The 144,179-nt window shown below is 35.7% G+C and overlaps 9 protein-coding genes and 2 long non-coding RNA genes across 20 annotated transcripts; 4 read left to right on the forward strand and 7 right to left on the reverse strand.

Moving 5' to 3' along the window:
* Nucleotides 1–6,368: 6,368 nt before the first annotated feature.
* On the reverse strand, nucleotides 6,369–15,268 carry LOC110802098 (probable DEAD-box ATP-dependent RNA helicase 48). Its single transcript, XM_022007523.2, has 10 exons — nucleotides 14,127–15,268; nucleotides 13,530–13,636; nucleotides 13,139–13,194; nucleotides 12,823–13,047; nucleotides 12,456–12,662; nucleotides 12,246–12,332; nucleotides 9,178–9,273; nucleotides 8,871–9,086; nucleotides 8,447–8,629; nucleotides 6,369–6,908 (listed from the first exon to the last, which is right to left on the reverse strand). Exons 1-10 carry the CDS (start codon nucleotides 15,119–15,121, stop codon nucleotides 6,678–6,680), a joined length of 2,403 nt encoding a protein of 800 aa, XP_021863215.2. The 5' UTR covers nucleotides 15,122–15,268; the 3' UTR covers nucleotides 6,369–6,677.
* Nucleotides 15,269–17,823: 2,555 nt separating this feature from the next.
* On the forward strand, nucleotides 17,824–19,353 carry LOC110802123 (F-box/FBD/LRR-repeat protein At1g16930-like). The gene has a single exon (XM_022007552.2). The coding sequence runs from the start codon at nucleotides 17,824–17,826 to the stop codon at nucleotides 19,351–19,353; it is 1,530 nt and encodes a 509-aa protein (XP_021863244.1).
* A 2,838-nt stretch (nucleotides 19,354–22,191) lies between these two features.
* Nucleotides 22,192–23,437, reverse strand: LOC130464075 (uncharacterized). Its single transcript, XR_008924369.1, has 2 exons — nucleotides 23,142–23,437; nucleotides 22,192–22,423 (listed from the first exon to the last, which is right to left on the reverse strand). It is a non-coding gene; the product is annotated as an uncharacterized lncRNA (long non-coding RNA).
* A 7,271-nt stretch (nucleotides 23,438–30,708) lies between these two features.
* Nucleotides 30,709–32,957, reverse strand: LOC110802092 (uncharacterized). Its single transcript, XR_002537071.2, has 2 exons — nucleotides 31,342–32,957; nucleotides 30,709–30,899 (listed from the first exon to the last, which is right to left on the reverse strand). It is a non-coding gene; the product is annotated as an uncharacterized lncRNA (long non-coding RNA).
* Nucleotides 32,958–34,208: 1,251 nt separating this feature from the next.
* Nucleotides 34,209–46,032, reverse strand: LOC110802101 (probable S-adenosylmethionine carrier 2, chloroplastic). 6 transcript variants are annotated; one of them, XM_056831109.1, is made up of 6 exons: nucleotides 45,737–46,032; nucleotides 43,354–45,280; nucleotides 35,296–36,068; nucleotides 35,061–35,114; nucleotides 34,637–34,741; nucleotides 34,209–34,469 (listed from the first exon to the last, which is right to left on the reverse strand). In XM_056831109.1, exon 2 carries the CDS (start codon nucleotides 45,118–45,120, stop codon nucleotides 43,981–43,983), a length of 1,140 nt encoding a protein of 379 aa, XP_056687087.1. In that variant the 5' UTR covers nucleotides 45,121–45,280; nucleotides 45,737–46,032; the 3' UTR covers nucleotides 34,209–34,469; nucleotides 34,637–34,741; nucleotides 35,061–35,114; nucleotides 35,296–36,068; nucleotides 43,354–43,980. The 6 variants fall into 6 exon arrangements, with proteins under 6 accessions (XP_056687087.1, XP_056687086.1, XP_056687085.1 ...); XM_056831108.1 differs by having other exon boundaries at nucleotides 34,637–34,902; XM_056831107.1 differs by having other exon boundaries at nucleotides 34,637–35,114.
* A 510-nt stretch (nucleotides 46,033–46,542) lies between these two features.
* Nucleotides 46,543–51,569, reverse strand: LOC110802102 (tetraspanin-10). Its single transcript, XM_022007527.2, has 11 exons — nucleotides 51,295–51,569; nucleotides 50,603–50,715; nucleotides 50,435–50,489; nucleotides 50,284–50,339; nucleotides 48,542–48,589; nucleotides 48,337–48,385; nucleotides 48,165–48,248; nucleotides 47,747–47,814; nucleotides 47,332–47,457; nucleotides 47,160–47,235; nucleotides 46,543–46,858 (listed from the first exon to the last, which is right to left on the reverse strand). The coding sequence occupies exons 1-11, from the start codon at nucleotides 51,358–51,360 to the stop codon at nucleotides 46,793–46,795; spliced, it is 807 nt and encodes a 268-aa protein (XP_021863219.1). The 5' UTR covers nucleotides 51,361–51,569; the 3' UTR covers nucleotides 46,543–46,792.
* A 6,704-nt stretch (nucleotides 51,570–58,273) lies between these two features.
* On the forward strand, nucleotides 58,274–61,450 carry LOC110802112 (mannose/glucose-specific lectin). The gene is made up of 6 exons (XM_022007539.2): nucleotides 58,274–58,431; nucleotides 59,322–59,522; nucleotides 59,646–59,906; nucleotides 60,483–60,683; nucleotides 60,803–61,069; nucleotides 61,212–61,450. The coding sequence occupies exons 1-6, from the start codon at nucleotides 58,414–58,416 to the stop codon at nucleotides 61,221–61,223; spliced, it is 960 nt and encodes a 319-aa protein (XP_021863231.2). The 5' UTR covers nucleotides 58,274–58,413; the 3' UTR covers nucleotides 61,224–61,450.
* Nucleotides 61,451–65,802: 4,352 nt separating this feature from the next.
* LOC110802116 (umecyanin-like) lies at nucleotides 65,803–68,576 on the reverse strand. The gene is made up of 2 exons (XM_022007547.2): nucleotides 68,333–68,576; nucleotides 65,803–66,431 (listed from the first exon to the last, which is right to left on the reverse strand). Exons 1-2 carry the CDS (start codon nucleotides 68,508–68,510, stop codon nucleotides 66,052–66,054), a joined length of 558 nt encoding a protein of 185 aa, XP_021863239.1. The 5' UTR covers nucleotides 68,511–68,576; the 3' UTR covers nucleotides 65,803–66,051.
* A 46,917-nt stretch (nucleotides 68,577–115,493) lies between these two features.
* On the forward strand, nucleotides 115,494–119,006 carry LOC110786378 (uncharacterized). Of its 3 annotated transcripts, none has more exons than XM_056831113.1 (4): nucleotides 115,494–115,743; nucleotides 115,918–115,943; nucleotides 116,023–116,064; nucleotides 116,952–119,006. In XM_056831113.1, exon 4 carries the CDS (start codon nucleotides 116,978–116,980, stop codon nucleotides 118,742–118,744), a length of 1,767 nt encoding a protein of 588 aa, XP_056687091.1. In that variant the 5' UTR covers nucleotides 115,494–115,743; nucleotides 115,918–115,943; nucleotides 116,023–116,064; nucleotides 116,952–116,977; the 3' UTR covers nucleotides 118,745–119,006. The 3 variants fall into 3 exon arrangements, with proteins under 3 accessions (XP_056687091.1, XP_056687090.1, XP_021846615.1); XM_056831112.1 differs by having other exon boundaries at nucleotides 116,028–116,064; XM_021990923.2 differs by lacking the exon at nucleotides 116,023–116,064 and having other exon boundaries at nucleotides 115,495–115,743.
* Nucleotides 119,007–122,154: 3,148 nt separating this feature from the next.
* Nucleotides 122,155–126,463, forward strand: LOC110786454 (uncharacterized). Its single transcript, XM_021991012.2, has 2 exons — nucleotides 122,155–122,984; nucleotides 125,385–126,463. Exons 1-2 carry the CDS (start codon nucleotides 122,236–122,238, stop codon nucleotides 126,037–126,039), a joined length of 1,404 nt encoding a protein of 467 aa, XP_021846704.2. The 5' UTR covers nucleotides 122,155–122,235; the 3' UTR covers nucleotides 126,040–126,463.
* A 1,186-nt stretch (nucleotides 126,464–127,649) lies between these two features.
* LOC110786452 (CMP-sialic acid transporter 1) lies at nucleotides 127,650–135,442 on the reverse strand. Of its 3 annotated transcripts, none has more exons than XM_056831115.1 (9): nucleotides 135,052–135,441; nucleotides 132,901–133,037; nucleotides 131,883–131,966; nucleotides 131,553–131,767; nucleotides 131,330–131,408; nucleotides 130,845–131,014; nucleotides 129,506–129,692; nucleotides 129,297–129,374; nucleotides 127,650–128,196 (listed from the first exon to the last, which is right to left on the reverse strand). In XM_056831115.1, exons 4-9 carry the CDS (start codon nucleotides 131,708–131,710, stop codon nucleotides 128,056–128,058), a joined length of 813 nt encoding a protein of 270 aa, XP_056687093.1. In that variant the 5' UTR covers nucleotides 131,711–131,767; nucleotides 131,883–131,966; nucleotides 132,901–133,037; nucleotides 135,052–135,441; the 3' UTR covers nucleotides 127,650–128,055. The 3 variants fall into 3 exon arrangements, with proteins under 3 accessions (XP_056687093.1, XP_056687092.1, XP_021846703.1); XM_056831114.1 differs by having other exon boundaries at nucleotides 132,896–133,037; XM_021991011.2 differs by lacking the exon at nucleotides 132,901–133,037 and having other exon boundaries at nucleotides 135,052–135,442.
* Nucleotides 135,443–144,179: the final 8,737 nt, after the last annotated feature.

Here is a 144,179-nt window from a genome sequence, read left to right on the forward strand (position 1 = left end):
CTAATCTCTCTCTAATCTACCTATATTCTGTTGTTTTTCGTGGTTGTGGCTGCTGCTGTTGCTATTCTATGCTCACGAACTCAACTCCAAAATCTAAAATAGGAAAACAACAAAAATCAAAATCTGAAAAACATAAAAGGCTATTCTCTTTCTCCTCTAATTGCAGTTGCTCCCTCAAACCAAAAATAAGAACAGATCTGCTGAAGAACGATTCGAGAACGACGTTTTGATTTGAATTGGGCGAGGTAGAATAGCAGCAGTTGCGATTAGGATAGAAAATAGCGCAAGGTAGTTAGAATTAGATTAGATAATCAGAAACAATTTGTAGATTACAATGAATTTCGTTTTCATATTTTAATTTCCGATTTTGTTTTCTTATTTTTGTTCTTGGGGATGAGTTCTTCTGCGGGAAGAGATAGCAGCAGTAGGAGCAAATAGATGAGTAGAATAGCAGCGATTGGTATTAGAGTAGAGGGAGATTGAATCGAATTTGTAGTTGAAAATTTAGGAATCAAATTAAACTCTCAAATTTCAGATTATCTTTTCCAATTTTCCTGGTTTATTTTGTTCTTCATTTTCAGGTTCATTTTGTTCTTCATTTTCAGATTTTTCACGATTTCAATTCACTTGAAAATCTGGGTCCGAATATTTGGGGGTTTGAGTTAGCAATTGATGTGTGATGAAGATAGTTTGAAGAAGGAAAAATGTCGATGGGTTCACTTTGATGCCCTGAAAAAAGCAGATGTGAGATTGAGAGGAGAGAGGAGAGTGAGAGGAGAGAGGAGATTTAGAGTTCATTAGGGTTCATTAGGTGTTAATTAGGATTAATTAGGCTAATCAGTAGTTAATTAGGGTTAAAGTAGGATTAGTTAGATTAATTAAGAGTTAATGTTAACGGAGTTAGACTTCCGTTAAGTCTAGGGGCATTTGGTGCAAATAAGTTTAAATAGGGATATATTATGTATTTTGAAACGCGCGGGTGTATTTGGTGCGTTTCGTGAAACCTCAGGGGTATTTCATGAAAAAACTTAAACAATCTTTACACCAAATATTGCAAAAAATCTTTACACCAAATATATTAAACTAAACAATATAAGTAGTACAATTTTTAACTTAAAATATGAGTCTAACATAGATTTAATGTTCTATTGACAGACTTTAGGCCAAAGTAACAATATATTTTACTCCATATAAAGTAATAATAATAAATAGAGACAAATAAATTTATACCAAAAACATAACTCATCATCATTTGTGGTAATTTTGACCAATATTTTCTAGAACATACTCAAGAACTTATATGGGTCATAACTCGCAATCAAAAATTTATAGCAAGAGTCATTCCCTAAATTCAAAAATGTATTGAAATTTTTTAATAAAATAATAATATACTTCATTCGTTCCATAATAATGTTCTAAATTTTTGATTTTTACTTTTCTAATGCACATTTTGTATCATTTAAATCTCCAATTATACATTAACAAAAAAAAAAAATACTTCATCCGTTCCTTAAATATCGCACCATTATGATATTTACACTATTCACACTACGACTTTGACCATTTTTTGTGATTCATACATAAGAAAAATTGTAGTCATGTGGTATCATGTTAGACTCATATCAATACATACTTTCTAAGTATCAATTTTTTATAATTTTCATTTATACATAATTTGAGGTATTAAGAGTCAAAATAATGTATCGGAAGAGTAAAAATCAACCATGGTGCAAATATTTAAAAAACGGAGGAAATATAAAATTTTGATATTTTAAAGTACTCATCAAAACGAATCAAATAAGACTACATATAAACATGCTTTTTCTTATGTATCGGAAATAATTTATTTCTTATATATTGGAATTTTTTACTCTTTGTTCAAATAGTATAAGATTCTCTTTGTTCAAATAGTGTCAAAGTTCTAAATTGTAAATTATTATGGAACGGATGAGTAATAATTAGGAATGACACACGAGATTTATAACAAAAAAATATGTAAAAATTCCATAAACTTGTGGTAATTTAGATCATATAATCTACCACACATATTTCATATGAGTCTAATCTAAACTTAAAAATATATTCTAAATATAACAATTAAGAAACTATAGAGATTTTAATTTATAATGCGAATCTTAACCTAGCCTCAAATTATAATTTAATACAATATTTATATAGGTTCTAAAGCTACATCACATCAACTACATATCTAATTCGGGCTCAAAGTTTGTCTTAGAAAAATGAATCAAAGTTTTTTTTAAAAAAAAAATTGTAGCTCTTATGTTTCTTAAACATAATTTTTTTTATAATTTTTCCCCGAAAAAATTGAAAATAACAAGGTCTACATGTGTTTTTATGTACATAATATAACATACACAATTTTTAATTAATATTGACCAATTTAAACTAATTATGTTTTACACAAATTTTTAATATATTGTTGCTTTTATTTGTAAATCTCATATGAGTTTCAAGCACACATAACAAATACAAATAATTTTATTTCAATAAAAATATTTTTTAATTATAAATTATTGTTTACGAGTAATTAATAATATTCCGTAAACAAATTTAGTAACATTTGTGTGTTTCACGGGTTTTTTAACATAGTAAATATAAAAGATAAGTTTCAAATTCAAATTTGTAACGCAATGTGAAGCCCGCTTGTCAAATTCCGCCCGATAAATCTTTTCCTCCGCCACCGCCGCAGCCGCAGAAGAAGCCGTTGTCGCTGGGAATGTTCGGAAATTTTTTCTATGGTACTTTGATGACAGGGTGGTCTGTTTATTTGAATGGATTGCGGTTTTCATCAAAATTATCGCCGTGTATATTTCTGGAAAAAAATTGTCAATGTAGCCACTCTACCAGGGCTGCTCTTCTGGTTTATGAGAAACCTAAACTATATGGTTGATCAGAAGTAAGCGACGGCGTTGCCTTGTTTTGAATATTTTCAAGGATTTTCAATTTTGCTAAATTTTCGTATTGTTTTCAATTTTGCAACAAAAGCTGTAGTTGAAATTGTGATAATAAAAGTTGTTCAAAGTTTTAGAGTGTCCAGTTTACAAAGCCCAAGAACTATTTTAGATGAAAAGGTCATTTGTTTGTGTAGGCTGTTACTGAGGATGGTATTCAACCTTTTTTTTTTATCAGAGATATTGGAGTAATATATTAAATCTAGTGTTGTTAAGCTTTGTGTGGATTGTTTTGAGTTTGCTAATATCCCTTAGAAAATAAATAACTCTTTTATTACTTTGATACCTAAAATAGATCATTCCGAATCAATGTCAGATTTCAGACCAATAGGACTTTGCAACACAATTTATAAATTAGTAACAAAAATTATAACCCATAGGGTAAGGCCCATTATTAGTAACCTTGTTAGTCCTTTCCAATCAAGCTTTATTAAAAACCGAGGAATAGAGGATAATGTGATAGTCGTAAAAGAGGTGGCCCATATTTCCATAAAGCTAGGAAAGGGAGGAACATAATGTCCTTAAAATTGGATTTAACGAAAGCTTATGATAGCCTAGAATGAGCTTTTATTAAAGACACATTAATCAGTTACAATTTTCCAAACAAAATAATTGACTTAATTATGGGTTGCATTAGTTCTCCAAGAATCTCGGTGCTTTGGAATGGAGAGATAACCCAGGAGTTTGCACCGAGTAGGGGAATACGTCAAGGGAATCCGTTGTCTTCGTATATTTTTGTTTTGTGTTTGGATAGACTATCAATGTTAATTGTGGATGAAGTCGCAAAAGGCAATTGGAAACCGTTAAAGGTCTCTAACAATGTTTCTTTATCTCACGTTTTTTATGCGGACGACGTGTTCCTTTTTGGGAATGCCACTTCTACTAATAAAGACAACATTATGAATACCATTTTCCGATTTAGTACTTTGTCGGGGTTAAAGGTGAATATGAAGAAATATTGTATTGTTTTCCTAAATAAAATGGGTCACACTGTTCGAAATATGCTAGCTGCAGCCCATGGCTTCCGCATCACTACCTATTTTGGGAAATATCTAGGGGTGGATATTAGACCCAATAAGTTAAAAATAAGTAATTACTTTGGGCTACTAGATAAAACTTTAGATAGAATAAAAGGGTGGCAGGCAAAGTTATTAAATATGACGGGGAGGTGTACTCTCATAAAGTTTGTCTTAGACAAATTAATCAAAGTTTTTTTAAAAAAAATTGTAGCTCTTATGTTCCTTAAACATAATTTTTTACAATCTTTTCCCGAAAAAATTGAAAATAACAAGGTCTACATGTGTTTTTATGTACATAATATAACATGCACCATTTTTAATTAATATTGTCAATTTAAACTAATTATATTTTACACAAATTTTTAATATATTGTTGCTTTTATTTGTATCCCATATGAGTTTCAAGCACACGTAACATATACAAATAATTTTATTTCAATAAAAATGTTTCTTAATTATAAATTATTGATTATGAGTAATTAATAATATTCCGTAAACAAATTTAGTAACATTTGTGTATTTCACGGGCTTTAACCTAGTAAAAATAAAAGATAAGTTTCAAATTCAAATTTAGGACATCATATCTTAAAACATAAGCTACGTATGTAGATTCGATGTTTCAATAGCATTAATTTGGCGTCACAAATGAAAAGTCCACAAAAATCGGGAATGAATAGGTAATTATGATAATTCCTTCCGTATCAGATATGATGATATGAATGACAAATCATAAGAGTCCAAGTCTTGCAAGTTTTAGCAATACGAATTTATGAATGAGGCCAAATGAATAAAGGAAATATTAAACTACCTTAGTCATGTTTAATTATGTTAGTCTAACTTTTGAATGTTGAAGAATCTCTTAACTTGTTTAAATCTACTACTAATATGAACCTGATTTGTTTTTTTTTTGTACCACACTTATTTCTTGTACAACTTGACAATTAATGATTATGTTTAGAATTGTCAAGATTAGATCATCAATTAATTAATCAAATAATTAATTAATCAACATAATCGACGATGTCTTGGCCTAATGGATAAGATTGAGGGTCTGTGTATGATAAGTCTTGGGCTCGAATCCACCGTCCCCATTTATAATTTATATTGCCTTTGTGGTTCATTCGCGCACACACACAAAAAAAAGAATTAATGCAGGAAGAAGGTTTTTGTTCGTTGGATGAGTCCAAGTGAGGGATGGGTTATGCTGAATACAGATGGGGCCGCTAAAGGAAACCCTGGGGCTGCGGGTGCAGGGGGTCTGATTAGGGGGCACCACGGGGAGCTGTTCGAAATGTTCGCAATGAATTGTGGAGTGTGCACCTGCACGAAGGCTGAACTTTTGGCGGTACAGAGGGGGATGTCTTTGGCTTGGAATAGTGGACATAGAAGAGTGCAGGTGATGGTTGATTCGGAGGTAGTGGTTCGATTGCTGACGGAAGTTTGTCCTGCTACCTCCCTTATATTCATATAATTAGAAAATGCAAGGCTCTGCTGGCTCGTGATGGGTGGGAAATCACTGTTCGTCACTGCTACAGGGAGGCAAATCGTGCTGCCGATTGGTTGGCTAACTTTGGGGTTCGTTCGGAGCAAAAGTTAGTCATTTTCTCAGCGGTCCCAAGGGATCTTCATACCGTTTTATTGGAGGACCAGAGTGGAGTTCATTGGCCCCGGATGGTTCCTGAAGATGCGGTGGACACAGTTCGTAGAAGAAACTGAGCTGCGTCGTGAATTGCTAGGCTGGTTGTGTTAGTTTCAGTAGTTTTCTTTTCGTGTTGTTTTCTTTTTTCTTTAGTTTACTAGCTTTCTTGTTGTTTTGGATCTGCCCCCTCTTTCACCAAAAAAAAGAAGCATAAAACTATGTGCATAATCAATCCTCACTTTTCAATGTCATCAACATTGGATCGCATTCAACTGCTACTCTATGTGTATCTTAAAGATTTCTCAATTGCGATTTTGTGATCATTGTTGAGCAAAGTATTATTGTTAATCATGCATTTGAGATCGTAAAAAGTTGAATGGGATAATCTTTAAGGGAAGGAAATAGTAAGACAATAGAGATACCAAATTTTTTGGACTAATTCATTAACCATCCTCCAGTTTAGTACAATAATAATACAAGATTTTGTATTTATATTGTTCATTGTAGCTCATTCTCACCCCAAAACAAAATAAAATACTTAGATCCAACTATTGAATAAAATATTATGGAGCTGGAGCAATACGTAACAATGAAGTATTATGACACCCCTATTTTTTTGGAATTTCCGACAAATTTGAGGTAAAAAGTGTAATATTGTAACATCGGATTTTTTTCTTTTTGAAATTAAGTCTGATAAATTGATATTGAAAACTTAGAGAAACGCCAGTAAAAGGCAGGAGCAAGAAAGTAGACATAGATACAATGAAACTGAAGCAAGGAATCAAATAAATATGCTGTTCTGACCAGAAAATCAGCTGAAGAATATACAAAACTTTGCCTAGCTAAGTATGTTAAATCTCCCACAATACAGCTCCTAAATTGGCAAAAGCAGAATGTTTCATTTCATTTGGCTGCCACAGAGTTGCATAAAATCGAAACCGACACTGTCTTCTTTCTTCTCTTGCAGCATATCAATTGCTGGTTTGAGGAATTCTGCTTCTCCAGTTCCCTAGTTACATTGAAAATCTTCAACAGTTTTATACTGTGCTATTTCCTTACTCGAATGCCAGGAATATCTTTCAAACCCATTTTCACAACAGTTTTTCTGAAGAGTGCAGGAGGTTTCTCCAACCCGATTGACTCACAAAATTGGTTCGCCCAATGAACAAGTGAGGTTTTATCCCTGCCTATTTCCCTCAGAGAATTATAATAACCGAGCCAAGCATGGTACGCAGATTCTTTCACACTAGTATCAATCTTTGCCATTGAATCCTCCATCTGCAAGGCGGAATAAAACCAAGTGAGAAATTTTACTAATAATTCACTTCCAGGGGATGCTAAGGATGAAGAACTTACGGCCATCAATCTGTTTACAAGATTGTAGTCGTGTTCTTATTAATTATTCATTGCAAATGTTGGATAAGGATTACAATTTACAAGTATTATTTTGCAAATTGATGAATCCTGGAAGGTGAAACTGAATGATGCAAGAATAGCTTGGGTACATCTCCTTAATGTTTGGGTAGACCTTATCATTATCAGCCCGACCTGCTGGCCCAACCCGACCCGGAAAGTAGCGGCTTTGGGCAGAATTTTCAGGCCCATTTTGGGCGGCCAGGCCGAATATTTTTTTGGGTGGGTTCGGACAACTCGAAATTGAAATTTTAGCTCGCCATTTTGGCCTGAAATTGTGGGTTTTGGGCAGGAAATCCGGCCCAAACTTTGGCGTGGCCCGGCCGACACGACCTAATGGATATAACTTTAAGGAATGGCCCCGCCCGCATTTTGATCAGGTCTATGTTTGGAATGGGGGTGGAACATATTGTCAAACCTTTTCTGCACTGTCAATACCAATATTGACAAACTGGTTAAGATGTTGCAAGGAGAAGGGTGGAAAAAAATGAGATACAGCTATCAGGGGAGATTGTTGAGATCCAAAAGCTTGCTCATTTGCTTCAATGGTTTGATGATCTGCTCAAACTGGATAGATATACAGTCTATTTATCCTATAATATAGCTGGCTCTTATAGGCGATTTTTTCCCATTGGTATTAAAAGATACTCCTGCTTTTCCATATGTTTTTTTAAAATTTAAAAAAAGATCAAAATTCATAAATGATTTGGTTCGGAAATATGAAAAGTTTGGGAATTGGCTAAATCACAAGCGAAGCAAGAAATATCTTTTTTCCCTTCTTTCTTTTTGCGAGATGTCGATATTCTCTTGAATAGAAGTACTTGAAACTGAAGAGGACATAGTTAATTAACATTCCCTTCCAAAGAACTATATAAGTTAGGCAGAGGCAAGCCATGGAAGGATTTTTATCACAGCAGCGGCAGAACAAATCAGAGCAGCACAATAACAAATTGGAGATTTATTCTGTAATTTTCACGGATCAACACTTCAAGCTTATTTTTAACTTTAAACAGACAGACCTCACCAAGAAATGATAGCGAATAAAGGTATACCTTGATCTACCAGGAAATAATGCTTATGCAAAATTTGATTTTCTTTCTTTTTACTCACAACAGTAAAAAGGGGCAAATGTAAAGACCTCTCAATTTTCCATGGGGTGATTTCTGTTTTCACCCGCCTTGTTTATAACTATTTTACAGCACTCAAACAATCATGTTCTCTACAGATGGTTTCCTACAGGATTGCTTTTGGAACAATATTTGGACTATAAACCACAGGAGTGGGGGTTTGATAGTTTTTTTTTTATCTGGATCCAAATCAAGAATATCATAATATGCGGAATAAGAGATATCCAGAGTTCATGGACTAGAGAAACAATCACTCCTATAAGGAAGAAATAAAACCTTTGATTTTGCATGTTGGTCAACATGTGGTGCAGAAGACCTTTCAATAGGCATGTCCCTTATGTACTCCAGAAAATGCTCTTCCCACGGCGCAAGCAGCAAAATGCCTTCACCATCTTTTCCTTCACGACCGGTCCTCCCAAGGCGATGCACATATTGCTCCCTATCAGAGGGAATTCCAACCTGGAAATACCCACATCTTAAAAGATAAATAGTAGCAAATTTGCAATAGACACAAAGTACTAATGATTTGATCCCATGGACTACCCCCCAAATATATATTACATGCTATTTTCATGCTGTTTATTATTTGATGGTACTCTAACCAAATGACTAAAACACTTCTTTAGAACAAAGCTAAAATGACACTTGTAAACAAGTAGCAGGTGTATACAATATACCTCATTAGTTAATTAAAACATACCTGAATAACCAAAGTAACATCAGGATAGTTTATTCCTCTTGAAGATACATCAGACGAAATTAAAATCAGACGTTTTGATTGCTTAAACTCATCAACTATACGAGTTCGGTAAAGTTGCGCCTTTCTTGAGTGTATCTCCCTGACATTTAATTGCATTTCGCGGAAGAAAAGGTACATTAGTGAAGTCACCATTCCAGTCGCACAGAAAACAATAACCTGAAAGTAAGTACAAGCACCCCATCACACATCAGAAATAGGTGGCACATGTACAGATCAAATTTCAGGAAACATCTGAATACCACTTCACCTTGTAATCTGGCACTCCTGTAATATGGTCCTTCAAAAGTTGGTATACAACTTGAAAATGCACATCATGGGGAGCGATAATATAAGACTGCTTCACCTACATAAAGCTCCCACATATTAAAAACAGATCATGCACTTTCAGCAGAGCTAAAAGTCAAATATTGCACAATGATGCTTACCATATTCAAGTCCAAATAAATTTAAGATCGCTAACAAAAAAGAGACAGGAGTCGAAAAGAAATAAGTTGATACTAAAAGAGATAATGTTAATGTGAGTACATGACAGCTAGCAACTGTAAAAAACCTTCCAATTATGCAGAAGGAGGGGAAAAAACCGTGTTGGGCATATAATGAAAGACCTGCTTACTCTGTCTAACAACCGCCTTTGTCATTTCTCAATGCCAAGATAAAGAATGTCAACGTGACAACTTAAATGTGACAGTAACTACACTGGAAGTGGATATGTTATTGTGCTATCTAGCATCTCTAATGGGTTTCCGAAAAAGGCAGGAGTCCATAAAAGCAAACGTTCCATTTCAGCCACTGACATCATGAAGACCAGCTCAACTTCATGCCAACATAAAGGATCTTACATCCTACTGATGCTCAATCTACCTTTATCACCAACTCAAATGAACAAAATTTTCCTCTTAGAACACACAGAATTTAACACTATAAAAATGCGAAGCCAAAGCCAGAGTTCTTTTTGTTCTTTAAGAGTGACTTTAAAAGCTTCTTTTTACTCTTTTGGAAAAGACATTAAGAAGAGGGAAGCAGACTAATAAGACTTTGACTACTCTGCTAAGTTTAACCTTAAGAAAGAGCATAAAAGGGGATAAAGGATTAAAGGAGGATAATCAGCAGAGGACTAAGAGATGCTTTAGTGAAAACTAAAAAAGAAAATATTCTTCCTCATCGGGATTTCCCGTCCTGCTTTATAGAATAACTCTCCATCACGCCATCACGCAAGTTCATTCCTTCTTTAAACTAAGGAAATTATGGCAAAGCATCACTTTCCTTAATCCATCAAATTAATTGGGCATTAATATTTCAAATTTTCAAAAGATGGCAATTAACTAGTTCACTCAGTTCATTAAGCTTCAAAAGAAAATATTGTGTACCAATCATGCTCCACATCATTGAGAGAATATCGAGGACAACCCACCATAGTGTAACACAATGAAAAGTGAAGCAAGATTGATTGCTCCACTCCACAAAGCCTGGGCCTCATGGCTAGTAGTTTTATCCCCAAAAAGAAAATCAATCGTCCTCTCAAACAACAATACCCAAACAATGGGGAACCCACTAGACCTAATAATGTAACGGGATAGAAGGCGCGCTAACCCACTAGAACATAATGAACTAAAAATGTTAAACAATCAATCTCATTAAAATTAAGTCAACTAAAGATGAAAAAATAATAGAGTGGTAATTGTAGATGCTGATCCTTGAACCTCTTTACTACTCCGTATCAATTTCAATAACAAACACACAAAAGTTAAATAAAGCATGTTTTTATTGTCTGCATGAAATAAAAGAACCATCGGTATTCCTTCTAAAAATGGACTCCAAAAACAAGCTTAAGAAGCATTCTTGCTAAACTGCTGTCCCGACTGTCTTTCCCAACATACTCACTCTACCGAAATATGGAAAAATGGAAAAACCTCTACAAAACAGCCTCTGTAATCTGTATAGCAGAATAGTCTTGACAGATTCCATGGCTGAGTCAAGAAAACTTACAATCGCTAACAGATTCTTCATAGTTAAAGGCACGACTGAAGTCACAATGTCACATCCCCCAGAAAAGCATCACCTCAACCCACAATCACCACCCTTCCATTTCCTCATCTAACTTTACAACCTTGACCCCTCATTACACCCAGCAAACAAGCACCAGTATACCCCGCAAGGCCACAACCATTAAAAGATCTCCACCACCTTGGGCATCATTAATAATCATTTTTACATAATAGAGCTAAACTTCAAAATACAAAAAAAAAAAAAGAGCACCCCCAATCAAACCCAGCACCCACACCAAATATTAGAGATAGACAAAGAGAAGCAACCATGCAAGCTCCGACCTAAAGGCTCCTTTGACCAACAATAAGAATCCAGATGCCACCTGCCATGATCGAACTTGACTGCCAAGATTCTGAAACCTAAAACACGGTTCTCAAAATTTTCCTCCACTATGTTGGATCTAGCCATTAACATGTGGATGCATCATGCATCCATGAAGAGCTTTAGGAAGATCAAGGACATGCTGTGGCACCCATGGTGGAGATAACGAGAATAGTAGTCGTGGGTGTAGGAGGGAAAACAGCAGAGTGAGAGAGTGAGGTGGGTGGGTGGGTGAACGTGGAAGTTCTAGTTACATAGGCCAACCTAACATTAGCGAAAGAAAACCTTTTCGGCCAAACAAATGGTGGAATTCAAGGCCCTTTTGCTAGCCAGTCATAAATGGTGTAAATGGCAGTGAATTTGAATTTAAATTTTTAAGGAAAATCCATTTCATTCCCATCGTAATCCTAACTTACGGTACTTACCCCAAATCATATCACTTTCTTCATAAATTTGTATTAACATCCATTACCATTTGGGTGGGTGGTATTTGGTGGGAATAAAAGTTTATGAAGAAAAACACAAAATTGGGATAAGATTTCACTACCATGGACATTACGAAAACATTTCCTTGCAAAATCACATTTAGATTCATTCCTATTCCAACCATTTATTACCGGCTACCAAACAGTCCGTCAGGGGATTTCATTTCCCTTTCTCCTGGTAAAAATGTCTAAACATGCAAAGCTTTATTCTGACAGACTGACACGATTTTGATCAAAACTTGATGCAATTGGGGTACAGAACAATAGCGTTGAAGTAATCTTTAGCAAAAAAACTCATTACAAAAACACATATCCTCCAACAAAAGTTTGCATGCACTTTAAAGTACTTCAAAATGATTAACAAGCACACCTTATTGGTTGAAACAGTGACTTCATATATATAGCTGCTATCATAAGACAAACAGTTCTGTAATATGAAATTATCAATATGTCACCACTGTACCTTAGAATTGGAATCTGGACTACCAGCATCCACAGTGTTGATAAAAGAATGCTCTCTTTTAAGAACAAGCTGAGAAATTCGACGAACCTGAAAATAAAATGAATTCCATGACCAACAAGTTACCAATCAAATTATTAAAGCCTTGCATACCATAATACTATACATATATATCAGACTACTATATTGTGGTAAGCAGGAGTACAAAACAACCTCTTTCGGGACTGTCGCAGAAAACAGCAGAGACTGTCGTCGACGAGGTAAACAATCAACAATTTTTTCCATGTCCTTGCGGTACCCAAGACTTAGCAGATGATCAGCTTCGTCAAGTACAAGCATTTTAAGCCCCATCAATCTCGTAGACAAGCCCGATTTGGTCTCAATGTGATCCAGTAATCTACCGGGAGTAGCAACCAGAATCTGCAAGGTTTAAATTTGGAAAGTCAGAAAAACAATTAACCAGAGAAAATACAAAAAATAGCTTGCTTGACACACTACAGAACAATGGTTTGAAAGTTTTCTAGATGTCTGTTCAGTCTGTTTTTAATCTACTAAGAAACACATTAGACAAATGATGCACCTGGCAAGGATCCAATTCAAGGCGTTTCTGGTCATCTTTGAAACGCGTACCACCCACTAGCATTTGGACACCTAAGCCGTCATGATACTTCAACAAAACCCTTGCTTCTGCAGCAATTTGACTGGCGAGTTCTCTTGTGGGGCATATAATAAGCACATATATAGGAGGCACACGCTTAGCTTTGTCACTGTTCATGGCTTTCAAAACTGTTTCAATTGCAGGAAGCTGTTTTTATTATTTAACAAGGACATTGTAGGTAAAACATCGTACAATAAAGGAATAACTTAACCCAAAAGAGAAAACTAACAATATTTACCAGAAAAGCAGTGGTTTTGCCTGTCCCGGATCTAGATTTAATGAACGCATCCTTACCTACAAGAGAAAATGTGAAAGTCAAAATAAGGAATGTAAGACCTTAATAGAAGTAAGATAGATAGTGATAGAATATCTAGAGTATCTACTACACCACTCCTTGACTTCATTCCATAATCCAAACGAATGCCTCTAACAGGCTTGTCTTAGGCCAGGGTAGAAAGGATTGGATGATAGCAGAGCTCAGGGCCTCAGGCACAACAAGCATTTATAATTCACATCTATGGACAATCCTTCCATGCATCCCTCAACTTTCTTACAGTTAACATGTATAAATACATCTTGTTGATAAATGCAGAAACAAGAACACAACAAGAAGAATGACAGTAATTTACCCTCGAGAAAGACAGACAGAGTATCTTCTTGTACCCTAGTCATCACAGCATAGCCAGCGGCAGTTAATGCCTTAACCGTCAGGGGTGATATTCCCGAGTCATCAAATCTGAAACACCAATTAAGAAAATAACTTAGGCTTAAAAGCCAAAAGAAAGCATCCAAGACCCAATTGAAGTTCTTACAGAACTTAGATATCACAAGCTAAATAACAGACTTCGATTTGACCAATGTAAGGCAGCTAAAGAAATAATGATCAAGTTGCATAAATGAAGACCAACGTGCCACCCCTGTCCCTCGGCTACCCTTAGAGGGTGGAGAACATCCCATAGCGCTATCTCACTCGAAAGCCCTAGTTTTATACGACCAATTGACCACCATAGACACCTACCAATTTGACTACATTGGTCAATATAGGCTAAAAAAACCACATGGTAGTAATTCATCAATTTCCAACTAATTTAACTGCATTTGTCAACATAAAATAACAAACCAATTGGCAATAACTTGAACTTATAAACAATAGCAATAGCAATAGCAATAGCAATAGCAATAGCAATAGCAATTGACAAATATTAACAACAAAATAACAAGCCCACCTCTTTCCTGAGGCAACAAACTCATCCTGATCAATCACTTCGTGTGTTTCTTCCACCCGCTTCCTCTCAATAATCTCCTGCTTAATCTCGTAAAGTTTCATAGCTTTCTCACCCTCTTCATCTTCCTGCTCAGCATAGTCCTCCAATTCCTGCACAATCCGTTTTCTTGTTACCTTCACATCATAATTCCCTAAAGTAGCATTTCCCATAAACCTCTTCACATTCTTCACATCACCCTTTTCCCTCTCCTCCTCGGTCCCCGGTGCATCCCCTTCCAAAACAAACTTCGGCCACCTTGCATTGCTACTCACTGTACCATGATCTTCCTCATCATCCTCGCTCGACGAACTTCCTTTTATATGTTTATAAAATTTCTTCACTTTTCCTCTTACATTACCCGGATAACCCCTCTTTTGCTCCAAATTACCCCTAAAAGTAATCAAATTTCCCTCAGTAAACCCCCTTATTTGCTGTAAATCACCCCAAAAAACCCTAGAATTCAACAAACTATCAAAACTACCATCATTTCTCTGGCTACAGTAACCCCTTTTCTGCTGCAAATTACCATCCTTGATAAAGTTCCTGGGATCAATTGGCTTATTCGATCCGGGATGGGGAGGCGAATGTATCGGACCATCATCGTCGTTCCACAAATCCTCGGCGCCGTGCTTCACGAACCGGTCGGCGAGGGCCTTAAGATGCTCTTTCGGGGATATTGGGGAGTGCGACGGGCCCTCCGGCTTCTCCGGGAGGCCCGAAACGGAGGCCCGTATTTGGGAGCGGAGACGAGCCTGGTAAAGCTGCTTCTCCTGATCAATGAGGCGCTTCTCTTTCTCGCAGGCCTTCTTCTCGTGGAGGCGCTTCCACTGCCACTTGTTGAGACCACCTGGGAAAGTTCGAGCCCCGCCTCCCATGGACCGGACCCATAGGAGACCGAATGGTGGCCGGCGTCGATAAATTCTGGATGTTTCTCGGAAGATTACGGTGGTTATCATGGTGGTTCAGTGTGTGGAAGTTTTTTGGGGTTGGAACTTGGAAATGAGGGTTTAGGGTTTAAGCGTGGGACAAATTGGGGAGAACAAGTTGACTTGTGAAGTGAGGGTTTGACTTTTCAAGAAAAAAAACAAAGGTACATATTTTGGATAATGAATTTTGGTGACGTGGATCGCGGACCTTGATCGTCTCAGTGGATGCTCATCGTACAACTGTTAGGGGTACCAATTCGGCTTAAATGGATCGGGTGTAGGTTGGGTTTACCGGTTTAAGTTGAAATAAGTTTATTTTGCTAATGTTGTGTCAAATTCGAAAATTAATAGGTCAGGTCCAGGGCCGGCCCTAGGGGGTAGGCGAGGGGTGCGACCGCCTAGGGCCCAAGGCGGAAAGGGGCCCAAATAATTGTCTATCCAGTAATTTAGTACTAGTAATAAACAACGCATTAAATATACATGTTATTTCCTTGGCTCATTGGTATAAAGTAGGTTTTAAAGTTTTGATATCTAAATGCTTATTTGATGGACTATGGGTTTATAAGTTTTAAAATAGATAAGCATTTTAATGAAGATAAGATTAACTGATATTTTTATATGCTTAAAATGAACCTTTATTTTCAAAAAATATCTTTTTACGCATATTAATTATCTTGTAATTAAATGAGTATTTTTTTTATTGAAATATTTCAAGAAATCAACTAGAGCCGGATTTTGAAATTCTAGGATATAGTAAGTTTTTATTGATTTGAATTCAACAATATAGTGGATCTCATAAAATATTAAAAAAAAATATTATTTCAATTAAAGGCGTATTATTTTTGGAAGAGGCCCAAATCCCTTATTTCGCCTAGGGCCCTCAAAATGTCAGGACCGGCCCAGGTCAGATCGGTGCGTGTTGATAAAGGATGGGTTCACATGGACTCGGATTTTTTTTTTTGTTATATCTCTAAGATACTTGTTATGTTAAAAAGAAAAAAAAAATATTACTCCGTATTATTTTCAACCATAACAAAACAAAATTAACGATGTTTTTTGGGTAAGTTATGAATACTTATTTGAATTGATAAAATTGAAGGCATAATATCTTTCTTATCAACAATTAGGACAAAAAAAACGTAAAATAACAAAAGAAAGCAAGAGCCAAAACATAAGTAGATAGAGTGATGAGACCGACCATTTTCGGTTATCTAGCTAGTTTGCCGTCTTCTTGATGTATTGTTGCACATTCTGCATAGTTAATATCAAAGGTAGATTTCCATTTGCACTTCATCAGATTGGTGTGATTCCTATTGCCAAGTTAAATTGTTGCACATAATTAATATAAATACTAGTGTGTAGTTCCGGGCGATGCCCCGATTGCTACTTTGAATAATTAAAATTCAAAATTCTTTTTCAACTCAATATTTGACTAAAATACATGTAGACCATAAAAGTGAAAAGATTTATTAAGTTCATCAATTACACATGTACATTACCTTTATAATGCCAAGTAATTTTCTTAATGTTTTAATTGTTTAATTCATGGTTTTTCTAATATTTTAATTATTATTTTTATTCCAATATAGTCCATAAGAAATAAGAGGTAACATAGAAATTTAGTTGTTTTAGACTTCATGTTAACATGTATTTATAAATTAACGTGTATTGATAAACAACAATTAGAGGTTGGTTAAGATGGTAATGAGAGTTATTCTCCAAACTTAAGGTCAGTTCTACGTGACACATAAACAATTTTCGCAACGCCTTTTAATATATTAGTATAGATTTCTGATTTGCGGTGAAAGTTATGAATAAATGTGGAATGTGTCTCCTTTACGATTGTATCACTTACAATTAGGGATGGCAACGGGTAGGATCTGGACCGGATCCTCTAGGATCCAGATCCAGATCCATTTTTTAGGCAAAGATCCAGATCCTACCCGGATCCGCTGGGTAATGAAATTGAGGATCCAGATCCAGATCCGACGGATCCTATGGATCCGGGTCCAAAACGGATCCAAAACGGATCTTAACTTATTTTTTCATCAAACGACTCTAATTTTCATTTTAACCTTAAAACATAGTTTAATAAAACTTCAATAACAACGCTATTTGTCCATACAAGCGTTCACTAAAGTCAAATTTAACAAATCTAACATAAATAATATTAAAAGTTCAACAAACTTCAAAAGTATTACAATTCTTAAGTCTTTATTTTTATATTTTAATATAAAAACGGGTAAACGGATCCGGATCCGGGTAATGACTTAGGATCTGATCCAGACCCGTTTTTAAAACCAAGGATCCAGATCCTACCCGGATCCGTCGGGTCCAAAAATTAAGGATCCAGATCCGCTGAAAACGGATCTGGATCCACGGATCCGGGTCCGGTCCATTACCCACTGCCATCCCTACTTACAATGATATAAATTGCTGAAATAATCACCCTTCTTGAATTAGACTAATGAGAGTTTGTGCTTAAGGTGTTGTTATTTGGAAGTCGTTGGTAACTTAAAGAAATGAAAGGGATTCCACAATCCACATATATATATATATATATATGCATCTGAATCGAGTGCTTCAGACCCAAAGATAGGCCCGCCATTGTTCCGAATGTCCTTTCCTTTCTCTTCTTTTTCTTCGTAATTCCTCCATAATACCAGACAAGACCTTTGTACCATTTTCTTTCAAAATCTCACCGACATTCTCACCGACAAAGACGCCGGAAAATGGGTGATTTCAAATTCTTGAAGTACTATGTCAGACAAAGATGCCGGAAGTTGAGCAACGGTGATGAAGAAGAAGACAGGTTGAGTTCACTCCCAGACGCCATTCTCACCGACATTCTTTCTCGCCTCTCAATCCATTCCGCCGCTGCTACATCCGTCTTATCCCGCCGTTGGTGCCGCCTCTGGACCGGTGTCTTCCGCCTCAACATCTGTTTTCAGAAAACTTCGGAATTCTCCAAAATAATCGACCACATCCTACACCAGGTTACATCTCGAAAACTCTGCGACTTTTATCTTGATTTGTCAGATGTATTATATGTCACACCGGAATCTAGTGCAGTAGAATCATGGTTACGTGATGTTTGCAGCCGAAATGTGGAGACTCTCACTTTTCAGGCAGGATATGATGATGATACCTTAACCTTCCGTTTACCTTCTTGTCTGGTTAATTCTCAATATCTGGTAATTTTGAGATTATGTGGTGCTGCGTTAGAATTGAAGTTGCCTGAAAATGAGAATTTGTCTTTTCAACTCCCTAATTTGAAGGAAATGTGCTTGGGCCTCCTTGTTAATTTCCCTCCTTGGTTGGGGACTCTAATTAGTTCTTGCCCGCTTTTGGAATATTTGGATTTGATTTTCGACTTGATCTATTTGCCCCAACCTGGTTCTGTTGTGAAAATAATTGCCCCCAATTTGAAGTCATTTTCTATACGTATGTTATATGTGACTGAGCAAGTCGTGCGTCACAGAGTTCATATTGATGCACCCAAATTGGAAGAAATTTGCCTCCAAGATTGGACTTCAATTTATTCCTTTCTCCATAATCCAACTAAAATAGTCAAAGCGCAAATTATATTGGAGACTGATGTCACATCTTTTGGAGAAGAGGAAGGAGGGTATGGATGGTTAGAGGATGAAGAATATTATCAGGAGATGTCCAAGTTTCTTGGAGGATTGTGTAATGTTAGCAACCTTGTGTTGATGCTAAAGAGCAGGGGAAATACATTAACATACCCTAATTCTGTGAATCTGCCAGTCTTTTCTAATTTGACCTATCTCGGAACAAACTTTATAAAGTTTTTGCTGGTTTCTTTACATTGTTTTCCCAACCTAGAGCGTCTTAAGGTGCGCCTACATTCAGATGGTCGCCCAATAGAGCAATGGAATTGGTGCGCACCGGATTCTATTCCAGATTGTTTAGTGAGTAAGCTTAAGACTATACAAATAAGCGGACTACAGGGGGTTGGTGATGAACTCATAATGCTAGGATACATTCTATGTAATGCAGTTGTTTTGAAAAGTCTTACTGTAAATGTTAATATGAAGGACGCAGCTTATGCCAGAGATGAACTTGCAAAAGCATATGCAGTGTGGAAGGAATGCCAATTGTGTAGGTCAATTTTTGAGTTTCCAAGAAGCTCTTCAGATTGTGAGGTTGTGGTTTCATGTAGGTATGTCAAAGCATCAGGTAATGCCCTGCAAAATGAACGCCTTACATGTGAAATGTATGTGGGTCAAGGATATGTTTGAAAATAACCAAGGTATGAATAAATAAACCTGATATATGCAACTTCTTGTCTTCCAAGTGCCAGCGATCAAGCTTATGGGTTGCAGGTTAGACTACTCAGGCCCTGTTGATTTTTGGTGTATCCATGTAGTTTGGTACGTCTTAACGATGTTTCTTGAAGTGGTATGTATAAGGAATTCAGGATTCGGCGTGTGTAGCCTTGCAATGTTTGGTCTTTTTTTGTGAATAATATGTTTTAACTTCTTCTGATATTACAGTGATTACTGTAAATTCTAGTTCTTTGACTTCTCTATATGGTTATGGTGAATCTTTTGTATATTAACGCTTCAGAACGTGATGTTCTATAATATGGTGTGATTTTTAAACCGGAAAACAGAAATGATTAGTATTGACCAGAGTAGGGAAATTTGTGTGTTTATGACTCCAAATATAGTGCTCTATATTTGTCTGTTTAGATTATTTCATTATTACAGGAAATGAACTACTATGATAAGAGGACTGGGAAAGCAAATAACTCACGTGTGCTGTCGCGTTAGTACTAAATATTCACAATAATTGAGGATCTTAAAGCCACTGTAAATTTCGATAGCCATGAAGCTCAAATGGGTTAAGGGCATTCAATTTTAAAGAAGATGTTGAAGTATACAGTTGTTGTTTCAAGGGATTTAATGGTTTTGTTTCCTACTAGTGAATTATTTTTCTGGGTTTTATTCAGCTTGAATACCTTTTATGGAGTAACGTATACTAGTACACTCGTTACTTACTGCCAGATTGTAGTTCGTTCCCTTTTCTCCGTGACTCTATGGTTATGAATGATGTATCCTTAATCTGTTAGTGTAATGTCCTACGTTCATGTGAAGTTTGGAAATTAAATTAATAAAATAATGTTCTTGTGTTTGTCAACCAAGACTTGGCATGACAGTTGTAGTTGTGAGTTAAGCTTTAAATTTGATGATGATGAAGCATAGAGTTGTATTAAGTGCACATGGAATAAGATGAGTTAATAGGATTTTCTTAAAATCTAGAAGTGATACATCCTCTGTATTTAGAATTTAGATGCTAACAGGGTTGAGGTAGAAGAAAGTATTTTGTTATTTTGTGAGAATTTGATCTGCAAAATTCTGGAGTATCACTCATTGATGTTTCACTCAAGTGTTTGTTTTAGTCCAATGTTACTGCCACACATAATTAAGACACAAGTCAGCTTGTTTACAAATAAATTTAACAAGCAATCTAGTGATTTTATCATCAGAGTCTATTTAGCTTTTTGATCTTAATTGGATTATCTCTAGAAAAATCTCCATTGAATATACACAAGTTTAGAATATATATACCTCAACACAATCAATGTTGCCCGATGTTTCTTGTACGGTGGTAAACTTAATTAGTTGGCTCCATAACCTTTGGCCTATCTTTCTCTGATTGACGAAAGTTTGAAGACAGCTACAAATACAATGTAAAGTAAATATCAAGCTATCAAATATAGCAGTGGCAGATCTAATGTAGACTAACTTAATTATTAACATTCCTCTTAATTCAGTATGTTTGGAAATTGGAATGGATGGGGAAGAAATTAAGTAGGTTTAATGTTGATTTTTCATGGTTGATTAATTCTAGGAAAGTTTCCTGTTAATTTCCACTTACAATTAGCACCACTGGCGGACCTATGAAGGGACCTTTGATAATGTTATAACACTATACAAGTATTACAATATGTACATTTCTACGAGACTCTCCAGTGCTCTTTTTCTCTCTACAAAATATTTTCAATAGCTCCTCCAAAAAAACCCAACATATGGGAGCTACTCGATCTACTTTTCATTAGAGCTACTCAATCTACTTTTCATTAGTTGATGGTCATCTAAAACGGAGCCATGTCCACAAGTCGCCCCAATATTGGATAAAGAATTGGTTTTTGTTTCCTCTCTTAAAAGGCTTAGGGCAACATCCAATTTTACTGACTGTATTTGCCAAAACATACCAAATTCATAAAAGTGTAAAACCAAGTTGGGTTGTTTTTGTGAATGATGAGAACAACGGCATCCAATTTTACTGACTTTTATTGGACCCGACCCAACAGGCCATAATAATAAAGATAAGAGAAGGGGGACTGTCATGACGTACCAGTAAGCAGCCACAAACCCAACGATCAACATTTAGCAATAAGCAATCAACCAATTGATTGAGCATCGTGGTAAGATATTAAGAGGGTGAAAGAAATCGGGTTCTCCAACATTCAAAAATGGATTTATGACTTTTGGTTATTAGCCAATTTAGGCGCCAAAAGTTGTTGTAACTGAATTCTAACAGAATTCTGCTGTAGTACTCCGTATTAGGTTAGAGCTTAAGCTAGCTAATAATCATTGTAATATAAATACTGCTGTAATCATTTGATCAAGCATTCACTAGTACAAAAAAGGGCATAGAGTACTGTTGAAATACACTTTACAGGACGCCTTAGAGGCGTTCTCCAACTCAGCGCACTATAAAGTTTATAAAACGGGTAAAAGAAGCGTTTTATATACCTAGACATAAAGTACAGTGATAAGAGATAAGCGTCCTCTATTCCCTTCCTAAAATCAGAAAATGAAGAAGGAATATAGAACGGTTAACGTACATAACCATCTCTTATACTCTATAATAAAGCGCGCCTTCTGTACATAACCGTCCTCTATTCTTCCTATTAAATATTGACATACAAAACACCTTCCGTACATAGACGTACTATATACAAAAGAAGAATAGACGGGTTGCTTAGATAACCGTTCTCTGTTCTTCTTCTTCTTTCTTTTAAGAAAAGTAGTATTTTTTTAAATAACGAATTACCTAGTAGATGAAAATTTAAGACTAAAATTACGGATCCAGTAAAAAGATTAAAGAAAAAAAATTCTCTAATTTCCAAATACAAAACTGTTATTATTAACATTGCGTTACATTTCCCAAAAATGAATTAAGTCATTGATATTTTACGAAATATATCTATCTTACATTTACAACTTTCAGTACAAAATACCAAAATTACAAGGAAAAGAAGAAAAAAATAACACTTCTCGCCCATATTTGACTTCTTTCCTGCAACAATGAACAAAGGAAAAATTACATCAGACATCGCAAGGAGAAAAACAAAAATTAGAAACTAATGTTATTGAAATCGAAACCCACTAATTTTTTACCAGATTAACAACATGCAAACTATAATCAATATCAATCATGTCCACATTAGGTGGACTATTCATAATTTCATGAATATCATCACATATTCAGTAGAGTAATAAGAATAGATGAACAAAACAAAACTATCTAAATCATATATACTATTTACAACACTTGCTTATTTAGATCAGCGACTAAACACGGCTTATCATGGAATCGGTCCAATCATGGATCAATAACTGTTAATTCTAATCCTTCGTGCATGCTATACAACAATGCATTGATTCAATTGGATATGGAGTACTGCAATGGCTCATCGACTGTAAATGTTGGATGTGTTTTGCATAGGAGCAGTAAGAAGTAAATTTTTAACACCATCCTTGGTTATCAATTCAGTATACAAAATTCACCAAAATACGAACATAAAATTCATATGTAATAGCAGTGAAAAAAATTAACAATTAAATTCCCAAATTGCAGAACATGAGATACCGCAATTCTTAAAAACTAATAAGGGGTATCATTAAAATACTTAAGAGATACAAATGGAAAATAGAACAAAAATTCGAATTTTAGGGGTAAAAAGTACAAGCAATGATCCCACACATAATTACTCATACATGAAACAAAGAGATACCTGATGTTAATAATACACGCGGACGAGTATGAATGATGTTGATTTTTCCAAAGAAGGTTAAAGGAAGAGTGAGAAGGGATCAGTGCACGCACATTTGCTTCAAGAAGAATGAAAAATTCCATAGAGGGGATCAAACTGGAGGAGGCGGCTAGAGGGAAAGATGAGATGTAATTGTAAAGCTAGGTTTTTAATGTATATATCTTCTACTTTATTTTTTTTGACGGGATGTATCTTCTACTTAATACTCTGTATCTAGATGTAGAATATAATACGGTTATCGTTGTAACCGTTTTACATTTAGCAAAATATATTAAATTGTTTTTTCAAATTTTTTATTTTTTTTGGATACAAGTATATAAAACAGTAAGGTAGTGAACCATTTTATATTCTTCCCCTCTCACAACAGTTGGGTAAGAAAGGCGTTCTATATAAATGTGCAAAACGCTTATCTAACTTGACCGTTCTCTATTCCGCGTTACGTATACCTATTTTTGTAGTAGTGATTGAATATTATTACAATTTTCTTAATCTTTCTACTCTTATTTCCTCTCTATTTCTCTGTCTGAACTCTCTAATCTCTTTTCTCTTCTCTTCTCGACTTCATCTTCTATCTTCTACTTTCTTTCATCATCAATCTTCATCATTAAAGAATATCTCGTACTTGAGCTAGCCTCCTGCTACATATACAATTATCTGAATTTCATCTTATTATTAATTTGAGTGCTATTGTTGAAATAGGGGTTTGTTTTGTAATTAGTGGGACTGTAAGTTTTTGGTATATTAGCACTTTTTGTAACAAACTCGATTATGGACTTGGTCCTAAATAATAATATTGTCTCCGTTTGGTGTTAAAAAAAAATACTTCAATAAATACTACTATTAATTTAGATATGTTAGTACTACCTCCATTTCATAAAGATTTTTATGGTTACTATTTGTATATTAAGACAAAAGTAGAAAAATTTGTTGAATATAATAAAATATGGATAAATTAAGAGACATGTGTAAAAAGTTGGTGGGTGTAAGAAAAAAATGAATAAAGTAAGAGAAATTCAGTGGAAAATTGTAAATATGTAGGGTAAGAAGGGCAAGGTAGTCAATTTTTATGTCCAAAATTAGAATAAAGCAAAGTATAAAGAACATTGTGAAACAAACTAAAACGGAAAGTGTAAAAATCATTTTGAAACGACTGTAATATAAGTTTAAATAAGCTGTTTCAACAAAATTAAGTCCAGATAAGTTAGGCTTTGTTCTCTTCAACTTATAGGACCTTATTTTCAGGTCCTATAAGTTCAAATAAGTTCCAATAAATTCAGAAAAGTTTAGATAAATTTAGACAAGTCTCAATAAAACCTTATAAGTTCAAGAGAACACCTTAATTTCAGTCAAATTCAATTGAACCAAAAGAGCCTAATTAATCGAATTCGTAAATATTTCCATAATATCATACTACAGTGAAGTAATTGAAATCGACTTCCACGAAAACAATAATAATAATTGAAATCGACTCTCACCGAAATAATAATAATAATAATAATAAATAATTGAAATGGAAACCGTTTATTATTGTTGGTTCAGCCTTCCACTCGAATCGATCGATCGACCTCTTTCTTTTTAGTATTTGGAGCTTAACGATGTTCTACACGGTTAACAATATTATTATACCCGGTCTTATATTAAGCTCATTAAATGATCTGTATTATACTCGATCTTGTATTTAACTCATTAAATAAGTGTATTATACTCTATCTTGTATCATATTAAAATTTAAATGAGTGAAAAAAATGTGAATAAAGCACACTTTAATCTAAATTTTTGAGAATTATTTTGTGTATATCGCTTTGATAGAATTTGACTTTGTCAAGGTTGGTGGGGAAATCACATACGTCATGAATCTATTTTGGTAGAAGTACGTGCATTTAATTTGAAAACTATGGAAAGAGAAAATATACACTCCAACACATACGTAGTATAACAGAATTTAGAGTTTAGGAAATGAATTAAGTTGTTATCATTGATGATCATAGCAAAGTACAAGGTATAATATATATAGGAAGTAATAATCTAGAACCTTCTTCAGTTGTTACTACAACTAACTAACAAAAGAAAGTTTGTTATAACTAATGCCATGTAGGCAAGCTGTAAGAAAGGCAAGCATATTATACCCCATTGATCAGTAATCTAACATAGTACGGAGTAACAATTGCGAAGGAGTAGGAGGAAATAGGGAAGGATTTTTATAGTCTAGCACATTAAGAAGTGGTACCATCATTAGGCCCGACCCTGGGGGTTGAAATTAGGGGCGGCCGCCCAGGGCCCCCGGGGCAAGGGGCCCAAAATATATAACTGAGTATTAGTTAAATAAGTTATAAACACAAATAGTAAATATGAAATGATGGTGGCTAATTGGTTAAATTTATTTAATGTTTGGCAGTAACTCCGTATGTAATATGGACATACATTGGATATTTTAAAACCTCGCACCATATATAAGGCCCCCAAGGGACCCCTTTATCGTGATTCGCCCTGGGCCCTTGAAATGTCAGGACCGGCCCTGACCATCATTGTACGTTAATCGAATAACCGAAAATCATGACTGAAACAGTGAGTTTGTTTATTGGGTATCAAAGTCCAGGTGGAAGATTTCTGGAGAAGAAGAGCACAAATCTGAGTTTTAGGCATCGCAATTGGCAGCTTAAGGGGTCGATTCCGCCACTGACCATCTCTTGCCGCCACCGCCTCCGCCTCCGCCGCCGAGTGGTTTCTCACACACCGTCAAGAACCTGATAAATTCTTCGACACAAGGATCGTGGTGATAATGAAATGTCTGGTAATGTTTTTGGAGTTAATTGCGATCTACCGTTGTTCTAAGATGATGAAAGCTGCTCCTGATTTTATTGAGCTGATCATCTTAACCAGGGAAGCACTCATCGTCTAGGTTGCAAGGAAACGGGTAACGGATGCGCGGAAACGGAAATATGGGGAAACTTTAAATTTCAAAATTGTAAAATACGGGGAAATGACTTAAATATATAAATAGCTAGATTATGACTCGTTTAACGCACAAGTGAAATTAAATTTGTTTACGGAGTATTATAATTACTCGTAAAAATATTATAAATAGGAAATATTTTTAATGAATAATTTGTTGTTACGACGTAGTAAAATTTTGAATTTGTATAAGACACAATTAGTTCAAAATGGTCAATTAAGCATGAATTATACTACGTAAGTAAATTAGAAATTAAACCTCGGTATTTTTAATTTATTTTCACTATTTTCGGGAAAATTGAATAGAAATTATGTTTAAGTGTAAGAAACATAAGAGTTAAATGATTTCTCTAAATTTTTATATTGCAGTTGAAATTCATTTGTTAAGATTATAAAATTATATATTTTTATGATAGTAATTAGTAACATATAAACCAATATTAGAAAATCAATAGTAATAATGCAGTGTATAATTATGCAATTTTTTCCATGTTACGTGATTGATATTTTTCATATTAATATTAGAAAATCAATAGTAATAGTGCAGTGTATTATTTTCGATTCTTGATAAATGAACTCGTAATATTTCTTGTAATATATTCCGTATGTTGTTCTATGATATGGAAGGAAACAAATTAGAAATTTTATAGTTTTTGAAAGTTTCTTTAATGGATAGACATTATAAAATAAAATTAAATTAAATTAAAAAAAAAGTTAAAGACACATCGAGAGATGACACGCGTCAATCATGATGTGTATTTTAGTATATAGTTATTGAAGTTATTGATTGATTTGTGTCCAATGATTATTTTAACCAATTAAATTTATTGTGTCGTTTATTCTCACACTTTTCCGTTGCGACACTAAGTTTTTATTTTCTCAATTTTCCAATATCAGAATTTTGATAAAAGTGAAAACATTATAAATAAACGTAATTTGTCTTATTTAAATAATAAGAATAGAGAATCTCAATACACATTAATTAGTCGTAAAAACGATTGTAAAACACCAAATGTAAAGAACAAAAAGATACAGAGAAACTAGAAATATATACGGTCATAATTAGTAAATGAATAATACCCTCTTTGTCCCTTAATACTCGACCTGTTTTTAACGGACACGTTTGCCAATGCACAACTTTGACCACCAATTTCTTTAACTACATAATATAAAAATTTATAAAATATTAATATTTTAAAAATATATATTAAGATGAATCCAACAATATATTATATACTAACATTTGTTTTCATATACTATAAATAAAATAGGGTCAAAGTGAATTATGTGAATAGTGCAAAAAGTCAAAACAGGTCGAGTATTAAGGGACGGAGGGAGTATGAAAAGTGAGTAGAAACCAAAATTAAAACTGGACACTCAAAAAAATAAAGGAGTACGGAGTATATATAAGCTGAAAAGAGCAAATCCTCCACATATTTTATTATGGTGTTTTTAATATTTCAAGTACTTACCTCTCAACTTTAACCCTCTATATAAAGAACAAATATGAAAAATTAGAAAGCAAATCATAAATTTTTTTGGACCCCCATTTATAAATTTCTGGGTCCGCCCCTACCGCCATGCATGGACTAATTTTGTAGATTTTTGAAACCAGGTCCTGGAAACTCCTAAAATCCTAGAAAATGCATTTGGGTGTAATATAAAATTGTTCAGAACGTAACAATCACCCGCTAGTTGTTTAGAACATATTACATGCCCCAGGTCCACCGTGTAACCTCTCACATTTTCTCCTTACATGTGAGACAACAATGTGATATAGATCACCAATGGACATAAAAATACGCTTGGGTGCACGGCGCACCTAATAATTTTCACTAGTTATTCACATGAGGATAGGAATGACCTTCATTCAACAAAATAAGTTTTGTGAGAAAACTATATAAAATGTCATCATTTAAGAGACGAAATAAATTAATGATTTTATAACCACCCAATAGTCTCCCAGATTTTAGATGGTTCTAAGTTCTAACCACCCAGTGATAGGAAAAGTCATGCGAATCGATCTCCAAGGTCTTCCTAGCTAACCACAACATCATAAACATTACTAGAGATTGTTTATACCCGAAACAGTAAGGTATTGCAAAATCGCAATGCTAGCTAACTAAAATCATACTTCCTTCGTTCTCTTTTAGTTGCACATATGTTTTCTATTTTTGTTGGTTTTTTTTTAGTTACAACATTTCTACTTTTTTATACTTTACCCACTTAACTTTACCAAAGTAGTCTTATTCATATTGAGGGACATTAGTGTAATTTTACTATGTGTCTACTTACATAACAAAATTAGGGTGAACAATAATATTACAACTAAAACAGAACAAGATGAAGTATTAGTGTATCACTCCTTGTTAGCCTGCTCAGCCACAACAAGGATAGGTACAAAACTATACGAAGTACTGTACATTATACTTGTAGGTATGAAAGTCAATAATAAATGAAATTTGAAACCCAGCACTAAAAAGACATAATTCGTACCGTCCCATTGCCAATTGGCCACTACAACACCTTGAACATTATGTCTTCAATTGAAAATTCAAAGGTTAAAAGAGTATAAGCTTTGGCCTTTGGGAGGTTGCATAAAAGAATCGTGACATTATGAATAAGAGCCTATCAAAACCATTCGGTATATTGTACGTATAAAAGTTTTTTTTTTTTTTTTTGGTGCGAATGAGCCACTAGGACAATATAAATTACAAATGGGGGCGGGGGAATTCGAACCTGAGACCTATTGTACACAGACCCTCAATCTTAACCACTAGGCCAAGACATCATTGGTATTGTACGTATAAAAGTATGAATTAATGTTATCTGTCATTAGCGTGACTGGTTGTGATTTGGTTATGAAGAGTCAAATACTTCCTCCGTCTTTTAATACTCGCAACGTTTGTTAGTTTCACGTATGTCAATGCACAACTTTGATCATTTATAACTTAAATTCTCTTTATGCAAAAATTATAAAAAGTTGATATTTTGAAAATACACATTGAGACGAATCTAACAAGATCCCAAATGACTATGTTTTATCTTATATAAAAAGCAGTAAGAATAGTCAAAGTAGATTATATGAATAGTGGCAAAAGTCCAAACGTTACGAGTATTAAAAGACGGAGGAAGTATAATTTATGTCATGTCATCCCATAAGAGAATTAGGGATAAGGCCCTAGACCAAATAAACGAATTTCATTTGATAGATAAAAGCTACTTTCTAAATTTTTTTTAATTGCACAATTTTAGGTTTTGACACTATTCACATATTATTATATGCTTATTTTTTGTGATTTATATGTAGAGAAAAATATATTGGATCTTGTTAGATTCATCTCGAAATTTAATTTCAAATTATCAAATTTTTATAATTTTTTCATATATATAATGAGAGATATTAATGGTTAAAATAGGTAGTTGTCCAATTTCGTAGATGCTTGTTGAATCGGACTAGAGTAAGGACGATGAACCACTTCTCTCTTCTAGATTTAATCAATATTCATCAAATTATTAATTTATTTTTCTGATGGAATCACATTATTAGTTTAAGTTACACTTTCCCCATGACTATGTATCTCAAATCCGAAACGAATGTTGAAATTTATGAACTTGAAAGCAACTTTGTATAACCCAATTAGCCCTACAGTAACTTAATTTAGGCACATCTAATGTGAGAGCTTATAAAATTGTGTTCTATTTACATAAAGTCGGCCAAAATCAACAAAGTGGTGTGTCAAACACAGTTTTCATATAAGTGCAGTTTCGTTATAGAGACAAGACATATAAGAGCATGTACATTGGGGCTCTTGGAGTGGCTCTCCAAGTAGCTCTCCAAATAGCTCTCCAATTAACAAGAACTAGCTCTTGGCCAACATTGGGGCTCTTGAGTGGTTCTTGAGGGGCTCTTGAGTAGCTCTTCATGGAGAGCTACTTCAAGATAGCTCTTGCCCAAGAGCCCTCCAAGAGTTGGTTCTTGTTGAAAATTGAGGAGTAATTTTTTTAAAGTAGATAGTAACTTTGGTAAAAATACAATTAAGTAGTAACTTTTTTACATTTTATATTTATGATTCAATAAAATGAAAAACTAATATGTTTAATATTTTTTTTACGGAAAATCTACAATAATGGTAACTTTTTCTTTTTTCCTTCCCTATTTAACAAGCCTAATATTGGACTATTTATTTGCAACTAAAATTATTTTGTCGTCTTTATTTATTTTTTTTTGACGGGGTTTTCTTCTTTTTAACCCATTGGTTGAAAATAAAATGTAATTATTGTTAATATTGCAGTAACCTAAAATTTTCTATCATAGTTACTTAACTTATTAGTTATTACCAATAAATATTAACATTGTTTGATATATATAAAATAAATGAAGAATTGACATGGGACCACCAAATGGTAAAAAAAATATTGGAGAGGTCATTTGAAACCAACCAATGTTGGGTGTTTTTAGGAATGAATTCTTGAGTGTATCTTGTAGAGAGATAATGGTAGAGACTAGAGAGAGAGTGGAGAGCCTTCCAAGAGCTCTTTTGAAGAGTCAGCCAGTGTACGTGCTCTAATCCTCTTCTTTTAAAACAAAAACCATGTATTATAACTTCATTAGAAAACCGAAATACATAGTCAAACAAAATACAGTACAAGATCGCAAAGCACACATCGTATGAATGGCCCGTAACAAGTAGCCTATTCTTAGAGGCTAAGAGGACATTTTATTATACTAACACCATGCATGGTTGCTGTCCATTAGCAGTACCTCTGCAGTAGAAAAAAGAGACATGGAGGGGCATGTTAGCTGATAGAATTATGATACGGAAAACATATTAGAATCCGTGCAAATAATAAATGTGGGTTGAAATCCATATAAATGATACACCAATGTTAAAGAACTTTTAGGGACGGAGGAGCACGGAGTACTACCTCGATTTCTTAAAGATCTTTACAATTAATATTTGTACAAATATAAAAATAAAATTAAAATAGATTAAGTAAGAGAAATATGTGTAAAACGGTGGGTGAGTGTAAGAAAAAATGAATAAAGTAAGAGAAAGTGAATAAAAATTTATAAATATTGTTGGGGGGGGGGAGAGAGAAGGATAAGATAGTAAATTTTTATGTCAAAAAGTAGAATAAAGCAAAATGTAAATATAATTTTGAAACGGAGATAGTATAAGCTAAAAAACACGTACAAGGAGGATACCTGTGACAGGGCCAGTTACGGAATTTTCTAAAGCGCCAGGGGGGAGTCTTGGCCAGGGATGGCATTAGTCACAGTATCAGTTACGGTATTTCCGTAAGCGCCAAAGGCGGCTGCTCCGCCAAAGGGGCCAGTTAAAAAGCCGGGGGAGTCTTGGCCAGGGATGGCATTAGTCACCGTACCAGTTACGGTATTTCCGAAAGCGCCAGAGGGGGAGTCTTGGCCAGGGATGGAAAACATTGTTGTTGGTTTTGTTTGGAGGGATTACTACTACTGGAGTATATATGATTGATTGGGTTTGGTTTGCTTGAGTGAGATACAAATGAGGAACGTCCAAGGTGTTCTTATATAGTCGTGAAAATTGTAATATTTTTATATTTTCACGTTGCATATATGCTTTAGAGAATCAAAACTTGACAAATCTTATCTCCATCTTTTTGTTTATTTGTCTAGAGCATATAGTATCTTTCATGTATGGTCTCAACTGCTTGAGGATGCTTATAATCTTTAATTATATCATGTCATCAACTTGATGATCAACTAGAAGTCCTTGATTAACTGGTAAGATATATGCAGCCCCGGCCCGGTCTATAGTTGTCAAATAAGAACTTAATACATTTTCTAAATTTAAATTAATTATGAAGGCATGAAACATCACCGCGTTGATCTATGTAATCTGCATTAAAAAAAAGGAATACTACGTATATAACAAACAAAAAGAAACGGAGGGAGTAGATCGATGCTAACAGGGTTTGGGTAGAAGAAAGTATTTTGTGAGAATAGCTCCTGGCTTTGATCTGCAAGATTCTAGATAAGTGTGTAATGTTACTGCTGACTAATGACTAATAGTGTAATGTTACTGTCTGGTTTCCTCAACAACAATATTCAATAGATCTTACTTAATCTGCCCTTCTTATTCCCTCTTCTCAGGAAGACATTCTTTCTTGTGTTGTGCCTCTCCTAACACTGCGTAGAAGGCAGCCTAATTATCAGAATTCAAACGAAATGGAATACTTTTTAGGCACTGCCTGCCAACTCATCCATTTAACAACCTGTAACCCCATGCAAGCTAAGCTCCATGCCTCCATTGTTGGCATCACCATATCATCTTAATTGAAGATGGTCGTGGGCCGGGCCGGGCTTCGTGTCAAGACCACGGGTCGTGGGCCTAGCCGGACCAGGCACAATCTAGGCCCACGTTGTATCGTAGCGGGCCGGGCCGAAAAGTTCAAAACAATGCCTAGTCCCGGCACGAGCCCACGGGCTTTTGTGCCGGGCCGGCCGTCGTGCCTAAGGCTGATTTTACAAAATTTTGCGTGCTTTTTCCAAAAAATTATGGCCACGACTTCGTGCCTGTGCCGGGTCGGGCCCACAACCATCTTTAATCTTAATAGTAGCTTAAGCCTTTAATCTTAATACTCCGTAGTAGCTAAGCTAAGCCAAGACTTGATAGAATTATCTGCAATAACAATACTCCCAGCTTCAAGGGAACACCAACAATAAGTGACTAAGTGAGTGTTAATTACCACCATGCGAAAATGTTTAAGGCTAATTAAATTACTAAAACCTGTTGACCAACCCTGTTTAGCGTTGGAACAAAATTAAGCTTCAGAACTACAACTCGGGAATCATATTAGACCCCAGAAACCAAATGAAGTATTAAAGTAGGCTTGAATTGAAGAAAACAAAAGTTGGCAACGCAAGATTCCTCAGAATTTACATTCATTCCATAGTTGAGCTTTTTTAGTTTTACCCTTGATATGAATATCGATGTAAAGCTCTTTCAAAACAGTTGCATTACTCAAAATGTAAGCCAGCAACTCAAGCTCATCATTAATCCCGTTAAGTGTTTGGTGTGATCATGGGAAACGGAATGGAAAGGTATCAAATAAGCGTTATCGTTATAACTTGTTTGGTTTAACAACATAATGGTTTTACATTCTTGACTTACTTTCTCTTGTTGTCAAAGTTCTAAGTATTGTTTTCACTTTTCAGCAAATACTTAAACAATAATTATAAAAGTTTTGAAAATCATAGTGTCACTGAGTACATAATTTTCATATAATAATACTAATAGTTATTAGTGAGTGATGCTCGAACATCAAAGGATTTTTTTTTTATTATATGATAAATTAATGAGTAATTCATCAAAGTTAAATAAAATGATAAAATTATTGTATATGGCCAAATCAAATAATAGAAAAAATTGATGAAAATAACAAATTGAGAAGAAAATGGCAAAAGAATGATTTTTTTAGATCTGCAATGACAAATCGTTATAATGACAAAAGAAAACCAGGGATGAAAGAGACCGAGGAAGAAGGTGCATTTTGTGACTTTTTCCCCTTTTGGGTTAAAAAGAATAGGGACAATTATTACCGCAGGTGAGGGAGTGGTATCGTTTCGGTAGATTGTGTTACCATGAGCTAACGGATTAGGTTATTGTACTATCAAACCAAACACTCTATAACGAATTCGGTTGTTTGTTACAGTTTCCATGTCCCTTTTTTCACTAACCAAACATGCACTAGATGTGTTACGGCTTTTAAGATTAGAGCACTTTTGCAATTTCACCCAATTTTGACCGAGAAATTCATACATTTTCAATTTTTTTAAAAAAGTTTTTGTATTAATTTTTAGATACCAAACACATTTTACGTGATTATCTTATCAGCCATTCATTTTAATCAATGGTAGAAAAATACTCCAACAGTTTCGTGTTATTTATGGATTTGTGGACTGCCAGTAAACAAGAGATGTGTCTTCTATATGAATTCTTGTGACTTTGTGAGTACTAATAATTAGGCATTTGATAAGGGGGTCCAATACTCCGTACTAAACAATCTGACTATATTCTGGCAAGTAAGATATAAGAAACAATAATTGGCATATTATGGATCAGTTTAATCTCAAACATTCATCAATGTTTTCCAAAGTATACAAGCTAGCCATAAAATTTACCATTTGAACAAGTAAAAAGGATCACGGACCGCCAAAGGTGACTACATGCCGCTTATCCCTGGCCTCATGAGTATCAAAAACACCATATTTAGGGTTGTTTGTATACGTTTCAGTATCAGCCGCATCAACAATAGCACAGGTTTCATCCACCACAACAAAATCTTTTCAACCTAAGTAGCAGGATCAAAATCAGGATAAGAAAAGAACAGAACAAAATTTAGTCTTTTCACATTGAACACTGACTAGTGACTATGCACTAGCCTGTTTCTTACCTGTAGAGTGACAAGAACGTGTTTGGAAATTTACCTGTTTTTTTTAGGGGGTTTTGAAATTTTACCTGGTAAACAAAGAACTTGTTTACATAAACGTGTTCTCCATTTTCAGATAATGGGTGCAAACTGCAAAGCAATGTCGATAGGGCTCTGATCTGACAACTACGAACCTGCATTCAGAACTGAAACAGTGTAAATCGCCTGCTTGTGTAGATGGTTATGTCTAAATCAGCAACTCGGTCAACAGAATCTCTGTAAAATCAAAGTTCTTTCTTCGAAGACTGAAATTGAACCTCTAAAAGGTCTTACAATTTCTTCCAAGCCCAAGCTCCTAAACCATCACAGATGAAAATATGAAATATACTCATCAGAATTTATAGTAGACTTTTTTTCCAAAAGTGATTTCTCTGAAGCCTGCCCTGTAGGTTATCTTAATACTTTGTAAAACATTCTATTACTAGTGTCAGCTAAATAATGGCGAATACTTACAACTGCAGAAATGAAGAACCTTGTCCGGTTGTCTTTGTACTTGAACAGATTTACCTGGAAAACAAGCAAAAGAAGAAAAAAAATGCTCTGTAATTGCTGCAGTGCACATCAAAAAGTAGAACTTCTACTGTTTGATGGTGCAAGCTGATCTCCACCTAAACCAGCTAAGCTTAAGCTTCAAATCTCAATAGATATAATTACACCAACCAACAGAATTAAATGCAAATTAGCTCACTTAATGTCCACCCAGCAACTACCGGAACACCACCACCACTGAGAATGATTTCCCCTGAATTGTACCAGGATGATAGAGCTCTTGGGTTATAACTCCTAAAAACGGTACCAACTCCGCTATAATTCTTCAACTGAATTGTTTAACCTTATGCATACTACATCGCAGAGTGCAGCACGAATCGGTTATAATTAATCATATGCTAACCAAATTTGAAAGAACACAGAAGATCAAAGAAAAGAAAAACTAGACCAATTGGTAATTTCTTTTCAGGGGTTATATAGTTCATGTTCCAACTATAATGACATGCATCTTCTTTCCGGAAAAAATTAAACAATAATGGTATTTTTGTAAAAAGGAGGGACATCAACAAAGACCTGGTGACCAACTGCCATTGTGAGGGAGTTCGCAGCTAAAACAATGTACCACCATATTCCGAGCCCTTGGAATATGAGTAACTGTTATTGAAGAAAACCTTGTCAAAAGACTTGCCACATCATTTAACACAGAAGATAACTCATGATGATGATGATGATTATCAATTGTGTCTAACATAGTTAGCAAAGACATAGCATCTGCAGTTTTTCCACCTTGTACACCACTGCCATAATCAGACCCTCCCTAATTGCCAGAAGACCTTCTGAAAACGCCACCACCCCAGCTACACTCAGACCCTTCCATGCACCATCTGTGTTCAATTTCAAATGGTCCGCTGGAGGAGCAGTCCAAACATGTTGTGCATATGTGTAATCTCTCATTCTTGCTTTTCCTTTTCCCTGCAAAATCAAGTTTGTTGCCACCCAATCCACATAGAAACTATTATAGATTGAAAAGGACTTCATCATTTTTAAATCAAACACAGCCCTATTTCTAGCCCTCCAAATATCCAAATGGCAATAGAAAAAATAACCCTCCACTCCATCTTCTGAGATAAATTATACACCACCCAGCACACCCAATCCATTTTATTAAAAAACGAATCTAGATTTTATTTTTTAAAAAAACTGTAGTCTTTGAAAAATAAAATTCCAGAGAATAGATTCCCAACAATCCCTAAACAGATGTAAATGACTTTCAGAACTAATTCTACACCTCACGTAAGTAGGAGAGATACAATCAAGAACAAAGGACAATTTCTGAGCAACAGGAAGAATCTCATTGCAACAGTTCCACAACAACATCCTATACTTAAATGGAACCCTCACTTTCCACAGGTTCTTCCAAGAAAAAAAAATTCCTATTATTGCTGCTATTTATGGAAGGTTGTAGTAATGAATTATAAGCAGATTTAATATTGAAAATTCCATCCTTAGAAGGGGCATACTTAATGAAATCTTCCTGGGAACTGCTAACTGAAAGAGGGGTAGCAAGAATTAGATTATAAAAAGAAGCAGGAATGATATGTTTAATATTTATCCAAAAAAAGCACCATTCTTTATGATATCGCATACAAACCAGTGGGTCTTAGACTCCGGAATATCTTTTTCCACATATTTATAAATCGGTCCCGGATCTACACCACGATGATACCACAGAGAGGTAGTTTTACCATTCCCAATTCCAACTATCAAACCTTTATGAAGAAGAGATCTACCCTTTAAAATATCCCTCCACATAGGAGAAATGAGAATGCGACGAATTAGAAATACAATCAAAGAAAGCAGAGTTTCTTTTAATATTTTTCATTAAAGAGACGAACCCACAATTTCTCGGGATTATTAAGCATTTTCCATCCCAATTTTGCCATAAAAGCAATATTCCACTCCTTTAACCTACGAATTCCCAGACCTCCCACACTCATTGGTTTAGTAACATTTCCCCATGAGGTCCTAGAAAGATATCTAGATCTATTCACCTTGTTCCAAAGAAACTCCCTACATCCTTTCTCAAGTTTAGCAATCACAGAATGAGGCAAAATAGAAGTTTGCATAGAGTATAATGGATAAGTATTTAAAACTGATTTGATTAAGCTTGGATTGCCAACCTCGAATTCTGTCCATAGTCTTATCTAGAAGACCCATAAAGTTTGTAATCTTTAACTTATTAGGTCTAATGTCAACACCCAGATATTTACCAAAAGTCGAAGTAGTTTTTAGACCATAAGTGGCAGCTATAGAATGTCTTATTGAATGCCCCATTTTAGTTGGAAAAAATTAAAAACGATTTTGTCATGTTAATTTTCAACCCTGATAAATTACTAAAAGTGTCCAAGGTATGCATAATCACATCCATGTTATCAACAGTAGCATTGCCAAACAGAAACACATCATCCGCATAGAAAACATGAGAGACACTTATGTTTCTAGTCAATTTTAAAGGTTTCCAGTTTCCTAAGTTAACCTCCTCCTCTATCAAAGTTGACAATCTATCAAGACATAAGACAAAAATATACGACGACAAGGGATCACCCTGACGTATCCCTCTTGACGGCTTAAAATTATTACAAACTTCCCCGTTCCATAAAACAGAAATACTAGGAGTCATAATACAACACATGATTAAACGAATAAAGACTCCGGGAAATCATAACTAACAAGGGTATCATGGATAAAGCTCCATTCAAGACTATCATACGCCTTAGTAAGATCCAACTTTAAAGCCATAATATTCTTCCTTTTTTACAGTTATGAAAATAGTGTGTCACCTCCTTTACCAAGATGACATCATCCTCAATTCCCCTCCCTTTAATGAAGCTTGATTGAAAAGGACTTATAATCTTAGAAAGAATAGGACTTATAATCTAGTGGAAACAATTTTAGTTATCAACTAGACATATGAAATGAAGTATTTAACTATCTTTCTTCCTCATTCCCTGTCCGAATAATACAAAATGCCCAAGAAATTAAGATATCTTTCACAACTAGACATTCATGATGTGGGAAAAAAAAAAATCATTTTCTGGACGACGAAGTGGGTAGGGGAGGGTGTAAAAAAAATTCAAGCAAGTAAACCTTTATGAAATGACCTAGCATTAGAAAGTCAGACAATTGAAAATTATGAAAACCATATGCATCTTTGGATTGAAATAGAACAGAAAGTACTTGATAAATTTCCATAAAATTTAGCTTAAAACTCACAACAGTTCTAGATATGTTCAGTTCCCCGATTGAGATTCACTCTCTGCACAGAATGATGTCAAAACCAGACAAACAGCATGGCAGGAGACAAAAGCAGCAGCTCCAGCAACTCCAATAAACTGCAACCGCAACATCCTACAGCATCATCACAATAGAAGACCTGCTATCCTTCCTTCAGCTCGGTAAACCAGTCAATATCATCTTCTTTCCACTTATCATTAATCATCCCTTGCACTCTCAAACAAACATAATGCTTCACCAACTTCACTAGTTGATCAGCCAAAATAACAACCTGGTTCCAGTACGTATGGTTCCTAGCTTGCAATATGTGATAAACACGCGCAGTCAGCGTAGTGAGCTGTAATTCCTGGCCCATTTTTTCCAACAGAACTGTAAGGCATCACCATTAGCAGCTAGCCCTAATACCTAACCAATCGCAAATCATAAGAGGCAGCTACCCTAGTAATAATACCAGCAGCCACTAATCTATCCCTTGTTCGTAACTTGCCCATGGCTGCAAGCCAAGCAACAACAGAATGCTTAGGAATATTATACCTGTTCCAAACCCATCGACGCCATTGGACTTTTTCCTGCTCTCCTTTAATCCATTAAGTGCATGCTTGGATTAGGTGTAATGGATTAGGGGGGTAATAAAAGTCAAACCACCTTAAATAAAGGATAATGAAGGTGAATTGAGGTGGTTGCAAGGAGGGTGGTGTGGTGGTATTGTGATGAGAAGTTGTGGTAGTGGTGGTGTTGTGAGGAGAAGGAAGAAAGGGGGAAGTTATTACCCCCCTAATGAGGGTAATAATCACCCTAGTGGGATGGTGGGTAGCTATTCCCCCCATAATGAGGGCATTTGTTCCCCCTTTTTCCCTTTATTTTCTTCTTGCCAACACTAGCTTGTTCTCTTTGCCACCACTTCATCCCCTCATCATCACCTTCAATTACCTTGTTATTTTTAGTTTGACTTTTGTTACCCCCTTAATACACTACCTTCAATCCAAGCATGCCCTAATAGAGAATAGAAGTAGAGAGACTACTCCCCACATTGCACCACCCGTGAAGTAAGAAGCCATTCTTTAGCTCATCCTTAACTTTACAAATACTTTCCCAGCTCCAGCTAGCCTCCCTAGGTGGGATATAATTCCACCAATTATGTCCCTTTATATAGACACAATGAACCCATTTGACCCACAAAGTATCTGCCTTCATTGCAACTTGCCAAATATACCGTCCCTGAGCAGCCAGGTTCCAAGAAAGACAATCTATGACCCCCAAACCACCATACTTCTTGGGTTTACAAACCCAGTCCCAAGAAATGGGAGGAGAACTAGTCAAAAACGACTTACCATCCCACAAGAAAGCTCTAATAATTGACTAATCTTGGCTAGGATAGATTTAGGAAGAAGAAAGACTTGTGCCCAATAAGTATGAATACTCATTAGAACTGAATTAACTAGGACAACCCTAGCAGCATATGATAAATTTCTACTGCTCCAACAAGAAATTCTACCAGTAATTTTATCCACCAATACATCACAGTCAGCTACGAACAGTCTCTTGGAATTTAAAGGTACCCCAAGATATCGAAAAGGGAAAGAGCCTTTCACAAACCCTGTTTCCAGCAGAATATTCAGTTGAACAGTTTCAGAGACATTACCAAAATAAATTGCAGTTTTCTCATTGTTAGCCATCAAGCCCGAACATTTAGCAAACATCTTCAAAGCTTTCTAATAAGCCTAACTGACTGAGCATCGCCATTGGAGAACAGCATGAGATCATTTGCAAAAACTAGATGATTCAAACTTAAACCCTTGCATCGATAATAAAATTTTAAAAAATTAGAATTACCAATCCTTCTCATGATCCTGGCCAGAAACTCCATCGCAATAACAAACAACAAAGGAGATAAAGGGTCGCCTTGCCGTATACCTCTCTTCCCCTTGAAGAAACCATGAAGCCCCCATAGATAGAAAGAGAATAGGTAGGAGTTGAAATACACTGCATCACCCAATTAATGAACCTGGTAGGAAAACACAATGCTTGTAGCATCTCCTTAATAAAATCCCAACAAATAGTGCACCTGGCTGGCTTACCCTTACATTTATACTGCTTCAGAATATTCCGACACACCAAAATATTGTGCATGATTGATCTTCCCGCTACAAAAGCACCCTGTACCTCATCCACCAAATACGGGAGAACAATTTTCAGTCGTTTACATAACATTTTATTATCTTGTACACAATATTACAGCAAGCAATAGATCTGAATTGAGTTACCATTTCAGGATTCTCAACTTTAGGAATCAGGGTAAGAGTTGTAGTATTAATTTGTTTCAACATTTTACCAGAAGTAAAAAACTGCAGAACAGCCTCGGTGATATCTTTGCCAACACAATCCCAAGATTCCTTAAAGAACCTACTTGTATAACCGTCCGGACCTGGAGACTTCAATTCATTTATCTCCCATAAAGCATTGTTGACATCCTCGGCTCTAAAAGGAGCACACATATCAAGTTGTTGTTGCTGAGATAAAACAGGTCCTGAATTAACAATGTCACTATTAATACTCTTCCTGTTCTGCATCTCCATCCCCAATAAACCAACATAATATTCTTCAAACGCAGCCACCACTTCCTTAGGATCATTTATCCGAACACCCTGTGAGTTCTGAATTTGATACACATTATTGCGGATTCTTCTCTTTTTAATGCAAGCATGAAAATAAGAGGAATTAGCATCCCCCATTTGAAACCAAGGTGACTTAGCTTTTTGTTTAAGAAAGCTCAATCTAGCCTCCTGGGCATTAGTGTAACCCTAGCCACTTTCTCCTCATTGATTAATTGTAAACATCTAGGGTTATTCTGGAGAGAAGTTTGAATATCCAAGCAATGTCAGCAGCAATCTCAACATCAGTGAATCTCTCCATGTTCAACGCCTTCAGAGCCGGCTTTAACATCTTAAGTTTAGTGATGACACTAAACTTTTTAGTGCCATTCACCACTGTATTCCAGATGTTTTGAACTTTATCTAGAAAATCAGGGGCACTTGTCCACATATTAAAGAATCTAAACGGTTTCCTTCCACCACTAGCATCATTAAACAAGCTAACAACACAAGGACAATGATCATAGTCACCCTCAGGGCTGAAATGACTTACAGCATGAGGAAATAAGTCAATCCAAGCTGAGTTGATGAGACATCTGTCAATCTTTGAGCAAACGCGAGCACCACCTTCTTGCTTATTATTCCAAGTGAAAAACGAACCAGAAGTAGCCATATCTACGAGCTCAAAATCCCCAAGGCAATCTCTAAACTTCTCCACTTCATTCAGTGTCACTGGAGAACCAATTCTACCAGTCAAGTTCAACACATTATTGAAATCTCCACCAACCATCCACGCACCAGTTATCGTACTCTTAATCAACCTCAAATCATCCCATAGCCTAAGTCGAAGCGCAGGGTCATTGAGACCATACACCATAGTATAAGAAAAAGCATTACCAGTAGCTTTATGAGCCACTGATAAGTGAATGAACTGATATCCTAGAACTTCTGGAGTAACTTGGAAAATGGCAGCTAACCAAATTACCCAAATTCTTCCCCCATTATGTTTACTGTAATTTGAAGTAACACACCATCCATCACCTAAACCAGGAAAAGCCTTATGGAAATTAACAGCTTTTACTCTGCTTTCTAGAAGCCCAAATAACCCGATATTATAGTGATTCAAGAACCACTTAATGTCATTCTGCTTCACAGGTTTATTTAGACCTCTAACATTCCTGAAACCACATCTATCCAAGAGGGGGGTGTTGTATGAATGGAGACCAATACTATGTGGTGATTGTGATGGAATGGGGCATACAACCGAGGAGTGTAGATGGAAGAAATTGGAAGTTCAAAAAGCTAAGAAAGCATGGATAGAGAGAAATAAGAAGCACCTCCAACCAAGACGAAAGGAATGGATACCTAGACAACAACAAGCACATGAAATCCATAAGGAAACTAATCCTGGTGGTACAGAAGAAGAAGGTTCTCTGGTTCCTGCTGCCACAAATACTGAAATAAGAGATGGGGTGCATACTGGGAAGCCAGGGGAGATTTGTGCAATTCATGAGGAAAGGAATACCTTTCTAAAGGGAATCTGCCCAGACTGACAATTAATCATGTCCACTATTTAGTAACTTGAGTGACGGAGAATGCAACATTTTGACAACACAGCTGATGTAAACAAAAATGACACAGCAAGAGGCAATCACTAATAGAATGGTCAGGCAATGAGATAACTAACATGCAGAATGAGTTATTTCCAGATCAAGTACCACACAACAAGATGAATAATAATGCAAATAGCAATATAAGCATCACCAATGATATTTGCAGTACAGCTAGGGAAAGAAACATATACCAGCAAATGAACAGAGACAAATTGTGGATTTCAACAGTGAACTGGAACTGAGACTCATAGAAAAGGTCTGCTATTTGGGTTATAAGGAACAGAAGTGGAAAAGCATGAATGCAATTACAAAAATTCAAAGCAACCTAGGTATATTCCATGGTAAGGTATATACAAGATCCCTGGAAGCTCAATAAAGAAGAGATCTGACTGATTTAGCCAAGAAAACGTTATGCATTAGGAAACAAAAGAAAACAGGCAGATACTATGTAACTGGAATGTGTGACTCATATATGCCAAATCTACGCAACAAGGAAACAATTTGCTACTCAGGACATAAATTTTGCACCCTTACCACTTTAAATGACACCCTCGTCCCAAATAAACGTCCACATTAGTCTATTTCCCTCTCCAGTCTCTCCATCACATCAATCATTTTTCACTCTATCATAACATTTTCTCTAACTTTTTATTTCTCATCCACTTCCAATAATTTATTCATATTTAATAGTAATTCTAAGATATGTGAGAAAGTAAATTTTAATGTGAACTCATAAACTTCTGTCTAATCTATACTTACTCTGCCTCTGCATGCCAAGATAAAGGTAGCTCGTATCGTGGCCTCCTTAGAATAGCATCTACTCCGTAACCTGTATGACGGTGTTGTCATTCAATACACAAAACCAATTCCCTAAACCAAACAACAGAAAGGAGAAGCTGCAAATTCCCAGTAGAGAACATTATGTCATAATATCATATTAATCAATCAAAGAATAGATGTCAAAGTTTTAAAGAACAATGAAATCACAAATGTGATGAAATATGAAAAAATATGAAAAATTCAATTGATTGTTGATACTCGAATTTCAATGAGTTTCCAACTATATGGTTAATCGGGTAATGGAAATACCAATGTAAATGTATTAAGCTTCCTTGGAAGCACAAAGAAAGTGGATAATTTATGTAATCAATAGGAATGCAAAAAGAAGTAGCTAAAGGAACTTGTCACCAAAACAAATTAGCAACATCATTGCTAGTTGTGACCAAGCAACTATTTTTCTTTTCCACAAGTGTGAAAAAACTGCAAGACGTAGTAAAATTTCTTCTTCCTCATATTATGGCCAGGTCACAGTTTGTATACAAAGAAACAATTTCTAGTCTTTCTTTTGGAGCAATCCTTCACGGCTTGTACTCCATAATCAAGGTGTTATGATTTGGCAATAAAACGGTCAACAGCCATATAGTAAGTCCCTACTAGGGCAAATGACGCCAAACCACTCCGAGCCATCCTTGCAGACATCCCCCGGAATAGAAGATTGCGATCTGACGGGTGCATCCCAGAGAGTCTCTCAAACCAATTCCCAGGGCAGCTCCATTTTAGGGATCTCCTCTCCATAGACAGATACTTGGGCAGCACAACACACTGAGAGCGGGTTCTGGAGGTGTCAAAACCATGAGAAGCAGCTGCAGCCATTGATCCAGAACATCCAGCTGCCATGCTAACAAGTAAAGGAGAAAGAGGACCGATTTCATCATTTGTTTCTGGAGGAGCATCCATCCCAACAGCCTTCCAATCAAGCATTGCTAGGTGCAGAAATTGCCAGCTGCCAAAAAAAATGCCACCAAAAATAGAATCTCGTAGTATTCCTATTCGAAGACCTCTCCACAGGGAACGCCATCCTTCCAGTCTGACAATATCTTGTGGCCTTCTTACATCAGTGACATCAGGTGGTTTACCAGATCCAGTCATCATCCAAGGATAATTTTTCAAGGCCTCAGCCATGTTATGATTTTTTGAAGAAAATACAGATAACAAGTTGACAGTACGATCGAATGCCACTTCATTGCGAATATATCCAGGCAACAGCCTAGAAGTCATGGGTGCAACAGCAGATTTGACAACTGAATTACTACTACTAGGAACATGAATTGCAGCAGCAACCTGTTTTCGAAGCTTTATCATCTCAAATGGAGAAGTCAGGCAAGACTCCAAGGCCCCAGCTATCATTCCCGACAAAAGGGCTTCGGACACATAAACATAATTATCAATACGACCATCTTTATAGAACGCAGTCAAAAATTCATAGACCCCAAAACGAGTACCAAGACTCGTGATTCTTCCAACAGTCAGCCAACTAAGACCACTGTATAAACCTGGATATCCCGATACAGACCTAACCCTTCCCAAAACCTGAGCTGCAGTCAACTTCTTGTTGGAACTTGCACCAACTTGGATGAGAGTTTTGATAGTATCAAGAGGGTAAGATAGAGCAGTGCCTACCGCCACAGAACCCGAAGCTGCAAGAATATGGCTTGCAAATACTGGGTTCTTTAGCAGTTCCTCCATCTCAAAATACCTAATTACTACAACTATGGCCAAGAGAGAAACTAAAAGACACAATGTAGACCAGCATATGACTGTTATAATATCTGCTATAGCTTACTTTGCCAGACCTCACTTTCACCGCAGGGATTTCCTAAAAGCAACTCAGAATTACTCGATTTACCTGCAAATGGTATTTGCAAAAGCTTATCAAAATTCACCTTCCTACAATAAGCATATGAATAGATACTTCAGACATCTTAAAAGACAAACAAAGAAAAATAAATTGTAAAGTAATAACTATTAATTTGATCATATACTCAGAATCTTCACAAGTTCTAAACTTTGATCGTCAACTACCTATACAAACAAATAACCTCCCAAAAATAAGCAAAAAAAAATCCTAATTATTCTCTTGACCATTTCGTCGAACAGTTAATAGGCATAACATAAATCACCTCACTAAACCCAGAAACGTTAGCAAAGGAGCTAAATTTAACCACCAAATACAAATAATTGAATGAAACTACAACGAAATGTAATAATCGGTGAAGACCAAAACAAGATTAGCAGTTATATCAAGCATAGTTATATTCAATTTATGCAGAAAAAATGAAATGGGGGTGGAAGTTTATGATACCTGGCGGCACATATGGCCACAAATCACTGATTGGTAGACGCTTTGAATCGGAAGTTTTGGAATGGATTTGTTCTGCTGGGGTTTTAACTTTTAAGGGTTTAACAAGTATGATTTGGGAAGAAGTTTTTGTCACAGGGGGTTCGAAATGGGAATCTGAATCTGAAAGTCTGACGCTGTAGCCTGTAGAGTTGCAGACTTGCAGACCTCACAAAACTAACATGTACGATTGATGGCTGTGGGTCGGCCGGGCCCGGCACGGAAAAAGCTCATGGCAAGGACATGAATTTATTGGCCGGGCTTGGGCTGTATTTTTTGGAAAAGGCACGATGAGGCACGGCATCATAGGCACTGTCCGATCAAACACGACAAAACACGCTAAATATAGTAAAATTAAGTTTAGGCACGATAGCCCTGCACGATACAAGGACACGTGGGTTTGGGTTGTATTTTTAAAATCTTTGCCATGCCCAGTCCGGTCCATTACAAGCGGCCCTGGTATGGGCTAGGTCCGGCCCAAAACCAGCTTTATGTATCTAGGTCTAAACACAAATTTTATATTTATATGAAATTTTGTGATCCAATCTTGACTCAAATCTATGTACACACGACCGTAGTAAACCAACTCGAAAATTAGTACATGGTAGATGACACTATAGAGTACATTGTACATACCAGTGTCCAAAGTGGTCCAATATGAACTGAATCGATCTACGTAACCTACTCTATATCACCTGTGTTATGTATGAACCAAATCGAGCAAAAAAAACGGTGGGAAATTTACAACGACTGCAACTTATATATAGCCATTGAAATAAAAAGATCTATACCCTTGATATAATAGATCTTAATGCATTAATCGTTCTTGACAATATTACGTACCCCTCAAATTTAGTGGTTTGAGTGATTTGAAGAACTATAAATATACAGTGCGAAAAGCAATTACACATCAAATGGAAAAATTTCTCCATACAAGTTCTTCACCAGTCTACAAAATAAAGAGCTTAGTTGTCCTCATGTCGGATTGTCCGATCCCCATAACAAATCACCGCTTTTTCGTCAACTCTTCGAGTAACTAGAGGCAGCATTTCGCCTTGCACAGCATCCCACAAAATACACTATTGACTGATGCAAGGAAAATAGAAATGAAATTCATCAGGACAGTAGTAACAAGAGCGGGACTCTACTGAACCAACATCTATCACAGGTTAACCATCTCAGCTATGCAGATATACGCTTGAGCCACTCCTAAGCATTTAGTGGCCGATGGGGCTCGACCCTGTGACCTCCAAGTCACAAGGTGAGTTCCCCACCAACCCCACCAACTTGTGTTGGTTTGGAGAATCAAAACTTATTTATCATGTCCACGAGCTAATATTTAAAAGATAGAAACACCATACGCTTAGTTTTGACATGAATGTCTTACCAAAACAACGAACAGGAACACATTGAATATTGCAACCACTCTCCACTCGGTTTTCATGTACTGAGCAACTCCTGCCCTGAAAGAGAAGAATACAAGCAAATGCATGCATATTAATTAACTAGGGCGAAAGTTATATTGGTAAAAGAAATGCTTTAAGGTGTATAACACTTACTTGCAGGAATCACAATTGTAGCACTTAGTGGTCTTCGAGTTCTTGTACAACTTGCAGTCTCTGTTAGAACTGGCCGGATGATAGCTTAAATCGTAGTATGAAGCATTGACAGCGGGATATTCACACCTAACAGATGGACAGAAAACCGGCTTTTAAAAGACTATACATCCCACAACCATTGCAAATGAGTACTTGGAAATATGGTGCTTTACAACAAACAAAAGGAGACATGGAAAGGCTCGACAAAAACATGATGAACACTTCCAAATTTAAACAATTGAGTTTCAGAAACTTGCAGTGAGTTCCAAGTAACACAGATCAAAAATGATGAATAGAACGTGTAATTTTGTTTTGAAATTAAGTACAGTAACTGCTGCCACTGAAAACGGAGAGGGGAGCAGAATTATAAACTTACTCAGATGGTGGCCTGCAACAACCAGCCTCAATAGGGGTCAATTTTGCTGCTTTATACTTCTTCAAAGTCTGTACTGGATACAAAAAGATTACTGTAAATAAAATGGTAACTTGCGTGCCCTCCGTGCAAAAAAAAAAAACACTTTTTTACCTTAGTCTGTACTAAGAAAAAAGTCATCTTTCAAAAAGTAGTAACTTTCTTAACACAAATTAACATGCTATATTTGACTCTTGGGGTCAAAACTTATACGAAGTACAAAAGTATCATACAACTTCAGAATCTCAAACCAAAAACTGAAAAAACTATATGTGATACTGAACAGGCCTTAAGAACCAATTTTCGTAAACCTTGTGCATTGTTATTCTGAGGCGGAAGGAGTAATACTTAGGCAGTTAAAGCTGAAATATGGAAAACAGACCTTGTACTTCTTTGAAAGATTAGCGCAGTCCTTAGATTTCACGAGACATGCCTTCAAATCCTTCCAGTTATGACTATTGTTTAGCTGAAAGAAGTTAAAGCAACTATGTATCACATAATATTTCATCAATAATAAGTATCTCTCCTCAACATATGAAGCCAAGAATTCTTACTTCTTTCAGAAACCACGAACTGTAATCTTGCAGTTGATACTCCTTATATCTGATGACATAAGAATAGGTAAAACCTTGAATAAACAAGAGCCATTGAACAAAAAGTAAAATATCAAACAGTTTCGAGCACAGCTGCGTTCCACTTAAAGTTGACTGTACTGAAACAAAAATTTAAGGTTAAAACAGAACCTGATCTAGATTTTACCTTAATCCAGCCACCCTATGTCCTGATCCATTATTTGTCACTATAAATCTGATACATAAGAACAGTCAAATGTCTCAGAACTATAAATTAAATGCGAGAAGGAAGATGAGAAAATACAGAATCATACAGAAGCCAAAGAAAACATTATTAATTGTGAGAAAAGATGACACTGTTAACAACATTTGAAGTTTTCTAGCCAAATGAAAACTATCCCAGTAGGAGCAGACGAGCAGTAACTGCATAAATTCCTCACTATCAATTGAAGAAGAATAAGAATTTCCTCTTTCCACGTATGTATCCTACTCTTTTCTTCTACGAGTTTGTCCTAACTAAACTAGTATGTCAAAAGCTTAATCTCATTTTCTATCTCTTATCAACCACTGTTGAGTTCAATTTCAGATCTATCCATCACCCTGAACATAACATTGATCCAATAGGAAAAGATCCAGAAAAGAAAAAGCTGTTTACTGCAGTCAGGTCATCCATATTACCCTTTTTGCCGACCTACCCAGCCACCGACTACCCAAGAGCCTAGTGAAGACTCTGAAGAAGACTAAATGAGCTGGGAATCTACTGGTATAGTTTGGTAGGAACATTCTTACTGCATGTTTGGTATGAATCTAGGAAAGGAAATGGATTGGAAACATTTAAGAAGGAGAAATGGTTATGTTAAGTGTTATCATTATTTGTTGTTTGGTATACCTAAGGAAAGCAATCCATTGTATGAAATTAGGGATTGAGAGGGTAACACTTTGTTACCACAAGGTTAGGAGAGGTAACAAAGTGGTGGTAATGGTTACTCTTTGGAAATGGAGTGTGTACCAATCTCTCATACCAAACAATAGGTAATGGAATTAGTTAATTGATTCCATTTCCAACACTTGAAAAGTGTTATACCAAACATGCTCTTAATGACAAAAAGAAAAGGAGTCATCATTTGGTAAATGAAATGAAAAGGGACTGATAATGGAAAGTCATTCTCGAAGTTGTTCAATTAGTTTTCTATATGGCGTTATTTTTATCAAAGAAACAACCTTGTGACTGTGGAATGCATATTGTTTAAACTATCCCACTTAGGATGGAGCTAAAATGGTAATCATGGAGAATCTGTGAAGGGTTCATCACTTCTATTTTTGTATATCCAATAGAACAATCATCCTGGCATTCTTCATTTCTTCTTAACCAGAATCCAAATCACTAAGAAAACTCCTTTAAAGAAAGCGCATACTAAACCATCCCAACTCATCAATTACTCTGTATTTGAGAATTCAAAATTAACAAGGAGAATATAACTTCATATGTTCATTTCCACCTACAATCAATCATTTTTCAGCTTGCTTTACAGTGAAGAAAAACATTCAATGTACCATTGAGCCTATTTAAACTTAACGTTCTGCCAAAAGGTCAAGATTTCCCCACTTATCTCATACCTCCTCTGATGAAATATGAAATCCATTATCTTTGTAGAAAGTTATAATTTCCTGACGTCAAGTGGACATAAAAGGGCAGATATTCTTCTGGCATGACAATTCCAAGTTTATAACCAGCTAAATTTAGGACTTCAAGGTAATGTTTTTCGTCTATCTACTGATAACATCAACAAAGAGCCGGAAAAAAAAACAAATGCTCACCACATGAATAACTATAGTGCTACTGCTATCAGTCTAGCACAAAGCTACCATCAATTCTTGACTAATTTAAGATAAACATAGAAACAAAGTGTTCGGGAAATAAACACTTACGCCAATACGGTGAAGATCAAAATTGCCACAAGGATCAAACATAAAAGTATCAAATACTGATAAAAGAGCAAAGGTCAAGGAAACCTCAAAGCATCATAACCAATAAAATCAACCCTAATCCTTCATTAACAAATACGAAATCGAAGGATACAATCCATAACAAGATGGAGTTGTTCTTCCATGCTCCCACTAATCCAATTAATGATCTGCAAGGGAAAAGGGTTTTGACAAGAAGAAAAAAAACATAATTAAAAAACACACAACAATGCATTTTAAACCTAAAATTAAGGAACAAAATTAAGAAAACAACAATGTTTACATTACAAGTATAATAGCACCAAGGCCTAGAACAGGAAAAGTAAGGGATTTCCTGCAACCATCAGTATGACTGCTCATCCATATTCCAAATCCAATCACTCCTAATGCTATAAGCTGCATCAAATTAGCAGCAAATTAACACCCAAAACTGACAGAAATTTTAAAATTAGCCAGATTCAAAGCAAACCGATTTCCTAGAAATAGAAACCCATATGAAATCAACAACAAAACCTCCCCATTCATCATATGAAACTTTCAATTAATGACACCCTAAATTGAACAGGAGCAAAAAAACCAACTTATGCTCCCTCGGTCCCAATTCGATTGTCGCATCACTATTTTAAATTACACTATCAACATGACTCCAATGACTCCTAATGCTATAAGCTGCATCAAATTAGCAGCTAAGTTATCATCCAAAACTGACAGAAATTTCAAAATTAGCCAGATTCAAAGCAAACCCATTTCCTAAAAATGGAAACCCATATGAAATCAACAACAAAACCTCCCCATTCATCATATGAAACTTACAAACAATGACCCCCTAAATTGAACAGGAGCACAAAACCAACTTATACTCCTCTGTCTCGATTTAATTGACGCATTACTAGTTCAAATTACACTATCAACCTGATTATTAATTCCGAACAGACAGAGAGTATTTAAAGGAGAGGAGAGGAGATATATGGTTACCGTAGTGAGAAAGTTGATCCATTTAATGACAAAGGTGCTAGTTCCTCCTCCTCCTTCAGAACCCATCTTCTGTCACCCAGGGAGAGGAGAGAGAAAATGGAGGTATATAAATGAAAGCTGAGTTTGATGAGAATGGGGGGTCCAATTTATTTTCAAATTTGTTTCTTCTTGTTTGAGGGCGCTTGCATTGTACTGCAAGTAGAAGCTGTGCAACTTGGAAGGAACAACAAAGGGGTATGTTAGGAAAATTGGAGATATTAGTAGGGGTATTTTAGTCATGACAGAGGTAGCGGGAACGATTTTTTGAGTTGTTTGATTGATAAGGTTTCATGTTCGGCAACAATACCGATTCAGTTGTACAACACGACACACAAGTAACGGCGGCAACATTCGACTTTTAGTTAGGTATCCCATATTTTGTTGTCTAATTGTCTAAAGCCTTTTTCTTTTTATTACCAAGGAGTTCCGTGGAATTCCGACCTGGTACGGGTATGAAGTCGTATGTTATGGGTTGGGTTTGGACCATATTTAAAAAGCATGACAATACACGATCAGACCAACAGAGCACGTTAACTTAAGTAAAAATTAGGCTTAGACGCGACGATCCAGCCCGGCGAGGGGACACGTAGGTGTGGGTCCCATTTTTGAAATTTTCGCTTTGCTTCTTTACAAGCGGGCTTGACATGGGTCAGCCCTGTTCATGCCAATGGTCTGTGGGTTCGGCTCGGCCCGGTCTGAACTCGAAAATTAGTAACTTACGAATTACGATCAAAGGTTTTTGCTTGTTTTATGGATGTGTTAGACCTATATAATTCAATTACTAAAATAAATGATAGGTTCGCAACTTGTGATGTGGTTAATGTCTTAGTGCAAGTATCTAGTTTTTTTTGTTCTACTACGAGGAGTTTCCACTGCCTTCGGCAAGTGGACTAATCTCTCGCGGGAGTTTGCATGGGTACCTCGATGGGCAGCATCCCTGCCAGTTGAAATTTTTCCATTCTCAAGGCTCGAACCTGAGACCTTGGTTAAGGAACAAAGACCCTTAACTACTCATGCCAACCTCAATTGGTTACTACAAGTATCTAATTAGGGAATACAAAATTCAATTTCTACTAACAACAAAGACTTTTCAATAAATAACTATTTTCCGTGAGATGTGGTACTCTAAGCAACATAGCCTCTTGTACGTAATCATATCCACGCTTAGTCTAGGCTTGCTCAACACCAGATGAAAAGTGTAATGTAATAGATTCAAACCTCTTTCAGAGTAAACAATTCACCACGATGCTTCCATCTTTTGCCTAGGGATGTCAATGGGGCGGGGCGGATGCGGATGTAGGTCCCTCCATCCCCATCCCCACCTAAAATTTTCATCCCCATTCCCGCCCCATCACCCATGGCGGGTACAAAATTCATCCTCATCCCCGTCCCAACGGGTGTAAGCTAAAACCCATCACTGCCCCGCCATCCAACTGGGTATCCATCCCCGTCTTATTCTCGCTTCATACCCGCCTAATTTTTCTTATTTAGCAAACATTTTCCATATATACGGACTAATCAAAGTTAACTATAGAATACCTTATGACTAAAGTAACCTATATAATCGGAAAAAATACTCGTCATAACAAAAAAATCTAAACAAAAAACATAAAAATCTCACCTAAATTTATATTATCACCTAAAGATGCAAATAAATCCAAATTCACCCCATCACCCATGGCGGGTATGAAGCGGGGCGAGTGGGGATGGGGCGGGGCGAGTGGGGATGAAGCGGGGCGGGCGGGGATGGAGCGGGTTCAACACAAAATCCACACCCGCCCCATCACCCATGGCGGTACAATTTTTATACCCATCCTCACCTCATCACCCGCCAAACCTACCTCCATCCCTGCTTATTTGGGACGGATGCGGGGCGAATCTCCCGCAAAACTCGCCCCACTGACATTCCTACTTTTGCCCCTCACTCATGCTAAAGTTGATTCCAGTTTTCCCATGACCCGTACGTCGACCACAATATTTTCGGCACCCAAGTCATAATTAAACTTTCTAACACATCCTAATTGGCACAATAATAGGTTTAATTGATGACACGTAGAATTAAAGATTTCAATAACAGTAGTGTGGTGTATTGCGGTGTGGAGTGTTTTAATTTTTTTTTTTTGTAATTATATCAAGTATATTTGCATGTTATGTACGTCAGTACGTGCTCTATATTGGTTGTAGAAAGTTTCTATTTTGTATGAAACGACGGAGAATCTTTTCTTGTTCATAAATTTGGAATAATGGAATTCATATTATTCTCAAATTGTATATATAAAGTAATTTATAAAAATTTGAAATGAATAAAAAAATCAAACTATATACAATATTTCGGGTATTATTCGACCACTAACTAGTTATAGGTTAAAATATTAGAACTATAGATATTATTTCGTGGACCACAAGCCTAGTAGAGGTACGCAAGTTTCTACCATGCATAACTAAAACCTTTCTTATAGAAAGGTTGCGTCACGTAAGAATGTATGTTATCAAACCTTGTCACAACTCCTGAATCGGAAATTTTGGAAAGTCTTTTAGAGATATATTGTCTCCGTTTTACAATGTTTTTTACGGTTATTGTTTGCACAAATATTAAGATAATAAGGGGAAATGTGTAAAAAGATATATGGATAAAGTGAGTGAGGGAGTGTAAAAAGAAAGTTTATCGAGGCGGCAGATTGTTATGTGTTGAGAAACCCATAACATATGTGGTCCCGCCACAAGAAATTTGCAACAAAAAGACAAAAACAAATGAAAAAAATACAAAAACAACAGTAGAGAAAGAAAGTGAAAACAATATGAGAAAGACATGGATCAAACAATTAAATACCAATTTTTTTTTTTTGTTACAGTTGTTTCAAGGGCAATAGACGGCTAATAAAGCGGGATTTATTTTATCTTCGTAACATTGTCGTTGTTTCAAGGGCAATAGACATGTAATGAAGTGGGGTTTATTTTATTTTTATACCATTACGTTGTTTCAAGGGCAATAGACGGGTAATGGTATCAATCAAGGGTTATCAAAATCGTGATTCTACTTTGAGTCGGAAAGAACTCTTATAATCGAATTGTAAAATCGAATTGTAGAATGTAAGATTCTACGAACAACATAATTAAAATTTTATTCACAAATTTCAATTAAAGTGCTTATATTATAGGTGCAAAACTTAATAACTGAAATATATAGTTGTTTAATAGTTAAATTGCAATAATAATTAACAATATTTTTCTGTTAATAACTTTCTCATCATGATTCAACTTTACGAGGTTTTCTCTAGTTGAAAAAAAAGTGTAGAGTTGTGTAGATTCGTAAATCGAACCGCAAGACATATTTGAATCGAAGAATCGTAAGATTATACGATTTAAATCGCAATTTTAATAACTACTATCAGTTGCTTTTGTATGTCTTAGTTGGTTTCCCTTGGGTGAATTATCTGATCCTTGTCTATAAGATATGCTCATCGTCCATTGTAAAATATGCTCACTATCATTAAACTTTTAGTAAATGGATTCTAAATTAATGATTCTTCACATACTTTGTGATTTTTTATAGAAAAATGTAGGGCAACATACTTTGAGATGAAAGAAGAACTTAGAATTCGTTTTACAAACGATTCTTGTTTTCTTTTTCGGGCATTCTAAAAATATTTCTTGTTTATATTTTTAGCATATATTTTTTAACATCTTTTAGAAATTTGTGCCAAAAGAATAACAGTAGTAAAAAAAATATGATTATTTTCCCCACCCAATTATTCCCACAGAGTGGCCACGTCTATTTTTCTTTTTGTTCTTTATTCATTACCCATTCCTCATAAAAGTACATAATAATTATTATTTTTGTTACACACACATGTAATTTCTTAATGGTCATATTTACACACAATAGAAAACCTTTTGTCAAATGGAGGGAGTAGTGTATTTCATACTTCCTCCATATTTTAATACTCGCAACGCCTAGACTTTTTACATTATTCGTATATTCTACGTTGACTATTGACGGTGATCTATATGTAAGATAAAATATAGTCATGTGTACGTGATTCTGTTAGATTCATCTCAATGTGTATTTTAAAAATATCAAATGTTTATAATTTTTACTTAAAGAGATTAAAGATATTAATGATCAAATATGTCGGAGGATGATGGTGAAGGAAGGAAGGCTGGAAGGGTGTTAAGATGATGATGGTGAAGGGAGGAAGGGAGGTTGGAAGGGTGGTAAGGTGATGATGCCATGATGGTGAATTATGGAACGAAGAAGTGGTTGGGTTGAGGAAGGTTTCATTTTGTAATGGCTAAATTAGTAATTTCATACCTATTTGAGGGTGTTTTTAAGTAAAAGCGGGTGTCATAAACTCATAATGATATGCTAAATAAGTGGATTGGTTGGTTTTTATACTTGTACTAGCTCTGGAGCTAATTTAAAGAACGGACTGTTATGTAGTACTCCCTCTGTCCTTTTTTATTATTTTCGCTTTTTGTTTCTAATTTTCCATTTTAATCTTTACATTTAGAATTTTACCTTTTATAACTCTCTTCTTCACCGAGTACTAAAGGTGAGATATTTTAAGCACTCGTAGGTTCTTGAGGCATACAGTAGGGGTATGATCCTAGCTATTCTTGGCGAAGTATGTGGGGTGCAAAATCTCTTTTGAAGGATGGCTTTTGGCTTATCGTGGAGGGTGGGCAATGACGTCGACATTAATGTATATATCAGGCCCGTCTATTGGGCGGTCCAATCGGACCTACAGTACCGGGCCACATAATTTTGGGGCCCAAAAGAAATATTGTTGGCGAAATCCCCCAGAAAATTAATACAATATGCTTTTAGTTTCTCTACTAAACCATGTATGAATTTTGTCTTAGTTGGTAAGGGAGATAATGTGCGTAGCTGACATACAGGGTTCAAATCCTTGCCACATTCCCTTTTCTTTCTTTTCTTTTTCTTTTTCTTTTCTTTTTCAAACTAATCCACATAAAACAATAAACCATATTATTATTTTAACTCTATATTTTGTATAAACAAAAAAATATTAATATATTAATTCTACGTTTTACATTAAATAATTGTCCATAAAAATTTATAGGGGCCTATTATCTGTGTATAGCACAGGGCCTCTAAATTGACGGAGACGGCCCTGGTATATATGGTCGGATCCTTGGCTTATAAAAGAAGGTAAGGCCGTATATCCATCATTCATACTTTGTTTAAGTGTAAGCTAGGCTGCTACAAAAATATGGTGATATAGTGATCTGGCTTCCTACTTGATCGATGCCTCGTACGGTGTCCTTTGAGGAAAGATGGTTATGGCTAGCTCGCAAGGTGAGGGTAGAGGATCTTCGTACTATTGCAAAACTGCTAGGGGCGGCTTGGACATGTAGAAACAAAATACTTTTTGAACAAGAAAACCCAGATGCAGTTACGATAGTCATGGGCTTTGTGACTATAGGATTGCCCTACATAGCTGCATATATATCTGATTTAGTATTTATTAATTTGATGACTTAGTTTCTCGAGAAAACAAATTATACAAATTGTAAAATGTATATGATTGAAAAGTTATGATAAATGATGTAGTGTGTCTGTGTAGTTGACGAACTTAACGGATATTTTCATTTTATAGAATACGTAAAAATCTAAAATTTTATTTATTTAAAGTAGCAACCGGACATGGCCCAAGCCACACACTAATTTTAATTGTAAAAATTGTGTCAATTTATATAATAACTTTGTTTCAAAAACATCTGGCCAATTAAAGATCAATCTTCACCTTAGTCACCAAGTTGCATAAGGATATATGGAACCATAACAATAAGTTCATTGTACATTTTCTGCATTTTCAGTGTACATGCAAATGTGCCTCGTAGGATAAGACTACGGCTATATTTTGCCATATATAAATATATTCAGTTACTCACAAGTCACAAGTCACAAGGCCGAGGCCAGTATAAATGCATAATGCACGTAGTGTTAAAATATAAGTAAAGATAGAATACTCTCATACTCCGTAATTAATTTACTGTAGTATTTTTTATGTTTTTGACCGATTCGTGGATTATGGACCATGGTGCACGGTGAGTATGGTGCACCAAAAGAACATATGCGTATATATAAAAGAACATGATACTACGACAAAAGAACATGCGGTATAATATTTTACTTTTCTGTTATAAAAAAATAATATATATATTATTTCACTATTATTAAAAATATAAATAAAAAATTTATTCATGTAATTTTCACGTAACCAGATGTTCTTTTAATTATATACTAGTGTTCTTAAGGTGCGTCATGCTCACGGTGCACCATGGTTCACCTTCTAAATTACGGCTTTGGACGCACATTATAAAAGTTCATGCATGATCTATCACGTACTATTGAGTATTGACTATCTCGAAGAATCCAATGTCAAAAAAAAAAAAAAAAATCTCGAAGAATATAAATTATTTTAAATAATAAAAATAATTAAATAAAGTGATACTTTCGTACACAGGTATATATCCATCCAACTATAAATGATACTTTTGTTCTTTTAGCATCATAGTTAATTAGTTATACCAACCAACATAAGTTGGTGAAGTTGGTGAGAAACTCATCTTGACTTGGAGGTCACATGGTCGAATCTCATCAGGTGTGCAATGCTTGGGCGTGGCTCAAGATAAAGCTTGCAACTAGACTGACTAATCTATGATAGATAGATGTTGGTTCAGTAGAATATTTTCTTACCTAGTAAAATAAAAATAAAATTATAATTATACCATTATAATATTAATTAACGAATAAATAAATGTGGTGGACAAGCAGAATAAATTATAAGCTAAGGGAATAACTATACTTTTGATACATACGTAGTACTCCACTAATAATACGGAGTATTACCGAATAAATAAGTGTGGTAGACAAGCAGAATATATATATTTTTTTTAATCCAAATGGGGAATATTGTAAAATCATAACTCCTTGTTCGTAAAATCGTAAGTATATAAATAGATAGGTTGAGCATGCAACTCAACTACAACACAAATCAAAACACGTGCTTATAATATTACACACTCATTTGCATCTTATTTTCGGCATAAGAAATGGCTCAAGCAATCAAGGTATGTTTTTTTACTTTTTCATTAATATTATACTACGTATAAACTAATTTTTAATGAATTGGTGTTTGCAAAACATATTAAAATGTATAGAGGTCATAAGCTTTTAAAATGTTAGACATGCATTTCCTCTAGCTTTCTATTATTGAAATACTCCACTTCGTACAATATTGTGATGTTGCTGCCGCGGTTTTCTAATTCTCTAACCGATAGAGATTAGAAACGGTATACTAATTAAGCATAAAATAGTAATTTCGGATGGTATACTAGGGTCTAAATGGTAACTTCAGGTAATAAATTGAGTTTGGCCCATGAAAAATAACATTTATCTTTGACTTATAGGTGCCAAACTATGTTGTTTGGTACGAAATAAAAATACAATCACGTTACCAAACTATGTTATTTGGTACCACATGAGAATATAAATGCAACTACTCTTTTTCTACCAAACTATAAACTATTACTACGTATTATATTATGAGTACAGCATTTCAAACCTCTACCGATTATAGAACAAGACTTCCTCGTTGCTGCCAACATTAAAGCTAGGAGATTGGAGTTTGTTTAAAAAAAATGAGAGGAGAGAGAATGATCGAGAGATAGTATCAGAAGGGGTGTAAGTTTGTCTTTATTAAAACAAGGAAGAAAGACACGCATTTCTTTTATTTAACGTTTTACCATTAAATGTGGCGCACCAATCAAGAGTCGTTCGATGTGATTTATCTAACGGTTTGTAATTCTTCTCATTCTTCTCATTATAAGGATTTTCTCATTGGATGAGGACCCTATAAATATACTTCGTATATCTCTAACTATTTCATTTAAATGATTTAATTATCTTTTTTAAGGTACTTAATTAGGCCATACTAACTTTTTTGTGTTGAATTTCATAGAATCAAGAGGTTGAATACTATGGACCCTATGGTTCTAAATCCTCAGAAAACTATCGCATGCAACTTCGTGATGGAGAACAATTCAGAGAAGTTATAGTAAGACATGAGAGCATAGTAGACGCACTCGGGTTCGTGGTAGCTAAGCCAGATGGGACTACCGTCACTTACCAGTTTGGTGGCAACGGTGGTATTGAAAGCAAGGTTAGACTAACACGTACTAGTACATGTCTAATTCTTCATTCTTTTCGAGTAAACAATTTTCTTATAAGTCCTTTAACGTGTAATAATCCCCCATTTCTTTTTTCTTAAAATGCATATCTAAAGATTGTGCTCAAGACTGGCGAATACGTTACAGGGGTTAGTGGGATTAGTGGTTACTACCTATTGGTACTTGGTGTGTTGATTGCTGAGATAAAAATACACACCAATTTGAATCCGAATGGATACGGGCCATTTGGAAATAGAAACAAAGTTTCAAGTCAGGAGAAATTTTCATCGCCGGTCATAACTGATGGACGTGCTACTGTTGGATTTTTTGGAAGAAATGGATGGTATCTCGACTCTGTAGGAGTCATGATCCCAAAGGTAAGATGTATATGTGTAGTACTTACCAAATTCTTAAATTAAAAAAATTAACTACTCCCCTTCCCAGTCCCTTTTTATTCTTTACGTTTGGTATCATATACGCGATTTAACAACTAATTGACGTTAATAACGATTCATCCTTTTTTATTTTAAACAATGCAAAATTACGTTTATGATAATGTTTACACTTGTATCCAAAAATATGACGTTGGAAAAATGTGACAAGTTAATGTCTCAATAGAAAAATGTGAAAGGTTTTAACGATTTTAATTAATTAAAATAATCACTTGTATGATTTTTGACAGAATATTAACGACATTAATGATACAATATAAAAGAAAAGATTCTAAATGTAAAGATTAAAACGAGACACTTGAAACTAAAAGTGTAAAGAATAAAAAGGGACATAGGAAGTAGAATTTTATCATGTGAGATTGTGAAAACATGAAAATTAGTCTGACATATCAAGTAAAATACAAACAATAGTACAATTAAAAATACATCCATACTATCTAAATATATATCACTAATATGGATTTTACCGGTTATCATATGTTGTTGTTTTAATTTTCGTAGATGCCAGAGATTGAAATCTACGGGCCTTATGGTTCTCAACTCCCAGAAAACTTTAAAGTGCAACTTGAATATGGAGACCGTTTCAAGGAAGTCACAGTAAAGTATGGGTCCATAGTGGACTCACTGGGCTTCTTGGTATCTAAGAAAGATGGGACCACCGTCCCTTACCAGTTTGGTGGTAACGGCTTCTATGCAGGCAAGGTTAGACTAACATGTAATACATGTTTAAATCTACAAAAAAAAATCTAGGTAAAAATATACTTACAATTCCTTAAACATGTACTTATTTCCTCCTTATTTCTTAATATGTATATCTAAAGGTGACACTGATGGATGGAGAATATTTAACAAGGATTAGTGGAATCTTTGGTAATGCACCTAAATACCTACCTGACAATAGTGTAGTAATTGGTACGATGACAATACACACCAATTTGAATCCGAATGGATACGGACCATTTGGAAAAGGTATAGATATTCAAAATGTTAGGAACTACTCATCGCCGACCATGACTGATGGCCCTATTGTTGGATTTCTTGGAAGGAGCGGCAAGTTTCTTGAGTCTGCAGGAGTTATGATCCGAAAGGTAAGATACTTATCAAAATAATACATAAATTTAATCAAGAGTCAACATTATTTCCCCGTTCTATAAACTAAAGTCGCATAGTTTCATTTTTGTTGTTTAATAAAGGTTAATATGCTAAAGCTTTTTTGAACGCCAAATACAGGAATTCCCGTGAAACAAGGCAATGTAAGGCGATGTAAGTGCGTATGAATGCTTAAGTTATTATATGTATTTTCAAATAAGCCACATTAGTTTTTCCATAAACTATGAGTGAGTGGCCTCTCAAGAGTGATTGTAATCATAAGCTTGAGTGAATGTTGTATTGTACTAATTTTCTAGTTTCCCTTATGTATTGGCTTATCTATACCATATGATAATATGAAGTCTTTTTTCCCTTTTAAATATTGCCTCTACTCATTTTTTTTATTTGTTTTATTTCACCTTTAATTTTAGTTATATTATACCAAGCAAGGTCGATCTTTTAGATCATGTTGAAAAATATGTTAAAATTAATGCAAAATATGGCTCATAGCCATATAAAGAGTCGTGCAATTTATACATATGCTAATATGTTATCAATGTTAAGAAAATAGGGAGAAATTAAGGGAAGAAAGAGGAAGAGAGAAACGATCAAGAATAAACCAGCGTTTCTCTTATTTTAGAGACTATATGTAGGAACTATGACTAATAAGAATAATAATTAGAACAAGCTTATCTGTAACAATGTCGTGGCGTGACACCAATCACTGCCCTAAAGTCGAATTTGCCCCGCTAAGTACACGCGAACTCGTAGCAACCGACCCCCATGGATACACGACTCCAATCCTTCGGTGTACGATGAAGAACTAGATTGAGAACACCCTTAAGCAATGCCCAGAACAATGGTGGTTTTGTGTTTTCATTTCGGAGAAGAGGAAGAGATTAGTTTTCTGTGTCTCTTTTCTGAAAGGGAAGGTAGTCTTTTATAGCCAAAACGGTCAAGCCGAAAAACGGAAACACAATCAATTATTCCTTGATTGATTCCGTAACTGAAGCAAAAAACGGAATAATATCTTTGACGGAAATCAAATCGTCAAAGAAATCAATTAACCGTTACGTCAATCTCGCAAAGATTACGTGACCAAAAATAATAACGGTTAGGAAAAAGGAGCCCCACCCACACCTGCGAACGTGCCGCGCCACTCGCCCGAGCCCGGCCCGGCCCGGCACGCGTGTGTGGTTACTAGTCCCACCTCTCTAGTCTTCTAACAAATCATTAAAGGGTAGTGGGATATTTGAATAAGGAAGCATGTGGGGTTTTTTTTATCAATGTGGGACAAGTGAGTTTTTATTCTTTTGAAGCATCACTTGGAGGGGAAAAACTCCAACACTATATACTCTGTCCTTCATATTGTATTGTTGATGAATAATAGATGACTAATATTTTGAAATTCAATAATTTTTCTAAACCTATTTTGAAATTCATTTCATCCTCGCTTTGGGTAATTTTTATTTTATCGCTTGATATTATCTTACGATTTATCAATAATTCAACTTTAAATATACACATAGAGGTGCAAACAAATCGAGTAGTGCCCTGATCATGTTCACGTTCATTTAGTCTCTTAAACAGAGTTCAAAAGTCTGTTCAAGGTTGGGTTTAAGAGATTTTGTGTTCGTGAACGATTCATGAACGTCTCGTTTATTAATCGAGCGGAGTTCATAAACGAGCTCTTTTTTCAAAACGAGCCTTGTGATTTAGAGTTTGATCATTTTAAAACATAATAATATCCACTAATTTAGCCATTCAAATTCAAAAATATTTTATTGATTGTATGATATATTTTTTTTAATGTTAAAAGTCAAATACGATTTTTATCCTATATAAAACATGTATGGAAAATTTGAATATGAACATAAATGAACGAGCATACATATGTTCATGTTCAATCTTGTTTGTTAAACGAGCTTCAAAACTTGTTCAAGCTCAACACATTTATTAAATAATTAAACGAACATGAACGAGCTTTAACCGAGCCTAGACCCGGATAGCTTATTGAGAGTCTCGACTCATTTGCACCCTAATACATAGTATGTGTATAAGTTAATAATGGTAAACTACTACGTATACACAAGATGCGACGCTATATGGCTCCCGGCCACATATTTCGTATTTAGGGATGGAAAAATAAAAGGATATCTATTTACCCGATCAACCTACAATTATTAAATGGATGGAAACCTGAAATAAATGGATGACATGCGGGTGACAGATAAAGCGGGTAACAGGTAGTGTCGGATACAAATGACCCTCGCTCTATCCATTCGTTTAATATATTTTTCACCCTAACTTTAATAAAAATATTACATATTCAAGAAATTAGTTTTAATTCTAGTTGCAAATTATTTTTCACCCTGGCTAATTTTAATAAAAACATTATATATTCAAGAAAATAGTTTTAATTCATGTTGCAAATATTTTTCACAAATCATTTATTGTTATATTTGTATACAAATAATATTTTATTTATAAAAAATGACTATATGTTAGAGTTAATGTAATTTTTTTAAAATAAAAACTTCATCTGTTATTCACTCGATCTACCCGTTTCATACGCGGATGAAAGATGGTGGATGTGCGTCAAGAATTAAGCGGGTGACATATGGATGCAGGTAGAGCGGATTGCTAAACGGGTGGATGCAGGTCAAGCCTCACTCGATCCAAATACGATCCATTGTCATCCCTATTCGTATTACTTAAAACACCATCATAAAATGGAGAAAACCATTTATATCCTCAAACCTACCTACCTCTCTTTATATTTCCCCCTCTAACAGCCTACAAGACTGATGAATAGCACTTCCTCCGTTTGAAAATACTCGTAACGTTTGGGCTTTTACACTATTCACATATTCTACTTTGACTATTGTTGGTAATTTATATGTCAAGTAAAACATATATGTATAGTCATGTGAGATATATAATTCGATCTTGTTAGATTCGTCTCAATGTGTATTTTCAAAATATCAACTTTTTATAATTTTTGATTGAAGAGAATTTAAGATATTAACGATCAAAATTGTGCATTGGCATGCGTGAAAGTGACAAACGTTGCAAGTATTTCCAAACGGAGGAAGTAATACTAACCACGTGTGTAGTGTCCACACAAACATGCGTGACCTTGCGGTAAGTAATTCGTGATGCACTGTCAACCTGTAGTCATTTTATTTTGTCAATTACCACTTGACTTAAGTCAAATGTCAAGGTTGTGTTTTCCCTTATGTTTATTATACACTTTTATTGCATATCATCACTTATCGGTTATAATAAACGAGTTTTTCATGAAATAATATGAGGTTTCAGGAAGTTCACCAACTATCAACTACTACTTCCGTTTCAAAATGATCTTTACACTTTCCGTTTAGTATGTTTCATAAAATTCTTTACACTTTGCTTTTTGTATTTTTGGACATGAAAATTTATTACCTTATTACCCTTCTTATCCCCACAATATTTACAATTTTTCACTTACTTTCGCTTTATTTTATTTTTTTCCTTACACCAGGCCATCCACCTTTTTACACATTTATCTTATTTTTATCTCTATTTTATTATATTCAACCAACTTTTATATTTTGTCTTAATACTTGTGCAAATAATAACCGTAAAAATCTTTATAAAATGGAGATAGTAGGTTTTAAAAATACACTATATGCCCCTCCTTCCAAAAAAAAAACATCAAATACCCCTAGTTACTAACAAAGTTTACGGTCGTTAGTCATTAACCCTAATTAACTTGGTTAACAATTAAGCATGCAAAATCAAATGTATATCCAAATCAAATTGGGTAAAATTTAAGGTTTATACTCCTACGTCTTTTTATTTATTTTTGCCCCAAAATCATTAACGAAAAGGATAAAGATCTTATTAACCAATTAAATTGCCCTAAGTACGTCTTTTTATTTTTATCCCCAATATAATTTCTTAGTTTGGCCCTGTTCTTTTGGACATAATTTCAGTTCAGTTTAATTCCATTTAGTTCAATTCGATCAGCTCCATTCAGTTCACTTTTCAATTTACTATACCCTACTCTTCTTAAAAGTTGTGATTTTAGTCCAACGAAACTATAAATATGGGATGGAGGGAGTATTTATTATTTATCATTTATCATTTACAATTTATTTTATTATTTATTATTTACTAATTATCCAGTTGCATTAAGTTTAATTAAGTACGCAAATCCATTTAGTTTAGTTCATTTCAGTTAGATTCAGTTCAATTAGATCCGTCCAGCAAATAAAAAAGCTCCGAAGAACAAGGCATTTGTCCATTTGAGTTCTCCCTACATGATTTTTTCAAGTAATTTCTATTTCGATAATTAGATCATGTGAATAAATGGTGATTTTTCCTTGTCTTTGTGTGTACAGAACATTGCTATAGCGGAGTATATTGCTCCATTACTAGGATTTATGGGACAGAGAGAATACTACAATATCCATTAGATAATGGTGTTTCAATCAAGAATTTTGACATTATTTACGATTATAAAAAAATCTTATACTCCGTAAATTTTTCCAATATATATACTAAAAACTTATTTATATGAAATCTTATTTGATTCATCTCAATAAGTATTTTAAGATTATCAAAATTTATAATAAATTTTATTGATGCATAAATAGAGATAAATATGATATAAAATGTGAATTGACAAACATGAAAAGTACAAAATGAAAAACCATATGGGACAAAGGAAATACAAAACAACAAATACTAATCCAACGAAGGAAATTAATTCCTCTTTTCTATAGCAAAAAAAACTAATTAACCATTGTGTCAAAACCAGAATTACAATCCTCTGACAATTTGCAATGATTTCACACCAAATCTACTATACATAAACCAATTAAACTCGTTCATGTACCCACATAAATTAACAAATAAAATTGAATTGAAAAAATTATTTTAAATAAAAAAAAATATATGTTGTGCATGTTCATGCACATACTTATAATTTTAGTGATCATATAAGGAACATAAACAAAGAGAAACAAGAGAGCAAGCCCAAGAAGGGGAGGGCAATGGTGCTAGTGGCAGAGTTGTGAGGGGCAGACTTCTCTTGGTCAGCAGGGGCAGACGGGGCGAGAGCACGGGAAAACACCTCGAGGAAGCGGACCCCACGACCGGAGAAACCGCGTCCGGGGACGACTTGGATGTGTAGCTTCTGACCGAGCTCGCAGTGGGTCCCAATGCCGCTGTAGAAGTAATAGTCACCGGTTGTGTTGAGCTGAATTAGGGTTGGACCTTTGTAGAACATGTTTATTACATGGTCATGCCCACATTTGTCAAAGTCTGCCTTTGATACTTCTAGCACGTTGTGTGCTCCCATTCTGTATGGAAACACTGCATTTTTTTTTCCCATGCAATTTAATTAATATTGTCATTGTTATTATATAGGAGAATATATTTTTGCAATTAAATTAGAGAAACTATACATGTAAAAAAAATCAATTAAACTAGCAAATAATCCTTAAAAGTAAACAAGTATTAGCTTGGTGGTTATCTTAAAAGTTTTAATTTTAAACATGAGCAAGGCTGATGATTATCTTAAAAGTTTTTAATTTTAAACATGAGCGAGGATGATGGTTATCTTAAAAGTTTTTAATTTTAAACATGAGCGAGGCTGATGTAACCAATAATCACGTAAACAAATCACCTCCAAAAGGTAAAAGCTATAGTAGCCCATTTACTTATAGATGGGTACTAAATTTTCTTCATCTTTCGAAAAAAAAAACAAAAAAACTATAGTATATTTAAAGGAAGACTTTGCAATGGCTACACAAAAAATTGTAGCTATTATAATTGTTTTAATCTGAACCTTTGAATTTATAGGATTAATCTTGGCCGTTTATTTGTTTGACCATTAAAATAAACGAAAAATGAAAAAGAAATCCAGTTATTCACAATTTCACAGTCCTCGTGTAAATGGCAATAAGGCTCTAGATTACTAACAGCATGATGATTTAATGGAATAAAATTCTCTTACTACCAATTTCCAAGTGCAGAACTACCCCGGAACTTCGTTGTTAAGGCTTTTATGCTAAAGGTCTCTGATTTTTTAATCAATAGTTTTATCTTAATTCAAGTTATCATCCATTTATGAAAATAAAAAATAAGTAAACTCCATTGATTGACACCATACGAGAATGGTATAAATATTACTTTAACAAATTTACAACTGATTTGAAGGCTTCCATGAATGTTGTTGTGAGAATTACGGAAATGAAAGGTACTGTATATCCGTGTATGGGAAGGGAAAGGGAAATACCTAGTTTATGAGCAGTTACTTTATTTTTCTTTATCAGAAAATAATTTTTATTTTAATTATTAGTCAACCAAATAAGTGTTGGAGATTTATTATTGAAAATGTACGGTCATGATTAATAATTTACAGTGGCTACCAATTTTTTGTAGCCATTGTAAAATCATCCATATTTAAAGGAAAATAAATTTATCTCGCATTTGTATGTAAATAATTATCCTATTTAATGATGTATAAATAAATCAGGGTTAAAAATCAAAATAAGGATCAAAGTGGTGTTAAAGACCATATGAATAATGAATTATAAGTCAATTATCTTCTTTTACAAAATCTTAGTCTTTTGTGAAGATTGTGTTATATATACAACGTACACAAATTTGTTTTCATTGATTACCATATTTTACATTGAAAGTTTAGAGGGGAACGAGAGAAATAGGCGTCAACATATATAACCAATCGAAAACAATTCGATATTCATGGTTTAGGAGGATTGTAATCTATGATGATTCGTGATCAGATTGATAATGTGATTTGTTAATTTAATCTTTAAATGCATACTTATGGAAATTTAAACGGTTAGATCCAATTTGAAATCCAAGAAAGCTATGATATATGGACAATAGTTTTCAATTAAGCATCGATCTACCCCACACTCAAAATTATTGATACAAAACCAACCAATGTGATTGATAAGCCCTCTCGTTTTCTCGGTTATGAGTTATGACTAGGGCTGTCAAAAAGTGATCCGATCCAACCGATTTCTAACAAAAATCGAAGTGACCCGAAAAATAAAATTCACACATTCAATCTGCATAAACATAATGACCCCGTATACCTACATTATCCGGTTATATCCAAAACGATTATATATACCCGACCCGTAACCGACTGATAACTCGATTTGATACCTAGTTATGACATGAATATATCGGTAAATTAGAAAAATAAGGGGAAGAAACACAAACATAGGTTTAAAACTTACCTAATTTGTCACCAACGCCAAAAGTTCTAGGCTTAGCCCAATCACAATAGAAGGTGGCATTAGGGGGAATTTCCCAACCATTAGTTCCTCCAACAACATGGATCAATGCGCTAGTCGATTGCAGCAAAACGCAGCACATTACAAATATCAACGGCAATACGAGGCGTATCACGGCCATTTTATTATTTATTATTTTATTATTTTATTTTAGACTTGCTTAAAAGCTTTTTATTTATTTTACTCAAAAAACCTTTACCAGGTTGAACTTTTATACCAAACTTACGGAATAAAATGAGCATTAATTAGGGTGATAATTTGTGGTTTAAAAAATTGTGGTTGTCCTTCTAAACGATCAACAAAAAAGTAGGATTATAAGACATGTATTAATTTGAGGTTATCTTCAATTAAGCTCTATAAGTACTATTATTAGGATAGATATCTATTATAACTAGATTTTAAGTGTAATAATGGTTAATGATTTTGACAAGATTGGTTTTTTTTAACTACGTAAGCATGCGTATGTCTTACTAATTTTAGAATGGTAATTATGCACCACAAACAGAATGGAAATCTCATGAGTCATGAACCATTAGGTATTTAGGTTATCAATATGAAACTTAGTTCACAAATTCTTATTTACAATGGTTGTACAATAAATATTGTACACCGGAATAAAAGTTGACTCAAAATGCTTAAAAGTTACATTTATATATGTAAAAGTTATCTATTTTTTAATGATAAATTTTTTCATTTGAATCAAAATTATTTCTTCAAAATCACTAATAATGTATAAATTAATCATTTAACCCTTTAAAATATTTATCTATCAACTTTTTATTTTTATAATATAAAAGTTACAGAAAAATAGGTTAAAGTTACAAAAAACTGTATAAAAGTTATCTTGGTGTACAATAAATTATATTGTACACCTTGTGCGCGCAAGATCTTTTGAACTTAGTTTTACAACATTTTACGAGCGGGTCAGTCAATATAAAATTTAGAATAGTTATGTTAAGGTTGAACATTTTAACCGGAAATAAACCCATTAACTAATTGGGACGTATAAATTCAAATCTAGTCAACCCAAAGTCAACCAGTTTAACCCAATTATATATCTTTATCATATACAGTAAGTGAAGAACCGGGGTTATTTTTAAAATACCTTCAACACTTATTAAATAAAGAACATAATAATAACCTACCCAATAGGAAAGTCCAAATAAGCATCTTAATCAATCCAGCCCTTTAAAAAATTTCTTACCATTTTATGCGTTCGGCTCTATCTAACTTATCTGTTTCTTATATTCGCACGCATCACATTTATATTATATTTTTTACATGTTTTTCATGTTTAAATGTAATAACACAAATTTATTTCTTATATTCGCACGCATTACGTGCATATAAGACTAGTAAGTTATATAACTACTCCATAGTATATAAGAAATATGTAAACGTGTGTTAAGTGAGTATGAGTTAAGAAAATCGATATCAAATTGGTCGTAGGTAGGAGCAACTCGTTATATATATATATTTTTTTTGAAAGGAAAATTAATTCATTAATAAAGAGTCATACGACATCTACAAGAGAAATATAGATCTAACAAATACATGACAAATTGAATCAAATAAAGGTTTCCTTCGTCAAAACTACGGTCGTTGAATGAATCTTGCACTGTAGAACGTCTCCCGTATATAACGCTGGAACATGCAGCCTTTTCAGAGAGAGGGTCTAACGATTTGTTGTAGCCGCGAGGATGATTTACACTTGATTCATCTGAATGTAGTCGAAAAATTGATATCTTTTGCGATCCCGCATAAAACTTTACCAACGAACCAATTCTACATAAATCAACTGAACGACAAACCAAACATACTAATACTAACTCCACCATAGGGAGACTAACGAACAAGGATGAACTCCGCCCATATGGTGAAAATTTATTGAATGTAAGAGAAAATAACTGAATTAACTGAATTAACTCGTTATATATATAACTAAAGTTAATTGTGTTGAGTGAATCACATTCAAATTCACCCGTTTACCATTTGGTCAAGTTTGATTTAAGTAAACATGTTGAGAATTGTTGCATTGTTTACTTAAAAGCTTCATTTGAACTTAATCCGATCCAAGTATCCAACCCGAGTACCGGTCCTAATTTACAATTTAAGTTTCCAAAATAAAAATAAATTCCTAACCAGTTCTTCAAGGTTCTAGACTCTGGTACAATCCTCCGGCCCACTAGAAAACACGTACTCCGTAACTAAAAGTGTAAAACAAACAGAGAAAGTTCATTACCATATTCTGCCGCCAGTGCCCAACTGCCCACAGATTGACATTTCTACTTTCTAGAGGGAAAAACTTAAATTCTTCAGATTTCATTTTCCCTAGTTAAACCCTAAACCCCCAAATTTGTTGTTCTTCAATCTGAAAAAATGGAAGCAGCTAAACCAGTGTGTGGAAAAGAAGCATTGGATCTTCTCAATTGCGTGGTTGATTCTAATTACGATCAGGAGAAATGCCTTCATCTTTTGCAATCTCTTCGGCAATGTGTCCTTTCCAAGGTTCTCGCTTTCTCTCTTTTGTTTTCGATTTCAGAAATTCTTAGATTTTAATTGTTCATTTGTTGAATTTAAATTGTTTTTTCAAGTAATTTTCTGCTAAAATGTGATTATTTTTGCATCGTAAGATTTATGTGGTGACATTGACTAAGTTAGAACTACAATTGTGGTATCCAATTCTTCTTTCCAGCCTAAAATTTATGAAATTCAGATGTGTTTGTATATTCTGCTGTGATTTTGTACATATAGTTGACAAATTCATTGTATTGCACATTTGCACTGAGGCTACTCATGAAACTATGAAAGAATGAGAAGGTAACCCTGTTAACCTGTTATGATTATGGTGGTAGAATGATGGGATACATTATGATACAATGCGAAAGTGTCAATAATGTATTCGATATTGCTGGAATTGGTTATGGTGTTGTGCACTTGTATCCCATTGTTCTTGATCTCCAACATTGACCGTTACATCATAATGATGGTTTGTATTTGACATTTGTAGTCACTTCAATGTTGCAAGAGATTAACACAAAATAATACACAATAGAACCTCTGATTAGTCTAATGGATTTGTTATAACTAGAGTGTATAAGAGGTAAGAATGCCTAGTTGCCTACACCTTTATCTTCTAGCCCACTGTGATGTTGTTGACTTGTTGCTAGTTTTGCTTGTTGTGAGTCCTCGTGACTTCTACACTTGCATATACTTGTTCAGTGATTTTGTTAGAGAAGACCTAATTTACTGCAAAATCTAACGTAATTTAGTAAATTTTGCCTATGAAGTACTCCGTATGAACTGTTCTCCTAAAACTTTAAACTGCAAGGCCATTAATGTATGTCGACTATGAAATTCAGAGAAAATGTATTAGTTTGAAGTTTATAGAGAAATTTATTTTTTGAGAACTTTTGGATGGAATTTGTTGCAAGTCTTGCAATCCTTGTCACCTAAAAGACATCATGTTCCAGTACGTGGATTAGGTATAGCGTTACACTTACCAATTAATCAAATTCTGATCAAAATGACCTTTTTGTTAATCCCATAATGTGAAACTATGGTTGGTTGATGCATTAGTAATTCATATTGCTTCCAACATTGACCGTTACATTATAATGATGGTTTGTATTTGACATTTGTAGTCACTTCAATGTAATTTACTAGAGAAAATGTATTAGTTTGAAGTTTATAGAGAAATTTATTTTTTTAGAACTTTTGGATGCAATTTGTCGCAAGTCTTGCAATCCTTGTCTCCTAAAAGGCACCATGTTCCATCATGTGGATTAGGTATAGAAACCTAATTTTCTACACAGTTCTGCCAAATTAGTCCATTTGCATACAATGTACCATGTGTGCACATACCAATCTGCAAGTTCCTGGTCGTTTTCCTGGGCCTCTTGGGGGCCTCTTGGGTGGGGAGGGAGTGGGTTAGCGAATTAGCTAACACCAATTACAGTGAATATTTGAAACAATCAATTGTGTGTATTGGTTAGCATGATTTTATTATTCGGGAAAGGCATATTGCACATTGTCTTGTCATTCAGATAGAACCTCGATTAAACCATTGTGGCTTGTAATAATTGTAAGTATATGTGGAATTATATGGACTGATAATCTTATATGCCGTATATGCTTATATTGTTGCTGCTCTTGTTGTTGCAAGGGTTGCATTATCTCAGTATTATTTGTTTTCGGCGTACTTATGTGGTTTTGGTCTATGGCTTTGTAATGAATTGTGATGCTGGTTGTTAGAGCAAAACAATGTGATATCCTCTTCGTTGATGCTAGAGAATGATGGATTATGAGCAGGGTTTTAAATTGGAGTGTATTTGGCTTCCTATAGTGTTACACTTATCAATTAATCAAATTCTGATAAAAAAGACCTTTTTGTTAATTCCATACTGTGAAACTGTGGTTGGTTGATGCATTAGTAATTCAAATTGCTTCTAATCATGATGCTGTTAAATATTTTTTTCTTTTATATAGAAAGTGAAGAAATTTTCGCTACCCCACGAGAAGTCGCTGGAAGTAGATCACGGCAGCAAAAGGCAAGCCTGAGTTGGTATAAGGAGATTATGTTGTAACGAGGATTTTGTAGATAAAATTGGTGTAGAATGCTTAATTTTCTTGAGTGGTCTAGTCTCAGTTCAACAGTTTTACCCATAATTAGGCTTTGTGAGATTGCAGTTGACCTTTTTAGTTTTTTCACCAAAAGGGCTTCAAATAAGGCCCAAGTCCAGTACTTAGTTCAATGTGAAGGTATTTGCCTGATCATGATTCTTCTTGGGAAATTGCTACTGTTTTTGAAGCCAAGTATCCGGAGTTGAACTTGGGGTCAAGTTCTTCCTACGGGGTAAGGAATGTTAAGGGCAGATTGCTACAAATAGTCAAACTTAGGAAATTGGTTGATTTTTGTATCTTTTGTATTTTGGCGCCAATAAACTGATTTATTAAATACTTCTTCTGTTTTTTAATAATCGCAACGTTTAGACTTTTTACACTATTCATATAATTTTCTTTGACTATTCTTGATGTTTTTTATATAAGATAAAACATAGTCATGTGGGATCTTGTTAGATTTGTCTCAATGTGTATTTTCAAGATATCAACTTTTTATAATTTTTACATAAAGAGAATTTAAGATATAAATGACCAAAGTTGTGCATTGGCATAACGTTGTGAGTATTAAAAAACGGAGGAAGTATGTTATTACCAACTTACCAACTCATCATTGTTAGCTGATTCGGTTGAGCAGAGTTTGGGTATTAATAACCAAACGATAGGTTGTAATCATTTTCATCAATCATAATAACAAACATCTTCTATCTTTCTCTCCAATCTCTCTCTTCTTCTCTCATTACTTTTTTTTTTTTTTCTCCTTTAAGGGCATGCTTGGATTGAGGGTAATGTATTAAAGGGATAATAAAAGTCAAACTAAGGTAATTGAAGGTGATGATGAGGGGATAAAGTGGTGGCAAAGGAAACAAGCTAGTGTTGGCAAAAAGAAAATAAAATAGAAGGGGAACAAATACCCTAATCATGGGGGGAATAGTTACCCACCATCCCACTAGGGTGATTATTACCCTCATTTAGGGGGTAATTACTTCCCCTTTCCTCCCTTCTTCTCACAACACCACCACTGCCACAACTTCTCATCACAATACCACCACACCACCCTCCTTACAACCACCTCAATTCACCTTCATTATCCTTTTATTATGGTGGTTTGACTTTTATTACCCCTATAATGCATTACACCCAATCCAAGCGTGCCCTAAACTGAGTTCTTCTCTTCTTTTCTATTGAGTTCTTGATCACCATGGGTAAGGTGATCCGCTAGCCGTTGAGGATAACCACCCTTCTGCATCAACAACAACCTATTTTTAGCTATTCGACATATGGGAAAAGGGTTACATAGAGAGAATTCTTTCAGTTAACCATCACATTCCTGCAAGCATTCATGATACAGAAATAGAATCCAAGATGTCATACAACATGAACTATATTATAATGTATCAATGTAATTTTCTCATATGACAAATGGAGAAAATGATGTTACGGACCAGATTAAAAAAGTTTCACAAGCACACATTAGAATACACTTCAGATCATACTTCACCCATAAAAGGCCTTCAATACCAGAGAAGGCAACTTAAAAGCTCAAAAATTGCCAGCCGAACACTGACAATAGTTTGCAAAGCATGAAGTTTACTAATGAAACAAAAACTGTGAATATGATGATACGACTTACCCTAACATAGGTGCCTGAGACTCATATATATAAATAATAATAATGTACAGTAGTACAATTACAGGTATACCCTTAATATCCTCTATTAAACCCCCTCGTACAGGGGAGCAACGTGCAGATTGAATCTTAAAAACTCAAAACGCTGACCTGACAAACCTTTCGTAAAAATGTCAACGATTTGTAACTCAGTAGGAACATAATGTACAACTAAATCACCATGAGCAACACGCTCCCGAACGAAATGACAGTTTATTTTGATATGTTTGCAACGATCATGCTTAACCAGATTCACCGCAAGATAGGATGCAAAAACATTATCACAAAAGAGCTTCACGGGTGCGCGGATGACTATTCCCAACTCAGCTAACAAGGAACGAATCCAGAGAGTATCTTGTACCGTGTATGCAACAACGCGGTACTCTGCTTCTGTGGAAGATTTGGAGACAGTGGGTGCTTCTTCGTGAAGGAAATAATGCCCTTGGTCCAAGTATGCATTCTATGTTAAGTCTAATAAATGCGGTTCAGTATTAATTAACAAGTTAATAATTCAGTGAGATCAAGTGAGCTGAATGCCTAGCTAGAGGCCGCTTCAATTCAAGTGGAATTAATGATATTAATCCACAGCTTACTCTTGACTGAACCCGTAGGGTCATACAAATAGTACGTAAACGGATCAAGTATTTAATGGCATTAAATACTCTATCTATGGATATTCGGAATCGACGGATCTTGGTTTCAGTGGGAGCTGAGATCGTCACAGGCAAGAAATGAATACTCCGGAAACGATGATATTACCGGAAACGGAAATATGGATCGTATCGGAAATGTAAATATTATCCAAGTCGTAGATGTTGCCGGAAACGGAAACATGGTACGTATCGGAAAATATTATCGGAAATGGAAATATTGCCGGAATCGGAAATATTGCCGGAAACGGAAATATTGTCAGAATCGGAAATATTATCGGAATCGGAAAATAATTCCGGAAACGGAAATATTAAATATTTGTTCGAAACGGAACTTAATTCCGGAATCGGAAATATTAAATATTGTTCGTATCGGAAATAAATTCCGGAATCGGGAATTTAATCGGAAGCGCGTCGTACGAATTAGCATCGGACGAGACTTGCTAGACGAAGGCCCAGCACGAAGCCAGGCCTACGCTCAGCAAGCCCAAGCGCCCAAAAACACGCTGCCAAGCCACGCCCGGTCCAGCGCAAGGTCAGGCCCAACAATGGCCTTGGCGCGCGCGCGGGGCTGCGACGAGTGGGATGGCGCTGTGCGTGGGCCGCAAGGCCTGCGTGCGGTGCTAGCGTATCACTCGAAGTGTGTTACTCGAATCCTAAGGCTACCGGGATTTGTCATATGATTAAATCTAATCCTAAAAGATTTAGTTTATTTAATTAGAGTCCTAGTAGGATTATAATTAAATAAATTAGTATCCTAATAGGATTCCAAATCCTTTTCCATAACTCTATAAATAGGTGCCTAGGGTCACATATTTACATCGAGTATTCAAGTATTCAAAGTGATTTTTGAGAGCAAAAATTCAGTCATACAATTGCCTATAAAGTGCCGAAAATTCTAAGTACCTTAAGGGCGATCCTAGTTGGTCAAGCTTAAGGCGGATCCGGACGTGCTGTGGACTATCTACGGAGGGACGAAACTTAGAGTTCTAAAGACTTGTTCTTGTTCGGTTCGGGCGCAGCTAGGGAAGACACGCAACAAAGAGTATGCATCTAAACTATGCTAAATGATTATGTGTAAATAATATGCTTTCCTGGCTTTATGGTTTTTCCGCATGATTTATGAATTGTCATATGTATCATAACCTAACAGTGGTATCACGAGCCTCTTATTATTTTCATAATCTAAATTGCATGAACATGGTTAAATATTACAAATTTGCAAGAATTAAAAGGGGTGATTAATTTTCGTAATTGTTAATTAATTGCAAATTGCGTTTATTTAATTATACGTACGCAGTTTTTCGGCAGTTTCTTCGTTACTCATCCAAATCAAGTGAGATGTGTGAGGTGAATGCATAAATTGGAAATTAAATGCACAACATATGTAATATCAGGTCTTGTCATAGTCAAGTACTGTAAAGCCCCAACCATACTGCGATACTCAGTAGGACCGGATAATAGATCACCGTCTGTAATGGAAAGTGTGGTACTACTAGGAAGAGGGGTACGCACAAGTTTAGCAGTGTGCAGATGAAATTTCGGAAGAAGATCATGAACATATTTTTTCCGACACAAAAATAAACCTTTGAAATTACGCACTGCCTACACTCGTAGGAAATAGTGTACATCACCTATATCTTTCATAGCAAACTCGACAGACAAATGAGATATGAATTTGGTGATCAAAAGAGTCGAGTTGCTTGTGATAATGATATCGTCGACGTAAAGAAGAAGATACATAATGAATTTGTCACGACGAAAAATGAACATAGAATTATTTGATTGACAAAGAAAGAAGCCTTGTTGTAACAAAAACTGGTGAAGCAAAGATACCAAGCTCTAGGAGCCTGTTTTAAACCATAGATTTTTTATTCCTAAGACGACAAATGTGATTAGGAAAATCAGGATGAATGAAACCTGTTTTCCTCCAGTAAAAAAGAAATTAGTTGAATACTTACCTGACTAACAAAGAACAAGCTGGGATTTGGCTCCTTGATGACAAGACGATCATCTTTCTCCCCATGACACCATTTAAACAGGAATATCATCTCATACACAGGCTGTAATTGGCAAAATATGAACATGTATCACCACTTTTTATGAAATAATTTTATAAATAAATCGAGAGATCATGGATGTGTATTGATATGTTTAGGAAGAACAACTCACCACATGGAAACCATCAGACGCTTGAGATTGGTGCAAATAGGATGTAAAATGTCAAACAAACACCTGTGAAAGGGCTCAATGCCAAAAATAGCAACAGTAGTGTGCACCGTGAGAGTCTTGTATTTTAATACCATGAATTTCAGTCTTCTTTGACTACCTCCTTCCCTTCCCGCTCCGCCTCCTCACTTGCCAAGATCTTTTTTTCCTTTACTCTCCTCCCCTCCCCCTCTTCCTCCCTTGCCAAGATCTTTTTTTCATTTGCTCACTTCCCCTGTATTTCCACGATACTCTTTGAAAACCATATGGAAATTCAATTAAAAAGGATGAAAAATCAGTAACTACTTCGTCATATTTGACGACGTCACAAATCATGATGACTAAGGTGTCGAATGTATTTTTCTCATCTCAACACTAGCTATATCCTACATCAAATGATTTTTGGACTCGTCAAACATATGCAAAGTTGTCTTCATAAAAGACTTGTAATAGATCATTTCAATCTTTTTTGATGTGTCACTAAATAGAAGGAGGTTTAAAGAGAAGTAGATTCAATTTAATACTTTGGCCTAATTTAACATCTAAGGAGTAATAGAAAAAAATTCGTAAGATTATTAATTACACAAAAAACAATAAATTATTTAAGGATATTTATTATTTATTAATTAAAAACAGAAAAACAGTTTATCCGGTTATAAATTAATTTTTTTTAATTCGTGTTTAATATTCTTAATCAAAATCAATGTATGTGTTTATAATCAAACGTTAACAAAAACTAAATAATAGTTTTCCCGGTTTACGATAAATAAAATTGTCTCTCATTTATGAACTTACTTACGGAGTAATCTATTTACAATAAAAGTTAATAAAACAATATTAAAGTTTTACAAAAAAAAATGGTTTTATTAAAATACCTAAAGTCAACTTCAAGTCATTCAAATTTTCAAACTCAAATCTCTTATTGGCCGGTATGCAAACTATAATATTAGGTAAAGTCATGTCATTCTCGTAAACTAATACATAAGCCGAACAAACATTACTAATCTTTATCAAATCATAATGCATATCCTTCATTTGAAAACCATATGAAAATTCAATTAAAAAAATATGAAAAACCAGTAACTAGTTCGTCGTATCTAATAACTTCAGAAATCATGATAATTAAGGTGTCAAATGCATTTTTCTCTTCATCTAGTGATGCATTTTCTTCTGCTAATTTCTTCACTGCATTCTTAAATTCATAAAGATCAAAATCAGCTTAAACATATCAACACTATATCCTACATCAAAATAGGAATGGTCTTAGGACTCGGCAAACATATGAAAAGTTGTCTACCTAAAAGAGTTGCAATAGAATCATTTCAATCCTTTTTGGTATGCCACTAAATAGAATGATGGTTTAAAGAGAATTACATTCAATTTAATACTTTTGCCCAATTTAACATCTAAGGGGAAATAGTAAAAAAAATCGGATGATGATTAATTATAACAATCACATTAAATTATTTATGGATTAAATTGATGATTAATTACATAAAAACTATAAATTATTTAAGATATTAATTATTTACTAATTAAAAACTGAAAAATTAGTTTCCCCGGTACAATAAATTAAATTTTCTCTAATTCATGTTAAATATTCTAATCAAGATCAATGTATGTTTTTATGATCAAACTTTAACAAAAACTAAATATAGTTTTCCCGGTTTACGATAAATTAAATGGTCTCTCATTTGTTGTTTAATTTTGTAGTTAAGATTTTTTTTTTTTAGAGATGTAGTTAAGATGAATGTATTTTATTTATTATTTATGAACTTACTTACGGAGAATAATCTATTTACAATAAAAGTTAATACCATGGCCTAATTTAACATGTAAAAGTAAAAAATTGTACTATATTCCTCAATTTCTGATGTAGATCACATGTTCCCAGCCTTTTTTTTCCTACATCTTACCATTGTTTGGTCGACAAAACTCGTCATTTCATATCTCTCTGACGATCAAACAATTTTTTAATATTTGGTTGAGATGATTTAAGATCAAGAAGTTTCATAAAACAATTAAATATATTGGTATATTAAATAATTTGATGTAATTTCTCATATAATTTATAATTCTGCAATAAAAACATAATTTTTTTTTATTTCGTAAATGATTACATTTCAAGTTTTTAGATTTTTTTATTTACGAGATTTAAACTATTGCTTCATAAAATGGTTTGATATAATTTTAATTTACGTACTCACTCAGTTCTTAAGTATTAGTCTTGTTTTGACTTTTCAATTCAATCTTTAAACGTAAATATCTCCAAATACGCGTGTTAACAAAATATAAAATTTTGATATTGTTAAACTACACATTAAGACGAACAAAATAAGATCTTACATGAATATGTTTGGAAGAACGTATTGGAAAGAAATTAAAAGATTTTCTTCAATTGTGAATAGTGTCAAGATTTCAAATTGGACTAATATTCGAGAATAGATGGAGTAGTATTTTTTCAAATAAATCTATACTATTATTAAAACTCAACGCCACATTGAACCCACAACCTCATGTTTACGAGCTAGAACTTTGACCACTAATCCAATTACACAACTCATAATATTTAAGCAATTCAAAACATATAAGTAATATTTATTAATATCCGTATTAAAACTTTAATTCCTATGATAATTATATATTTTAATAATTTCTTATGAAACTAAACTATACTTACATTTTTTTTCATTTACATTTACGTTTTTTTTTCATAGGTTCATTTATAATTACTTTGAACTGTAGAAAAGGGGAAAAAAAGTAATTGGAATTTAAACTAGCAACCGACTACAACACTTTAAATTTAAATTTAGTTTATTAAGATGTTGAACTAAATTTTATATTCAATCACCCTTATAAAATTAAATTATGCATAAAATATTTATCCCATATTATATGTAAGCATTTAAATATCAAACTATTGTAATTTTTTATTTCAACTTAACTAATTTTTTTTAAGATTAATTCTCAAATTACATGTAATTGCTGGGGTATTTTCCGGGGCAATAACTAGTTATTACCCATAAATGATTTAATGGAAAAAATTTAATTAACACATGTGGATTATGAGCTTTTACCATTAACGAGTTGTCGTTAGAAAACGCGTTGTTGTTAGAAAACGAGGGTAAGAAATGATAAACTTTAACATCGTGAAGCTTTTAGTAATTAGTTAATTTTGATATAAGGAAAAGTAAGGAAGGTTTTTCAATGGCAACAACAAAACGGTAACCACTATAACTAACTAAATCTTAACCCTTCATTACTGTTGAACGATCTGGGCCATTGATTTAGTTAACTTTATAGTTTATTTATAAATTGACAAAAAATTTCCTGGTTTTTATTCCATGTTCATTTTCTGGTGTTTTCTCTTTCTTAGTCCTTTCTCCTATTTTCCAACCGCTCAGCCATTAAAATTCGACTGAAAAGTACATCAATGAAAACATGATTATATTTCTAATCATCTTCTTTTACCATTAAAACCATCTCAGATTATTTAATTTTATTAAAATTCAAACAAATTTCCTTCTCCGAGGAAATACGAAATTTGAAATTGGAACAAAGAAGTCTTGTTTTAATGGTAAGTCGTAACAGAGACCTGCAAATTATAATTATCTAAAAAAAAGAAGGGAAAGGGATAGTCATTATCAAACTTGTAATTTGCAGTTCTATTTTTTAACTCATCAAAACTTAGCAAAGTAATTTGATATTTAACATAAACCAATTCTGCAAGTTTGTGAAAATAAGAACGAAACTTTCGAGTGGATTCAAGGTCTTAGTCATCGAAACCGTTGCTCAAAGTGGCCACTTCAAATACTTCTGGATTCGACTTTGATTGTTTTGTTGCAGAATTAGTTTCGAAAGATCAGACTATAGTTGTAGATGAGACGGTTTTTAATTTTTAATTTTCAATGTTATTTTTTAGTATAAATTTTATTCGAAAATTTATTATAATTTAATTATAAAATGGTTAAAAATAAATTAAAAGTCAGCAAAACCAATGTATAAAAATAGTCCACTTTTATTTAAGGGCTAATATTTAATGAGTTATGGTGGCTACTATTTTATTGTAGCTCTTTGGGCTCCCAATTGAATATCAATTAGGCCACTAAGTCCAAAGCCCAATGGCTCAATTCAACAACATCAAACCTGCCTCCACCACCAAGGCTATTCAGCCATCAACCAAGGCCCAAGGCCCAATAGCAATAAATGACCTATGGGCATTTATTATGCAAACACTATAAATAGGCCGCCAAGGCTCAAACCTCAAGGTACGTTCAATTTATTGCCTTAAGACTACTCTCTAGAGAACTTCTCTCTCTAGAATCCGAGCATTGTTCTTACTTAGGCATCGGAGGGGCTTTCCTCGGAAACACCCCCGAGGCTAGTAACATTGTCTTTGTGCAGGTGAATTCAGACAACACTCATTCAAGCTAACAAGATCTTCAACACATTCAAAAGGGCCTTCATTCGAAGCTCATTGTTCCATCCGTTTCAACACCGGAACAATTTGGCGCCGTCTGTGGGGAAGAACACTTTAAAGCCTTGAGAAACACCCCATTTTTCACGAGAGAAATGGAAATTCCCAACAATGACAACCAGAACGATGTCCTTGTCCAAACGGATTCGGAATCCGAAGAAGGGGAACAACTGCACTCAGTGGCGAGGTCACAGCCGACAAGGGCTACCGCCGAAACAACCAGCAGACCCCCACTCCCTTCTCGAGAAGATCTTGCCGCAGCCATGACCATCATGCAAAACTACCTCTTCAATGAGAAAGAGCAGGCACAGGCAGCGGACCGCCGAGAAGCGAGGAGAATCAGGCGACAACTTCTGCTTAATAGGCCCCCGCCTAACGAGGACGCTGCGGGACCCGAACGCACTCTCCCTACAATGTCGGGAACACACTTAACGACAGGATGGAGAGAGAGTACATGGGACACGCAGCAGAGGGCAGAACAGAAACCAGAATGGTTTGAAACACCATCCCCAACACCGCAAGCTCTCATAAGCGGAGCGAGTGACCGCACTCGGATCCGAAGCTCGATACATAGCAGGTTGTGCCCTTCGGTCCATGATAGGCTGGGCAGCCCCATCAGATCCAGTAGGCAAACCGAAGCCAGTGGCCAGTCAAGAAGGAGAAGGAGGAGTGATCGAACTCCTAACCCCCTACACGCCCCCGAACAATTCCACAGAGGAAACTCGAGGAGCGATGGTATCAGGGCGAGGCTAGGAAAGAGGATCATGACCCCAGCATGTTCCCCGTTCTCGAATGATATTGTTATGGAGGAGATTCCCAAAGTGAGGCTACCAACACACTTAACATTTAGCGGGATTACGGATCCGAGGGATCATGTCATCTCTTACGAGCAGCAAATGTTCCTGAGCCCCTACTCCGAGGCACAGATGAAAGATCACTTACTTCGAGAGCAGCAAAAGAAGGAGTGAAGGAAATAATGCCCTTGGTCCAAGTATGCATTCTATGTTAAGTCTAATAAATGCGGTTCAGTATTAATTAACAAGTTAATAATTCAGTGAGATCAAGTGGGCTGAATGCCTAGCTAGAGGCCGCTTCAGTTCAAGTGGAATTAATGATATTAATCCACAGCTTACTCTTGACTGAACCCGTAGGGTCACACAAATAGTACGTAAACGGATCAAGTATTTAATGGCATTAAATACTCTATCTATGGATATTCGGAATCGACGGATCTTGGTTTCAGTGGGAGCTGAGATCGTCACAGGCAAGAAATGAATACTCCGGAAACGATGATATTGCCGGAAACGGAAATATGGATCGTATCGGAAATATAAATATTATCCAAGTCGTAGATGTTGCCGGAAACGGAAACATGGTACGTATCGGAAAATATTATCGGAAATGGAAATATTACCAGAATCGGAAATATTGCCGGAAACGGAAATATTGTCAGAATCGGAAATATTATCGGAATCGGAAAATAATTCCGGAAACGGAAATATTAAATATTTGTTCGAAACGGAAATTAATTCCGGAATCGGAAATGTTAAATATTGTTCGTATCGGAAATGAATTCCGGAATCGGAAATTTAATCGGAAGCGTATCGTACGAATAAGCATCGGACGAGGCCTGCCGGACGAGGGCCCAGCACGAAGCCAGGCCATCGCCCAGCAAGCCAAGCGCGCCACACAAACAGCCACGCCAGGCCCAGCGCAAGGCCAGGCCCAGCAGGCCGTGGCAGCGCGCACAGCGCGCGCAGCGCGCGCGGGTGCTTGCGTGGGCTTGTGGCTCGCGCAGGCCTCGTTGCGTGGGCTGCTGCTCGCACGCACGCATGGGCGGCCCATCGTGGCTGCCGTGTGTGTGTGCATAAGTGTTTGTGTTCGTGCACGTTTCCTAAAACGTGCAGAGTTCGGTTAATGATTAAATTCCTAATTCTATTTGATAAATTAATTAAATTAGAGTTCTTGTAGGATTCTAGGTTTAATTAATTTGTATCTGAATAGGATTCCAATTCCCTTTCCATAACCCTATAAATATGTGGCCTGGGTTCACAATTTATAACGAGTTTCAAAGTATTCAAAGTGATTTTTGAGAGAAAAATTCAACCACACATCTTGCTCAAAAAGTGCCGAAAATTCTAGTACCTTAAGGGCGATTCTAGTTGGTCAATCTTAAGGCGGATCCGGACGTGCTGTGGACTATCTGCGGAGGGACGACACTTGGAGTCCTAAAGACTTGTTCTTGTTCGGTTCGGGCGCAGCTAGGGAGGGCACGCAACAAAGAGTATGCATCTAAATTATGCTATATGATTATGTGTAAATAATATGTATTCCTGGGTTAATGGTTGTTTCCGCATGATTTATGTAATATCATATGTATCATAACCTAACAGTGGTATCACGAGCCCCTTATTATTTTCATAATCTAAATTTCATGAACATGGTTAAATATTACAAATTTGCAAGAATTAAAAGGGGTGATTAATTTTCGTAATTGTTAATTAATTGCAAATTGCGTTTATTTAATTATACGTACGCAGTTTTTCGGCAGTTTCTACGTTACTCATCCAAATCGAGTGATTTTTGTGTCAATTCCGCATGTAAAAGGCATTCTAAAATTTTGACAAAAATAGTGTTTTTCTGCCGAACCCAGAATTCTCAAATTCGAAGCTTAACTATGACTTTTCGAAGGTTTTAGTTTTTCGAATGCAAAATTTAGTAAATTTAAGATGTTAAATTAAATATTTGCGATTCTTGTTGATAAATCTTGAATTTTTGATTGACCTACTGCATATGTTTAACAAGTTTGAATGCCTAGTCTTGTTAATTATGCAATCTAATTTGTAATTATGATTAATTTGTTGAAAATTAGAATAATTTAGAATTAATTTGATTTTCATAATTAATTGTAATTTAATTAGAAACCTATGATTAAAAACCACCATAAAAATTGTAAATTTATGATAAATTTTAAATTTTTATGACCTAGACTTGAATCCATAACAATCGGAAATCAATTGAATAATAAATTTTCGATTTTTCGCCCTAAAATTATGAAATTAATAATATTTGTTAATTTGTCATTAATTTTATAAATTTTAAATTTTTTATGCGATTCGTTCATATAACTTGCACGCACAAAGCAATGGACGCTTCGTGTTACCCTTAAGGGGTGTTGTATAATGCGGGCATGCGACGACGAGCAAGGGAGCTCGTCGCCCGTGCGGCACGAATGCAATGAGCAAGGGCGTAGTGCACGAGCACAAGGCAGCAGCCCTGCCTTGTGTCGTGGGCCATGAGCAATGGACGAATGGGCATGGGCGAAGGGCGAGCCAAGGCAGTCGCGTGTGGGCAGCAAGCGAGCTGCGCCACAACGCGCACTGCCTCGCGCAAGAGCGCGCAGCCTCGCGCGCAGCGAGCGCAAGCTCGCGTGCCACGAGCGCTGCGCCCAGCGTTGCTCGCGCGCACAGCGAGCGATGGCTCGCGCGCACAGCGAGCGATGTCGCGCGCACAGCGAGCGATGTCGCGCGCCCAGCGAGCGATGTCGCGCGCCCAGCGAGCGATGTCGCGCGCCCAGCGAGCGATGGCTCGCGCGCACAGCGAGCGATGTCGCGCGCACAGCGAGCGATGTCGCGCGCCCAGCGAGCGATGGCTCGCGCGCGCAGCAAGCACCACAGCGTGCGATGGCTTGCGATGGAGATGCAGCAGCTATGCGACGAGCGCATGGGCTGCGCGCACATGGCCAGCGATGGCTGTGTGCGAGCGGCCCATGGGCGTGCAATGCGTAGGGTGTTTGCGTTACGATTAGATCGTTTTGAATGTTTAATTTGAAAATTTCAGTTCACGTAATTTTAATTAATTTTAAAATTAATAATTTAAATTATTTTCTTGGAATTTAATTTTGAATATTGTAATTATAATAAATTTTATTTATTCTAATTATTTTACTAAAATTAAAATCATGAATTAATTTAAACACGACTGAAATTAAATTAAACTTTTGGATTCAATTATAAATTCATATGAGCTTTAAATTTTAATTAAATTTGTATGTTTCCGGTTAGACTAGAAATACATTTTTATGTTTAAAATTAGTAAAGCATATGAATTTATTGGTTTAAGTGGGAGCGCTTTTAGTCATAAACTCTTGATTAGGTCTACAAATCCTTAAGGTTAAAACAACTTGATTAGAATTAATAAGGACTGAATAATTGGTAGATTATTGGTGCCCTTGATTAATTGCTGCAAATGTTTACGTGATGCATAATGTGTTTTACTAACCAGCTATGTGGGCCATTCATGATAATGAATGGGTGAATGGTATATATTGTATATGTACTGTTTTGCAGGTTATGAAGTGACTAGTATGGCCCAAATAGGATAGAAAATATGGTCTGCGTACCATTAATTTGAATGTAATTGGTCTAAGTACCAAAGTTATTTTTCAATTCAAATATGGTCTGCGAACCATCAAAAAGTTGTAATTAGTTATAGCTTATCCTATTTGAAGAAAATGGTGCCTCCCACGGAGATTTTCAAGACGGACTTTGAAGTCAAAGCTTCAAGATGAAGTCGGGCCATACTAGATCACATTTATCTTATGCATGTTTTAAGTTATTTATTGCTTTTAAATATGTCTTAAAATGCATGAGATCAAAAGCTTGATTATGTTGCATGATTAAGGATTTTAGTTCACTTAAAATCTAACCAACATAGTAAGAGCCTTAAGTTCCAAACTTAAAAAAATTGAGTTAGAAGGTGCCATGCCAAAATATACACTTGCTTGGATATCCTTTACATCAATCTAGTAATAGTTTTCGCTCAGCGAGGTGTTACTTATTGGTCCTAAAGGGGCAAGGTACACAAATAATTGTGAGTACATGTTAGTTTTGGTGAAACTCAACGATATAAGTAAGGAGTCCTTTTATGTCGTGGCAAAATCGATAGGTTTACCTAATAAGTTCTTAGACGTACCTATCAACCAAGGATGGTTTCTAGACTATTAGCAAAAGGCTTTTGCTTACCTAAGATGTTCTAGGATTAAGTCGACAAACTGTGCTTAGTTCTTCAATGATTTTAGGATCTTGGAATCATTTTATTCACACCTGCCGGAACAATAAAATCGAATAAAATGCTAATAACTTGTTTGAATTGCATGGTTGCTTTAATTTCAAGTTATTATTCATGATAAATGTTTGGACTTTGCATGCTTCAATGTATGTTTTAATTATTGTTTATAATTAAATATCTTGCACTGCAATAAATCCTTTTAGAAAGGTAACAGTAAATTTCCTCGATTGGTAGTGAATTCAAGAACGATTCACGGAAATGAGAGAAAGTGAGCAATTTAAAATGTACGTTTCTTATATCGACTTTTATGGTTGTTTTCGAATATCAAATTCGAATGGCAAACCAATTGGTGCTTGTGAATTCAAAATACACTGTAGTTTTGAGATCATAAAGCATTGAGCTTAAACGCTCAGCTTTACCAATGGTTAACAACCTAATATCTTTGTCCATTTAATTCTCGAATGAGTCTAGTCCCTAGACATTCGAATAGATCGATGCTTAGAGAACTTTAGAAGCTTCTGGTAAGATCATCTAGTTGAAACTTAATATTCAACATAAATTAAATGTTAAGAACCTTGTTGGGGTGACATTGGACATGTCTAACAAGTATAAAAGTCAACACTAAAGAATTCAATTCTTAAGACTATAAGAAAGGGTACAAGAAATAGGAAAACGAGGAACAAATGAGAGGAATTTACGATTCCGTTTCTACCTATAAGTTTATGTTTAAAGAGAAGTGACCTAGCAATCAAACTTCCTTGGTATCATATACCGCTTGAGGTTCTTACTTCGGTAATAACTCAAACAATGGAAGCTAGGATACACTAATGACCTACAAGTGGGAAATGAAGCATGGCAATGCTACATTGATTGTAGGATCATCTAAGTTTGTTTTAAGTCCTTTCAAAGGCTGGAACTTAATGGCTATTTTGTTCCATAATCAACATACCTAAATTTCTGCTTCAAACACAGAAAGACTCACATTCAAGAAAAACAAAAACAATGTTTGTTTGTTTATTTGAATGAAATGGTCAATTACAGCTTGAGTCAATATGCTTGATTAAAACAAACAACTCTTTAAAGAACTTTACTAGGTTCAAATCAACTTCTTGATTTGAGTTCCACTAATCTTTGGCATTGTTTCTTAGACCATATCAACAAGTTAACATTCAAAAGCTCTATTTTAATGGACTTTTGAAAGTTGATTGATTTCTAGATCAACTTAAGACAAGGTAGTCTTACTTGTTGAAAGTAACAAAGAATATGAGCTATTGTTAGAACGCCTAGACGATAGAGTTCAAAGCTAAAGAAAGGTTTTATGATTTTATTATTTCACATGGATTTGAGTGAATATAGTTTTATTTACTCAAATGTGATATAAGTTGAATCTGTTTGGCTAGTTCAAAGATTCGAAGTATAAAATCCACTTGGTAAGAAATCATAAAGATCTAGGTTAGATCATGTTGATGATTACTTGAGACCAAATATGATCATCAATGATTGTGTGGTGTAATTTCACAATCTAGGTCCATAAGATATGGCATATCTTAGTTGGAATAATCGAAGTCAATTAGTACTTGATTCGATCAATGATGGATCATAAAGACTTTTCCTATAATTTCTAAAACAAAATGCTCAACTACCACCAAACTAAACCAAATTCGTCAAAGCTATTGAAAAGTAATTTCAGAATAACTTTTCATAAAATATATCTAGAGAGTTCCTAAACTCAGTGGGAGCTTAGTGTTTGTCATTCGACAAACTAAGGCCCAAGTATAGATATATGTTTCATTGTGATTTATTCAAATGAGACACAAGGGTATTGTTTCTACCACGAATTTTTGAGAACATAATGTTTGTTTGCTCGAAATGATGTCCTTTTGGAGATTCGTTTCCAAAATGACAAGTGGGAGAAAATAGACCTCGAAAGTCTTCGAGGCGAACAACAAACATAAACGGACATTCCGGAGGCTTTTCGAAGTGCTTCAGAAAATCCAAACTTATTATTTAAGGACTTTAGAAGTGGCTTTAAAGAATAGACATCTCTTAGAAGACTTTACAAGTGCTTCAAGGAGAACAGAATATTCAAAGGACTTTCAAGTGGCTATTGATATTCTATTGTTTGATGTTCTATACCCTAGTAGGCATAGAGTTCAAGTCACTGGAACTATGAGATTCTTCTATTAGATAGTGAAGAAACGTGGAGTTCAGGTCATTGAAGCTATGCGATTCTTCCATTAGATAGTGAAGAAACCTACAACTTGCAGTCAAACTATTATCATGTAGATTAATGAGTTTGTGACTTGTAAGAAAGCTATGACGAAACCCAGATTCCCTAAAATGGTTAGAGGCCATATATAGACTCAAATGTTTTAAATGGTTAGAGGCCATAAAACATACTCAATGTTTTGATGACAAAATTGAAGTTTTGTTGATTTGCAAGAATAGTTTCACACCTATTGGTTGCAAGTTTGTTTTAAAGGATAAAAACCATCAAACATTGAATTGTGTTCACACACAAAGCTAGATTAGTTGCTAAAAGTTACAAGCAAATTCACGATGTGGATTGTGTTGAAACCTCATGCATAATCGTAATGCTCAAGTCTATAATTCAAGCAAAGATTGCATATTGGTACATATAGCAATTGGATGACAAAACGTATTCCTCAATCAAATGTTGGAAGAAACTATGTACATGGTATGTCATAAGGATTTGTGGATCCAAATAAATGCTTGAAAAAGAAAGCTAGCTTATGAAATCTAAGTACAGATTTAAGCAAGCAATTGGGAATTAGAAATGTATTTTAGTGAAGCTAATAAGTATTTTAGTTTCATAAAATGTACATGATTCTTATAGATATATAAGAAGTTTAGTGGGAGTACATAAAACTTAATTGGTCCTATGTGTATCACACACATATCTCTCTATTGTGAAATAACATTCAAATGCTAATAACTTAGGTTTGAAATTATTCATCAATGTTGGACCAAGGCGAAACTTAGTGCATACTGGGTATTAAGATCTATTTACAAAGATCTCATATTAATGTTTTAGATTAAGTAATGGCATTTACTAAATCAAACATGAAAGTCTCCTTTGGAGATATTCGACCCATGTGAATAAATCTAAGTAAAGGATGTTTGAACTATGTATAAGCATTTACTAAGTTAAACATCAAAGGATCTAAATAAGATTCTTAACCTATATTATATGTCAAAAGAATTTAGCTGAATTTAGTATCTACTAAAACTAGATAAGCTAAAGTTACATGAATAGAATTCAATTGGGAATTATTCTGCAAAAGAATTTATCATGTATGATATAATATGAGGATCGCCAAAAACGTATCGTATGACTTTAGGCATGACGAACATATACCAATCTCTATTGATCTAAGTGAAGATCAACTAGATTGAGATCAAGAATACTTATGGTACTTGAAAAGGTACATAGGAATAGTTCTTGATTCAAGGAAATAAAGATATGATAAATATTGATGCTACACGCATAAACACTGGCAAAGGATCAAGCAAGACCCTTTGGAGTTAACCATTGACAAGGACGAGCTAAAGAGCATCGTGTTTTGAAATGGCAACATGGATTGGAGACCATGAGTTGTTGCGTAGGAAATTAAATATTAATTACTATGTTCTAAGATACAGCTGGAAAGTCTTCCACATATCCGTGAACTGCTTGGATAAGTAAATCCAAACCAAAGCATCACTAGCAACCTATACAGTTGAAGTAAAAGTAATTATTGCCTAAGAAGCAATAAAACAGGGATGTTTAAAGTTCTTCACTGAACTTGGGTAGATCACCTATCTGCTGGCTTGATGGTTCTTCATTGAAAAATGCGTAGAACCACTCTTGAAGCAAGAAAAACATCTGCTAACTTGATGGTTCTTCATTGCAGAATGAGTAAAACCACCATCGAAGTAAGAAAGACTAGATCACATAATAAACAAACTCGAAAAGATCTTATCATCATATCTCGAAGAACATTCGATGAAAAGGATATTAAGATTGGCAAAGCATGATAACTAAACCTATGCAACAAGTGAGAAGCAACACTCACGTTGTAGCACTGGAAATCAAGCATAGCTTTGAATTCCATGAATTGTTTTAGAAGATGGGTTTGAGGCCCATGGTTATAAAACATTGGGGTTGAACATTTATCATATATGAAATGTATTTTCATATTCCATTTAATCTTGGTTTAGTATTAAATGATGAGTCCATTCAAATTTGACGATATATTCAAGATAGACTGTCAAGACCAGTCCTGTGACTAAGAAATGTCTATCAAGTGAACTTGAATGTCAAAGGTTGAAAATGGTCCCTAGTCGGAGTTTTCTATAAAATTGGACGCATAGAAAACGTTAGACGATTAGAATGCAAGATGACTAGTAGTTCTGTTTCTTGAACTATGTGGACATGGCAATGTCATAATCATTTGCATAGATACTTACTTTGGGAAGACTAGTATCGGACAAGACCTATGAAACTTTAATGTAAGAGATGAAAATCTGTCATAAGTAAATTTCATTAAAATTATTAGACACTAAATCCTCAATACCTGAGTGATTTGAGATTACTTGTTTGAGAACTGGTTGCTTTGACGTTGACCTACCGTCGCACCGTAAAAGGAGGCTATAAAGGCAACGCTCAGGTAATCACCTATCAAACGAAGTCTAATCTCAAGATCGCAAGATTGGGATTGTCCTCCCATAAATCGGGATGAGATGCTTAAAAGTTGTACAAGGCCACTCGGAGAGCTAGAAACTGTGAAATGCATGGCCGTGCTCGGATGAATCATAGGCTATGATTATCTGTTTATTTGATCAGTTGAACTCTGAAACCGAGGAACACCTCTGGACATAATAAGGATGACAATGTTAGGTTATGATTCATATGACAGTTCATAAATCATGCGGAAAAACCATAAAGCCAGGAAACATATTATTTACACATAATCATTTAGCATAGTTTAGATGCATACTCTTTGTTGCGTGCCTTCCCTAGCTGCGCCCGAACCGAACAAGAACAAGTCTTTAGGACTCCAAGTGTCGTCCCTCCGTAGATAGTCCACAGCACGTCCGGATCCGCCTTAAGATTGACCAACTAGAATCGCCCTTAAGGTTCTAATATTTTCGGTTAGGTAGGCAAGAATATTGGCTGATTTTTCTGCTTAAAAATCTTAGTTTTGAATACTTAAAACTTGTGTATAAATAATGACCCCTAGGCCTTTATTTATAGAGTTATGGAAAAGGAATCGTAATCCTAGTAGGATACGAATTAATTGAAATTAGAATCCTACATGAATTCTATTTAATTAATTTATCCAATTAGGAATAGGAATTTAATCATACACTAACTCTTGTAGATTTAGGAATCACGCATGAGCACAAACTCACACACACACGGCAGCCACAAGGGCTGCCCATGCGCGTGCGAGCAGCAGCCCACGCAGCGCGGCCCACACATCCGTGGCCTTGGCGCGCGCTGGGCCTGCCTTGCGGTAGGCCTGGGCGCTGCCTTGGCTGGGCTTGTGGCGCGCGTGCTTGCTGGGCGATGGCCCGGCTTCGTGCTGGGCCTTCGTCCGGCAGGCCTCGTCCGATGCTAATTCGTACGATACGCTTCCGATTAAATTTCCAGTTCCGGAATTTATTTCCGATACGAACAATATTTAATATTTCCGATTCCGGAATTAATTTCCGTTTCGAACAAATATTTAATATTTCCGTTTCCGGAATTATTTTCCGATTCCGGTAATATTTCCGATTCTGACAATATTTCCGTTTCCGGCAATATTTCCGATTCTGGTAATATTTCCATTTCCAATAATATTTTCCGATACGTACCATGTTTCCGTTTCCGGCAATATCATCGTTTCCGGAGTATTCATTTCTTGCCTGTGACGATCTTAGCTCCCACTGAAACCAAGATCCGTCGGTTCCGAATATTCATAGATGGAGTATTTAATGCCATTAAATACTTGATCCGTTTACGTACTATTTGTGTGACCCTACGGGTTCAGTCAAGAGTAAGCTGTGGATTAATATCATTAATTCCACTTGAACTGAAGCGGCCTCTAGCTAGGCATTCAGCTCACTTGATCTCACTGAATTATTAACTTGTTAATTAATACTGAACCGCATTTATTAGACTTAACATAGAATGCATACTTGGACCAAGGGCATTATTTGCTTCAGTCTCCCACTTGTCCTTAGGGACAAGTGTGCATTTCCTAATTCCTTTGTCGCTCGATGCTTGCTCTTGAACATAAGGTAAGAGTTGTCATCCTTATTATGTCCAGAGGTGTTCCTCGGTTTCAGAGTTCAACTGATCAAATAAACAGATAATCATAGCCTATGATTCATCCGAGCACGGCCATGCATTTCACAGTTTCTAGCTCTCCGAGTGGCCTTGTACAACTTTTAAGCATCTCATCCCGATTTATGGGAGGACAATCCCAATCTTGCGATCTTGAGATTAGACTTCGTTTGATAGGTGATTACCTGAGCGTTGCCTTTATAGCCTCCTTTTACGGTGCGATGGTTGGTCAACGTCAAAGCAACCAGTTCTCAAACAAGTAATCTCAAATCACTCAGGTATTGAGGATTTAGTGTCTAATAATTTAATGAAATTTACTTATGACAGACTTTCATCTCTTACAGTAAAGTTTCATAGGTCTTGTCCGATACTAGTCTTCCCAAAGTAAGTATCTATGCAAATGATTATGACATTGCCATGTCCACATAGTTCAAGAAACAGAACTACTAGTCATCTTGCATTCTAATCGTCTAACGTTTTCTATGCGTCCAATTTTATAGAAAACTCCGATTAGGGACCATTTTCAACCTTTGACATTCAAGTTCACTTGATAGACATTTCTTAGTCACAGGACTGGTCCTGACAGTCTATCTTGAATATATCGTCAAATTGAAGGGACTCATCATTTAATAAACCACAAATTAAATGGAAAAATGAATTCCTTTCATTTATTGTGAATGATTAACCAATAATGTTTTACAAAGATTTAAACTCTAAAACTTTAAAACATTAAACAGAGACATCAAAGCCATTCTCCAATATGCTTGATTCCCATAGCTGCAGTGTGCGAGTTGTGCTTCGCTTGCGGCAGAGGTTTAGTTAATGGATCTGATATGTTGTCATCAGTTCCAATTTTGCTTATCTCGACTTCTTTTCTTTCAACGAACTCTCGTAGAAGGTGAAATCTACGAAGTACATGCTTGACTCTCTGGTGGTGTCTAGGCTCTTTTGCCTGTGCAATAGCTCCGTTATTATCACAATACAGGGCTATTGGTCCTTTAATGGAGGGGACTACACCTAGTTCTCCTATGAACTTCCTTAGCCATATAGCTTCCTTTGCTGCTTCATGTGCAGCAATGTACTCCGCTTCAGTTGTAGAATCCGCAATGGTGCTTTGCTTAGCACTTTTCCAGCTTACTGCTCCTCCGTTGAGGCAGAAGACAAACCCAGACTGTGATCTGAAATCATCTTTGTCGGTTTGGAAACTTGCGTCCGTATAGCCTTTAACAATTAATTCATCATCTCCACCATAGACCAGGAAGTCATCTTTGTGCCTTTTCAGGTACTTCAGAATATTCTTGGCAGCAGTCCAATGCGCCTCTCCTGGGTCTGACTGGTATCTGCTCGTAGCACTGAGTGCGTACGCAACATCCGGGCGTGTACATATCATAGCATACATTATTGAACCAATCAATGATGCATATGGAATCCCATTCATTCGTCTACGCTCATCAAGTGTTTTTGGGCACTGAGTCTTGCTTAGAGTCATTCCATGAGACATGGGTAGGTAGCCTCGCTTGGAGTCCGCCATCTTGAACCTATCAAGCACCTTATTGATATAAGTGCTTTGACTAAGTCCAATCATCTTTTTAGATCTATCTCTGTAAATCTTGATGCCCAATATGTACTGTGCTTCTCCTAGATCCTTCATCGAAAAACATTTCCCAAGCCAAATCTTGACAGAGTTCAACATAGGAATGTCATTTCCGATAAGCAATATGTCGTCGACATATAATACTAGGAAAGCAATTTTGCTCCCACTGACCTTCTTGTATACACAAGATTCGTCCGCGTTCTTGATGAAACCAAAGTCACTGACTGCTTCATCAAAACGTATATTCCAGCTCCTGGATGCCTGCTTCAATCCGTAGATTGACTTCTTTAGCTTGCATACCTTTTTAGCATTCTTTGGATCCTCAAAACCTTCAGGCTGTGTCATAAACACAGTTTCTGTTAAAACGCCGTTTAAGAAAGCAGTTTTGACATCCATCTGCCATATTTCGTAATCGTAATATGCAGCGATTGCTAACATTATTCGAATAGACTTTAGCATTGCAACTGGTGAAAAGGTTTCATCGTAATCCACACCGTGGACTTGCCTGTAACCTTTTGCAACCAATCTAGCTTTGAAAAATTCAAGTTTCCCATCCTTGTCCTTTTTCAGTTTGAAAACCCATTTGCTTCCAATGGCTTGGTAGCCATCTGGCAAATCGACCAAATCCCATACTTGGTTTTCAGACATGGAGTCTAATTCAGATTGCATGGCTTCTTGCCATTGCTTGGGGCTAGGGCTCGTCATAGCTTGCTTGTAAGTCGCAGGTTCATCACTTTCAAGTAATAGAACGTCATAGCTCTCGTTCGTCAAAATACCCAAGTACCTTTCCGGTTGAGATCTATATCTTTGCGATCTACGCGGGGTAACATTTCTAGATTGACCATGATTCTCACCAGATTCTTCTAAAGATCTCTGAGTTTCATCTTGAATGTCATCTTGAGCATTCTCTAGAGTTTGTTGTTCGACTCGAATTTCTTCGAGGTCTACTTTTCTCCCACTTGTCATTTTGGAAATGTGATCCTTCTCCAAAAAGACACCATCTCGAGCAACAAACACTTTGTTCTCAGATGTATTGTAGAAGTAATACCCCTTTGTTTCCTTTGGATAGCCCACAAGGATACATTTGTCAGATTTTGGATGAAGTTTGTCTGAAATTAATCGTTTGACGTATACTTCACATCCCCAAATCTTAAGAAAAGACACATTTGGAGGCTTTCCAAACCATAATTCGTATGGAGTCTTTTCGACAGCTTTAGACGGAGCTCTATTTATAGTGAGTGCAGCTGTATTTAGTGCATGTCCCCAAAATTCTAATGGAAGTTCGGCCTGACCCATCATTGACCTGACCATGTCTAGCAAGGTTCTGTTCCTCCGTTCTGACACACCGTTCCATTGTGGTGTTCCAGGAGGGGTCAATTCTGATAGAATTCCACATTCTTTCAGATGGTCATCAAATTCATAGCTCAGATATTCACCGCCTCTATCAGACCGCAGTGCCTTGATCTTCTTGCCTAATTGATTCTCTACTTCACTCTGAAATTCCTTGAATTTGTCAAAGGATTCAGACTTATGCTTCATTAGGTAGACATAACCATACCTACTGAAGTCATCAGTGAAAGTGATAAAGTAGCTGAAACCACCTCTAGCATTTGTACTCATTGGTCCACATACATCTGTATGGATTAAACCCAATAGTTCATTTGCTTTTTCTCCAACTTTAGAGAAAGGTTGCTTTGTCATTTTTCCAAGTAAACATGATTCGCATTTACCATAATCCTCTAAGTTAAATGGTTCTAGAATTCCTTCCCTTTGAAGTCTTTCTAAGCGTTTCAAGTTTATATGGCCTAATCGACAATGCCACAGATAGGTGAGATCTGAATCATTCTTTTTGGCCTTTTTGGTATTTATGTTATATACTTGTTTGTCGTGATCTAATAAATAAAGTCCATTGACTAATCTAGCAGATCCATAAAACATCTCTTTAAAATAAAACGAACAACTATTGTCTTTTATTATAAAAGAAAATCCCTTAGCATCTAAGCAAGAAACTGAAATGATGTTTTTAGTAAGACTTGGAACATGGAAACATTCTTCCAGTTCCAAAACTAGCCCGGAGGGCAACGACAAATAGTAAGTTCCTACAGCTAATGCAGCAATCCGTGCTCCATTTCCCACTCGTAGGTCGACTTCACCCTTGCTTAACTTTCTACTTCTTCTTAGTCCCTGTGGATTGGAACATAAGTGTGAGCCACAACCTGTATCTAATACCCAAGAAGTTGAATTAGCAAGTATACAGTCTATAACGAAAATACCTGAAGATGGAACGACTGTTCCGTTCTTCTGATCTTCCTTTAGCTTCAAGCAATCTCTCTTCCAATGCCCCTTCTTCTTGCAGTAGAAGCATTCGGATTCAGAAGTGGGTTGACTGACCTTCCTCTTTGCAGATTTGGCGCCAGTTTGCTTAGTTGGGCTGGCCTTGTTGCCACCTTTCTTAGCATTCCTCTTCTTTCCAGATTTCTTGAACTTGCCCCCACGCACCATAAGCACATCCTGCTTATCACTTTTGAGCGTCTTTTCAGCGGTCTTCAGCATACCGTGAAGCTCAGTGAGCGTTTTGTCCAGACTATTCATACTGTAGTTCAGTTTGAACTGATCATACCCGCTATGAAGAGAATGGAGGATGGTGTCTATAGCCATTTCCTGAGAAAATTGCTGATCCAGCCGACTCATATTCTCAATGAGTCCAATCATTTTGAGAACATGTGGACTTACGGGCTCGCCTTTCTTAAGCTTGGTCTCAAGAATTTGCCTATGAGTCTCGAATCTTTCGACTCGTGCTAGATCTTGGAACATGTTCTTCAACTCACTGATGATTGTGAAAGCATCTGAGTTGATGAACGTTTTCTGCAGATCCGCACTCATGGTGGCGAGCATTAGACATTTCACATCCTTGTTGGCATCAATCCAACGATTGAGGGCTGCCTGAGTGACCCCGTCGCCTGGAGCTTCGGGCATCGCCTCATCTAGGACATACTCCTTTTCTTCCTGCATAAGAACTATTTGCAAGTTCCTTTGCCAGTCAAGGAAGTTTTTCCCGTTCAACTTCTCCTTTTCGAGAATTGATCGAATGTTGAATGAATTGTTGTTTGCCATATTAAAACTACAATTGAAAAGAATAAACAAATAAATAACCATTCACAGTTTCTCTTAATAAACTTAAATTCTAGCATACATGCATAATTCAGTGTTTATTAAGCATTTTATTCAAGTTATGTGTTCCGGCAGGTGTGAATAAAATGATTCCAAGATCCTAAAATCATTGAAGAACTAAGCACAATTTGTCGACTTAATCCTAGAACATCTTAGGTAAGCAAAAGCCTTTTGCTAATAGTCTAGAAACTATTCTTGGTTGATAGGTACGTCTAAGAACTTATTAGGTAAACCTATCGAATTTGCCACGACATAAAAGGACTCCTTACTTATATCGTTGAGTTTCACCAAAACTAACATGTACTCACAATTATTTGTGTACCTTGCCCCTTTAGGACCAATAAGTAACACCTCGCTGAGCGAAAACTATTACTAGATTGATGTAAAGGATATCCAAGCAAGTGTATATTTTGGCATGGCACCTTTTAACTCAATTTTTAAGTTTGGAACTTAAGGCTCTTACTATGTTGGTTAGATTTTAAGTGAACTAAAATCCTTAATCATGCAACATAATCAAGCTTTTGATCTCATGCATTTTAAGACATATTTAAAGCAATAAATAACTTAAAACATGCATAAGATATTTGTGATCTAGTATGGCCCGACTTCATCTTGAAGCTTTGACTTCAAAGTCCGTCTTGAAAATCTCCGTGGGAGGCACCATTTTCTTCAAATAGGATAAGCTATAACTAATTACAACTATTTGATGGTTCACAGACCATATTTGAATTGAAAAATAACTTTGGTACTTTAGACCAATTACATTCAAATTAATGGTACGCAGACCATATTTTCTATCCTATTTGGGCCATACTAGTCACTTCATAACCTGCAAAACAGTACATATACAATATATACCATTCACCCATTCATTATCATGAATGGCCCACATAGCTGGTTAGTAAAACACATTATGCATCACGTAAACATTTGCAGCAATTAATCAAGGGCACCAATAATCTACCAATTATTCAGTCCTTATTAATTCTAATCAAGTTGTTTTAACCTTAAGGATTTGTAGACCTAATCAAGAGTTTATGACTAAAAAGCGCTCCCACTTAAACCAATAAATTTATATGCTTTACCAATTTTAAACATAAAAATGTATTTCTAGTCTAACCGGAAACATACAAATTTAATTAAAATTTAAAGCTCATATCAATTTATAATTGAATCCAAAAATTTAATTTAATTTCAGTCGTATTTAAATTAATTCATGATTTTAATTTTAGTAAAATAATTAGAATAAATAACATTTATTATAATTATAATATTCAAAATTAAAATCCAAGAAAATAATTCAAATTATTAATTTTAAAATTAATTAAAATTACGTGAACTGAAATTTTCAAATTAAACATTCAAAACGATCTAATCGTAACGCAAACACCCTACGCGTTGCACGCCCATGGGCCGTACGCACACAGCCATTGCTGGCCATGTGCGCGCAGCCCATGCGCTCGTCGCATAGCTGCTGCTTCCCTATCGCAAGCCTCCGCACGCATTGGTGCTCGCTGCGCGCGCCAGCGCTCATCGCACGCGAGCTATCGCTCGCAGTGCGCGCGCGCGACATCGCTCGCTGGGCGCGCGACATCGCTCGCTGGGCGCGCGAGCCATCGCTCGCTGGGCGCGCGAGCCATCGCTCGCTGGGGCGCGACATCGCTCGCTGGGCGCGCGAGTAATGCTGGGCGCAACGCTCGTGGCACGCGAGCTTGCGCTCGCTGCGCGCGAGGCTGCGCGCTCTTGTGCGAGGCAGCGCGCGTTGTGGCGCAGCTCGCTTGCTGCCCACACGCGACTGCCTTGGCTCGCCCTTCGCCCATGCCCATTCGTTCATAGCTCGTGGCACACGACACAAGGCAGGGCTGCTGCCTTGTGCTCGTGCACTACGCCCTTGCTCATTGCATTCGTGCCGCACGGGCGACGAGCTCCCTTGCTCGTCGTCGCATGCCCGCATTATACAACACCCCTTAAGGGTAACACGAAGCGTCCATTGCTTCGTGCGTGCAAGTTATATGAACGAATCGCATAAAAATTTAAAATTTATATTTAAAATTAATGACAAATTAATAATATTAATTTCATAATTTTAGGGCGAAAAATCGAAAATTTATTATCCAATTGATTTCCGATTGTTATGGATTCAAGTCTAGGTCATAAAAATTTAAAATTTATCGTAAATTTACAATTTTTATGGTGGTTTTTAATCATAGGTTTCTAATTAAATTACAATTAATTATGAAAATCAAATTAATTCTAAATTATTCTAATTTTCAACAAATTAATCATAATTACAAATTAGATTGCATAATTAACAAGACTAGGCATTCAAACTTGTTAAACATATGCAGTAGGTCAATCAAAAATTCAAGATTTATCAACAAGAATCGCAAATATTTAATTTAACATCTTAAATTTACGAAATTTTGCATTCGAAAAACTAAAACCTTCGAAAAGTCATAGTTAGGCTTCGAATTTGAGAATTCTGGGTTCGGCAGAAAAATACTATTTTTGTCAAAATTTTAGAATGCCTTTTACATGCGGAATTGACACAAAAATCACTCGATTTGGATGAGTAACGAAGAAACTGCCGAAAAACTGCGTACGTATAATTAAATAAACGCAATTTGCAATTAATTAACAATTACGAAAATTAATCACCCCTTTTTAATTCTTGCAAATTTGTAATATTTAACCATGTTCATGCAATTTAGATTATGAAAATAATAAGGGGCTCGTGATACCACTGTTAGGTTATGATTCATATGACAGTTCATAAATCATGCGGAAAAACCATAAAGCCAGGAAACATATTATTTACACATAATCATTTAGCATAGTTTAGATGCATACTCTTTGTTGCGTGCCTTCCCTAGCTGCGCCCGAACCGAACAAGAACAAGTCTTTAGGACTCCAAGTGTCGTCCCTCCGTAGATAGTCCACAGCACGTCCGGATCCGCCTTAAGATTGACCAACTAGAATCGCCCTTAAGGTTCTAATATTTTCGGTTAGGTAGGCAAGAATATTGGCTGATTTTTCTGCTTAAAAATCTTAGTTTTGAATACTTAAAACTTGTGTATAAATAATGACCCCTAGGCCTTTATTTATAGAGTTATGGAAAAGGAATCGTAATCCTAGTAGGATACGAATTAATTGAAATTAGAATCCTACATGAATTCTATTTAATTAATTTATCCAATTAGGAATAGGAATTTAATCATACACTAACTCTTGTAGATTTAGGAATCACGCATGAGCACAAACTCACACACACACGGCAGCCACAAGGGCTGCCCATGCGCGTGCGAGCAGCAGCCCACGCAGCGCGGCCCACGCATCCGTGGCCTTGGCGCGCGCTGGGCCTGCCTTGCGGTAGGCCTGGGCGCTGCCTTGGCTGGGCTTGTGGCGCGCGTGCTTGCTGGGCGATGGCCCGGCTTCGTGCTGGGCCTTCGTCCGGCAGGCCTCGTCCGATGCTAATTCGTACGATACGCTTCCGATTAAATTTCCAGTTCCGGAATTTATTTCCGATACGAACAATATTTAATATTTCCGATTCCGGAATTAATTTCCGTTTCGAACAAATATTTAATATTTCCGTTTCCGGAATTATTTTCCGATTCCGGTAATATTTCCGATTCTGACAATATTTCCGTTTCCGGCAATATTTCCGATTCTGGTAATATTTCCATTTCCAATAATATTTTCCGATACGTACCATGTTTCCGTTTCCGGCAACATCTACGACTTGGATAATATTCATATTTCCGATACGATCCATATTTCCGTTTCCGGCAATATCATCGTTTCCGGAGTATTCATTTCTTGCCTGTGACGATCTTAGCTCCCACTGAAACCAAGATCCGTCGGTTCCGAATATTCATAGATGGAGTATTTAATGCCATTAAATACTTGATCCGTTTACGTACTATTTGTGTGACCCTACGGGTTCAGTCAAGAGTAAGCTGTGGATTAATATCATTAATTCCACTTGAACTGAAGCGGCCTCTAGCTAGGCATTCAGCTCACTTGATCTCACTGAATTATTAACTTGTTAATTAATACTGAACCGCATTTATTAGACTTAACATAGAATGCATACTTGGACCAAGGGCATTATTTCCTTCAGACAACTCTTACCTTATGTTCAAGAGCAAGCATCGAGCGACAAAGGAATTAGGAAATGCACACTTGTCCCTAAGGACAAGTGGGAGAGTGAAGGAAATAATGCCCTTGGTCCAAGTATGCATTCTATGTTAAGTCTAATAAATGCGGTTCAGTATTAATTAACAAGTTAATAATTCAGTGAGATCAAGTGAGCTGAATGCCTAGCTAGAGGCCGCTTCAGTTCAAGTGGAATTAATGATATTAATCCACAGCTTACTCTTGACTGAACCCGTAGGGTCACACAAATAGTACGTAAACGGATCAAGTATTTAATGGCATTAAATACTCTATCTATGGATATTCGGAATCGACGGATCTTGGTTTCAGTGGGAGCTGAGATCGTCACAGGCAAGAAATGAATACTCCGGAAACGATGATATTGCCGGAAACGGAAATATGGATCGTATCGGAAATATAAATATTATCCAAGTCGTAGATGTTGCCGGAAACGGAAACATGGTACGTATCGGAAAATATTATCGGAAATGGAAATATTACCAGAATCGGAAATATTGCCGGAAACGGAAATATTGTCAGAATCGGAAATATTATCGGAATCGGAAAATAATTCCGGAAACGGAAATATTAAATATTTGTTCGAAACGGAAATTAATTCCGGAATCGGAAATGTTAAATATTGTTCGTATCGGAAATGAATTCCGGAATCGGAAATTTAATCGGAAGCGTATCGTACGAATAAGCATCGGACGAGGCCTGCCGGACGAGGGCCCAGCACGAAGCCAGGCCATCGCCCAGCAAGCCAAGCGCGCCACACAAACAGCCACGCCAGGCCCAGCGCAAGGCCAGGCCCAGCAGGCCGTGGCAGCGCGCACAGCGCGCGCAGCGCGCGCGGGTGCTTGCGTGGGCTTGTGGCTCGCGCAGGCCTCGCTGCGTGGGCTGCTGCTCGCACGCACGCATGGGCGGCCCATCGTGGCTGCCGTGTGTGTGTGTGCGTAAGTGTTTGTGTTCGTGCACGTTTCCTAAAACGTGCAGAGTTCGGTTAATGATTAAATTCCTAATTCTATTTGATAAATTAATTAAATTAGAGTTCTTGTAGGATTCTATGTTTAATTAATTTGTATCTGAATAGGATTCCAATTCCCTTTCCATAACCCTATAAATATGTGGCCTGGGTTCACAATTTATAACGAGTTTCAAAGTATTCAAAGTGAGTTTTTGAGAGAAAAATTCAGCCACACATCTTGCTCAAAAAGTGCCGAAAATTCTAGTACCTTAAGGGCGATTCTAGTTGGTCAATCTTAAGGCGGATCCGGACGTGCTGTGGACTATCTACGGAGGGACGACACTTGGATTCCTAAAGACTTGTTCTTGTTCGGTTCGGGCGCAGCTAGGGAGGGCACGCAACAAAGAGTATGCATCTAAATTATGCTATATGATTATGTGTAAATAATATGTATTCCTGGGTTAATGGTTGTTTCCGCATGATTTATGTAATATCATATGTATCATAACCTAACAAGGAGGAGACGAAGCAGAGGAACTGACAGGCGCAACAGCTGTTACCTCTGGTCCCTAAAAAATAAACATCGAAGACGGGGTCAAAACCGAGACCACGAGAGTCCACAGAACCAAAGTCTAAACAAAATGAACAAACTAATCAGCGTTATCGGATCAGAGGTAGTTACCAATTCAGGAAGCACTGTCCGCCTCGGAACAGCCTCTCCAAGGTTCTGAGAATCCCAAGGGTCAGCTCGAACGTCTCCCAAGTGTGCGAGAGCGTGATCCGAGAACTCGTGATCCTCGAGCTTCGGCTGCCGAGGATTCTGCTTCTTGAAATCGTACGGCGGGCAACGAGTAAGAACCCCGTCACCGTTGAGTTGATAACCGAGCACCTCGGGAACGATGACCTTCTCACCTTGATCTGCGCAAAGAGGATAAAAAGAATGAGATTCAAACAAATAAAAAGGGAGGTTGACACCTCAACTGAAGCACGATCTCATCATAGAAAACCTCACCCCTATCGTAGATCCTACTGAGACCGGCAGCAGCGAGGATGACCTCCCGTGTAATGTAATGCAGGTTCGGAAGCCAATACATCGGCTCCCGAGCAGTTTTGGCCTTGAACCACTCCAGCTGCATGGCGTGGTCAGAATTCTCTCTGTCAACGGGGCCAACCCGCGACATCGAAGGATCCGGCTTCACGAACCACTTCGGAGGCAAAAAATAGTGAGGGTGCCTCGGATCAACAGGAACACGTACTAGCAGCCATTGATCCTTCCACCCATGGACCGAAGAGACGTACGGAAAGGCAGTCATATAAAGGTCCTCGCCTTTCCGCTTGTTTTTGTTATTTATGGCCCACCAGCCGGCCTCAGCATTCGCGTTCCTAACCAGCTCGTGCATCTCTTTGAAAACCTCGATCGACGGCTCATAGCCGAGGTAGTCACACATCCAGCGGTACCCCACAACATGACGCATAGACTTCGGCGTCAGCTGGCCCAAGGAAACGTTGTATTCCTCCAGCACACGAGCGATAAACGGATCCAAAGTGAACCGAAGCCCGTAGTCGAAATGATGGAGGTACACAACAATGTACTCCGGAGGAGTACGAGTCACCCTCGCATTCTTCTGCGTCGGAAGCTCGCACCAGTAACCCAAGGCATGCTGAATGCCATACAAATCTTCGGCGAGCCGATGATACTTTCCTTGCTTGGCTTCCACCAACCACTTCCCACCAACGGCCACACCATCCGGGCCCGGTATCTCGGATTTGTCCTCAAACAGACAAGCAAGCCTCCCCAAGGGGTCGTCCTCCTCCCACCGCCTCGGAAAGAACTGGCGAATGGGAAAGCGGCCCGTCGCACCAGCCCCTCGGCTCGATTCAGCACGGTTCTCATTTCCCGAGCCCCCTTCAGCATTAACCTCGGGAGACGTTGATCTAGGCCCTTCGGAAGCTACCTTATTCTCCTCCTCACCACTAGAGGAGGACACCACACCAGATTTCTTCTTCCACCTTCCCCCAGCCATGACAGAGTTGGCAAGCGCCGAGGATACACAGAAAAGGGTAGGAGTTAAAAGAAGTGAAAACAAAGAGAAAATTACCTCTCCGGAAGAGGAAAATGCCGATGAAACAAATGAAGTCAGGTCCCGAGGCAGATTCGTAGCAAATATGCAAAGATCTGAAGAAAACACCAAATGGAATCACCGGAATTCTTAAGAAGAATGGAGAACGTTTGAGCGAATAAAGTTCGAAATGAGGAAGAAAGTGCGGTATTTATAGGCCACGTTCTGAAAACCGCCCAACTTCCGCCCCTTAACACTTGTCAACCGTTCACGAATTCAAACCACTCTATTTTCGAAAAAAAGAGAGGGAACCTTTGGACTTCTTACAGCTGGAAACCCACCCATTTAATTCCAAATGGGTTGGGTCTGGGGGGCATGTTGTTTGGGCTCCCAATTGAATATCAATTGGGCTACTAAGTCCAAAGCCCAATGGCTCAATTCAACAACATCAAACCTGCCTCCACCACCAAGGCTATTCAGCCATCACCCAAGGCCCAATAGCAATAAATGACCTATGGGCATTTATTATGCAAACACTATAAATAGGCCGCCAAGGCTCAAACCTCAAGGTACGTCCAATTTATTGCCTTAAGACTACTCTCTAGAGAACTTCTCTCTAGAATCCGAGCATTGTTCTTACTTAGGCATCGGAGGGGCTTTCCTCGGAAACACCCCCGAGGCTAGTAACATTGTCGTTGTGCAGGTGAATTCGGACAACACTAATTCAAGCTAACAAGATCTTCAACACATTTAAAAGGGCCTTCATTCGAAGCCCATTGTTCCATCCGTTTCAACACCGGAACAGTAGCTATTGTAAAATCATCCGAAAAGTAATTAAGTCATTACTAATTATCTCTAATAAAACAAAACGTAATCACTAATCCAATCAAAGTGATAAGCCAGGCCGAGATTAAAAACTTATGTTAATCAATCGCATGGACTAAAAACATGTGTTAATTAAACGATAAGCTAAGCCTAAAACAAGTTTTGAATTGTGAATAACCAACTAAAACTATCAAATTAATGTTAAACCAAAACTAAATAGGATTCAGGAATGAGTTGAAGCTTCAACTAATCATGAATTATGAACGAATCCGGATTAAGAAAAGACCACGTGGGTGTTAGGTAATACTAACTAATAAGGGATTTGGACAACAAGAGTTTTTAGTGTGAATTAAAGATTTGACCATTTCAAAAAGCTAAGGAGGTGTTTGGTTAGGAGAAGTTTGAAAAGAATTTTGCGATTAAAAATCTAATTTTGAAAAAGCTCAATATATGTGAGATTTTTGCATTAGAGGTTTGAAGGAGTTGATTTAAACGGACAACTTTGTCCTAATATTGTCTAAAATTACAACTCTTATCAACCTACATTAATTCATGTCAATGTTGTCAATGGTCATTTTGTACATTAAACCACTAAGATATATTTCCTCCGCTTAGAAATAGGTGCACTACTTTGACTTTCATTTACCAATGCATAACCTTGATTGTCGATATCTTTAATTACCTACTAGTAAAATTTTTTTTTTTTTTTTTTGATATTTTGAAAATAGACATTGACACTAATCCAACAACATTTATTTTGAAGCCATCGTGTAAAAGGAGAGTCAAAGTTGATATAAAAATAGTGCACAAAGTTATGATGATGCAACTATTTCTAAACGGAGGAAATAACAACTAATTTACTAAACACTTTACACAAACCGTTAATTCAACAAGCTAATACAAACTCCTAGCACTCCACGCACCCCTTTACTATGATTACTTATATCGTAGTATGTGCTCCTCCCCTAGTGCTAGTGGGAAAGTTCTTAGCCATGAAGGAGAAGCTATAAGTTGATCTAGCCTCTCTCGAACCCGAGCTAGTGGGAAAATTCTTACCCATCCTTTCGGACAATTTCCAACTAACAATCTAACCTTGATAATAATCTAACCTTTACACCCATTAACTTTTATTGCACCTAGCCGGTCACCAACCTGATACATCAGGTAAGCTATAGACGTGTTACACAATCATTCGTTCTAATTTATTTTTCTAAAAGTTTTTTTTGTTTAACTTCTTGTTTTCTTCCTTTCTTTTTTCCTTCTTCGTTCCACATACTTCATTCAAGAGAAGATAATATCCACATACGGAGCAATTCACAATCATATACGAAGTAACTTCAACAAGTACATGGCTTTCTTGCAGAATTCTTTTTTGAGTTATTCTTCAGGATATAACATAATAAAAGCAAAAGGTGTTTAAAAATTACAAAACAGGAAGAATGTTCTCATATTGATTATATTGCGAAGACTTATCTAAAATGATACTGAATTATAAAATCCATAAGATGAACCCAGTTGCGAAGAATTTCCCAAATTACTAGCTAACCCATTTCCACTAACTTTATTGCTTGGGTGATGATAAAAGTCGCAAGTTGCGACAATATTTAGTTGTCGCAATCTTACGTGTCGTAGTTTAATTGGTACATATAGGCGTCATGTAAGCTATGCGTCGACATAATATTTTTACTATCAATGCAATATTTTTACTATGAAAATTTGTAAATAAGGTTCGATACAAAGAAGGAAACAAATTAGAGTATTAAGATTTCTTACCTTTATTTGTAACATATATATCAATTTCGAACTTTATTTCACTACTACAAAAGGCGTGATTTTTGGACGCAAGGAGCTCGACGCTTGGGCTTTAGCGTTGGGGGAAAATTAAATTTCCGCGTTTTCTAGTCGCTTTTGGGCGTCGAGCATTTCTTCGGCTCCTTTCCGCGTCGAGAATGCGCGTGCCTTGCACGTGTGTTTTCTTGTATATTGATTTGCACGATGTTATAACCTTTAGCTAACAGGCCCGCTCTTAAAAAATTAAACTGCTTCCTAACTCCTAGCAGAAACCCTAGAAAAATCGTCTCACTCGATCTACTGACTGTTATGCTACTCCAATCCTAAACTCGGCGAACAACTTCTCTACTTCATCCTCTCTTCTCTCAGAGGTCCTGCTCAATCTGCTAAGCGTTTCTTTCTCCACTAAATTAATCTTCTTAATTTTGATGTTTTTTCAGTTATTTAGTTCTTGATTTGGCTGATTTTTTTTGTTCTTCTGATTTTTATGAATTAATTTTGATTAGGATTCTGATATGGTTTGACCGATTTTCGATTATGCTCAGTCTCTTGATTTCTGAAAGGTGATTATTGTTTATACTCTCCCAATTGTTTGGAATTTTTTGAGGGAGTTCCTCGTCCATCTTTTACTTTTTTGGTGATTGTGAATTGTTTTACAGGTTGTGCAAGGGATTATTAGTGAGCTTGAATCGCAAGGTGCACTTTCGAGGAGTAATTCAAGGGTTTATATCTTCCAACATTTTTTATACCCAGGTTGGTGGAAAATTCCTTTTTCATTGAATTTTCATCTTCGATCTCATCACCCTTCACACATTAAAGAGGAGGAAACCCCGAGATTCTTCTAATTTATATTCAGTTGAGTTTTCTTCCAAATTTTGCTTCCTTGTGCTCGAATTTCTGAGGTACGCAATAAACTATTTCCTACTCTCCATCTTTAAACTGTCAATTTTCTGAAATTCTCATTGAGTGTTATACAGTTATGTATAACCGTGTAGATTGAAGAATTAATTTTGTAAAGGTATGAATTATTATGTTGATTTTGATAAATTCTGACCTGGTTATCCTATGAATGTTAAGCATCTAGATTTATTGTTGATTGATCGTTTTATAGGGATTAGTTTATTAATGCTTGTTCATTGTTTAAGGTTTTGGATTCGTTATCTTCTTGATGAATGACTTTTACAGAATAACATTTTACGAATAATTTATCTCGGTTTTAGCTAATTGATCATTTTACGAGACGTCAGTCTATCACTAGAGTTAGATCAAGTCCTACATGTATTTTTTCTAAAGAAAATCTTATCTCTTCAATTTATATACGAGGTTGTAATAATCCCAGTTTGCTTGCTAATTGATTTATTTTTCATTCTATGCAAAAGTATACTTTACAAAATAACAATTCCCAAAAAAGTTGTATATGGACTCTAGTCTCTCTATATGATGCATTGATAATTTGATATATTGTTTAATCAAGCCAAGATAGGCAGAAAACCCAAAAGTAAATTGAGTTCCAACCCAAAAGTACGTTATCTTTGGACTTTTAGATAAAGATCAACATCTCCTTTCGTTAGACGTATTTAATATTTCAATATGAGGATGTAAATTGTTTTGAATGCATGAGGGGTACAACTAGTATATGGATTTTATGTATACTTGCCTCCGTTTTTTTTATTGAAGAAGTTGAATACAATACTCCCCAATTACAGAATACCTAGCTAGACAAGGTCCATACTAGGTGACAAGATTGTGTGTGCAGGTTAGCTCTTAATGTATGCAGGTTATATGGGAGAGTGTTTATATTTTGAGATATAACTTGTTGGTGGTAATAAAATGTGAGCTTTAGTTCTTTTGGAGAGGGAAAAATCATGATTCTGGTTCTGTGGACAATAAGCTGTAATTACTTTGTGTTGTTTATTAGTTGTTCATTCATTGTAATTTCACTTAGTGGAGTTGAATATATATATATATATATATATATACATACATATTTGAACATTACACTGCTTGGAGTAAGGCTAATGAGAATTGTTTTTGCCTTAATACGTGCTTTCATATTGGTAATGAGAAAAGAAGCATATTACTTTCCCCTAACATTTTTTTCATTTTCCACTATTTGTTATTCCCCTATTACTCATGAGTTGACAATCCCCTATATGCTGCATTGTTACCTTCCGTTTGTCGTTATAAAACAGAAACTGATAAGAACCTCTTACTACATTGTACCTGATGGTGATTCTTCTGTTTTCCTGATATTCTCTAGCATAGATTCCTTCATTCATACTCCACAAGTCCATACTAGAGTAAATCACTAAAGGATGCTCATTAGGTTTCAGTATTGAACATGCGTCAGACTCATTTTTTCTCCACCAGAAATTATGGCCTGTTTGTACCTAATTAGTTACCTCTGAAAGATTTTCGATTCCGTAAGTAACTCAGTGAATGAATTGGGAGAATAAGAAGCAGACTTATAAGACTGGACTCTATTTTGCAATATTATAGAATTAAATATGTTGAAAACTCTTACTTCCAATTGTAAATAGCCAGAGAACTCCGGGTAACTAAAAGCCTAAACATTATGGCAAAGGGGGACATACTACTAGTTGGTCAAGTATGCAATTTTTTCTATGGGTTTTTATGCAATGATTAATTTAAGTTGTGGTTGTGAAGATATAAATTATGGATGTAGCCTCTTCACTGTGATACCTATCAACACTTGCAGTTGGGAAGATTGAATGAAGTTATTGAATTTGTAAACTCTTCCAAGAAACATAATGGATAAAGCAAAGGCCTGTTTACACAAAGCTGTAATGTTGGTCTGATCCCCATTATCCTATACGTACTATTGATCTTTATCTCTGATCTGATCTCTACTATCAGACCCTTGCAACATTAGTTTCATCATGACCCACTTTCCCTAATTTCTTCAAAATTTCTACACAGGTTAAGTAAGATATATGCAACAGCTGCCAAAAAACAGTTGAAAGATGTAAGATAGTGTGAAAGATTAATTATCGTAATATGTCAAGAAATTAATAATTTTTTAAGTAAGCTTAGTTAAAGAAGAAAGGCAGCTGAATTTTGTTCTAAATATCTTTTCGGATTTCTTGTATCTTAGCCTGATTGTTGGTATTTCGGCCATTTACTTGATGGTGATTTTTTTCCCTGTAAGAGTCATCTTGTACGTGTGGCTTTCTTGCTTGGTATATTCTTGTTTATGTCTTCAAGTGCATTGGTTTTACATTTCAAACTTGTTTATGGTTTACTTACACTGATTAGTTTTATTTTTATGTTTATGCAGACATAATCCATGTATATAGACTACCATTCCATCACATTTCCAATCACAGATAACTAAGATTATCTAATAGAGATGTTTATTTGAATGTCTCTTCTCCTATTGTTTCCTGTCCACATCACACCCATCCTCATCTTCCAACTCAAACTTACCTATGTTTGTACCTGTTATTCTACATGTGTACCTAAACTACCTTCCGAATATAATGATTTTGTCCACTCTATACCTGTCATAAGACCTAGATAAATACCAGAAGATAATCATTTTCTTCCTCTTTTCATTCATTTTATGTTTTTTTAAACTCAAATCCTATTTTTGTTCTTTCATCTCAAATGTGATGGTTTGTCTTTGAGCCATCATCCTATAAGAAAGCTAAAGATCGTTCACGTTGGGTTGCTTCTATAGACAAAGAAATTCAGGCTTTAGAATCAAATGAAACAGAGTAACCTACTGATCTTCCTAAGAGTAAAAAGGCCATAGGTTTAACCTATTGATCTTCCAAAGAGTTGCACTAGAAGAACCGTTCTTCTAAGTAACTAAGGTAATGAATTCCTTCTTCAGCCATGATGAATACAAAAGAATGAACCTACATGAAAAACTAATAGGCTAAAGTCCAAAGATATGTAAACAATTTGCGTGATTAAACAATTTATATGAAATTCTCCTCATGTTGTATTTATTCCTTCGTGGTTTTGGTTTCCGACTTAGTATGTACTTATTACATTTTAATTGTATTTTTCTTTGAAGGTCATCCAACATGATAAGGTGCAAAAGCAGCATGAAGGCCAAGACAGATGAGCTTCATATGAGCTACTACCATCGATCATCTATATTTAGTATATATAGTACATCCTAGCTAGTTAGTTAGTTTAGGTTTTAGTTTAAATTTCTTGGGTTTGATTTATGATGTTGTTTTGGACTGTTGGTTAGGATTTCGATTAGTGATATAGATGCGTGTATTTTTGGATTCTGGTTAGTAACATACGTGTACGTACTATGATTTTAAACTACTTAAGTTTTTGTAAGTTAATTTTATTGTTAATTGAAGACCAATTATTCACAATTCAGGTTTCATTGATCTTGTGTTGCACTTTATTTTTAAAAAATTTATAATTGTGATGAATGATACTTTATATGCGATACACGAATACGTGGAAGAAAAAGCTTATACAAATAAATGGACGCTTTTTGGAGTCGTGCTCATTTAGATTAAAATTCACGTCAGCAAAAACTTTTGGACGCTTTTTAGCGTCGACAAACAAAATCTTTGGACGCTTTTAGGCGTCGAGAAAATTATATATTTAAAGGTGGACATAGCGGGAAAATAATGTTTCCGACACCAATATCAAAATTCTAGACGAATAAAAGCGTCGATCCTCTCGACGCCAGACTAAAAATGTGGACGGCAAAAGGCGACTTCAATCTCGACGATCGAAAGCGTCGAGAAAATTCTCGACTGCAATTTTCTCGACGCTTCTAGGAAGCGTCGAGAGCTAATTTCCCGACGCTTTTTATCGTCGTAAAATGGGCTAAATAGCGTCTCCAACTGACGGGTTTTGTAGTAGTGTTTGCATCCTCATCTCCCTCATCCACCGCCACTCTTCACAATTGCATCAAGCAAATTCCCACAAATCCAGAAAAGTTGAATAAAAACTTATTCAAACGCTTCTTCGACTTCGCTTACTCTTGGATAATGATAAGATTGTCATCTTCAATATAGAGTCTTCTAATATTGAGTCACTTGGCTTCTTGGATACCTTTGTGAATAGCACTAACTTCAACTATAAAAGCTTGAAAATGATCAGGATGGTAGGTATAGCCGTATAGGCCGTGAGAGGTTGTCCATTACTGTCTCTGATTATAATTCCGGTTGAGAAAGATTTACAAAAACCATCAAAATTAAATTTGAAGATATCCAATGTAAAAGGATACTAATGAACCATTATTGGAGGAGGAATTTATTAACCAACTTAAGTATGTCATCCTCAACCTTGTAAATTGTAATTAAATTCGAGGTAATACTAAAGATCATTTCAAATAAGGAATTTTTCACATTTACCACCTTTTAAGTTTCATGTTTTTGTATTTACCACCTTATAAAATGTTATTTCATATTTACCACCTTAATTTTATGAAAAGTTTCGTGTTCACCACCTTTTAACGAATTTCATCAGATTTTTCATCCATGTGAACTCCACTTAACCAACTTCTTTAGCTTTCCTCATCTTTTAGTAGGTTTTCAATTGAAGAAGTTAGTTAAACAAGGTTCACATGGGCCGAAAATTTGATGATAACCGCTAAGAGGTGGTGAATTTAAAATATTTCATAAGATTAAGGTGGTAAATACAAAAACATGAAACTTAAAAGGTGGTAAATATCAAAATATTATTCAAATAAGGTAAAATCTAAAATGTGAAGGTTACAATGGAGTATGGACAGATGGAGTATCAGAAATAACATTTATGTTCCTTTCGCGAAAGTGTGAAACCTTCTCTTTTGACTCCCTTCTTCCCTCCGGTTTCCTCCTTTTCCCTAAAATCTCAAACCTTACTCTCAGACTATATGCATCTTTGACCCTTGGTCAAGTGTAAAATAATTTCTCTCATATCCTTCTCCTTCTTCTTCATCACTTGTCACTAACTTAACATATGTTTTAATTTAACCCTTTTTCAATTTTTTTAATATATTCTCACCTCTAATTATATTTCCTACTATAAATTTAATATTTTTAACAACTAATAAATTTTTAATTACTCCATATGTTACATTTGATAGACTTTGAAAATATTATTTCAATATTAATTGGCTTTGTCGGTAACTTAAAAAAAAAGCAGATATTATCGCCATTAATTATAATAAAAATAAAATGTATTTATTACAAATACTCCATAATTAATAACACAAATTCTTATTTACAAAGGTTGTACAATAAATATTGTACATCATAGTAAAAGTTAACTCAACATGTTTAAAAGTTAAGCTTATATATGTAAAAATTATCTATTTTTTAGTGAATTTTTTTTCATTTAAGTAAAACTTATTTCTTCAAAATCACTAATAATGTATAAAATTAATCATTTAAATGTTTATCTATCAACTTTTTTTTACTAATATAAAAGTTAATCAAACTAGGTTAAAGTTACAAAAAAATGAGTAAAAGTTATCTTGGTGTACAATAAATTTATTGTATACCTTGTGCGCACAAGACCTTTTGAATTAATAAAGAAAAATAAAGTAATTTGCGAAATTGAAACTAAGGGCCCATTCGGTATCACTGTCAGTTTCCAGTTTTTGGTTTTTTTGATTTTGTAAGTCATATGATTTATATTGAATTATCAACTAAAAAATAGTCATACCTATTGTAATCATGTTAATTTTGAAAACTGACAATAAAAAACTGGAAACTACTTTTTGTGGTTTTCATATTTTGGTTTTTAGTTTTGTGAAAAACAGAAAACTGGAAACAAAAAACGATACCGAACGAGCCCTTATAAGTTAATAAGAAGACCCACAAAACCCATTCAAGACAGTTTCCACTTTTTTGCTTGACAAGGGGTCAAGAATCTGACCCAAGAAAAAAAATAAGAAGAAATTGACCTTGCTATTTGTCAACATTGTACAAATAAGAAGAACTCCACTTTTCTCAAGGTTGTTGGTGCTCCCCCTCGTCTACTGTCACTCTGCAAACACAACAAACACTCATTAACAATCAATGGCGGAGCTAAAGAGGAAGTCTTTGTCACAAGTGACTTGTGTTCATATTGGACGTAAGTGAGTAACAATACAGAATTTGGAGTACCAATATAGAATATGTTAGTACCAATACAAATTATGTGAATACCAATAATAACACATACTTCCTCCGTCTTTTAATACTCGCAACGTTTGGACTTTTGCCACTATTCATATAATCTACTTTGACTATTCGTAGTGTTTTTTATATAAGATAAAACATAGTCATGTGGGATCTTGTTAGATTCGTCTCAATGTGTATTTTCAAAATATCAACTTTTTATAATTTTTGCATAAAGAGAATTTAAGATATAAATGATCAAAGTTATGCATTGGCATGCGTGAAACTAACAAACGTTGCAAGTATTAAAAGACGGAGGAAGTATGACTTATATTGGTGGTATTTCTAAGCAATTTTGCATTTTGTTATTGACATATATTATGCATCGGTACTCAAGATGATTGTATTGGATCACTTATGTCCATGTAGTCCACATGGACACAAGTCACTTGAGGTTTAGAAACCCTCGGAGCTAAAGCCCATTATTTTTATTTTGAAATTATTCCCTTGGGAAACCCTAATTTTCGAAAAATAATTCACATAAATTGAACAAAATTTACAGAAATTTAAGAGATTGAACCATTCGACAGAACGATAAAAGTTCGATTTTGAGAAGGTTTTCATACCTCTATCTCATCCTATATTTGGAGGTGCATTGAAATTGGATTGAAGGTATGATTATATGTTTCTTTACTTACAATTTACAATTTAGATGTTTTTATCAATTAAATCATCTGTATAATTGACTTAATAACAAATCAATTGCTGTTTCTGAATTCGTACAATTTCACATTTTCCTGTGTTAATTTCTCTAAATATTCTTCATTTTTGTTCCAATTTGTTCAGGTATAGTACTCAACTTCGTCACTCAGGTAATCGATTTTTCCTTAAACCTGTTTAATTTTTGTGTTATTTTTGGTGAAAATTAATCAATCTATAAAATTATCGCAGAGCAGCCAATTTTAGGTTATGAGGTTTAGTTGGAAGTTACAGGTAGGACAAGTTTCTGCAACTTGTTTTTTGTGGTTGTTAAGATTTTGCTAACAATAATTGCAATATAAATGATGACCTTTATGGAGCTGAAGTTAGAGTGTATGATTCATACACATCATAACGAGGATCGAAGAAAATATATTGGAAAGAGTTTAAGAAAAGATTGGCCCTATTTTATTTAAGGTATTGTAAAGAAAATGTCTGTATGTTTGTGAAATTAAGGGTGAGAGATGGCTACTTTTGGTACGTTTGTGAAATTAAGGGTGAGAATTGAATATTTTTGGTGGATTCTTATTGTCATATGGTCTAATTTGAAGCGCTTTGTTGTTATAATGTATTACTGGTTTGAGGGTTTGGGGATATTGTAAGGTTGGAATGAAGAACGGATTGTTAACAAGATTTCATTGAGCTTCGGAAAATATCCTGGTTAAAGACTTGAAAATTACATTTCCTTGTTAGTTATTGGACGCAATATCAAGTGATTAAATGGAAAATAAACACTGAAAAGATCAGACTATTAGAGTTTCAAATTTATGATGGCATTTTAGAGCATTCTCTATTCTGTCCACTAATTCTATTAGCTGACTACACTAGTGATTTGTTCTGACTTTAGAGTCCTCTTTCAGTTGTACCTTTAGGATCAATTTCTCATGCCGGTTTCATTGTCTAATTGTGTATAGTAACCGGCCCTGTTGATGTTGTTATGATGTTTGTTGATGATGACACTAGTTCTGTTGATTTTTTTATTTCCGAACTTAGAAACCCTAGATTTGTGATGGTTTGTTTGTATGTGTTATGTATATAGATCGACCTTATTCTTCTTCTCATACAGTGTCACTTTTTTTGAGTTTAATTATTGTATTGTTCTCTGCTCGTGTTTACTGCAGTTCGAACTCCCTATCAGCGAATCACCATGGCACAACCGATGGTTGATGTTAGCTCTATCACCATCTTCCCCAGTTCCTTACCATGTCAAGTTTATGGTCATATTCTGGTTTGCGACAAAAATGATTCAAAACCAATCTATTCAAAGCTCTATGAACGGGATGTGGATCATGCTGATGTTATCTCCGAAATCGGACAAGAATTATTGCTCACGGGTCTTGATATAGTAATTTCAATGCGAAAACCTGTGATATCCATACTTCTCAAGGACAAGGCTCAAGATAATGCTTTCATTGCTCATGGCGATATTCTTCTGGACAATACAACAAGCAATGACTATGAACAACTCAAGTGTCCCCAAGTTAAGGGGGACCGTGGGCACGTCAAGGTGAACTATATTGCACTGGCATGTGCAGTTGGGGCTGAAATAACAATTAAATTACACAAAGATGTAGAAGAAACTGTAAGACAAGAAGCTTCTGATAAGAGCATTTATGTTTCTGGATCTATTGTTGCTCGTTATGGCAGAACTTATGAATGCACAGCTTCCGAAACTGAAAGGACAATCTTGAATATACCATCAAACCAGCCTATATTGGTTTCCTTTGTTTCAGGAGAGAGAGCTCCGCTACATCTTACGAGAAGTCTAGTAGCTGTGCCTGCATATACGTCTCTTACAATTGTAGCAGACATACGAGAAAAAAGTACCAACGATCCAATTCTTAATTGCACTGTTGAATTTTTGGCCTTTCAGTGGAGAACTTATTCAAGTGCTTGGCCTGAATTTTGTATTAAAGATGAACAAAATCGTATTGGTAGAAAATGGGAACATTTGGATGTTATGTTTAACGAAGCATTTGATTTTCAAAACTCATACAGAAAATCCTGGTTAGCTATGATGTCAATGAAGTCATTAGCTACAAACCCGGAAGATGCTAAGTATGGAAGATGTCTGTTGGAAGTATTTTCTTTTTCGATTTGTCGGAAAAACGATGAAGAGTTGAATGTCTCTGGCACCATAAATGTTGAACATAACCATTTGAGTCTTAATATTTTCAACAGAGATGGACAGAATCCTGTTAGATTGTCGAAAGGTAGGAAATTGTTACCTTTCACCATTTCTGAGTTCATACGCTCCGATTTTAATTTTCACATAAGAGTGAAGCTTGAGGATGCTGATGGCCGTCTTCTAATCAAAGACGGAGCTGTGCATTTTGACACGGAAATGATCGCAGATAGAGAGATGCGTAATTGTGAGTATAATAGGCTCTTATGTGCTGTAGTGCAAGGTGAGCAACATCGTGGCGATTGTGTGGTGCATTATGCAAACTTCAGAAATGCTGTAGGGATACAAGTGAAGAGTGTTTTGATTTGCAAGGGAAGTGTTGTTGATATTCTTAGGGTTTATGGAAGGGTTGTTGCTTGGTCTGGTATATTTGACTACACAAGCGACTATGACAAAAAATACTACCGGAAAGTTCTGTTTGACAACCCTGAAGACAGTGACGATTCTCTTTGGAACGTAGTTCCCAGGAAGACAGAAGAAGAAGAAAGTCCTTCAGATGGACATAATAAGATGAGGGAAGTAGATCTTTTTACATCTAATGTTGTTATGCCCCTTGGTTTTCCTTTGCTTATAAATGTAGACTTGCATGCAGCTTCCCATTTCGTAAGAGGTCCTACTGAACACTTGGAGGATACTTTAAAATTTCAGCTTCATGATGAATCTCCATTAAGAATTGAACATGAAGATTTTGAAATCTTATTTCATATGAAATGGATAAAAGGATTGTGAGGAATAGTACAAATCTGTGCCATATATAGATGAAGGGAAGGTTCAGACTTGAGAAAGGGTTGAAGAGGTTCTCGTACCTTATAGTTGGTAATTAGTGTTTTATTTTAGAAAGGAAGTGTACGTTATTGGTGTTTTTTGTTTTTTCGTTTTGAATAATTCTGAGGAATAATTTGAATGTGGTGCTAATTTATTCAATATGCAATCAAGTTTCATACGATGCATCAAGTATGTTGCTCTAGTCATAAAAAAAGTTGATGGAGAATTGCGTGTATTTTGTCATAGTTTCAGGGGTGCAGACTGCAGAGTAATGAGTATCTTTTATTAAGAAACTTGTTAAAGCTGAGCTCTAATTTTCTCTCAAAGCTCTTCTCTTCCTTTTCTAACTTAACCGACCTTGGCGCTCATGAGGGTGTAATAATGCATTTTTTTTGCTTATCTTGGCGGACTGACGAGGTTGAAGAAGTTAGTTTTTGGGATTAATTGAATCATCTGAGCAACCTCTTTGCCTCCTGTTTTTGGGATTAATTGAATCATCAGAAGAGGTTGGACCCCATACCAAGTTTGTGCAGTGCCTTTGCAGAAAAGGAAAGAGGTTGTGCATTGTGTTACCCTTGATGAGATTGATGATATTAACAGCAGGTACTCTCTTTCTTTGTGGAAATTTATAACCATTTGTCTTCCACTTAGTTTGTTTGTGAGTCTTGTTTCGGTTTTATGTAAATGTGGTTTTTGAGTGTAGACTGCTGGGTTTTTTGCTAAGAAATTAGAAATGTGCTTGTGATTCTAGACTGCTGGTTTTTGCTAAAAAAACGTGGTTTGTGTGCTTATTGCTGGTTTTAAGCTAAGAAATGGGGTTTATGAGCCGGTTTTGGCTAAGAAACGTGTGTAAATTGCTGGGTTTTAAAGCTAAGAAATGTGGTGTGTGTGTGTGAGGGTAAATTGCTGGTTTTTAAGCTAAGAAATTGGTTTCTGAGTGGTAGAGTGATGGTTTTAGGCTAAGAATTGGTTAAATTCTTGATATTAGGAAGTGACGGTTGAAATAGGGCTAACTTAAACTCCATTATTTCTTGTTATGATATTTTGATTCAAAAAACCAATTTGAAAAAAGTAAAGTATCTTGGTAGAAGGCCAACTACTCAGAAAAAACCAATATTGAAGCGTAAAACCTGCATTATACACCTACAAGAGCAATCTGAGCAACCTCTTTATCTTCTGTTTGAATGCCAAGAGCAATCTTTTCAGAATAGGTTGTACTGCACACTGGAATTGCCATAGGTGACAAAATTTCAAGGATAATAAGAGAGATTCGATGGAGTAGGTGTAAGTTTCTTACTAATGTGTTCTCTTGTGTATTAACATCCAAATTTCCCGTCAAAAAAAAACACATTCAAATATAGAAAATAAATGCGGGTCTATAGCATTTTGTCACTAATTAGATGCTTAACATGTCCAATTGGAAAGGTTATCTAGTCGGCTGTTTTATTAGTTTCTCTAAAAATATACTTGATTTACTACATGTCGAACGAGAGGAGGAATCTGGGTTTGACCATATTCTTTTAATTGAGTAGATAATGATGAGATTGTCACCTTCAATAGTTCAATGTAGAGTCTTTTAATGTTGATTCGCTAGACTTCTTGGATACCTTTGTGAATAACACTAGTTTCAGCTATAAAAGCTTGAAAATGACCAAGATGGTAGGTCCAGACCGTGAGAGGTTATCCATTACTGTCTCTGGTTATGATTTATGTTGAGAAAGATTTGCAAGAACCATTGAAATTAAGTTTGAAGATATCCAATAGAAGCACCAATTCTTAAATGAACATGGTCCACACTAAATTTATTGTGGACCATTCCTAAAAAATGTCAACAATTTATTCGTGATTTATTTTGGCATGTTTATTAGCATTATTATGAAAAAAAACATCAAAATAGTTTTATTGATACATGTTGTGCGATGCGGTTTAAAGTCAAAATTCATCTTTTACTATATATAAGAAATGTGTTGATTAATTTATTATAGTCACTATATGAACAACAAAGTTCACTAAGCAGGTAAAAGGGGCTAGAGAAAATTAATGATTTTGGATCCACACTAAAATACTATTGTGGACCAGCTGACCAGGTCCACGTAAAAATAATCCCTTGTAAATTGTAATTCAATTCGAGGCAATATTAACACTGTGTTTGGGAACCAAGAAAACTTGAAAATGTGAGGAAAAGTAAAACTATGGAAATCTGTAGAAAACGAAATCTGAAGAAATATGTAGAAATCTCAAATTTTAATTTGTTTGGCTAATTATTATGAAAAACTGGGGAAATTGAAATATCTCATATATTTCATTTCTTTAATTTTGTTTTCTACAGATTTCCACAGTTTTTCCATCACTTTTGAGGGGGAAAAGTATGGAAAAAAAGGCAAAATATAACTACTCCCTCCGTCTTTTTTTGTTTTTTACGTTTTCCTTTTTTGGTATTTCAAAATGTTCTTTACATTTCCTTTTATACTATCACATAAATGACTTAATATTCTATCAAAATTTGTGTCAAATTATTATTTTAACCAATTAAATTCACTGGGTCATTTAATATCTCATACTTTTCCATTGGTACATTAAATTTTTCTCATTTTTCAATACATAATTTTGATAAAAATGAAAACATTATAAATAAACGTAATTTATCTTATTTAAATAAAAAAAAATTGAGGAATCTCGAAGCTAATTAATTAATCGTTAAAATGCATGAAAAATACCAAACGTAAAAAACAAAAAGAGGCGGAGGGAGTAGTTGATTTCCACGATTTCCACACATTTCATTTTTCTCACTTTTCCATTTAAATTACCAAACAAGCTAAAATTAAGGAATTCTCATGTTTCCACAATTTTACACACTTTTCATCATTAAATTAGAATTCCGAAACACACTGTAAAGTTTTTTTTTGTGTGGTGATTACACAAAATATTATTTCGAATACGGTAAATTCTCAAACGTGAAGGTTATAATGGGACAGATTAAAGATGGTCGTGGGCCGTCCCGGCCCGACCTAATACGAAAAAAGTCCGGCCGGCACGAGCACGAATAAAGCACGAGCCGACACGTGTACGGAGTCGTGGGCCGACCTGGGTCGATTTTTTTGGGAAAAAACACGATAACTCGATAAGGCACGACACGACTCGATCTAGCACGACAAAATACGCTAAATTTAGTAAAATTAGGCTTAGACACAACTATCCAACCGACACGAAAGGCCGTGGTCCTGGGCCATATTTTGAACTTTTCAGCCCAGCCGGGCACTAAACTGAGCGTGCCTAGGTCGGACCCGACCCGTTTAGGCCCATGGCCCGAAGCCCAGCCCAAAGCCACTTTAGTCCGACGGAGTAACACAAATAACATTTCACACATTTGACTCCCTTCTTCCCTCCGATTTCCTTCTTTTCCCTAACCCAAACCCTACTCTCACTCACTCTGCAAACCCAAAAAAGCCTTAACAATGGCGGAGCTAAAACTCTCAGAAAGCAAAGACCTAACAAGAATTGAACGCATAGGGGCTCACTCCCATATCCGAGGCTTAGGCCTAGACTCAACCCTAGAACCTCGCCTCACTTCCGAAGGCCTCGTCGGCCAACTCCCCGCCCGCAAAGCCGCCGGCGTAATCCTCCAAATGATCAAAGACGGAAAAATCGCGGGCCGAGGAGTCCTCATTGCGGGCCAACCCGGCACCGGAAAGACCGCAATTGCAATGGGTCTTGCCAAGTCACTGGGCCACGAAACTCCATTCGCCATGCTCTCCGGCTCCGAAATCTTCTCCCTGGAGATGTCGAAGACGGAAGCCCTAATGCAGGCGTTTCGCCGCGCTATCGGTGTCCGGATTAAAGAGGAGGCTGAGGTTATTGAGGGCGAGGTTGTGGAGGTACAAATGGACCGACCTGCGGTTGCTGGGGCGGCGTCGAAGACAGGGAAATTGACGTTGAAGACGACGGATATGGAGACGGTGTATGATTTGGGGACGAAGATGATTGAAGCGCTTAGTAAGGAGAAGGTTCAAAGTGGGGATGTGATTGCTATTGATAAGGCTTCTGGGAAGATTACTAAGCTCGGGAGGTCGTTTTCGAGGTCGAGGGAGTACGATGCTGTAGGACCTCATACCAAGTTTGTGCAGTGCCCTGATGGGGAGTTGCAGAAAAGGAAAGAGGTTGTGCATTGTGTTACTCTTCATGAGATCGATGTTATTAACAGCAGGTACTCTCTTTCTTTGTGGAAATTTATAACCATTTGTCTGGAAATTTATAACCATTTGTCTTGCAACTAGTGTGTTAGTCTTGTTTCGGGTTTATATAAATGAGGTTTTTGAGTGTAGACTGCTGGTTTTTGTTAAGTAATGTAGTTTGTGAGTGTAGACTACTGGTTTAACGTGGTTTGTGAGTGTTAATTGCTTGTTTTTAAGCTCAGAAATGTGGTTTGTGAGTGTAGACTGCTGGTTTTGCTAAGAAACAGGGTTTCTCAATGTATAAATTGCTGGTTTTTAAGTTAAGAAATGTGGTTTGTGAGTGTAAAGTTGTAAACTGCTGGTTTTTGCTAAGAAACGGGGTTTGTGAGTGTAAATGGCTGGTTTTTAAGCTAAGAAATGTTGTTTCTGTGCGTGGACTGCTGGTTTTAGCATAGAAGTGCACACAATGGTGCACAAGACTAAGAAATGGTTAAATGCTTGATATTAGGAAGTGGCGGCTGAAATGTGGCTAACTTAAACTCCATTGTTTCTTGCTATGATGTTTGATACAAAAAACTATTGGGGAAAAAAAGTAAAGTATCTTGCTAGAAGGCCAACTAGAAGTGCAGACAATGCGTGCACGATACTAAGAAATGGTTAAGTTCTTGATATTAGGAAGTGGGAGTAGAAAGGGGGTTAACATAAACTCCATTATTTCTTGCTATGATATTTTGATTCAAAAAACTATTGGAAAAAAAGTCAAGTATCTTGATAGAAGGCTAACTACTTTGTCCACTCAGCAAAAACCAATATTGAAGCATAATACCTGCATTATACGCCTACAAGAGCTGATTTCACAAAAGTGTGTTGTTAAATTTAATGGACTTGAATGTTCATTTCAGGAGTTGTGTGTGTGTGGGGGGGGGGGGGGGTGTTGCTCCTAAAATACTTGTGAAATATATGATTCTCGACTAATCAAAAGGACAAAAGTAGGTAAAGGAAACCTTTGCTGTCAAATGGTGCTTTGAAACATGATTTGGCAAGTACTAGGGTACTACAAGGATAGAATTGCAATCTTAAACATGTTAGTAGATAAAAAAGAAAAAGCTGAAAAACAATGTTGTATAGCAATGTTACCACATGCTAGCTAGACAAGTTATGTGATTAGCCCGGCAAGATGTACTACAAATGATTTTGTACAAAAGTAAATTACAGTATTGCAAGGAAAATTCAAATAGACTAAACATTGATATTTGACAAATTGGCAGTACATATTTCTCAACATTCCCACAGAGTTGTCACCTAATTATTGACTATACTAACAAAATGCCTTTCAGATCAAAACTCAACTCAACTCTTACTGATAACATAATTTCAAAATTTTGACAATAAACTCTTTCTAAGTGTATTTGACCCTGATACGAGTAGTATTAAAGATTAAAACCGTTAACAGAAAAATTCAGGAGAAACATGTAGGAGAAAGAATAAGGAAATTATACCTCTAATTTTCTATTGAATTAAAATCATGATGATTAAAGATGTGCACACTTACTGCCCCGGAGGATAGTGCTCTTTTACATCTAGGATTTCATTTCATCTCCTCTCGGTTTTGAAGATCAGGAGGAGGATTCTTAGTTTTGATGAGAAAATTAAACTAGCTGCTCAAGCTTGCTGGAGGAAACAAATTTGTCATCTGCTACACGGAATGTTATTTTGATATTTTCTGAAACAATCTACTCGATATGGATTCATAGGAATCGAAAGATCTTTTCTCAGAAGCAGACTAATCAAAGCTCTATTATTAGATATATTATCTTTAGAGTTTGTGTTAGATCCTCTGATGTAATGAGGGAGTTGTTATAGTTCGCTAAGTCGCTTGCACATGAAGAGTAAACTGGTTAACCCTTCCTAGAAGGTGTGACTTGTTTATTCTGATGCTTTTTTGCACTAAGATAGGCATCTGCCCTTTTGTTGCTCTGGTGAACATTTTACTTCTCCCTTTTTGGTGACTAATAAATCTCTTCACTTGTCCACAAAAGATGTGCACACTCATTAAAAGACTGATAACTTATTAGAAGAGGGATTTTTCGACTGTTGAATTTGACATGTAAGTAGTTGCTATAATGTTTTATTCTTTATTTGTGGAGTAGCTAATAAGTTCAACTATGAAAGATGGACATTTTAGAAGAATATTAAAAGCATAGGAAACAAATACCCTTTATTGCTTTGCTTGATCTTTTGAGTGTCATGGATACAGAGTATTATCTATTATCCCATAAAAAATCAACCAAGCAATTGAAATTGCTTCTTCCCTAACGGGTTATCGGTATATCCGAAAACTTGTTGGAACCTCGTTCTGAAAGTTTCAGACTTGCATACCAGTTGTTTTGTTTGCTTTATTTACTGATCTCACTTTACATGTGTTTGTTCAGGACCCAGGGATTCCTAGCACTCTTCACTGGCGATACTGGTGAAATACGTGCTGAAGTGAGGGAACAAATTGACACCAAAGTAGCTGAGTGGAGGGAAGAAGGGAAGGCTGAGATTGTACCAGGGGTTCTGTTCATTGACGAGGTCCACATGTTAGATATTGAGTGCTTCTCTTTCTTAAATCGTGCCTTGGAGAATGAAATGGCACCGATATTAGTAGTTGCAACCAACAGAGGGCATACTAGGATTAGAGGGACCAATTACAAATCTCCACATGGCATTCCCATTGATTTGCTTGATCGGCTACTTATCATCGCAACTCAACCATACTCGGAGGAGGAGATTCGAAAGATCTTGGAGATCAGATGTGAAGAAGAGGATGTCGAAATGTCTGAAGAAGCGAAAGCTCTGTTGACAAAAATTGCAGTTGAAACATCACTCAGGTATTCCATCAACCTGATAAATACCTCTGCATTGGCCTGTCTAAAACGGAAGGCAAAGTCGGTGGAGATGGAGGATGTGAGCAGGGTTTATCAGTTGTTTTTGGATGTGAAGAGGTCAACACAGTACTTAATGGAGTATCAAAACCAATATATGTTTAACGATGTTCCCGGAGGAGAGGTGAATGAAGATGAGAACACTGACATGACCTCTTGATTTATAGATACTATGTATGTATTGAATTGTAAGCTCTTGAAATGAAAGTTTGATGCTCATCACCTAATTCAGAAGGACAACAAGAGATTTAAAGGAGAATGTTCATCACCCCCAGTGAAACTCACATGCTTTAGTGGGTTGAGGGTAGACCTGTGAAGCGGCCTCTTAGATGTTGCATGGATCTTAACAAGTCTAAACTTATTTTTCATGAAATAAATGAAAATAAGATGAATGTAACAGGGTCGTCCTTGGTATGTAAAACTAGTTGCATTTTGCTGGTTGTGTGAATTTTGAGAAAATGAATTTCTGTTTTGCTTGAATGTTACACAATGAAGTGAAGTATATTTTATATAGAACCCGGGTAAGACATCGTGGCTTGAGGAAATATGGATTGATAATAGAATACTATGCTTGTTATGTTGGAGCTCTTGTGTTTATTAGGGTTGCATTGATATGGAAATAAATACGAACCGTGATGAATTAATCTCAAATACGTTATGCAAACCGTGATGTTTCAATTTTTACTTTTCACTTTTTCTAATGAAATTTTATACTGTATTATTTTTATCTCTAATTCTACATTAGTAAAATTTATTAAACATTAGTATTCTTAAAGTACTTATTGAGACAACTCAAACAAGACCTATATGAATAATTTTTCTTATATATTGAAAATAGTCAGCTTCCATTTAATCAAAAGAGCAAAAACAAGAATTAGCGAAACATGCACATATATGCCAGTTATATTATTTGAGCAAACATGCTTGGACTAATGGTTAAGACTGAGGATCTGCAATTTGTATTGCCTGACAGACGAGGGAGGCTCTCCATGTGTTGACTTACCAGGAAACAAATAATCAGTCAGCATACTCAAAATCTCAGAAGCCATACTTCATATCAAACCAAAAGGGATATGAAAATAAATCTAAAAGCCGAAAAACATAACTTGACCTCTTAACACTCATTGACCTTAGCTTTTATGGTTAAAACATGAAGAAAAGAAAACTCAGTAATTACTCCCAGAGGAAAGCTCCCATGGCATACTTCCTCTTTTGCTCCAAAGTTCCGGTAATCGGCAAACCATATGAAGCAAGCAAACAATCTAACTTCCACTCCACCATCTTCTCATAATCGTCCTTCTTGTACCTAGGATAATGCAATGGCATCTGGAAATACTTACTGCTATTAGACTTCCCATCCTGTTCATCAACGAATTTCGAACCTCCGTTGACTGCAACCCGAGCAGGCGTCTGTTTGAAACCATAGCTGAAAAACCTCTCAAACAATCTAGGCATCGTCTTTAATTTCTCTTTACTTCCTAAATGTGTGTAAGATTTTATGATTATGAGCTACTTCAATGGTCTACCTTTTATAGGGTTTTCGGGGATCAAGAACAAGGAACTTACCTAAAAAATGCATTAGGAATAGAATAAAAGAATGACAAAATAGAAAAATCAGTAAGATTCTGATAACAGAACCAATTCCTAAACCATTGTTTTCTCGAGACATAGTTATTATGCAGCAAGTTATGCTCTGATATGCCGCATCAACATATTCCCAATGTACCAGACTGAAGAATTTGCAGGAAGAAAACATGTGAAACAGAAGAATTCTGATATCTAAACTTTCAAAAGGGATCAATTTATAACCATATTCAATGTCAGCTAAGCAAGATTACAAAATAATGGCTAAACTTTACTTACAATTTAGCAAAGGAATAAATGCTTTCCAAAAAGTAATTCAAAGGCATATTCAGTTTCCTGTAGGACTAACAACTTACTGTATATTTCCTCGGCCTTGCAACCAAAGATGAAAACCTAACCAACTTCTCCTGTCAGGAATATTAATCAGTTCTTTTTCCTGCAGAACCCTTACGTAGGCAGCAGCACCAACGACCCGAAAATCAGAATTCAGCACCTTGTTGAGCATAAACCAGAATAATCAGGAAACCAGGCCACTTCAAACTATGATTTGAAGTGCAGATGCAGATAAGCATACTCTTTCGGCAAAATGGGGTCACGAGTTCAGTCTTTCTATAGCAACTTCTTTCAGACTCTCATGCTCTGGTTTTGCCATTGCAGGTGATTCCACAAGCGCATTTGCAGGAGAAAAATACATGTGTAGTGACATCATGCATATGACGATACCCAAGAAAAGCTGCAAAAATGCAAGGGGGAACAAGGTTTGAACATGAGATGAACTAACTATTTCTAATAAATACTCCCGTCTCCTTCAAGCTAGAATACGTATCTCCTTTTTCTATTAGACATTCACATGGATATAGTAGTTGATTCAAAAATGTTACAATAAAAGTGATCATATGAGTAGATCATGTTACAATACTCCCTTAGAATGAGTGACAGAGGGAGGAAGATAAATCAACTATTTTATACAAAGTATTAAGATTTCACTAAAATGGGATGGGCAATGTAACAATTAATCTCAAACAGAGGGAAATGAAACAATAACATGTTAAGTTACCTGCTTTTTTTTCATGTGAAATCTTCTTAATAATTATGTCAGATTTAGAGAATTGTAAAAATGTAATTTTCCGCCTTGTTTGAGCAATGGAATGGTAAAAACCAATGGAAGTTTGCATGCTAGTTTTACCCCCTGCTCCCTACGGGAATTCACTGATCGTAGGATTCATATCTTGAACAAGCTAATCACTATTTCCCATTTCAAGGCAGCCAACTGGTGAACCAAATAACAACTACAAGGAATTAAAAGCAGCGCACAAAACAGGTTTTTGGACAATTTGTTGGAAGCGGGCTTAAGAATTCAATCTATGATCCAAGTTCCCATGAGGAGTTCATGTCAACAAAGCAAGCCCTAAGACAATGGGTATAAAGTACAGTTTTAAGATATTTATGTCTTTGGTAGACTTATACTGCCACATTCTAATCCAGATCCGCCCAATGAATTTGAATATCGTTATCGACTGAACGAGTGCATGTGAAGGTTAAGTGCCATTTTTTGGTAGTAAGAGGCCGGATTTTGGGATAACACGAGAAAAGAAAATAAAACTGAGAAATTATATTCCAGGTACACAAGAGTGACATAAAAGAAATAAACTAAACCATAACTATATCAAGGAATTATGCTACAAGAAGATTGTCTAGTCTCAATGCACCTCCCTTTATTTTATTTATTTCGGTAGGTGTAGAGGATTGGGGAAGGGGTTTCACTGTAACATAGAAGAAAATTGATCAGGAAGAGAAAGATACTACAGTATTGTCAATGCAAGGAGAACAAACCTGTAAAGTTGGCTTGAAATCAAACAGGTAAACAGACAAGATCATTGTCAGCAGCATTGCCATTGAAGTGGAATAAACCTGAAAATGTAATGTATCCTCGTGAAACAGAAGATTACATATGTTATACTAATAAATTGCATTAATGCTACATCCTATCTTAATGGACCTTTGGTTTTAAATACAAGTATTAGATGTTCTAAGAAAAATACCTTCACAATGTTATCTGCATACTTCATTATCCATGAAACTAGCAGCCCTGAAGACCCTAAATTCAGAACCACGAGCCAGGTTGCCATACTATATCCATCAAAAAGGCGTTGCCACCATGGTCCCTTTTCAAAACCACTTGTGAAATCATCCAAAACTAGACGTGCCAAGTTGAAAATAGTGCCAAATCTGGGGAAGAAAGAAATTACATTAAGATTGAATTACTGTCTTAATAAAGTTCTAAAGGGAACTGAAAGAAGCTCCCCTGTATCCAAACAAGGTAAGAAATTTGAGAAACACCCAAAGTAATAAGTTAATTGCAAACTGCAGGTTTGCTCTTTCTTTAAATACTAATTTTCATCCATTAATCACAAATAGATAAAGAGGTGACACCTCAATAGAATGAAGACCTTTGATAACTTATACTACATACATATTTCGTATAAACTAAGACTGTAATGATGCTGGTCAAAGTACAGAGCATGGGTAAGTTTATTTGCTAATATTTGGCAAAAATGAAAGCAATCGCTACCCGTTTTTTTTTATCCCTAATCAAAAATGAAATTGAAGACCTTTGATAACTTATGCTATATACATACGAAGTACTTCGTATGTACTAAGACTGTAATGATGCTGGTCAAAGTACAGGCCACGGGTAAGTTTATTTGCTAATATTTGGCATCCCTCCCTCTTTTCCAACTAGAAGCACAATTCACCTTGTCTACAGCATATTCCTAAACAAAACAGAAACATGCTTAATTTCAAATAAATTATGCTTATATGAACAATTTCCAGGAAGAGAAACATAAGACACTCTTGTTAAAGAAACATCATTCAGTACAAAAGACGGCTGTATTTCAAAATCAAAAGGCACCTTCTTTTATACTTCCTTCGTTTCTTATTAGATGACACAATGTGATTTTTGACACTATTCACACAAGTTCCATTGACTTTCTTTTGTGATTAATATTTAAGAAAAAACATAGTCATGTGGAGTTTTATTAGATTCATATTAATGAATATTTTTTAAATATCAAATTTTTATAGCTTTCTTATCCATAATTGAAGATATTAATGTTTGAAATCGTGCATTGGCAAACGCGCATAAAAAACTGTGTCATCTAAAAAGAACGGAGGAAGTATGTCTCTAGCAAAATATTATTCAAGCACAAACTAGGAGTAAAAACACAGGCAAGCTTGGGGGTGGGTGATTATCTGATTAATAAGTAAATGCCCACTAGTGGTTTGAAAGAAAACACTCGAGTCAAATCACCAATGACTCAGTATGCATAACATCATGAAAAATATCGCAAATGCTTTAACTGAAATAAAGATACGTACGTATAAAGTTGTACATTCTGCCAGTACAGGCTGTCATTGTTCTTTTTCATGAGGAACTCAGTATAGACACCAGCTAATGCTGATAGGCAAGCCGACAAGATCCCAAACATATATCCCTGGATCGGCGCTGAGAGAAGTGAGTCACACGATGACTCTCCGCAGCCTTTGACCTAGTGAGAGGGAAACAAACAGAATAAAATTTCCCTTGATCATCAAATTTCCCAGTACTCATCTTGTTTTGTTCATTAGATAATTAAAGAAGACTGAAAGCATGTCCCAATCCCCTGGTAATGTGGAGGACAACCATTCTCAGTCTCAAACTCTCAATAACTGTCTTAAATGCCCTGGATATAATGTAAATCAGAGGATATTCAATACACCCATTTTGTTTTAAAATTATTTTTTAAGAATTGGCATGCAACTGCATAATATAATCTCAGAACTGCATTTGAAAAGAAAGGAGCATACGGGTATCGGAGGATCACCTGGCTTGTGGTTGTCCCAACAGCCAATAGAATAATTGCCAACCATTGCAAGTTTGACAACTTTTTCTTTAAAAATAACCTGCATAAAAAGATATCTTCAGAACAAAACTCCAACATAAATAACAAAATATGATATAAGCATGTTCCTCCTTAGATTCAAAAGATTGTTAATTATTCAATTAAAACATGAGAGGATGCGAACTAAGTAGTTCAATGGAAGCACCTGAACAGTATCCCAGTGGTAACAATCTTGAGATTGCCCATGATCTGGTAAGTAGATGTATCCACATAAGTGAGAGTGGCAAACTGAACATTGTTGTGAATCAGATATATAACTGATGGAATTGGAAACAGTCGCACAGTTTTCCAATCAGTTGTCATCCTTACAGAAGGTGAAGTCTGGACCTCCCTCCAAAGAAGTATGCTAGATACCACCAACTGGAATTACCAAAGCAGAATAATAACAAAAGTCAATAGGAAGCAAGTACAACTATGAAGTCATAGAAGATGCTTGAAGTCTCCAAGCTATAAGGAGAGGATTTGAAGGAAGCACCTTGAAGACCTCAGCGAGAAATGGAACAGTTGCATAATCATACTTGTATCCCCCATTACTCTGTGACAAAGTAGTTAAAATTCCCTGCCACACATAAAGTAGAGGCTAAATATAAGATATAGGTCTTGCTAACATACAAATTTCAAATGATAATTCAAGTTCTTAGTTATGAGTCCAATGATAGAAGACAATATTGATGTTGGAACTAAGGCAAAGACTGCGGATGAAATTAAGCCCAATATTCCAAAGAAAGACCACCATGTGGCGAAACAGGCTGATGGGAAGCTCTCAGGATGGCGTGGGGCATCACAGGCTGTCAAGGGTGGTCCTTTTGCCAACTCTGAGCGCTGAATTTCGGGGGACCAAGATTTTTCCGTGACCACTGAATAAGTTCAGGACTCCAGCAACGACTGAGTAAAAAAGTACTCGGTATTCATTTATTCTATATTTTTAACTTACATGAAAAGGACAGCATCCTGGCCTAGCTTGTAAACAAAGGTCATCTCCCCTATATTAATTTGAACCTAAGTCACTTAATTGTTCAATTAATTGATACGAACCTCGCCTCCATGAAGCAGAACATAAGAAAATGAAGTCATTTCCTCAAAAAAATGCCAAAGAGAGGAGGGAGAGGGGGTGGGGAGGGGCATTCCAGCCCTGACTATTCACTTTTGATTGCAAACTTTGTTGATGCTAATAGTAAGCAACTAAGCAACACCCAAAAAATAAATTACAGAAACGAATATATCTCTAGTATTTAAATCTTTATTACTCCGTAGTATGTAAACCAATTGTATGCCACCACAGAAGATGGCACCACTGCACCTGAATAGGCAACACTTCATTTGGTAAAGAGCTAACCCCAACAAAAAGCTTCCACATTAGATGACTCAACAAAAACAAGAGCAACAAACAATGTTTAAGCATGCATGACAACGATAGTAGGAATATTTGCGAGTCATAACATCAATTCCCTCTAAACAATCCCTGTAAGAATAGCAAAGTAAACTTACATCACCTATAAGTGTAATGAAGTAACATCTTCAGTTTGAATATCATCGCTACGGTGCTGCTACAGTTTCCCACTTATTCTCAAGACTCCAGAGTCTAGTAATAGGGCATATAGTCTGATATGGGAGGGTAACAAAAACCATTCTGCGTGGACAATAAAAAGATAGTAAAAATCTATAGAATAGGCTTAACGACATGGCTATGAAAGAAGGAAATCATGGCCATAAGATCAATAAGTTCCTGGTATAGAAGGGTCTCTTGGAGATGCTCCTTTGACCCAAGGATGGTTACCTCCAATTTCTATTAAAAAACTTCATTGGAGTTGGAAGGGGTCTAACGAGCATGAATGATAGCCTTCTAACAACTGCTTATCTAGAGTTTAAAAATATTGGATATGGTGTTATCGATATTTAAGACGAGAAATATAGACTTGGGGTAACTTAACAGCCTTCTTGGAAGTAGGACCAGGAGAATCATCTCCACCTCTTTCCCTAATATTTCCATGGGTTCTTAAGAAGGCTTTCAAGCATAACTTGTGTCCTCAGCATATCTTTTACTCTCTGAGGATACCTTGTCCTCTTGCTGTAAACTTTTTTCTGGTTGATTAAAATATCATTTTTTTAATAAAAAAACTTGTGTCCTCTACCTGAAATCAAATGATCCCTAATGACATAATATATGTTCTCACTGAGGATCTAGATACCCCGTAAGACTTTCTTTCAGAAGGCTTGACACAATATCTGACTATTTAAGACAGGACAAAAGGGCAGATATTATACAACTAGGATGCACAGAAACGCAAAAACTAAAGCAATGAATCAAGAAATTTGCTAGTTTTGATGGCAATAAGCCATGAAATGTACAAAACGTAAGAGCTCATGTCATTATCAAAATAGTCTTAACCCTTTTTGAAGCTATTGTCTCTTACTTAATGTTCTAAAACTACAAATCATGTCAGTGTCCAACTCAGCATCAAGTTTATGACGGAGTCAATTGAAGTCTACCAGATATGAGAAACAACCTAATGTGAGAACGAAGAGAGATATGCCACTTCTTTTCTTACAAGTTAATATACATGGCAACCCTATCTCTCAACACAACTTAGAACATCCTGGAATGTAGAACAGAGTTCACATTGGGTTACTGCTTCATCTATTTCATGATAATTCGGTAATCAGAACAGCAAATGAAGATGTATCACAAGTCACAACTCACATAATAAACCCATCCTTGAATTGCTGTAAACAACTATCTCCAAGTCTAATCCACCATTGAATGACAATATAATGTTAACATGAATTAAATAAAAGTGGCAGAAAGCCTCTTCAGTAGATCCCCACATCTTATTCAGCCATTGAGAAATTAAACTAGTTAACCTTTCTCTAAAAAAACTCCCTCTTCGTGGAAATAACGGTCACATTGTCACAAGACTATGACATAGTTTAGGTCCTGTATACTCACAAGTATCCCAATAATTCCATCTAAGAAAAAATCCAATCAAGAACCATTACTCAGTACAATTTCAGAAAATGCAACAACTTATTTCTGTACATCCCAAATCAGCAGGTGTGAGTACTATTTCTAGCCGGAGGGGTACTAGCACTGAGGTTGAACCAACTTGCTTCCAGTAACAGGCTAACTGCTTAAAGGAAATGCTCCAAAGTCCATTGACTCCATTCTACTCCACCTCCACAATATGCAATAGGATTAAATTTAAGCAAGGGAATACAACAAAAACAAGAAAACTAAGGTATTCTGTAAATTGGCAAATAGGCGCAGAGTTGAGGAGGTAGTTCATCAACCATTCAACCTTAAAGAAAACGCATACGATGAACAAGTTTCTGCTCCATACCCGCGTTCAATATGTTAAACCAGTCCATTGAGCACTACTAGTCCCTTAATTCTCCTAAGAACTACACCCCCAAATAAAAACCACCATTTTCCAATTTGGTTACATCTAGGGTGAAAATCCCACTAATAAATCAGAGCTAAAATTGCATTCCCAAGGTGCCTATTTGCTATAATTAGCTCCATCATGTTAGATTAGTGATTCGTAACTTACCCAAAAGTTGCAGAAAATCTAATTAGAGAAAAACCCACTAAATATTCAAATTATTAATCATCGAAAAAATGAAATAAAGATATGATTGAAGCAAACCTGGGAACTGGTGAGGACGGTGAGAAGAGCAGCTACGAAGTACCACTGCATTGAGATCTTCCTTCTTTTTCACCTTTTCTAATTAAAATCACAATAATTTCTACTAATTTACAAATTGTGGCTTCTGAAATTAGGAAAAACAAGAGGAAATTTCGTGGATCTTTTTTGGGTATAAGTTCATGGGTTTGGGCGAGAGATTTAAGCTCGGAAAACTTAGTTGAATCAAACTGTCGGAGAGTAAAACGGCGCTCCGGCGACGATTAAAAATGAGGTTGATTCCGGCACCGGAATTGTTATGATTGGTGGGGCAGTCAGTAAGCAGTGTGGAAAATGCGAAGTGAGGAGTGCAGCAACTGTGAAGGCCGGGAGGGATAGAGATCTTCCCTCTCTTTCGCAAAGGTTTTTAATTTCTTTTTTTGTTTTTTTTAATGAAGTACTCCCTCCATTCCTTTTTCTTTGTTACGTATTCTTTTTAGGGTGTTTCACAATGTTTGTTACGTGGAGAATCTTTCTTTTTATAAACTTATTATACTACTCCCTTCGTTTCTTTTTGTTTGTTACGTATTTCTTTTTAGGTGTTTCATTTTGTTTGTTACATGAAAGAATCTTTCTATTTATAAACTTATTATAGTGTTATTTTTTGTGCCCACTTTTAATTTTCATTGGTCAACTTTTTTAACTCATTAAATTTATTTACCATTTCCCAAGTATGTTAAGTTGGCAATCTTTGTGCTTTCCAATTATTGGTTCATTTTGATAAATAACACAATCTTATTGGTTCTTACCAGGGTGATTGTTACTGCACCTCTTGCAATGATGTACTCTCTCAGAATGGTTCGAGTTGTTGTGGTGCCCCTGATTGCTTCTTCCTTGAAAATTTCCATTTCCACTCTCATTCCTATTCACGTTTCTATTCTTCTTGAAATTCCCTCGGTTTTTCCCAGCATCAAACTCTTTTCTTTTCTCCCCAACAACATTTTTCTTGTCCCTTCTAGACTGTAAACCATGAATATGGGCGGTTCTCTCATACGCATTCTCTAAAGGTATAAAGGTTTCTCCACCTAATTCCAACTGGATCTCATCGGTCGACCCTTGCTCAAACATCTGAGCCTTTATCTCCTCTATGGCTACAACCTCAGGTGTAAACTTCGACAACGCTATAAATTTGCTATAATATTCAGCGATGGTCATACTCCCCATCCCAAGGTTTATGAATTCCTGCGCTTTTCGTTTTGTTATAAAAGGAGGATAAAACTTTTCCCTCAATGCAACAACAAATGAGTCCCAATTAAATCCCTCGGCAGTACTTAGCCTAGTTTCATTCTCTCTCCACCACAGATCGGCTTCATCTTTTAGGTAAAGGACAGCTTGACCTACTCTCATACTCATAGGGCAACTCACAGCCTCAAACTGTTTCTCAAACTCCCTAATCCAATTTTCTAAGAAGGTAAGGTCTGATTTTCCCTTGAAGTATGGTGGTTTAACCCTAGCAAGTCTTTCAAACATTTCCCTTGCAGAATTGGGGCGCTCAGTTCTTCCCCGGGTCAGCTTTTCCGCCAAGAGGCGAATAGCAACGGCTAGATCATTGTTGTTGGCCATTCTAGAACGTGACCTGCAATTAGTATACTCCACTTTAGGATCGAAACATCACCTATACGTCATCCCATACAATTTAATACTTGAATTGACCATAAAGATTGCCTCAACCAACAATGTTCACATTAATACACATCATTTATGAAGGCACGACAATCGTTTACGAAGGTGCAACGATCGTCTACAAGATGCAATAATCATTGAAAAATAATCATCCTCAATAATTCACGAAAGACATTCACACACTGCACATAAGGCATAACATTTTGAATCATATTGGTCATGAGGGTCTAGATTGACCCTCACTTCCTTTATGTACTCAAATCATTTAATATTATTGTGGCAATTAAATTGATCCACAATTCACACTGAGTATGCAACCAATAGAAAAATTAATCCATGACGTGTTACCTAAAGGTTGGGGTATTATGGAATCCTCAAAATAGAATAAAGAACAATTCCTTGAAAACTTTAACTTTTATTGCTAACTCCATAAAGGTTTATTACATCCTTCAAAATAATAAAGAACATTTCAAACTTCAATAAACTTTAACCTTAAACTGTTGTAGTTTTGCTACTTATCCTTTAAAACATAAAAGAGCTAATTAACTATTTATGACTTCAAAATATTTGTGGCCTCTTGCCCATCCATCGCTCCTGAAAGCTTTAGGAGTGAACTTTAGATCTCAATGTCATCGAACTTATCTTCAGGGTCTTCATCGGGGTCTTCCTCAGGGTTTGCATCTTCTTCCATGTCTTCATCATGATTAGGCTCACTTGCCATCTCCTGTTCACTTTCGAGCTCTTCATCTGAATCACTAGAAATCTCAATGGTTGGCTCATGGGCCGCTGGGTTAGGATTCTCTGCCTCAACATCTACATTCTCATTCTCCACAGCTACATCATTTTCCTCTAGGTCATTATTTACACTTACTCCCATAGGTTCTTCTGTAACTGCATCTCCAACATGACTCCCTACGATTTTACCGTCTCTAAACCCACTTTCTGCCGCCTCAATAATGGTGGTCAGAATTTCTGAATCATATTTCCATCTACCATCCCAAGTCCCATACTTAGCCAAGTTTGGAGTTCCATTATCAGAATGCATGTCTTTAAACTTTTCCTTGAGTTCTAGGTATGGAAATTTGTTAGGTAAGCAATTAATGGTAGTGACTGCTATGGTATCCTTTCTCATTAAGATAGGTTGCCCTTGAACTTTAGCATGATATTCACATCCAAACACAATTTTCTTCACGTAAATGTCAGGGGTTTCTATATCAAGTTTCTCGAAGGATCCTATGTTGGTATACTTGGAAAGAAACATTTTATTCCTGAAATAAACAATTACATGTCTCACTAACGATTTTCCAACCAAATCATAAACAAAGTTCAATAATGCAATAAGTTTGGTGGAAGCAAACAATTCTTTATGCACATTTAAATGTAACATTAAACAATTAGCACACACACGTACATAACAATCAATTTCTTATTCTAGCATTGACTAGCTACTAATGCACATATAATTCTATCTTATATGCCCTTCTTATACTACCCATCTCACATAAACTAAAGCATTGAAATAATTTAAATGACAAAGTAAAAGAACGATAATATAAGAAAATTATAACATAAAATAATAACATAAATATAAATATAAAATAGATAAAGTAAAATAAATTAAGGAAATGCGTATCGAATAAATTCGAAAATAAAGTTATTAATTCGAAAAAGATTTTATATTTCCTAACTAACGAATTCTAACTTTTAAACCAACTAAAAAAAAAATTTGAACTCCTTTTCAAAAAAAAATGTATTCATATTATTTTTATTTATTTGTTTGAATAAAAAAATAATAAGAAAAATAAAAATGTCGAAAGTATCCCTTTAACTTGGAAAAATAATTTGATTTCGAACGTAAATAAGGAATATCGTATACTTTCAAACAAGATAAAAGGAAATCGGCCCCCCAAAAAAAAAGTACCAATTTTTTTTTAACACTATAATACGTAGAAGCTCGATTTTTAAGAAATTTATTTTAAATAACTAGATTGTTAGGCGCCTAAAAATTTATTAAAGTAAAACCTTAGCTCTGATACCACTTTGTAACACCCCAACAATTCCCATTTTCTAAAATAACCTCTTTTTAAATATAACTGTAGGGAATTATCAAAGTATTATCGCCCGTGTGAAAACGTTACGGCTTATTCAGAATTTTGCAGCGGAAAACATAAAACTAACTTTTAGGTTCATAAATAATCTATTACATATTAGGTCCAAACCAATTAACTGAATTAAGGAAATACGAATAGTACGACAAATTTCAAATCCAAGTTAACAAATTAAATCACTTAATTAAACGAATAGAACTACAAGCTCTCTAATCCCGATCCCAATGATGCATCATCTTCAAACCTGTAGATGGGCAACGCTTATTGATCCTTAGAGACTGCTCACCAAAGATGGGTCATCACAGGATCAATAAGGCATAGCCATGATCAACACACACAAACAAAGCACGTAATCAGCAAAGCTGAGTACTACATACTAAAACAACAACAATCCTAGCATGATACTATCAAACCAACAACCCTATCATGATACTAATAAATATAAGTAAGGACAGACAAAACATAATAATTTGACGACTATACTTGACTAGACTAAGCTAGGCTTAATAACCATAATATTATTTTAGTTGAAATAGACAATGGACCGAGTTGACCATCCAGAAGTCTTCACTAAGGAAGACGAGGTACGGGCGCGACTCCGTAACCTCAGTGACCTGCGATATCGAGGAACGTTTAAATAAAAATAGGACACGGTGATCAATCCGGTCCCAGAAAAGGCCATGGGCTACCACCATGAACCCCAACTCCTGTTTGTCCGTCACTTTAGACGTGCACAGTCTAAAGCTATTGCTATTCAGTTTCACTTTACATGATTTATAAATTGAGATTCCGTTATGACTCAACCATTACATAAGACAGACAATTCACATTTGTTCACAACTGTTTTTTTATCTTGGAATTAAGTAAGTGATCATAAAAGCATCAATCAAGACTCATTCCAACTTAACCAACCTTTCCTTTAACCATGAGCAACCCTGTATATGGGCATAAAGTTTCAACTTACTAAACAAGGTCCTCCGCCCTTATAAAGTAGTGAAAAGATAGAAAGGGAACAACAACCAATCGATCCAACCCAATCATATAGAATAATCTAGTGTTCCCAACCAACATGTTTGTATCAAACATCCATACTAACATGTTACAGTTCTTATAGTGCAAAATAAGTTCAATAAGTTTGTCCAACAGTATTAAACATGCACATTCAATATAACCCAGTTCGTCCATAATATCAACATCACCAAGTTCAACAATAATATCAACATAACCAAGTTCAACAACAAGATTCAACATGGTTTCAACAATTAGCACACATTCCAAGCACACAGGTATGTACGTACCTTGTGTAAACAAACTGATAGGCCACTTTAACGAATTCAAAAGTCGCCTACAAAGAATTCTCCGCCTAAAAACAACCAATAAAATTCCCCAATCAACTTCCCATAATTCACAGCAATAATCAAGTATTCTAAATACATCTAAACTTGTTTAGAACATTCCTCAACAACCAAACTTAACTACTAAATCTCTTAGCATAGTGATTACTTCACTAACGATCGTGAATTATCATAAATTCAAATATATCACGCAATTTACAATTTCCAGCAATATAAAATAGTTTCAAACTACTCCAAAATATATCCATTATGCTTAAAATCATAAAAATAATAACTTTCATAATTTATAATCATCCTACTATGATTTTAAAACTATTAAAACATTAAAAATCCATGCTTTAGTAATTAAAAATCAATATTTCAATGCATTTATATAATCTGAAAATTAATAATTTAATGCAAACATATAATTCTTGAAATTCATAATCAAATCATAAAACTTATAATTTAAATTCAGGAAACATATTAAAATTATTACAACGTAATTAAATTCATTAATTAGTTTAGGGTTTAAGGAAATCACCAAAAGTGGAATGGAGTAAAGCTGCCGGCGGACAAGGGCACGACTGGAACGGTTGGACGGTAGGGACGCACACGGTGGTGCGTGGCAGGGCACGCGACTGCCGTCGAGGGGTAGAAAGCAACGAAGAGGAGGGGGGCTGGAACGGCGCAGCAGCGACGCTGCAGGTGGGCGGCGCAACGTGTAGGGGAACGGCGAAGGTGGTTGACGGTTCTCGGTGGTGGCTGTGCGAAAATAGAGAAGAGGGCAACACCGATTAATTGGTGTGCAAGAAACCGAAACCAAAAGTTTAGGGAACGAAAGAGATAGAAGGAGAACGACGAGGGGAGAGAGGGGTTACCAGCGGGAGGGACGACGGAGGAGAGGAGCTCCGGCGGTGGCGGCGGCTGGGCAGCGGCGGCAATGGAGGTAGGGTTAAGGGTTTTTGTTTTACGTGAAAGTGAAGGAGATTGTTGGTGTTTTCTTTTGTTTTTTTTTTGTTTTTACGTAATGTTGAAAGAGAGGGAGTAGAGTAGTTTGAGTTTTATTATTTTGGGCTTCACCCAATTGGGCTAGTGTTAGGATTTAGTTTTAGAAATTGATTTCAACACCGCTTAGGACTGTTTTCTAAATTCAACCGAATGTGTTTTCGTAATTCTAATTTTTTTTTCAACATAAAATTCTAAAATTATTCTTAATTTCATAAATCGTTAAAATATTTAAAACGTAAATAAAATAAAATAAATATACGTTAATTATATATTTATTACTAAAATTCATAAATTCTATTTAAATATAAATAATATACGTTAAAATGTATTAATAAAATTTATAAATTTACGGGGGATTACAAAACGTAACAAACAAAAAGAAACGGAGGGAGTATTATTTTTTGTGCCAACTTTTAATTTTAATTGGTCCAATTTTTTCATCTCATTAAATTTCTTTACAATTTCCAAGTATGTTAAGTTATCAATCTTTGTGCTTTTCCATTATTGGTTTATTTTGATAAATAAAACAATCTTATTGGTTGTTGTAGTGATTAGTTGATTGAGGTTTTACTTGTATTTATTTTTTTAATATAAAAGAAAAATAATATTTATTATATGTTAATAAACGTGCAAAAGTCCAAACGTAACAAACAAAAAGAAACGGAGGGAGTACAATTTTCACTTATTTCAAAGAAAACTGATTTTTAACTCGGACAATTATGTAAAAAAAGTTAGTATAATATTCACTTGATGTTTTAACTTATAACTAGTGTGTAGCCCCGGGTATTGTCCCGGGTTTTGACTTTTATTCGGGTTTTTTTTTTCTAATTATGTGCACGTAGAGATGGTGTCATCATCAAATTACGGTGGTGACATAAGATTAGGGGCCGATCAACAACCTCACAGATCTAAAACCCCACATCTAAACAAAGCCGGATCATTTTCTTCAAAGTAATAACTGTACATTTATAAATTAAATAATCATTCCCTTTTTTGCATTCACTTTTATTCAATGTATTGTTGTTTATTGTAAAAATAATATATTTGCTTATATAGAAACACATTACATAAGTTGTAATTGGTTAAGATGACAAGAAGTGTAACTTTTAACAAAGAGGTCTTGTGTTCGATCCTTATTAGATGTTTTTTTGGTTGTAATGACATGTCATGATGCTAATTAGTGGTGACGTGGCGTAATAAGGAGAGGTCTACGTGACACGTATACGTTCTTCAAAACGCCCTTTAATATATTAGTATAGATATATTTATATATAATAAAAAAAATCAAATCTAACGGCGGATTAAGATGACAAAACATTAAGTTTTTATATGATAGGTCACATGTTTAAATCTTATTAAAAGAAATTTTTATGTACGTCCCAACTCTCCCACTAAGTTCTAAAATTTAATATGTTCAAACGAAATTTTTGTGAAATGAATGCACTCTATAATTGAACAATGATCGAAATAAGTTATTAGTTTACATGTCAAGGGTTCTTTATAATTTTTTTATGTGATGGTTGTTATATAGATTGCATACATGGTGGTAATATGGTGAAATAAATGCATATCCAAAGGTTCGGTAATGGTTGCTTACTTGCTTGTATTCTTGTTGAAAAGGGACACAATAAAATGTCATAGTTTATCGTCTTTAAGAATCGCTTCGTATATGACTACTCCCTCCGTCCCTTAATACTCGCACCGTTTTGACTGGACACGCATGCCAATGCACAACTTTGACCACCGATATCTTTAACTATATATTATAAAAAGTTATAAAAATATTAATATTTTAAAAATATACATTAAGATGAAGCCAACAATATATTATATATTAACATTTATTTTCATATACTAGAAATAAAATAAGGTCAAAGTAAATTATGTGAATAATATAAAAAGTCAAAACAGTTCGAGTATTAAGGGACAGAGGGAGTACATATATTTGTAAGAGAAGTTTGTTATGTCGCGGAATACTATTAAGGATTCAAGGCTATGCTTGAATTTTTTTTAATACGAGGGGTTCTAGTAGTGTCACAATTTTTTTTGACAGCCATCACAATTTGCTTGGTCAATTACTTCCTATAAAAATTACCCTTATTTTATGTAAATGATTTACGTAGTAAGAGTTTAAACTTATGCGAGGGCGGAGGGCTATTTTGTACCTGAAGTAATAAATAAAGAATCATACGGAGTATTAATTTCCATGGCGTGGAAAAAGAATATTTATACTTCGTATAAAAGAAAAGCTTTCCATTTTGTTGCCTTGTGGAAATGATACTAACGCAACTAAGTAGTATGTTCTCTTCACCTAAAGTAAGATGTTATGGTCTGGTGTGATCTAATCTTATCTACCGATTATACTTTGATCTTATTTGTACGTTTATATATTAGAAAAAACATCATCAAAGGATATGTTGTTAGATTCGTCTTAATATCGTAACTTTTCCTAATGCGGAATTGAAAATATACGGAGTATATACAATATTAAATAAACAAAAATAAGAAGATTATATTTCACTAGTGGAAAAAACCCCTGTTGTAGCCCCCTTGTTGAGGGGGGCATACATAAGCGCGCCTCAATAGCTACTTAGTCAACGCGGGTCAAATATTTTACTAACAGGTTGAGGCGGGCTTTTGTGGTGTTCGCTTCTACAGAAGCTGTTGAAGGGGGCTTTCCTAGCCCGCCTCAATAGAAAGAAGCTGTTGAAGGGGGCTTTTAATTGCCCGCCTCAATAGGGTCTTTCTGTTGAAGGGGGCCTTCATTTGCCCGTCTCAATAGGCACACATTAAAATTAAATCAATTAAAACCACCGCCAAACAGATAAGCTAGATCTCGTCGTACTTCACATCTCTTCCAACGCAAACTCATACTGTGAAATTTTTGTATCCGTTGAGAAGATCATCAAGAAAAGCGCCGGAAAACTCAATCAAATTTCCGATCAACTCAAGCAATTTTCTTAAGTAAGCTTCAATTTCTTCTTAAATCTGTTTAACTTGTTTTCATTTTTTACAA

Source organism: Spinacia oleracea, chromosome 6 (assembly GCF_020520425.1).
Source record: "Spinacia oleracea cultivar Varoflay chromosome 6, BTI_SOV_V1, whole genome shotgun sequence".
Lineage (NCBI taxonomy): Eukaryota > Viridiplantae > Streptophyta > Magnoliopsida > Caryophyllales > Amaranthaceae > Spinacia > Spinacia oleracea.

Coding starts and splice junctions, on each gene's coding strand:
- LOC110802098 (XM_022007523.2), bottom strand. CDS start 15,121: ATGATAACCACCGTAATCTTCCGAGAAACATCCAGAATTTATCGACGC. Junction 12,663..12,822: donor TTGAATTGGATCCTTGCCAG/GTGCATCATTTG, acceptor TAAACCTTGCAG/ATTCTGGTTGCTACTCCCGG. Junction 9,274..12,245: donor GTCCAGATTCCAATTCTAAG/GTACAGTGGTGA, acceptor AGCTTTATGTAG/GTGAAGCAGTCTTATATTAT.
- LOC110802123 (XM_022007552.2), top strand. CDS start 17,824: ATGGGTGATTTCAAATTCTTGAAGTACTATGTCAGACAAAGATGCCGG.
- LOC110802101 (XM_056831109.1), bottom strand. CDS start 45,120: ATGGAGGAACTGCTAAAGAACCCAGTATTTGCAAGCCATATTCTTGCA.
- LOC110802102 (XM_022007527.2), bottom strand. CDS start 51,360: ATGGGTTCTGAAGGAGGAGGAGGAACTAGCACCTTTGTCATTAAATGG. Junction 50,716..51,294: donor GGATCAACTTTCTCACTACG/GTAACCATATAT, acceptor AATTTGATGCAG/CTTATAGCATTAGGAGTGAT. Junction 50,340..50,434: donor ACTCCATCTTGTTATGGATT/GTATCCTTCGAT, acceptor CTCTTTTATCAG/TATTTGATACTTTTATGTTT.
- LOC110802112 (XM_022007539.2), top strand. Junction 59,907..60,482: donor TAGGAGTCATGATCCCAAAG/GTAAGATGTATA, acceptor TAATTTTCGTAG/ATGCCAGAGATTGAAATCTA. Junction 60,684..60,802: donor ACGGCTTCTATGCAGGCAAG/GTTAGACTAACA, acceptor GTATATCTAAAG/GTGACACTGATGGATGGAGA.
- LOC110802116 (XM_022007547.2), bottom strand. CDS start 68,510: ATGGCCGTGATACGCCTCGTATTGCCGTTGATATTTGTAATGTGCTGC. Junction 66,432..68,332: donor TGGCGTTGGTGACAAATTAG/GTAAGTTTTAAA, acceptor AAAAAAATGCAG/TGTTTCCATACAGAATGGGA.
- LOC110786378 (XM_056831113.1), top strand. CDS start 116,978: ATGGCACAACCGATGGTTGATGTTAGCTCTATCACCATCTTCCCCAGT.
- LOC110786454 (XM_021991012.2), top strand. CDS start 122,236: ATGGCGGAGCTAAAACTCTCAGAAAGCAAAGACCTAACAAGAATTGAA. Junction 122,985..125,384: donor ATCGATGTTATTAACAGCAG/GTACTCTCTTTC, acceptor GTGTTTGTTCAG/GACCCAGGGATTCCTAGCAC.
- LOC110786452 (XM_021991011.2), bottom strand. CDS start 135,102: ATGCAGTGGTACTTCGTAGCTGCTCTTCTCACCGTCCTCACCAGTTCC. Junction 129,693..130,844: donor CAGAATGTACAACTTTATAC/GTACGTATCTTT, acceptor TTTCTTCCCCAG/ATTTGGCACTATTTTCAACT. Junction 128,197..129,296: donor ATTTCAAGCCAACTTTACAG/GTTTGTTCTCCT, acceptor GCATTTTTGCAG/CTTTTCTTGGGTATCGTCAT.